We start from the raw sequence: 144,179 nt of genomic DNA, 5'->3' as shown, positions 1-144,179 counted from the left end.
AGTCTTCTGGCTGGCCCGGTCCTTCCTTCTCAGATTGCACGGGCCACAGTCTCTGCACCACTTCTCGATGGTTCCCCTCATGCCTACCCAGTGGAACCGCTCGCGCAGCAGGAACTCCAGCTTTTTCCACCCGAAGTGTCCAGCTCCGTCGTGGTATGCCTCCATCACCATGGCTGCGTCTCTTCGTGGCACCACTACTTGCCAGAGTAGTTCATGCGTCCTGGAGTTAACCATTCTGCGGCACAACTTCCCCTTGTAAAGGAACAGTCGACTCTTCTCTGCCCATAGTTGTTTGGCTTCCTCTGGAGCGTCTGATTCCAGGCTAGCCTCCGGGCGAGTCAGCATCTCCTTCACCAGTCGGACGGCAGGGTCGCTGTCTTGCGTTTCCGCCCAGTTGTAGTGAGGTAAGGGGTTCAACGTAGCAGCCTGCTTACTCCTTACCCGGTGGGAATACTGGATAGTCCCATGACGGTGGAACGCAGGGAGTTCAACTTCTTCCAGTCCCTCCGGATCTTCTCCTCCGTCCGGCAGGTTGGGCATCCTGGACAGGGCGTCCGCGTTGGTATTGGAGCGCCCTGCCCGGTATTTAATTGTGAACTCGTAGTTGGACAGACGGGCCATCCACCTCTGCTCCAGGGCACCGAGTCTTGCCGTGTCCAGGTGTGTCAGCGGGTTGTTATCCGTGTATACGGTGAACCGGGAAGAAGCGAGGTAATGCCTAAAGCGCTCGGTGACTGCCCATACCACGGCCAGGAACTCTAGCTTAAATGAGCTGTAATTTTCGGGGTTCCTTTCGGTGGGTCGCAGTTTTCGGCTGGCATAGGAGATTACTCGTTCTCTCCCCTGCTGAATCTGGGACAGTACGGCTCCTAGCCCGATGTTACTGGCGTCGGTGTAGAGGATGAAGGGCTGGCTATAGTCCGGGTACGCCAAGATTTCATCCCCCGTGAGGGCCATCTTCAGCTGGCGGAAGGACTCTTCTTCTAGCTTTTCCCATTTGAAGGGCGGCTTCTGGTTCTTGGCTTTCCGGGACTGGCCTATCAGGAGGTCCTGCATAGGTGCTGCCTTTTTGGTGAAACCGGGAATAAACCTTCGGTAGTAGCCTACCAACCCTAGGAACTGCCGCACTTCTTTTACGCTGGAGGGGCTTGGCCATCCCTTAATTGCGGTGATCTTATCGGGGTCGGGAGCCACTCCGTCAGCGCTCACCACGTGTCCCAGGTATTGCACCTTTGGTTTCAGGAGGTGACACTTGGAGGGTTTCACCTTTAGGCCGTAACTCGCCAGAGCTTCGAACACCTCCGCCAGGTGTTTCAGGTGGTCCTCATAAGTTTTGGAGTATACGATGACATCGTCCAGGTACAACAGGACCGTCTCGAAGTTTCTGTGGCCCAGACAGCACTCCATTAATCGTTGGAAGGTTCCTGGGGCGTTGCAGAGTCCGAACGGCATGCAGGTGAACTCGCTAAGTCCCATCGGGGTGGTGAATGCGGTCTTCTCCCGGTCCGCCTCTGCTACAGGAACCTGCCAGTACCCGCTAGTGAGATCCAAGGTAGAGAAGAAGTTAGCAGATCTTAAAGCAGCCAATGACTCCTCTATCCTTGGTAAGGGGTACGCATCCTTGTGTGTGATACGGTTGATTTTCCGGTAATCTACACACATCCTCATGGTGTTGTCTTTCTTTTTGACTAAAACTAGTGGGGCTGCCCAGGGGCTACAGCTATCCCGGATTACCCCAGCCTCCTTCATGTCTCTAAGCATCCCCTTGGCGTGTTGGTAATGTGCAGGGGGTACGGGTCGATACCTCTCTTTTATGGGAGGATGATCTCCCGTGGGGATGCGGTGTTCTACCCCCTTGACTCGCCCGAAGTCTAACGGGTGTTTACTAAACACTCTCTCATACTCTTGAACCACCCGATAGACTCCTTGTTTCTGGTGTGAGGGAGTGGAGTCAGTACCCAGATGTAGTTGCTGACACCAGTCCTCCATGTCTTTCTTAGAGCCGTTACCTTCCTCCGGGTGAGATGGAGGCAAGGGTTCCACAGATTGTATAGAATTTTGATTAGTGGTATATAATTTGGCTAGCGTGGCATACCGGGGCAGGTACACTTCCCTCTCCCCGATATTTATTATGCGAATGGGCACCCTCCCATGGCGTACATTGACCACCCCCCGTGCTGTCAAAATGGTGGGCCTACTGTCTGAGTAAACTGGTTCTACCATTGCCTGGTAATCTCTACCTCTCAGACCAATAGCTGCCCGGCACCAAATCATCATTTCACTTTTTGGGGGCATGGCAATAGGAAAAGGGTCACACATTCTTACGCTACCAATCTCACCGCCGGAGAGTTCCACTTGTTGCCGTTGCATCAGTGCCCGGATCTCTTTCTGGAGCACCCGCTGCTCGCCGGAGCTGGCATTCTTGGCAACCTGCTGTAAAAGGAAAATCACCTCTGCAAGACAATTTTCAATTACATTAGTTCCTAGAGTTATTTTTGGGTGACTCTCATGTTTGTCAATATCTACAATGATCAGTCCCTGTGCGGCCAGTTCGACTCTACCAATTTTGATGGTCACCTCTTTAAATCCGATCTGTGGCACGGGCTGACCATTGCTGGCGATGATACTCAAGTCGTCGTCAGGGTAGCGGGTAATATCCGAGTCATTCCAGTACTGCTTGAAGAGCACGTACGGGATGGTGGTGACCTGTGACCCGGTGTCCAGTAGGGCACTCATGGGAATGCCATCCAGTACCACAGGCAAGACTGGACGTCCTCCCACATATCTGTCGCGCCAGTTCGATGGGCCTGGTGATCTTTTTCCTGGGGGTTGGCCCTCTACCCCAGGTTGTGCCCGTTTAAAGAACAGTACCTTTCCATATGTCCGGGTTGATTGCAGCGGCGGCAGATGGGTCGTCCGTCCTCGCTGTATCGGTCACTGGGTCTTCCTCTGGCCGGTGGGGTCCTCCTTGGTCGACGCCACGGGATGTCCTCCGGTCCGGATGCCAGCTGGATCTTCCCTGGAGTGGAAACCTGTAAAGACTGCACAGTTCGGGTTAGCGCAGCAACGCTTTTAGCTAGCTCTTGGACCTGATGGTGTAGGTCTGGAGCCGGGTCATTGTCCAAAGCCTGCGCATCAGCTCCCACAGGCCCTGCTGACAAGGGCGCCGCCTCCTGGTAGTAAGTGGTAGTGGGGCGTCTGTGGGTCACAACGCCACCTGGTGCCGGTTCTCGGAGCACCCGGATGGCTCTGTCCTTGAACTGTGCAAATTCTAGATGAGGGTCCTGTAAGGCCATTGCCCGCAACTGGGTGCGGTGGGCATTGCAATATAAACCCTCTATAAATTGTTCGGTCAACAGCCTGTCCTCGTTTCCCACTCCATTAGGGTCGGTCTGCTTAATGGCCCTCAGGGCCTCTTGTAGGTTGAGTGCATAGTCCCTTATACTCTCATGCGCTCGCTGCTTGCACCCGTAGAATCTAAGTTTAATCTCGGCTGAGGTGCGGGTATCAAAGGTGTCCTTCAGCCGGGTTAGTATCCCTGCGACAGTCTTCCTCCCAGGTGGCCAGGATTTTACTTCCCTTTTGGCTGCCCCAGTTAGTTGGGCCACCAGGATGCTCACTTTTTGCTCTTCTGTGAGGGGGTACACCTGGAAGAGGCTATCCAGCTTTTCTCTAAAGTCATGCAGGGTATGTGACTCCCCTGAGTACTGGGGTAGCCAAGCTGCTCCCGGGATATAGGGCATGGTGAAGGGCATAACTGCAACAGCGGTAGCGCTGGCGGGGGTTGAGGCAGTGGAGCTCTCCTCCGTATCCGACATCTTCCTCCCCCCTAGTGGACCGTGGCCTACCTTGCGATGATCCTGTTCCGTAGGCCGCGGCTCCGCAGTGGATCGTCAGGGTTGAGGACCTTCCGTCGCGCTCCTGTGACGTCGGCGTCTGCTGGGCTCCTTCCAGGACCTTACGCAACGTCCGGACGTGAGGCGGGGCTTCAGTTCTCGCGCGCTTTCGGAGTCCACGCCCCTCTTCTTCCCGCGCGGCGTCCTCAAGATGGCGTCCAATGGCGGGAAAACTCCACGGATGGCGGGAAGAAGGCTGAAGATGGCGCCGGATGGCGGGAAACTTCACCGATGGCGGGAAGAAGGCTGAAGATGGCGCCGGATGGCGGGAATCTTCACCGATGGCGGGAATCTTCACCACTGGTAAGTTTGAACAGTCTTTGCTTTTCAGGCACGCAGTACCCGGTGGTTGCGGGCACGTGATCCTGCCGACTACGCCAAAGTTGACGCGCCCCTGGGCCTGTGTCGCGCTGCGTTGCGCACGCGGGAGCTTACCCGGAGCCGGATCTGTTTAGGGTTGTAGTCTCGTGGCGGTGACCCGGTCCGTGCCCAGGGAGTCAAACTGGACGGCAGTCTGTTAGCGGTAGAAAATGGTTGATGACTACGCCACCCGTTGAATGCAGCCAGGGGGCTGCTGCTGCAGGGCAGACCGCTGAGGCCGGTGGAAGGATGGTGCAGCGTGATAGTATAACCCCCAACGGGAGGGGTATGGCCTCAGGGCAGCCGACGTGGATGATGGGGGTAGCAGGAACCACTCAGAGACGGTATGGTAGCGTTCAGGGTCTTTACTGGTAACAACGATAGACCCTCCCGGAGTACTTGCTAGCGAACGGGGCCTGGTCAGTCCTTGAGCAGATGGGATCTCCCCTGGCCAGGCGTAGTTGTAGGCCTCCCAAGCTGACTGTACTCTTCTGGCTACCTTGCTAGAAGCTGATGTAAGTAGCCCACGTCCCTGAGTGTACCGTGTGGTGCTCACCCGTATGGCCGGTGACTCGGGGCCTTCTAATGGCTTCCGCTCCACGATGGCGGTGCTGGTCCCACGCGTGTGACCGGGCCTTCGGGCTTCTGGGCCAGGGGACCTGAAATCCCCTGCCTGACGGATTCTGCTGCTGGGTAGAAGTTAGTCCCCACAGCCTCGGACTCCGGGTCCGGTAAAGAATCTTCTTAGTCAGGGCGAGCTCTTTAGCTGCCAGCCCCTGACTCCTTGTGACTCTGCTGCTTCCTATGCTGCTCTTGTCTCTACTCTTCCTGGACTCACTAACCCTGCCTCAGCCCCGGGTTTATACAGGGGAAGTTCTTCCCCTCCCAAGGCTGGGCAGGAGGTGTGGCATGCACAGGATCCCTGACCAAAGGACCTCCCACCTGCTCTCAGACGTAATATCTCTATCACTGTGACAACCAGACCCCTGGGGTGTCACATATATATAACCTGTAATATTATACTTTTCAAGAAAGGCATCCAGGCCCTTCTTAAATTTTATTAGTGAATCACTCATTACAACATCATGCGGCAGAGAGCTCCATAGTCTCACTGCTCTTACAGTAAAGAATCCCCGTCTGTGATTATGATTAAACTTTCTTTCCTCCAGACGTAGAAGATGCCCCCTTGTCCCCGTCTCTGGCCTCAGAGTAAAAAGATCAGTAGACTGGTCTTTGTACTGTCCCCTCATATACTTGTACATAGTAATAAGATCACCCCTAAGCCTTCGTTTTTCCACAGTAAATAACCCCAAGTGTAATAACCTGTCTTGGTATTGCAGACCCCCCCAGTCCTCTAATAAGCTTTGTCGCTCTTCTCTGCATCCTTTCTAGTTCAGCTATGTCTTTCTTATATGCCGGAGACCAGAACTGAACACAGTATTCTAAGTGTGGTTGCACTAGTGACTTATATAGAGGTAAAATTATGTTCTCCTCATGAGCATCTATGCTTCTTTTAATGCATTCCATTATTTTATTTGCCTTTGCAGCAGCTGCCTGACACTGGCCACTAAACGTGAGCATGTCGTCCACCAATACACCCAGGTCTTTTTCAGTTACAGTTTTGCCCAGTGTTTTACAATTAAGCATATAATTCTACATTTTATTTCCTCTGCCCAAGTGCATTACCTTACATTTATTCCCATTGAAGTTCTAGTTTACATAGATCCTCCTGTAATATAAAATTGTCCTCCTCTGTATTGATTACCCTGCAGAGTTTAGTTTAGTCATCTGCAAATATTGAAATATTACTCTGTATGCCCCCTACAAGGTCATTAATAAATATGTTAAAAAGAAGGGGGTCCAATACTGACCCCTGTGGTACCCCACTGTTAACTGAGACCCAGTCTGAGCGTTTTCCATTAATAACCATCCTTTGTTTCCTATCACTGAGCCAATTCTTAACCCACATACTTATATTTTCCCCTATCCCCATTGTTCTCATTTTATGTATCAACCTTTTCTGTGGAACCGTATCAAAAGCTTTTGAAAAGTCCATATACACAACATCCACTACATTTCCTCGGTCCAGTCCGGAACTTGCCTCCTCATAAAAGCTGATCATATTAGTTTGACAGAAACGGTCCCTCGTAAACCCATGTTGATATTGGGTCATGAGGTTATTCTTCTTCAGATACTCTAGTATAGCATCTCTTAGGAAACCCTCCAGGATTTTACCCACAGTAGAGGTTAAGCTTACTGGCCTATAATTTCCAAGTTCAGTTTTTGTCCCCTTTTTGAATATTGGCACCACATTTGCTATACGCCAGTCCTATGGTACAGACCCTGTTATTATGGAATCTTTAAAGATTAAAAATAATGGTCTATATATGACGTTACTTAATTCCTGCAGTACTCGCGGGTGTATCCCATTGGGGCCCGGGATTTGTCAACTTTAGTGATTTTTAAACGCCGCCGTACTTCCTGCTGGGTTAAGCAAGTGACATTTAATGGAGAATTTTTGTTATCACTGATCATGTTTTCTGTCATGCGATTTTCTTGTGTAAATACGGTTGAAAAAAAATCATTTAGCATATTGGCTTTTTCCTCATCCTCATCCACCATTTCCCCCAGACTATTTTTAAGGGGGCCAACACTATCATTTTTTAGTTTTTTACTATTTATGTAGCTAAAAAATATTTTGGGGTTATTTTTACTTTCTCTGGCAATGATTCTCTCTGCCTCAATCTTTGCTGCCTTGATTTGGTTTTTACAGAATTTATTTAATTTTCTATATTTATTTAATGCCTCATCACTACCTACTTGCTTTAGTTCTCTAAATGCTTTCTTTTTGTCATATATTGCGCCCCTTACAGCTCTATTTAGCCATAGTGGTTTCCTCCTATTTCTAGCATGTTTATTCCCATAGGGTATATATTGTGCACAGGTCCTATTCAAGATGCTAATAAATGTCTCCCATTTGCTTTGTGTAGCTTTATGTCTCAGGATATCGTCCCAGTTTATTGCACTAAGATCATCTCTAAACCGTTGGAAATTTGCCTTCCTGAAGTTTAGTGTCCTTGAAACCTCTCTACTACACATCTTATTAAAGGTTACATGAAAATGTATTATTTTGTGATCACTATTACCCAAGTGACCCCCAACTCGTATATTTGATATGCGGTCTGGCCTGTTGGTTAATATTAGGTCTTGCAGTGCCCCCCTTCTTGTTGGGTCCTGAACCAGTTGTGAAAGGTAATTGTCTCTCATAGTTGTCAAAAACCTATTACCTTTGCTTGAACTACAGGTTTCTGTCCCCCAATGTATTTCAGGGTAGTTGAAGTCCCCCATAATAATGACTTCTCCTTGAGTCGCTGCTTCATCTATTTGCTTTACGAGGATATTCTCCGCTGCTTCCATTATTTTTGGAGACTTATAACAAACCCCTATCAGTAATTTATGATTTTTTCCCCCTCCCCTTATCTCCACCCACAGGGACTCTACATTTCCATTAGATTCACATATATCCTCCCGCAAGATGGGTTTTAAGGATGATTTTACATATAAACACCCCCCCTCGATTGTTTGTACAGTTATTTCTGAACACACTATAGCCCTGTAAATTAACTGCCCAGTCATAGTTCTCGTCCAGCCACGTCTCAGATATCCCCACCATGTCATAATTATTTTCCAACAAAATTAATTCTAATTCCTCCATTTTGTTGGTGATGCTTCTGGCATTAGTGTACATGCATTTTATGTATCTCTCTGTACCTCTATTCCTTCTTACTTTATTGACTGTTCTAACCCCACCCCCAATTTCTTTTTTTGTGCCCACGTCACTATCTGCACTATCTTCCCCACCTATAAAATGAATACCCTCCCCCCAATCCCTAGTTTAAACACTCCTCCAACCTTCTAGCCATTTTCTCCCCCAGCACCCATTGAGGTGCAGCCGGTACCTAGCGTAGAGTCTGTAGCCAACTGAGAAGTCAGCCCAGTTCTCTAGGAACCCAAATCCCTTCTTCCTACACCAGTTCTTGAGCCACTTATTTATCTTCCTAATCTCCGGTTGCTTCTCTGGCGTGGCACGTGGTACTGGTAGTATTTCAGAGAATACCACCTTGGAGGTCCTTGCTTTCAGCTTGCAGCCTAATTCCATGAAATCATCTTCAAGGACCTTCCACCTACCTCTAACTTTGTCATTTGTTCCAATGTGCACCATGACCGCTGGGTCCTCACCAGCCCCTCCCAGTAATCTGTCAACCCGATCAGCGATGTGCCGGACTCGAGTGCCAGGTAGGCAGCACACTGTTCGACGATCCCTGTCTTTGTGTCAGATTGCCCTATCTGTTTCCCTAATAATTCAGTCCCCCACTACCAGCACCTGCCTGGCCTGCCCTGCTCTCCTATTTCCCTCCTTAATGGAGCTGACACTCCTCTGGCTTTCAGGGGACATGTCTTGCTGCAGCAGTGCTACCCCTGTACCGTCACCCCCCTCATATACCAACTTTGCAAACTTATTGGGGTGTGCCAGATCAGGACTAGCCTCTCTGGTACTCTTCCCTCTACCCCCCCCCCTCACTGTCCTGCTGTCACGGGTGTGTCGCCACGAAGATCGTCACGATTACACAGCCTGACTTCTCGCAGCTGACTTTTTGGTGCTTTGTGTTTTTCGGCAGTGAGGGAGTTAATTCTCTCTCTCTCTGTGCTAGACGAGGTCCAGCCTCGCCCAGCTGCAATCAATGCTGCTGTAGTGAGACTCCTTCAAATGCCTGCTGGTCTGTTAGGGAAGTGTCGGTGAAAGCATTTCATGCAGACTAACAGAGCGGATCGTGGTATTTGGAGTTTCAGAGATAAGTGTATTCGGAGAGATTTTTCCCTTCCTCGCTTTATCAGTTATCTCCTAATCTGTTGTTGTTCCCTCTGTTGTAGTTGTGTAGTTTTTGTATGCAAGGTGGTTTTGGTTTTTCCCTTGTACTGTCTCGTTCGTCTAAGTACTGTGTGTGGGAATATTATTACTTGTCCCCTTTTGTTGTGATCGGGGTCCTTCTCAGGACTAGATTACTTAGGTGCAGGGATCCTCAGGAGGTAGGGGTTACGCTGGCGGCCTGGACCTCTGTACCTTTAACAGTACCTCCAGGTTGAGGGATTAGTCAGGGCCCCAGCTTAGGGTCAGCTTAGGCCCCCTACCTCCAGTATACAGAGACAGCGTGACATTTTCACCGACCACTTAGTTTTTCTCCAGCTACCATGGATCCAGTAGCCGGTCTAGCTCGGCAGTTGCAGAGTTTGTCCATGGAGCTGGCGGACGTTAGGTCCAAGGTTTTGTATCCTCAGGAGCAAGCCGGACCAGAACCTAAAGTAGCTCTCCCTGACAGGTTCACTGGGGGGCGGGACAAGTTTTTTGTTTTCCGGGAGGCATGCAAGTTGTACTTTCGGCTGCGGCCTCGGTCATCGGGGAGTGAAGAACAAAGGGTGGGAATTGTCATCTCGCTCCTACAAGGGGACCCACAATCTTGGGCGTTCTCTCTTCCCCCGGGCTCCCCGGCTCTCCAGTCAGTGGATAGGTTTTTCGCTGCTCTGGGACTCGTATATGATGACCCAGATCGGATCTCCCTTGCTGAGTCTAAGTTACGTAGGATTCAGCAGGGAGATCGTCCGGCGGAGGAATTCTGTTTGGAGTTCCGTAGGTGGGCCACGGACACCCAGTGGAATGACCCGGCTCTTAGGAGCCAGTTTTGTCAAGGTTTATCCGAAAAATTACAGGATGTGTTGGCACAGTATGACTCTCCCGCGTCACTGGAAGCCGCTATGGCCCTTGCTATTCGCTTTGACAGACGGCTTCGGGAGAGGTGCGGGATAACTCTACCCCCTGTGATGACTCCACCTCCTACAAGGTCCCCTCATATGGTGGTTCCCCTGGTCAGTCCAGAGGAGCCTATGCAATTAGGAGGGACATCATTTCGGGGGAGGGGACCGGTGGTGCGCCATAAGACAGGAAGGTGTTTCTTCTGCGGGAGAAAGGGACATTTTATTGGGGGGTGTCCATCCCGTCCCTTGCAGAGTGAAGAGTCGTCGGAAAACTGTTGATCCCAGGTTGTGTGGTGGACGGCAATCTGGGAGTAGGTATTTCGTCCCTAGGTTCGTCTCAGTTTCTCGTACCGGCGGAGGTGGTGGTGGGTACGAGAACTGAGAGGATATCTGTTCTTCTGGATAGTGGGGCCAGGGCTAATCTGGTTGATGCTCGGTTTGCCCGGGTTCAAGGTATGCGATTGAGTGAGTTGGCTAAACCCATCCCCATATTCTCGATCGATGCCAGGCCTCTCGGTCAGGGAAGTTTTTTGCAAGCTGTGCATGACGTAAAACTTCAAATGGGGGCGATACATAAAGAACTGTTGTCTTGCTACGTGTTGGAGGGTCTTCCCTCTCCTATAGTGTTGGGCCTTTCTTGGTTAACTAAGCATAACCCGGTTATTAATTGGCAAACCAGAGAGATAAGCCAATGGAGTAAATTCTGTAATAAAAACTGCATGAACACGGTCATCAGTGCGGTTACTCCTTGGGTCTTACCTCCATTTCTGGCGGACTTTGAGGATGTATTCTCGGAGAAAGGGTGTCAGGAACTACCTCCTCATCGCGAGTATGACTGTTCTGTAAAACTGCTCCCTGAGGCCAAGTTACCTAAAGCTAGGTTGTATAACCTTTCTGGTCCTGAGAGGCAGGCCATGAAGGATTATATTTCAGAAAGTCTGGCTAAGGGGCATATTAGACCTTCATCTTCACCGGTGGCTGCGGGGTTCTTCTTTGTTAAGAAGAAAGATGGAGGCCTACGCCCTTGCCTGGATTTCCGTGAACTTAATCGGATTACGGTCCGAGATCCGTATCCGCTCCCACTTATTCCCGATCTCTTTAATCAGATCGTGGGCGCCAAATGGTTCTCTAAGTTGGATCTCAGGGGGGCGTACAATCTGATTAGGATGAAGGAGGGGGATGAGTGGAAGACGGCGTTTAACACTCCGGAGGGGCATTATGAGAACCTTGTCATGCCATTCGGTCTGACTAATGCCCCGGCGGTGTTCCAACACTTTGTTAATGACATTTTTCGCCGCCTGGTGGGACAGTTTGTTGTCATATATCTGGATGATATCTTAATTTACTCGCTGGATCTGGTGTCTCATCAGGAGCACGTTAGGCAGGTGTTACAGATCTTGCGGGATAATAAACTGTATGCCAAATGGGAAAAGTGTGTGTTCGCCGTACAGGAACTCCAGTTTTTAGGCTTCCTGGTTTCAGCGTCCGGTTTTCGTATGGACCCTGGGAAAGTGCGGGCAGTTCTTGAGTGGGATCGGCCAGAGAATCTTAAGGCACTACAACGTTTCCTGGGGTTTGCTAATTATTACCGGAAGTTCATTCGTAATTTCTCGTCCATGGTTAAGCCTCTCACAGACATGACTAAAAAGGGGACGGATTTCTCTAGGTGGTCTGACAAGGCTTGTCAAGCATTCTCCTCCTTGAAAAAATGTTTTGCCTCGGCACCCATAATCATTCAACCTGATGCGTCACAGCCGTTCATTGTAGAGGTAGACGCTTCCGAGGTAGGGGTGGGAGCAGTATTGTCACAAGGTTCGTCCCCTGGTAAGTGGCATCCGTGCGCCTTTTTCTCTAAAAAATTGTCGTCCGCTGAGAGGAATTACGATGTCGGCAATAGGGAACTCTTGGCCATTAAGTTAGCTTTTGAGGAGTGGCGCCATTTTTTGGAGGGAGCAGTCCATCCGGTCACCGTCATCACCGATCACAAGAACCTGCTATATCTGGAGTCCGCGAAACGTCTGAATCCCAGACAAGCTAGGTGGTCATTGTTTTTTACCAGGTTTAATTTTGTCGTTACATATCGTCCTGGGTCAAAAAATGTAAAGGCGGATGCCTTATCTCGTAGTTTCCCTGGGGCCGGGAATACGGACGACCCGATTCCTATCCTTCAGGAGGGGGTGGTGGTTTCGGCAGTATGCTCTGAGCTGGAGGAGGAGGTATTGGAGGCTCAGGGGGACGCCCCTGTTGGACCTCCGGGGAGACTGTTTGTTCCAGATCAGTTGCGACAAAAGGTGATCGAGGCACACCATAACTCAGTTTTTGCAGGACACCCGGGGAGTAGAGCAACTGTGGATCTCCTCTCGCGTCGGTTTTGGTGGCCTAACTTACATAAGGAGGTGGTAACTTTTGTCGCGTCCTGTGGGGTTTGTGCGCGCTCTAAGACCTCACATACCCGTCCGTCTGGGGCCCTCTTACCTTTGAAGATCCCGGAGCGTCCTTGGACTCATCTGTCTATGGACTTTATTACGGACCTCCCTCCGTCTTCGGGTAAAACGGTCATACTCGTTGTAGTGGACAGGTTCAGCAAGATGGCACATTTTATCGCTCTTCCGGCTCTCCCTAATGCTAAAACTCTTGCGCAGGTGTTCATTGGGGAGATTGTGAGGCTTCACGGGGTACCCTCCGAGGTGGTGTCTGATCGGGGGTCTCAGTTTGTGTCCAAGTTCTGGAAGGCGTTTTGTGCACGGTGGGGCATGCATTTGTCGTTCTCATCGGCTTTTCATCCTCAGACCAATGGTCAGACGGAACGTATGAACCAAAGCTTGGAGACATATCTCCGGTGTTTTGTGTCAGAGAACCAGGAGGACTGGGCTTCTTTCTTACCTCTGGCAGAGTTTGCTCTTAATAATAGGCGGAGCGAGTCCACTGGTAAGTCCCCGTTTTTTGGGGCATATGGTTTTCACCCCCAGTTTTGTACTTTCAGTTGGGGGGGCTCTTCGGGGGTTCCTGAGGAGGAACGATTTTCCTCATCACTCGCTTCAGTATGGAGAGGGGTGCTGAAGAATCTGAATACTATGGGGAACCGATACAAACGTATGGCTGATAGGAGGAGAGTGTCTGGTCCGGACCTAAGTGTGAACGATCGGGTATGGTTGTCTACCAGGAATATAAAACTTAAGGTTCCCTCCTGGAAACTTGGTCCCAGGTTCATCGGGCCGTACAGAATCAGTTCTATTATTAATCCGGTGGCATTCCGTCTTGACCTCCCCCCTACGTTTAAAATTCACAACGTGTTCCACAGATCGTTGCTTAAGAGGTATGTGGCGCCGGTGGTACCGTCACCTTTACCTCCCCCTCCAGTGGTGGTCAAGGGTAACTTGGAGTTCCAGGTATCGAGGGTCATCGATTCACGCTTTAATCGCCGGTCCCTTCAGTACCTGGTTCATTGGAAAGGGTATGGTCCTGAAGAGAGGATGTGGGTTCCTGCGTCAGATATTAACGCAGACCGATTAGTTCGGGCCTTCCACACGACTCACCCGGATAAACCTAGCCCTGAGGGTCCGGAGGCCCCTCGTAGAAGGGGGGGTACTGTCACGGGTGTGTCGCCATGAAGATCGTCATGATTACACAGCCTGACTTCTCGCAGCTGACTTTTTGGTGCTTTGTGTTTTTCGGCAGTGAGGGAGTTAATTCTCTCTCTCTCTGTGCTAGACGAGGTCCAGCCTCGCCCAGCTGCAATCAATGCTGCTGTAGTGAGACTCCTTCAAATGCCTGCTGGTCTGTTAGGGAAGTGTCGGTGAAAGCATTTCATGCAGACTAACAGAGCGGATCGTGGTATTTGGAGTTTCAGAGATAAGTGTATTCGGAGAGTTTTTTCCCTTCCTCGCTTTATCAGTTATCTCCTAATCTGTTGTTGTTCCCTCTGTTGTAGTTGTGTAGTTTTTGTATGCAAGGTGGTTTTGGTTTTTCCCTTGTACTGTCTCGTTCGTCTAAGTACTGTGTGTGGGCATATTATTACTTGTCCCCTTTTGTTGTGATCGGGGTCCTTCTCAGGACTAGATTACTTAGGTGCAGGGATCCTCAGGAGGTAGGGGTTACGCTGGCGGCCTGGACCTCTGTACCTTTAACAGTACCTCCAGGTTGAGGGATTAGTCAGGGCCCCAGCTTAGGGTCAGCTTAGGCCCCCTACCTCCAGTATACAGAGACAGCGTGACACCTGCTGCTCCCTACTACCACCCTCCCCCACATCTACCCCAGTGAGCAGCTGCTCAGTGAGCAGCAGACTCCTTTCCATATTGTCAATGGACAGTATGACTGAAGAGAAGGTAACGTGTAGGCTACACCTGGGAGTCATAGTGAGTAAATACTGGACTTTCCAGGCTGGGGCAGGGGAATTACTGGAAGAGCAGTGGTCAGTGAAGGGCAGAAAAAAAGTAATGGAGTTTTCAGGCCCAGCAACTGTACTGCTTTAAAGTCATTTACAAGTGAAGCACCACCACCAGGATATAAAATGATTCTGCCTCTATGTAAAACAGATGAAGATGTGAGTAATAAGTGTTGTGGCTGCTATCTCTTGTACAGGCGTTACACCAGTTTCATCAGTGTGAGGAGCTAGCCACGGACTAAAGACTATTGGACCAATGGACGTAGAGCAGAGAGCACGTCTCTAAGGGATACAGACTTTTTCCAGCACTGAGCACTGGTTATGTCAGTCTTATTGTTGTGTTTTATTGGAGATTTACTTGCTCATGAGATTGAGGTGCACGGGTCTCTCCTGGAGAGCGTTCAGCATCGGGAATCACTGTTTCCATTCAGTAATAGTAAGCAGAGAAAGACATGCAAGCTGGATCTTATGTATCCATAAGGCCAGACACAAAATTGGTAATCAGGTAAATCAATCAATCCATTACTCTTGTTAGTCTCTCAGAGGCCTCAATTGAGTCATTGTTTCATATGAGACTGTACGTTCACTCTTGTGGTATGTTCATTTGTAAATGCCTGCTGAGTATATATTGCATCAGCCCACTGCAGTTTACTAATTACACAATTTAGGACAAATATGCTGGTTAGTTGAACAGTGAAGTATCACCTCCCCCCAACTTCTCCAATCCTGTGGAGGAATGTCCTGAATGGAAACTGTGGGTATAAAGTCTCTGACTCCCACTCCAGAGGGTCTCTTCAGTAACAGTCCAAAACACCATGGCTCCATCTGGTGGAATACAGGTCTGCTCTAGTGTTGAGCCACCCCCGTAGTGTTCGGGTTCGGTTCGTCGAACACCGGGATGTTCGAGGAACTGTTCGTCGAACTGTTCGTCAAACACCTTAGAACACCGTCGAACACCGTTAAAACCAATGGCAGGCAAACAAAAACACATAGAAACACATAGAAAACACCTTCAAAGGTGTCCAAAAGCTGACAAACTGCTCAGAAGACGCTCTCTTTAAAAAAGCCGGCCGGCAATTCAGCAGCGGCATACACCGGTACCCGACAATTTAGACAAGAAGGAATAGAGCATCACACATAGATTAGATAGATAGAAACATGTCAGTCACATATATATGAAGTACAGTGACAGTGTTGGTTACTGTACTTGTCATTTAGTGTAAAGGATTTATTAAAAAAAATATTAGTGTTTTCATGCACCGTCTCTTTAAAAAAGCCGACCGGCAATTCAGCAGCGGTACCCGACAATTTACAACAGAAAGAATAGAGATTCACACATAGATTAGAAAGATATAAACATGTCAGTCACATATATATGAAGTACAGTGACAGTGTTGGTTACTGTACTTGTCATTTACTGTTAAAATAAAGGATTTAGTCTCTAGCGGAGGTTAAGCAGACGGCTGTGGCAGATATTTGAAGCCTGGGAAGGGGGTAATACCCATGGAGCTTCCCAGGCTACTAATATCAGCCCCCAGCTGAATACCTAGCCTTTACTAGCTATTAAAATGGGGGACCCCCCCCAAAAAATGACGTGGGGTCCCCCCTATTTTAATAGCTAGCAAAGGCTAGGCAGACAGCTGGGGGCTGATATTAATAGCCCAGGAAGGGTGCCATGAATATTGGCCCCCTCCCAGGCTAGAAACACCAGCCGTCAGCCGCCCCAGAAATGGCGCATCCATAGGATGCGCCAATTCTGGCACTTAGCCTCGCTCTTCCCACTGCCCTGTAGCGGTGGCAGTGGGGTAATAGGGTTGGGGTTGATGTCAGCTTATAATGCCAGCTGACATCAAGCCCAGGTTAGTAATGGAGAGGCGTCTATAAGACACCCCCATTACTAACCCCATAGTCAAAGTTAAAAAAAAACACAAACACCCAGAATAAAGTCCTTTAATTGAAATAAAGACACAATTCTTTATTGTTCTAAATTAAACCATACTTACCATCACGCCTATTCCAGGGCCCTGGTGCGGTGGCTCACTGGGTAATAAAGGGGTTAGGGCCTGCTTGGTATTATCAGCTGGCCCTAAGCCCGAAATTCATGGGGTCACGCCAATATTAGACATGACCGCCATGAATTTCTAGTAAAGTATTTAAAAAAAAACACAACACCCAAAATAAAGTCCTTTAATTGAAATAAACACACAATTCTTTATTGTTCTAAATTAAACCATACTTACCATCACGCCCATTCCAGCTGAAGCCAACGATCTCCTGCAATAAAAGAAAAATAATAAAGCAACATCATCCTTACCTTTCGATGGTTCCCAGGACAGCTCCAGCTCTGCTACATCGAGATGACAGGCTGGATCTGTCACGCTCTCTCTGTATACTGGAGGTAGGGGGCCTAAGCTGACCCTAAGCTGGGGCCCTGACTAATCCCTCAACCTGGAGGTACTGTTAAAGGTACAGAGGTCCAGGCCGCCAGCGTAACCCCTACCTCCTGAGGATCCCTGCACCTAAGTAATCTAGTCCTGAGAAGGACCCCGATCACAACAAAAGAGGACAAGTAATAATATGCCCACACACAGTACTTAGACGAACGAGACAGTACAAGGGAAAAACCAAAACCACCTTGCATACAAAAACTACACAACTACAACAGAGGGAACACGAACGGGAAAGGAGATAAATGCTAAAGCGAGGAAGGGAAAATACACTCCAAATACACTTATCTCAGAAACTCCAAATACCACGATCCGCTCTGTAAGTCTGTATGAAATGCTGCGAGAAGTCAGGCTGTGTAATCGTGACGATCTTCGTGGCGACACACCCATGACAGTACCCCCCCTTCTACGAGGGGCCTCCGGACCCTCAGGGCCAGGTTTATCCGGGTGAGTCGTGTGGAAGGCCCGAACTAATCGGTCTGCGTTAATATCCGACGCAGGAACCCACATCCTCTCCTCAGGACCATACCCTTTCCAATGAACCAGGTACTGAAGGGACCGGCGATTAAAACGTGAATCGATGACCCTTGATACCTGGAACTCCAAGTTACCATTGACCACCACTGGAGGGGGAGGTAAAGGTGACGGTACCACCGGAGCCACATACCTCTTAAGCAACGATCTGTGGAACACGTTGTGAATTTTAAACGTAGGGGGGAGGTCAAGACGGAATGCCACCGGATTAATAATAGAACTGATTCTGTATGGCCCGATGAACCTGGGACCCAGTTTCCAGGAGGGAACCTTAAGTTTAATATTCCTGGTAGACAACCATACCCGATCGTTCACACTTAGGTCCGGACCAGACACTCTCCTCCTATCAGCCATACGTTTGTATCGGTTCCCCATAGTATTCAGATTCTTCAGCACCCCTCTCCATACTGAAGCGAGTGATGAGGAAAATCGTTCCTCCTCAGGAACCCCCGAAGAGCCCCCCCTACTGAAAGTACAAAACTGGGGGTGAAAACCATATGCCCCAAAAAACGGGGACTTACCAGTGGACTCGCTCCGCCTATTATTAAGAGCAAACTCTGCCAGAGGTAAGAAAGAAGCCCAGTCCTCCTGGTTCTCTGACACAAAACACCGGAGATATGTCTCCAAGCTCTGGTTCATACGTTCCGTCTGACCATTGGTCTGAGGGTGAAAAGCCGATGAGAATGACAAATGCATCCCCCGCCGTGCACAAAACGCCTTCCAGAACTTGGACACAAACTGAGACCCCCGATCAGACACCACATCGGAGGGTACCCCGTGAAGCCTCACAATCTCCCCAATGAACACCTGCGCAAGAGTTTTAGCATTAGGGAGAGCCGGAAGAGCGATAAAATGTGCCATCTTGCTGAACCTGTCCACTACAACGAGTATGACCGTTTTACCCGAAGACGGAGGGAGGTCCGTAATAAAGTCCATAGACAGATGAGTCCAAGGACGCTCCGGGATCTTCAAAGGTAAGAGGGCCCCAGACGGACGGGTATGTGAGGTCTTAGAGCGCGCACAAACCCCACAGGACGCGACAAAAGTTACCACCTCCTTATGTAAGTTAGGCCACCAAAACCGACGCGAGAGAAGATCCACAGTTGCTTTACTCCCCGGGTGTCCTGCCAAAACTGAGTTATGGTGTGCCTCGATCACCTTTTGTCGCAACTGATCTGGAACAAACAGTCTCCCCGGAGGTCCAACAGGGGCGTCCCCCTGAGCCTCCAATACCTCCTCCTCCAGCTCAGAGCATACTGCCGAAACCACCACCCCCTCCTGAAGGATAGGAATCGGGTCGTCCGTATTCCCGGCCCCAGGGAAACTACGAGATAAGGCATCCGCCTTTACATTTTTTGACCCAGGACGATATGTAACGACAAAATTAAACCTGGTAAAAAACAATGACCACCTAGCTTGTCTGGGATTCAGACGTTTCGCGGACTCCAGATATAGCAGGTTCTTGTGATCGGTGATGACGGTGACTGGATGGACTGCCCCCTCCAAAAAATGGCGCCACTCCTCAAAAGCTAACTTAATGGCCAAGAGTTCCCTATTGCCGACATCGTAATTCCTCTCAGCGGACGACAATTTTTTAGAGAAAAAGGCGCACGGATGCCACTTACCAGGGGACGAACCTTGTGACAATACTGCTCCCACCCCTACCTCGGAAGCGTCTACCTCTACAATGAATGGCTGTGACGCATCAGGTTGAATGAGTATGGGTGCCGAGGCAAAACATTTTTTCAAGCAGGAGAATGCTTGACATGCCTTGTCAGACCACCTAGAAAAATCCGTCCCCTTTTTAGTCATGTCTGTGAGAGGCTTAACCATGGACGAGAAATTACGAATGAACTTTCGGTAATAATTAGCAAACCCCAGGAAACGTTGTAGTGCCTTAAGATTCTCTGGCCGATCCCACTCAAGAACTGCCCGCACTTTCCCAGGGTCCATACGAAAACCGGACGCTGAAACCAGGAAGCCTAAAAACTGGAGTTCCTGTACGGCGAACACACACTTTTCCCATTTGGCATACAGTTTATTATCCCGCAAGATCTGTAACACCTGCCTAACGTGCTCCTGATGAGACACCAGATCCGGCGAGTAAATTAAGATATCATCCAGATATATGACAACAAACTGTCCCACCAGGCGGCGAAAAATGTCATTAACAAAGTGTTGGAACACCGCCGGGGCATTAGTCAGACCGAATGGCATGACAAGGTTCTCATAATGCCCCTCCGGAGTGTTAAACGCCGTCTTCCACTCATCCCCCTCCTTCATCCTAATCAGATTGTACGCCCCCCTGAGATCCAACTTAGAGAACCATTTGGCGCCCACGATCTGATTAAAGAGATCGGGAATAAGTGGGAGTGGATACGGATCTCGGACCGTAATCCGATTAAGTTCACGGAAATCCAGGCAAGGGCGTAGGCCTCCATCTTTCTTCTTAACAAAGAAGAACCCCGCAGCCACCGGTGAAGATGAAGGTCTAATATGCCCCTTAGCCAGACTTTCTGAAATATAATCCTTCATGGCCTGCCTCTCAGGACCAGAAAGGTTATACAACCTAGCTTTAGGTAACTTGGCCTCAGGGAGCAGTTTTACAGAACAGTCATACTCGCGATGAGGAGGTAGTTCCTGACACCCTTTCTCCGAGAATACATCCTCAAAGTCCGCCAGAAATGGAGGTAAGACCCAAGGAGTAACCGCACCGATGACCGTGTTCATGCAGTTTTTATTACAGAATTTACTCCATTGGCTTATCTCTCTGGTTTGCCAATTAATAACCGGGTTATGCTTAGTTAACCAAGGAAGGCCCAACACTATAGGAGTGGGAAGACCCTCCAACACGTAGCAAGACAACAGTTCTTTATGTATCGCCCCCACTTGAAGTTTTACGTCATGCACAGCTTGCAAAAAACTTCCCTGACCGAGAGGCCTGGCATCGATCGAGAATATGGGGATGGGTTTAGCCAACTCACTCAATCGCATACCTTGAACCCGGGCAAACCGAGCATCAACCAGATTAGCCCCGGCCCCACTATCCAGAAGAACAGATATCCTCTCAGTTCTCGTACCCACCACCACCTCCGCCGGTACGAGAAACTGAGACGAACCTAGGGACGAAATACCTACTCCCAGATTGCCGTCCACCACACAACCTGGGATCAACAGTTTTCCGACGATTCTTCACTCTGCAAGGGACGGGATGGACACCCCCCAATAAAATGTCCCTTTCTCCCGCAGAAGAAACACCTTCCTGTCTTATGGCGCACCACCGGTCCCCTCCCCCGAAATGATGTCCCTCCTAATTGCATAGGCTCCTCTGCCTGACCAGGGGAACCACCATATGAGGGGACCTTGTAGGAGGTGGAGTCATCACAGGTGGTCGAGTTATCCCGCACCTCTCCCGAAGCCGTCTGTCAACGCGAATAGCCAGGGCCATAGCGGCTTCCAGTGACGCGGGAGAGTCATACTGTGCCAACACATCCTGTAATTTGTCGGATAAACCTTGCCAAAACTGGCTCCTAAGAGCCGGGTCATTCCACTGGGTGTCCGTGGCCCACCTACGGAACTCCGAACAGAATTCCTCCGCCGGACGATCTCCCTGCTGGATCCTACGTAACTTAGACTCAGCAAGGGAGATCCGATCTGGGTCATCATATACGAGTCCCAGAGCAGCGAAAAACCTATCCACTGACTGGAGAGCCAGGGAGCCCGGGGGAAGAGAGAACGCCCAAGATTGTGGGTCCCCTTGTAGGAGCGAGATGACAATTCCCACCCTTTGTTCTTCACTCCCCGATGACCGAGGCCGCAGCCGAAAGTACAATTTGCATGCCTCCCGGAAAACAAAAAACTTGTCCCGCCCCCCAGTGAACCTGTCAGGGAGAGCTACTTTAGGTTCTGGTCCGGCTTGCTCCTGAGGATGCAAAACCTTGGACCTAACGTCCGCCAGCTCCATGGACAAACTCTGCAACTGCCGAGCTAGACCGGCTACTGGATCCATGGTAGCTGGAGAAAAACTAAGTGGGTCGGTGAAAATGTCACGCTGTCTCTGTATACTGGAGGTAGGGGGCCTAAGCTGACCCTAAGCTGGGGCCCTGACTAATCCCTCAACCTGGAGGTACTGTTAAAGGTGCAGAGGTCCAGGCCGCCAGCGTAACCCCTACCTCCTGAGGATCCCTGCACCTAAGTAATCTAGTCCTGAGAAGGACCCCGATCACAACAAAAGAGGACAAGTAATAATATGCCCACACACAGTACTTAGACGAACGAGACAGTACAAGGGAAAAACCAAAACCACCTTGCATACAAAAACTACACAACTACAACAGAGGGAACACGAACGGGAAAGGAGATAAATGCTAAAGCGAGGAAGGGAAAATACACTCCAAATACACTTATCTCAGAAACTCCAAATACCACGATCCGCTCTGTAAGTCTGTATGAAATGCTGCGAGAAGTCAGGCTGTGTAATCGTGACGATCTTCGTGGCGACACACCCGTGACAGGATCGCAGCAGAAAGCTGCCATCCAGCCTGTCATCCCGCACACACTGAGAAGCGCAGGCATGCTTGCGCTCTTCATTGTCAGGCTGTGACGGCATCCAGATGAGCCGAGTCTCTCACGCTCACCGCATGCGCAGGAGAATTCTCCCACGCTGTCAGTGACGTGCATGAGGTGAGCTGAGTTCATTGTCGGCTCAACTGGTGCGTACTGTGCTGTCGAGACTACCCAGGAGAAGCAGTTGTTTGAAGAGGGTGGTGTAGATGATGAGGTCCTTGACCCATCATGGCGTGAGGGACAGGAAGGTGGTGGGAGCAGCTCTGAGGAAGAGATTCCCCGAACGGCCCAAAAAGGAGGGAGAGGGAGGGGGCAGACTTGGTTGCCTGTAGCCTCCACTTCGGCACCCATTAGGAGCATGGCTCTTCCAAAATCCAAAGCGGGCGCTCCCAAGACTTGCAGTGCCTGGTCCTTTTTTGACACAGTTGCAGATGACATTTGCTTTGTCAAATGCAAGCTGTGTAATCAGAAGGTGAAAAGAGGGAAAAGTGTCAGCAACCTCAATACCACAAATATGTGGAAACATGTGCGGACCAAGCACGTGGTGGAGTTACAAAAACACACTGAAGACCTAGGCCAACCTACAGCGCCACCTACCACCTCTTCAGCTCGTGTTGTAGCCTCTTCCTCCAGCTCACACACAGCTGGTTCGGCTTCCTCACAGGATCGCCATGGAAGAATCTCTGGCACTGTTGTACAGAGACACAGTGTAATTCCACCCACAGCACCACTTTCCCAGTCATCCTCACACTCCCAGGCCAGTCTACAGCCATCGTTAGCACAGGCATGGGAGAAAAGGCGCCCATACTCGGCAAACCACCCCCGAGCAAAGGCTCTGAATGCTGGCATTGCTAAACTACTGGCCCTTGAAATGCTATCATTCAGGCTGGTGGAGACTGACACATTCCGTAACTTTATGGCATTGGCAGTCCCACAATACAACGTGCCCAGCCGCTTTTATTTCAGCAGGCAAGCCGTCCCTGCCCTGCAACATCATGTGGAGGGAAAAATTAAACATGCGCTACAAAACGCCGTCAGTAGCAAGGTCCACCTGACCACCGATGCGTGGACCAGTAAGCATGGACAGGGACGATACCTTTCCCTCACTGCCCATTGGGTAAATGTTGTGGAGCCGGGTACAAATCTTGAGAGTGGCGCTGTACGTGTTCTGCCAACTCCAAGGATTGCAGGAATCCAGTCTGTACACATTGACTCCTCCTCATGCTCCAGTTCCTCTGAATCAGCGCTGCAGGAGCCGTCACGGTCTACCTCCACATCGACCCGTGAACGGTTACCTGTTATGATGACCGATATGAGCACAGCCGTGGCCAAACGTCAACAGGCCGTATTAAAATTAATTTCTTTGGGGAATCGAAGCCACACAGCGCAGGAGCTCTGGAATGCCATCAAGCAGCAGAGTGACGTGTGGTTTGTGCCAGCGAATCTCCAGCCAGGCATGGTAGTGTGTGACAATGGCCGAAATCTGGTGGCAGCTCTGGGCCTAGGCAACCTCACTCACATCCCATGTCTGGCACTTGTGCTCAACTTGGTCGTGCAGAGTTTTTTGAGCGACTATCCGGATCTTGATGCATTGCTTCACAAGGTCCGCATAGAGTGCGCTCACTTGCGGCGTTCGAGCAATGCAAGATCACGCATTGCAGCTCTGCAGCGCCGATTACGTCTTCCGGAACATCGCATCATATGTGACCTACCCACCAGGTGGAATTCAACGTTACATATGTTGGAGAGGTTGTGTGAGCAGCAGGCAGCAGTAATGGAGTACCAGCTGCAGCAGGCGCAAACAAGTCGCAGTGCGCGCCGTTCACACTTCACCACCACTGAGTGGGCCTCTATGAAGGACATTTGCCACGTTTTGCGTGCCTTCGATTATTCCACGCGGATGGCGAGTGCAGATGATGCACTAGTCAGCATGACTATCCCCCTTATCTGCCTGCTTGAAAAAACACTGCAAGCACTAAGGGACGAGGTTTTGGAAGAGGTGGAGGATGAGGAGTCACAAATGCCATCTGCTTCTCTACAGTCTGCGCAACGTGGTTCCTCACAAAGGCCTAGGCAGGGGACACTTTGTGAGGAGGATGAGGAGGAGTCAATGGATGAGGAAGACATCTGTCCAGAGGAGGGAGGTACACAATGCTCTAGTAGTCAGTATCTAGAGCGAGGGTGGGGTGATGCAGAGCAGGCAGAGATCACGCCTCAAACAGGGGACAGCGTTTCTTGGCCAGTTGGCAGTCTGCAGCACATGGTTGATTTCATGCTGCAGTGCCTGAGAAACGACCGCCGCATCGCCCACATTCTCAACACGGCTGATTATTGGGTGTCCACCCTCCTAGATCCTCGCTACCGGGACAACTTACAAAGCCTCATAACACCGTTGAACCGGGAGCGTAAAATGCGGGAGTACCAAGACGCACTGGTGCATTCCATCATGTTCTCCATTCCAACCGAGAGCAGTGCTGCTAGTGCTTTACAAAGCAGCTCAGTGCGTCGAGGCAGTGGAGGAAGCTCTGCACAAAGAGGGAGCAGAAGCAGCGCCTCAGCACAAGGCAAGACCAGTATGGCCGAAATGTGGCAAAGTTTTGTGTCCCCGCCGCCACAAATGTCTACACCATCACAGACGGCTCCAGTCAGCAGGAGGCAACGTTTCCGTCAGATGGTGACAGACTACATGTCTTGCCCTCTTAGTGTACTCCCAGACGGCTCTTCTCCCTTCAAGTTTTGGGTCTGTAAGCTGGATACATGGCCAGAGCTTAGTCAGTATGCATTGGAGGTGCTAGCTTGCCCTGCTGCTAGTGTATTATCGGAACGCGTCTTTAGTGCCGCAGGTGGTGTACTAACAGACCGTCGCATGCGACTATTCTCCGATAACGTTGACCGGCTTACTTTTCTCAAAATGAACAAGGCCTGGATCTCTCATGAATTTGCCAGTCCTCTTCCAGAATAAATAATTGGTTGGCAACAGTATCCAGGTCTCCTGTTCTGTTCATGTTTCTACCACCTGAACTGTAATCCCTGAGCTCCAACACCGCCAGTTGGCGCTCGGAAGTGCCGTCTGCACAGTCAACACTTGCTGCCGTGTTATTGGGGTTCAGTAACGTCAGCTGTTCCCCTGCTGTGCGGACGGCAATTTCTCCTGCTCTGTCCACATTCTCACTACTACAGATTTGAAAGTTTCTCCAATTACACCTCTGGCTCCTCTGTTTTCAGTATTATCCCTGAGCTCCAACACCGCCAGTTGGAGCTCGGAAGTGCCGTCTGCACAGTCAACACTTGCTGCGGTGTTATTGGGGTTCAGTAACGTCAGCTGTTCCCCTGCTGTGTTCACGGCAATTTCTCCTGCTCTGTCCACATTCACTGTGCTACTTATTTAAAACTTGCTCCAATTAGGCCTCTGTCTCCACTCTGTTTTTATTATTTACCCTGGGTTCCAGCACAGCCAGCTGGTTCTCGGCAGTGTCTTTGGCACGGGTACTCCCTCCTGCCCAGCCTGGTTCCAGCACGCCAGCTGTTTCCGGGTAGTGTCAACGTCACTTTGCCTCCAATGCGTTGTCCTGTCGTGTTGCGGTCGGGTTAGCCGACTCTATGGTGCCTGCAGTTTAGGTGACTCCTATGTGGGCTGCGGGATCTGGCAATGAAGGCTGGTTCCATAGTGCCAATAGGACAAGCACCCCCTGTAGGACTGTGGGTTTTGGTAACTGCGGCCGGCTCGCGGACTTGAACTTTTTTTTACATGGGTACCTTCTGCTACCCATCCGGGTTCCAGTACCGTCAGCTGGTTCTCGGCAGTGCCTTTGGATTAGGTGCCTCCTTCTCGGTATCCAAGTTCCACCAACGTCTGCTGGTCCTTGGTAGTGCTTTCTGGCACAGGTACCTCCTGCTTAGTAACCGAGTTCCAGTAACATCAGCTGGTCCTCGGTAGTTCCATTGGCTCTTGTACCTTCTGCTACCCATCCGGGTTCCAGTACCGTCAGCTGGTCCTCGGTAGTTCCATTTGCTCTTGTATCTTCTGCTACCCATCCGGGTTCCAGTACCGTCAGCTGGTTCTCGGCAGTGTCTTTGGCACGGGTACTCCCTCCTGCCCAGCCTGGTTCCAGCACGCCAGCTGTTTCCGGGTAGTGTCAACGTCACTTTGCCTCCAATGCGTTGTCCTGTCGTGATGCGGTCGGGTTAGCCGACTCTATGGTGCCTGCAGTTTAGGTGACTCCTATGTGGGCTGCGGGATCTGGCAATGAAGGCTGGTTCCATAGTGCCAATAGGACAAGCACCCCCTGTAGGACTGTGGGTTTTGGTAACTGCGGCCGGCTCGCGGACTTGAACTTTTTTTTACATGGGTACCTTCTGCTACCCATCCGGGTTCCAGTACCGTCAGCTGGTTCTCGGCAGTGCCTTTGGATTAGGTGCCTCCTTCTCGGTATCCAAGTTCCACCAACGTCTGCTGGTCCTTGGTTGTGCTTTCTGGCACAGGTACCTCCTGCTTAGTAACCGAGTTCCAGTAACATCAGCTGGTCTTCGGTAGTTCCATTGGCTCTTGTACCTTCTGCTACCCATCCGGGTTCCAGTACCGTCAGCTGGTCCTCGGTAGTTCCTCAGCCTTCTTGTACTTTCTGCTACATTTCCAAGTTCAAGCTTTTTGAAATGGTTCTTGGTAATCACTCTGGATCTCCCTGACGAGGACCCTGAAGACCAACCCGAAGAAGACGATGACCCCGAAGACGACGACCCTGAAGACGAGGACCCTGAAGACCACCCCGAAGAAGACGAGGACCCTGAAGACCACCCCGAAGAAGACGAGGACCCCGAAGACGAGGACCCAGAAGACCAACCCGAAGAAGACGAGGACCCCGAAGACGAGGACCCGGAAGACGACCACCCTGAAGACCACCCTGAAGAAGACCAAGAAGATGACCCTGAAGAAGTTGACCAAGAGGACAAAGAAGAGAAGACAAGTACCAAGATACAGAAGAACAAGAGACAGAAAACCAAGAAGCAGAAATACAAGAAGCTGCAGAACAAAAAGCGGAAGAACATTAAGCATAAGATTAAAATTCAGAGCAAAAGATAATATCTAAATTATAAGCAGAATATGACTAAGCAGTGTATGGGGGTGAGTCCGTTCCTCCTCGTGGTGCCCCTGGAAAAGACCTGCTGCTGCAGGCCAAACTGAACGCGGACAAATCCTGTTGTGAATCTTTTGTGACGGGCAGAACGAAAGGTGTAATGTCCAACCTTTTATAGATAACAACTACAGGAATGCCTGTCACAAATAAGAATATGATGAAGAAGAAGAATATGAAGAAGATGAAGAAGTAGAATATGAAGAATGTAAAAAAAAGAATAATACGAAGAAGGTGAAGAAGAAGAAGGTGAAGAAGAAGTGGATGAAAAAGATGCTGAGGATGATGAAGGAGAAAGTGTGGGAGAAGTAAAAAAGAAGGTGAAGAGCATGGAAGTAGTGAAACATAAATATCTGACAAAATATAAAAATACTTAACATAGTTAATATTTCCGTAACTCAGAACATCTTAAAAAAATAGTAATTCCTGCTATTCCATTTGATTGGGCTAAACCTCTATGCCTTAATTGTCTCCCCTACCTCCCCCAATACATTCTACATTATTCTTAGTTGTTTTCCTTCATGTAGAATTAACCTACAAGGAAAGAAAGGGTTTATTTTAATTCCGATATTTATGTCCCATTGACTTGCATTGGTTTCCGGTATCGGAATCGGCGATATCCGATACTTTTTCGGTATCGGTCCGATCCAATCCGATCCGATATTTCCCGATATCGGAAGGTATCGCTCAACACTACCTACAACGAAAGAAAGGGTTTATTTTCATTCCGATATTTGTGCCCATTGACTTGCATTGGTTTCCGGTATTGGAATCGGCGATATCCGATACTTTTTGAGTATCGGCCCGATCCAATCCGATCCGATATTTCCTGATATCGGAAGGTATCGCTCAACACTAATCACAATTAATGAGTGAAATGGGTCTATAATTTGTTACTAATTCTAGATCTCCTTTGGGCTTAGGAATTAGGGAAATAGTAGCCTGTAGCATTTCTGGAGGAAATTCTGTTTATAGATGCTTTATTAAAGATCTTAGCTACAGTGCATTGTGAAAGTATTTGGCCCCCTTGAACTTTTCTACCTCTTGCGACATTTCTGGCTTCAAACATAAAGATATAAAATTCTAATTTTTGGGGAAGAATCAACAACTACTGGGACACAATCGTGAAGTGGAACGAAATTTATTGGATATTTTAAACTTTTTTAACAAATTCAAAACTGAAAAGTGGGGCGTGCAATACTATTCGGCCCCTTTACTTTCAGTGCAGCAAACTCACTCCAGAAGTTCAGTGAGTATCTCTGAATGATCCAATGTTGTCCTAAATGACTGGTAATGATAAATAGGTCCTGGGACCTGTATTGTTCAACATCTTTATCAATGATTTAGTGGAAGGAATTGAGGGTAAACTGATTAAATTTGCTGATGACACAAAGCTAGGAGGGATAGCTAATACTAGAGAAGAGAGAGAGAGGATTCAAAAAGACCTAAATAAACTGGAGCAGTGGGCAGCAACCAACAGAATGGTTTTTAACAGGGAAAAATGCAAAGTACTACATCTGGGCAATAAAAATAAAAAAAGCATATACAGAATGGGAGGAATAGAGCTAAGCAACAGTACATGTGAAAAAGACTTAGGTATACTAATAGATCATAGACTGAACATGAGTCAACAGTGTGATGCAGCAGCAAAAAAGGCAAATACAATTCTGGGATGTATTAACAGAAGCATACAGTCTAGATCACGTGAAGTCATTATCGGTCTTTACTCCTCTTTGGTCAGACCTCATCTGGAATACTGTGTACAGTTTTGGGCACCACATTTTAAAAAAGACATAGACAAACTGGAGCAAGTTCAGAGAAGAGCGACCAGAATGGTGACTGGTCTGCAAACCATGTCCTATGAGGAACGGTTGCAGGATTTGAGAATGTTTAGCTTGCAAAAAAGAAGACTGAGAGGAGACTTAATAGCTGTCTACAAATATGTCAAGGGCTGTCACATTGTAGAAGGATCATCTTTATTCTCATTTGCACAAGGAAAGACTAGAAGCAATGGGATGAAACTAAATGGGAGGAGACACAGATTAGATATTAGAAAAAACTTTTTGACAGTTAGGGTGATTAATGAGTGGAACAGGCTGCCACGAGAGGTGGTGAGTTCCCCTTCAATGGACGTCTTCAAACAGAGGCTGGACAGACATCTGTCTGAGATGATTTAGTGAATCCTGCTTTGAGCAGGGGGTTGGACCAGATGACCCAGGAGGTCCCTTCCAACTCTACCATTCTATGATTCTATGAATAGAATCCACCTGCGTGTAATCAGGTCTCCGTATAAATGCACCTGCTCTGTGATAGTCTCAGGGTTCTGTTCCAAGTGCAGAGAGCATCATGAAGACCAAGGAACACACCTAGCAGGTCCGAGATACTGTTGTGGCGAAGTTTAAAGCGGATTTGGATACAAAAAGATTTCCCAAGTTTTAAACATCTCAAGGAGCACTGTGCAAGCGATCATATTGAAATGGAAGGCGTATCAGACCACTGCAAATCTACCAAGACTTGTCCGTCCCTCTAAACTTTCAACTCAAACAAGGAGAAGACTGATCAGAGATGCAGCCAAAAGGCCCATGATGACTCTGGATGAACTGCAGAGATCTACAGCTGAGGTGGGAGAGTCTGTCCATAGGACAACAATCAGTCATACACTGCACAAATCTGGCATTTATGGAAGAGTGGCAAAAAGAAAGCCATTTCTCAAAGACATCCATAAAAAGTCTCATTTGAAGTTTGCCACAAGCCACCTGGGAGACACACCAAACATGTGGAATAAGGTGCTCTGGTCAGATGAAACCAAAATCGAACTTTTTTGCCACAATGCAAAATGTTATGTTTGGCGTAAAAGCAACACAGCTCATCACCCTCAAAACACCATCTCCACTGTCAAACATGGTGGTGGCAGCATCATGGTTTGGGCCTGCTTTTCTTCAGCAGGAACAGGGAAGATGGTTAAAATTGATGGGAAGATGGACGGAGCCAAATACAGGACCATTCTGGAAGAAAACCTGTTGAAGTCTGCAAAAGACCTGAGACTGGGATGGAGATTTATCTTCCAACAAGACAATGATCCCAAACATAAAGCAAAATCTACAATGGAATGGTTCAAAAATAAACGTATCCAGGTGTTAGAATGGCCAAGTCAAAGTCCAGACCTGAATCCAATCGAGAATCTGTGGAAAGAGCTGAAAACTGCTGTTCACAAACGCCCTCCATCCAACCTCAATGAGCTCGAGCTGTTTTGCAAGGAAGAATGGGCAAGAATTTCAGCCTCTCGATGTGCAAAACTGATAGAGACATACCCCAAGCGACTTGCAGCTGTAATCACAGCAAAAGGTGGCGCTACAAAGTATTAACTCAAGGGGGCCGAATAATATTGCACGCCCCACTTTTCAGTTTTTAATTTGTTAAAAAAAGTTTACAATATCCAATAAATTTCGCTACACTTCACAATTGTGCCCCACTTGTTGTTGATTCTTATCAAAAAAATTAGAATTTTATATCTTTATGTTTGAAGCCAGAAATGTGGCAAAAGGTAGAAAAGTTCAAGGGGGTCAAATACTTTCATAATGCACTGTAAATATGGCGTTAATAAAGGAGCAAAGAGTTTGTAGTACTCATTAATATACCCATTTGGTCCAGGGGATTTTTTTGGTTTAAGTGAATTAATTACCTCATGTATCTCCTCTTCTGTGAAACTATTGTTAAGATTAGTCAATTGTGTCTGAGTTACTGAAGGGAGATTAATTTGTGATAAGAATGCACTTATTATTTCTTTGGAAGGTTGGAATGTCTGTGGGTCAAAGTTTAAATTGTATAGATTATCATAGTAATCGGCAAGAGAGTCAACAATGTCTTTTGGATGAATAGCTGTAGAGCCATTTAGTTTTTTCATTTTGTTGATTCTATGTTTGAATCTGGCAGTTTTAACACTTTGTGCCATAATTCTTGTAGGTTTGTTATAAGAAGTGTAAAAATTTGCTTTTATTCTTTTTGTAAAGCTGTCATATTGAGAAAATAATGCATTTCTTAGGTCTAGTCTAATCTTGAGGATTTCCTTATGAATCGTTGAGGATGGGGTAGTGAGATTTTGCTGAATTTTTTCTTTCTCAAAAAGCTTTGACTGAATTTTTTTTTCCCCTATTCTCTTTTTTATTTTTGGGTGAAATTTGTATTAGTATTCCCCTCAGAACTGCCTTATGTGCATTCCATAACATAAATGGGCATATGTTTTCTACGTTATTTTCTTTAAAGTAATTCTCAATGTTGTTTTCAATATATTTTTTATATTTAGGGGAATGTTGGAGAAAAGAATTACCGTATTTTTCGGACTGTAAGACGCACCGGACCATAAGACGCACCTAGGTTTTAGAGGGGGAAAATAAAAAAATAAAAATTTAAGCAAAAAATGTGGTCATGATGCACTTTTAAGGGGGAGGGGGTCTTCTGCTGACACTGGTATAGGGGTAATGTCCCCCAATTCTGACAATATCCCCCATCCTGGTATATATGCCGCCCCCCTTCCTTTTATATGTGGTCCCCATCCCCATCCTGGTGTGCCTGGCATCCCTCCATCCTGGTATGCATGGCACCCCTTATCCTTATCCTGGTATGCATGGCACCTCTCATACCTATCCTGGTATGCATGGCACCCCTCATACCTATCCTGATATTCATGGCACCCATCATCCCTGTCCTGGTATGCATGGCACCCCTCATCCCTATCCTGGTATGCATGGCACCCCTAATCCCTGTCCTGGTATGCATGGCACCCCTAATCCCTATCCTGGTATGCATGGCACCCCTAATCCCTGTCCTGGTATGCATGGCATCCCTCATCTCTGTCCTGGTATGCAGGCACCCCTAATCCCTATCCTGGTATGCATGGCACCCATCGTCCCTATCCTGGTATGCATGACACCCTTCATCCCCGTCCTGGTATGCATGGCACCCCTCATCCCTGTCCTGGTATTCTTGGCACCCCTAATCTCTGTCCTGGTATGCATGGCACCCCTAATCCCTGTCCTGCTATGCATGGCACCCCTAATCCCTGTCCTGGTATGCATGGCACCCCTAATCCCTGTCCTGGTATGCATGGCACCCCTAATCCCTGTCCTAGTATGCATGGTCCCCCTAATCCCCATCAGGCTGCACATTAAAAAAAAAATAAACACTCCTACTCCCCTTTCTTCTCTCTCCTCCAGCGCTGCGTCCTGTCTGCCTGCACTGATCTCTCCATGTGAGTCGCACATTACGTCACTGCCATGCGCGGCTCACAAGGAGAGATCAGCTGCCGGAAGTCACTGCTCCCCACGCCGGGTCTGTGTGCGCGGGGAGCAGTGACTTCACTCTCCTTCATAGCCGGCACAATATGAAGAAGGGAATAAATACCATATAAATACCATAAATAGGTTGTGGGGCCTATTTATATGGTATTTATTCCCTTCTATGTGTCTATTTAGTCATATTAAGTATTTAGTTTAGCACTCTAATTTATATATATCCACTGAGATTTACTTATTTATAATTCTAGCTGCTGCTATACATATTTATTGCACTATTCACTTCAAAACATAGTCTGGATTTGACTTCAATCTGATTCCTATTGATTTATGCCCCACAGTTAATGAATTTGGGTATTTATTATATATTCTTGAGTCTGTTTTCTAATTTATGTGTATTTTTATTTATATTTGTATTTTTTTTTTTTTTAAATCTATTAAATAAATATTTTTAAATAATTTTATGGTTATTCATTGTTTATTGAGTGTGTTTTGTATTTATGATAAATTAATATTCCATTATATATATGGTATAGTATTCTTGGTTAGTTGTGTTAAACAAATTATGTTGACTTTACTATCTTTTATTTCCCTCCAGGTTAAAAATCGTCTCTTAGGACTGTTAAGACCTTTCACATTTAATGTAAGCAGTTTTATGTCCATATTGAAAGAGAATAATATTAAATCACTGATTAATATATTAAAAAGTATGTTAGGATGTTAAAGAGTTATTCTTGAAAGGTTAGATTGTAATAAATTTACTATTAAACTTACTTATACTATATATATTTACCTATCACTTATAGTACACAAATATAGAAGAAATGCAGTAAAATATACGATTGAAGTCTACCTAAATAAAATACATAAACACATAAAAGTTCTCCAGGAGGAAACTTAAGGCCCCGTCACACTTAGCGACGCTGAAACGAATCCGACAACGATATGACCTGTCAGGGATCGTTGCTGCGTCGCTATGTGGTCGTTGGTGAGCTGTCAAACAGGCAGGCTCACCAACGATCAGGGGAGCAGCGCCATCGTGGAAAGAATCTTTCCACGATGACCTGCTCCTGGTTACCAGCCTGCTGAAGCAGGAGCAGGCTGGTAACCATGATTAACAGCGGGTTACTAGGGGCACACGCGCACCTAGTAACCCGTTGTTTATCATGGTTACCACTCTGCCACGGTGAGGGGGAGGTTACCGCTCACTTTAGCAGGCTCGTAACCATGATAAACAACGGGTTACTAGGTGCGCGTGTGCCCCTAGTAACCCGATGTTTATCATGGTTACCAGCCTGATCGCTGCTCCCGCTGGTCACACACAGCGATGTGTGCTGACTAGCGGGACGGCAACGACCAAAAAATGGTCCAGGACACTTTGCAGCGTTCAGCGACCTCACAGCAGGGGCCTGATCGCTGCAAAGTGTCACACATAGCGACATCGTTGGTGAGGTCGCTGTTGCATCACCAAAACCGTGACACAGCAGCGATCTCGCTATGTGAGACGGGGGCTTTACTCTTCAGGAAGTTCCTTCCTAATTGGGAAAAAAAGTTTGTGGGATTAAACTCCCAAGTCACATCTCCAAAAAAAAAAAAAGAAGATATATTTTTAAACCAAAAAGAAAAACAGTTAGAATTCCGTGAAAGGAGACAGTCTTGCGAAGAAAATAAAAAAAAATAAAAAATAAACCTTCAATAAGATGCGTAATGGTAACAACTGGAAACCTAAAGAAGAAAATGTAGATGATCTTTTCCCTCTTAAGTCAGACTGGAGAATAACGACTGGAGGAAGGATGTTCTCTGTCTCCAATTTATAATAAAAAGTTTCTTCCTTCTTCATGCAAAAATATTGGGACTATTTTCCCTTTATAGGAGACCAAAAGTTTTGTAGGGAATCCTCATCTGTAAGTTATCCCCCTTTGGCGCAAATCACTGATGATATCTTTAAAGGACTTTCTGAGTTGAATTGTGTCCTTTGATAAATCCGCAAAAAGTTTAATATGATTATATGGCTCAGGAAACTCTTTTCTTTTAGATAGTTTTACACTTTTTCTTTAGCATTATAAAAGTTAAGGCGAAGAATTGTGTCTTTTGGCACTTCAGAAAAAATTGACGATGGGCGAGGCAAGCGATGGATCCTATCAATTGTTAAGTCAAGTTCTGTAAGGGATGGGATGGACTTGGAAAGAAGGTTTTTAACATAGTCAGGAAGATTGTTCTGAGTAACTTTTTCAGAGATCCCTCTCAGCTTAATGTTATTCCTTCTATTCCTATCTTCGATATCTGCTAGTTTGGTACGAAGGTAGTGAATTTCCTTTTGTGTGTCCTGCTGCTGATTGTCTAAAGTCACATTCCTTTTCTCCACTGCTTCAATTTTTTTGTCACTGCTATCAAGTCTCTGACTTATATATTCCATATTGGTTTGAAGTAGTTGGGCTTGTCTTTCAAATGCTAAAACAAAAGTATTATTTAATGCATTAACGATTTCTCTTATATATTACTCTGATGCATTTCTTTCAGAGGCTTGGATACTATCTATTTTTGTAAATACTTTTAGTCTAACAACTTGGGATAATTTATCTGGCATAAAATGGTCCATTTTGGGACGTATTTTGTCCGGACTGTTAGGCTATGTGCCCACGATGCAGAAATGCTCTGGATTTTTCCTGAGCGTTTCTGCATCTCCCTGGCAGAAAAAAATGCATGCGGATTGTACATGTGGATTGTACATGCGGATTTTACATGTGGATTGTACATGTGGATTTTACATGTGGATTGTACATGCGGATTTTACATGCGTTTTTCCTGCCAGGGACAAGCGGATGTGAAGCGTTCTTCACATGCATTTCCGCATGCGCATTGAAAAGCGCTTTCCAAGCGATTTTAGCATCACTTGGAAAGTGCTTGACAACTTGGTCACACTATATAAATCCATGCAAACGGCATGGATTTATATACTGTGACCGAAAGAATGGTAAAAAATAAAAAAATAAATCTATACTTACCTTCCGATGGCCCCAGCAGTCTTGCTTCGCTCCGTCCTGGCTGCCGGCAGATAATGGTACACTGAAGGACCTGCCGACGTCAGCGTCGCGTGACCTGTCACATGACTATGACGTCAGTGCAGGTCCTCCAGTCTTTCGCGATCTGCCGGCAAGGGAGGACGAGTGCAGCAGGGGCCGTCAGAAGGTAAATATAACATTTATTTTTTCTTTTATTCTTTTTTTTTTTTTTACAGTTTCTATGGTACCCGGGTCTGGATGTGCTTATCTAGTGAAGCTGAATACATGCGTTCTAATGCAAGTCAATGGCGGCGAAAACGCTGCGCTTCCGCAAAATAATTGGTAGTCCAGCGTTTATTTCCGCAATGATAATCCGCAGCGGAAATTTCCGCAGCAAGTGCACAGCACATGCGGATTATCATTGGGGAACATTGCGGGCCTTCTACCATGCGTTTTTTAAGTGGTTCTGCAGCGTTTTTGCCGCTGCAGAAACGCTTAAACGCATCGTGGGCACACAGCCTTAGAGAAAGAAGCATTATTAATGATAGATTAATTATCAGATTCGGACAAAGTAGCTATTCCCTTTATACTCTAAGATTCTGGTTCTTTGCGCTTGTTGTTTGGAGAATTAGTCGCATCCATTTGCATAAAACCAGTTGTATCAAAAGTTGGAAAAGTAAAAATTGGTTGCCTAATGTTGCTGCTAGTTGTATTCTCATTTGCGTCTTTAGCTATTTTTGGATTCTCCGAGATAGTCTTAGATTCTTTAAATTTCTCTCTGATTAGTTGGAATCATTGTTTTGGAAGAATCAGTTTTTTTCTCAGAATTACTTTTATTTTTTCCAGATTTAATTCCTGGAGGACTTATATTTCTGACTATATTATTGGAATTACCTATGACCAATTAGGACGCATATTTCTGAGAGTATTTCTCCCTTTGTGGACGACTCTTGCTCTCATATGTAGGGGGCTTGCTGGTAGATGCAAAATTAGTTTTATCATTAACTATCCATTTTAGGATTTTATAACCTCTGGTTCTTTACCCACTCCAGTCAGGCTGAGTGAGAGCCCGTCAGCTGTAACGGAAGTGGACATGCCTGCTGTTTTTGACAGATCTCAGAGAACAAGCGCATCACATCTTTCTCAATCCACTGTAACATCTCCGCCTGCACCTCACTCACGGTCCAGCAGTTTGTCCGGTTCACCGTACTCTGCTCTCTCTCAGCACTGCAGCCAGCCCTCTGTCCCACAGTTGTGGTCACGTAAAAGATGGTTTCCTCCTACACATGACAAAGCTAAGAGGTTGAACTCTACCATCTCCAAACTGTTGGCCACGGAAATACTGCTTTTCCGCCTGGTAGATACAGACAGTTTCCGAAAGCTGCTGGCCGTCGCACTCCCCCAGTACCAGTTGCCCAGTCGCCATTACTTCTCTAAGAAAGCTGTGCCTGCACTACACCAGCATGCCGCAGACAACATCACCCGTTACTTGACTAAATCTCTGTCTGCCAGGGTGCATTTCACCATAGACACCAGGACGAGTAAGCATAGCCAAGGGCGTTACATCTCGCTGACTGGGCGCTGGGTGACGCTGGTGGCTGTGAGGGCAGACGGGGAAGGGGCTGCTCCGCAAGTCTTGGAATCCCCAAGGCTTGCAGAACAAATCTCTGTATTTCCCACTTCCTCCGCTGCTTCTGCTTCCTCCACTTCCTCTAAGGCCTCCCCCTGCGCACTCAACCTCTGCCTTAATGAAACACACGTTCCAACAGTGCAGAGCGTATCCACACCACCTCTGTACGGCGCAGCCAGGTCTCATTGCAGTCAGGCAGAGATAAAATTAATATGCCTTGGAGATCGCCATCATACAGTTAAGGAGCTGAGTTTGAGCAATGGCTGTCTCCGCTGAACCTTGAGCCAGGGAAGGCCGTGTGCGATAAAGGTGCGAACCTGGTGGCGGCCCTATGCCGAGGCAAGCTCACACACGTGCCTTGCATGCCTCACATCCTCAACCTGGTTTTACACAGATTTCTCCGCTACTATCCTGGCCAGAATGAGCTGCTGCAGAAAGCACGGAAGCTGTGTGCTCACTTACGCCGTTCGCACCCCTCAGGTCATCGACTTGCATCGATACAGAGGTCTTTGTCCATGCCAGTTAACAGGTTGATATACAATGTGCCGACATGGTGAAATTCCACTCTGCACATGTTGCAAAGACTGTGGCAGCAGCAATGAGTCCTGACGCAGTATTTCATGTTGTATAGCGAGAGCCAACAAAGTACGGACGTGGGGCATATCACATTCATGGAGTGGGCACAGATTAAGGACCTGTACACCCTTCTGCACAGTTTTGAAATTGCTACTAAGATGGTTAGCGCTGACGATGCCGTCATCAGCATCACTATTCTGGTCATCTACATGCTGGAGCAGACTTTGAATAGCTTGTGGCAGGAGGTGGTTTTCCCAGAAGAAGAGGAGGATGCAAAAGGTATAACAATGTCTCAAAGATCCAGACTGTCATCACACAGGGGGGTGCCAAGGGTGGATGGATTACTGCTATCGAGGGGGGCTGGTGATACAAGTCAAAATGTTAGTGAAGGTGCAAGAGGCGAGGAAGAGGTGATGGGCGAGTAACAGTCAGGAGATGAAGAGGATAATCATCTCCTCTCTGTTGTTCGTGGTTGGCGGGAGGCGACGGAGGAAACAAGCATCAGTGTTACCCAGCCACCAACACAGCATGGCCTTGGACCTCAATGAAGAGCCCAACATATGAGTGCCACTATCTGCAACAGGATCCCCATATAGTTATGATTCAAAATAGTGCTGACTACTGGGTTGTTCAATCCACGCTATAAGTGTAAATTTTGCCAGATGCTTCCCACCCTGGAAATGGACCCATGAATGCTGGATTATCGAAACACACTTTTACACAACCTTAAGAGAGGTTTTCCCCAAGACAGCAGTGAGGCGTACTGTGTGCATCGCACCTGTAGACTTTCAACCTCCGGCATGTCAATTCAGCAATGCCAAAACAATAGCAGCAGCAGTGTAAGTAGCAGTAGCAATTTCTGTGAATCATTTCACACATTTTTTTCACCAGCTCGGGTACCAGCACAACAGAGTCCAAGTCTGACACTTGGTGAACTACTGGAGAGGATGGTGCAGGAGTATCTAGTGCTCAATATCAATACCATTAGGGAGGGTTTGGACCCTTTTACATTTTGGTCTTCAAAAATGGATGAGTGGCCTGAGCTCGCCTGTCACGCCTTGGAGGTTTTATTATGCCCAACAGCCAGAGTTCTCTCAGAACGTGTCTTCAGAGCTGCTGGTGGTGTCCTGACGGATAAGCGCAGCCAGCTGTCCCATGAAAGTGTAGACCGCCTAACTTTCATCAAGATGAACAAGTCATGGATCTCCAAGGACTTTTGCACCCCAATCACAGACTGTATAGAGTAGGCGATGTTCTAGTTTTTAGTGTGCTGCATTGATCTCGTGTAATTGCAGTCTGTGATATCTTTAGCATGGCTTCTGTGCCTGCTGTTGCTGCTGCAGATGTTAACACTAATTTTTGGAAATGTGAACACTCCTGGTTGGGTCTCCATCTGCTGGGTTGGCTGTAGTGGAAGAGGTGTCGGTCCCCATTATACTATTTCCACTCTACTGAAATTGATGCCACTTTGGTGGTGTCAGCCCCTAATTTAGGGAAATGTAAACACTCCAGATTGGGTCTCCATCTGCTGGGTTGGCTGTAGTGAAAGAGTTGTCGGTCCTATTTATACTATTTCTACTCTGGTGAAATTGATGCAACTTTGGTGGTGTCAGCCCATAATTTTTGGAAATGTGGAGGCTCCTGGTTGGGTCTCCAATCTGCTGTGTTGGCTGTAGTGGAAGAGGTGTCAGTCCCCATTATACTATTTCTACTCTAGTGAAATTGATGCCACTTTGGTGGCGTCTGCCACTCATTTTTTTAAATTTGAAGACGCCTGATTGTGTCTCCATCTGCTGGTTGGCTGTAATGGAAGAGATGTCGGTCCCAATTTTACTATTTCAACTTTACTGAAATTGATGCCACTTTGGTGGTGTCAGACCCTAATTTAGGGAAATGTGAACAGTCCTGATTGGGTCTCCATCTGCTGGGTTGGCTGTAGTGGAAGAGGTGTCGGTCCCCATTATACTATTTCTACTCTACTGAAATTGATGCCACTTCGGTGGTGTCAGGCCTGAATTTAGGGAAATGTGAACACTCCTGGTTGGGTCTCCATCTGCTGGGTTGGCTGTAGTGGGAGAGATGTCGCTCCCCATTATATTTGTAACCTGGTGAAATTGATGCCACTTTGGTGGTGTCAGCCTCTAATTTAGGGAAATGTGAACACTCCTGATTGGGTCTCCATCTGCTGTGCTGGCTGCAGTGAAAGAGGTGTCGATCCTAATTATACCATTTCTACTCTGGTGAAATTGATGCCACTTTGGTGGTGTCAGCCTCTAATTTAGGGAAATGTGAACACTCCTGATTGGGTCTCCATCTGCTGGGTTGGCTGTAGGTCCCCATTATACTAGTTCTACTGTACTGAAATTGATGCCACTTTGGTGGTGTCAGACCCTAATTTAGGGAAATGTGAACAGTCCTGATTGGGTCTCCATCTGCTGGGTTGGCTGTAGTGGAAGAGGTGTCGGTCCCCATTATACTATTTCTACTCTACTGAAATTGATGCCACTTCGGTGGTGTCAGGCCTGAATTTAGGGAAATGTGAACACTCCTGGTTGGGTCTCCATCTGCTGGGTTGGCTGTAGTGGGAGAGATGTCGCTCCCCATTATATTTGTAACCTGGTGAAATTGATGCCACTTTGGTGGTGTCAGCCTCTAATTTAGGGAAATGTGAACACTCCTGGTTGGGTCTCCATCTGCTGTGTTGGCTGTAGTGGAAGAGGTGTCGGTCCTCGTTATACTATTTCTACTCTTCTGCAATTGATGCCACTTTGGTGGTGTCAGCCCCTAATTTAGGGAAATGTGAACACTCCTTATTGGGTCTCCATCTGCTGGGTTGGCTGTAGGTCCCCATTATACTAGTTCTACTCTACTGAAATTGATGCCACTTTGGTGGTGTCAGGCCCTAATTTTTTTAATTTGAAGACTCCTGATTGGGTCTCCATCTGCTGGGTTGGCTGAAGTGTAAGAGGTGTCGGTCCTAATTATAACATTTTTACTCTGGTGAAATTGATGCCACTTTGGTGGTGTCAGCCTTTAATTTTTGGAAATGGGGAAACTTCTGCTTGGGTCTCCTTCATGTGTGTTGCCTTTCGCAGTAGGCCTTCCAGACCGGCAGGCTTCCACTTATTTTCAGTCAACTGCCTTCCTTAAATTTTTGTACCAATACTAATCTATGAAATTCATATTTCTGCCATCTGAGTGTGGCTGAGCATAAAAGCAGGTTGAGCTGTTGCATGTGTTATCAGGGCTCTCAGCACAGCAGGCCTACACCGATTCCTCACCCACCTTGTCTGAATTTGAAGTTCAATTCAAAGCTGTAAATGCTGGCCCAGACCCTGATACCTCATGCATGGCCCATGACTGATTGCTGCTGTGTCATTATAAAATTTGCACTGTGGGTCAATTGAGGCCACTTTCCTGGTGTCTGCGCCTAATTTGATCTGTTTTGGCAGCTTTTGGGCCCGTCTGAAAGTGTTGTGTATGCGTTTGGTTTTGCCTCCCCTTGAATCCAATGGTGTTCAGCTATGTTCGGCGAATATTAGATGAATAAATCGGTGAATATTGCAAAATCGGTGATCGTAACCGGAACCGAATATTGAAGTATTCGCTCATCTTTAATGGAGAGTAGTCATCATGGTGGAGACAGGGGAATGTTGATTGTAGGGAGCTTGGCACATATGGCAGACTTTATGTACCTCGGCCTTTACCGTGACCCTCGTGTTACATTCATCCATTCATCTTGGCCAAAAGAGAGAACTGGGTGTTCACCCTGATAGACAAATGGTACAAGGAGAACCTTGCATTTCTCCTTCCTGAGGTGGAGAGGCCTACTAAAATGGTGCTTTATCAGAAGGCCATTGTGGAAAATATGTTGAAAAAATTCCCATCAGACAATGCTAGTAGCAGGGGGCAAGCTTCCTTGCCCAACCAAGGAGGAAAGGCAAGGGACACACACACACACACACACACACACACACACACACACACACACACACACACACCAGGTACAGATGATGCAGGGGTACACTGTCAAAGGCCTGGGCCAATTTCATGACACCCTACCAGTGTCCATGCCCTGATGACCGGGTATTTATGACAAGGAGGGAAAGGTTTTTAAAGATGATCAAGCAGTACCTGGCTGACAGGCTCACTCTGATAAAAATGAACAAAGCCTGGATTAGCCCTGACTTTTCCACACCACCAGATGACAGCAGCGCATAAAGCATTTTTAATCTTCAATATTTGAATGAGGCCTGCCAGTTGTTGCCTTCTAGAGTCAATGAATGACCCTGCTTATAGTTTTTTCCTTTCTTTGCACTTTATGAGTGTAGAAGTGCCACTACACTTTGTTCACAATATTTGAATGAGGCACTACAATTGGTGCCTTCAAGGGTGTATGGATGACCCTGCTTGTAATTTTGGGCAGGATTTGCACTTAGGGCATAGCCTTTATGAGTCTAGGAGTACCGCGACATCACAATTTGAACAGAATGTGTATGAGGCCCTCCTTTATAATATAATAATTTTATTTCTATAGCGCCAACATACAGTACAGACCAAAAGTTTAAAGATTTTTCTGTATTTTCATGACTGTGAAAATTGTACATTCACACTGAAAGCATCAAAACTATGAATTAACACATGTGGAATTATATACTTAACAAAAAAGTGTGAAACAACTGAAAATATGTCTTATATTCTAGGTTCTTCAAAGTAGCCACCTTTTGCTTTGATGACTGCTTTGCACACTCTTGGCATTCTCTTGATGAGCTTCAAGAGGTAGTCACCGGAAATGGTCTTCCAACAATCTTGAAGAAGTTCCCAGAGATGCTTAGCACTTGTTGGCCCTTTTGCCTTCACTCTGCGGTCCAGCTCACCCCAAACCATATCGATTGGGTTCAGGTCTGGTGACTCTGGAGGCCAGGTCATCTGACGTAGCACCCCATCACTCTCCCTCTTGGTCAAATATCCCTTACACAGCCTGGAGGTGTGTTTGGGGTCATTGTCCTGTTGAAAAATAAATGATGGTCCAACCAAACGCAAACTGGATGGAATAGCATGCCGCTGCAAGATGCTGTGGTAGCCATGCTGGTTCAGTATACCTTCAATTTTGAATAAATCCCCAACAGTGTCACCAGCAAAGCACCCCCACACCATCACACCTCCTCCATGCTTCACGGTGGGAAACAGGCATCTAGAGTCCATCCGTTCACCTTTTCTGCGTCGCAAAAAGACACCGTGGTTGGAACCAAAGATCTCAAATTTGGACTTATCAGACCAAAGCACAGATTTCTACTGGTCTAATGTCCATTCCTTCTGTTCTTTAGCCCAAACAAGTCTCTTCTGCTTGTTGCCTGTTCTTAGCAGTGGTTTCCTAGCAGCTATTTTTACCATGAAGGATTGCTGCACAAAGTCTCCTCTTAACAGTTGTTGAAGAGATGTGTCTGCTGCTAGAACTCTGTGTGGCATTGACCTGGTCTCTAATCTGAGCTGCTGTTAACCTGAGATTTCTGAGGCTGGTGATTCGGATAAACTTATCCTCAGAAGCAGAGGTGACTCTTGGTCTTCCTTTCCTGGGGCGGTCCTCATGTGAGCCAGTTTCTTTGTAGCGCTTGATGGTTTTTGCAACTGCACTTGGGGACACTTTCCAAGTTTTCCCAATTTTTCGCACTGACTGACCTTCACTTCTTAAAGTAATGATGGCCACTCGTTTTTCTTTACTTATAATTTGTATTATGGCAAGAAAAAAGCAGCTAACAGTCTATTCAGAAGGACTTTCAGCTGTGTATCCACCAGACTTCTGCACAACACAACTGATGGTCCCAACCCCATTTATAAGGCAAGAAATCCCACTTATTAAACCTGACAGGGCACACCTGTGAAGTGAAAACCATTTCCGGTGACTACCTCTTGAAGCTCATCAATAGAATGCCAAGAGTGTGCAAAGCAGTCATCAAAGCAAAAGGTGGCTACTTTTGAAGAACCTAGAATATAAGACATATTTTCAGTTGTTTCACACTTTTTTGTTAAGTATATAATTCCACATGTGTTAATTCATAGTTTTAATGCCTTCAGTGTGAATGTACAATTTTCATAGTCATGAAAATACAGAAAAATCTTTAAATGAGAAGGTATGTCCAAACTTTTGGTCTGTACTGTATTTCGCAGCACTTTTAATTGTAGAGGAAAATTGTACAGACAATGAAAGACATTACAGAATAACAATCACATAAATCTACAGATGTCAAGAGGAGTGATGGACCTGCTCGCAAGCTTACTATCTATGAGGAGATAGGGGAGACACGAAAGGTGGACGGTAACAATTGTTTGTATTGTAACTCTTTCGGCTAAAATTTCCCATAGACGAGCAACCAAGAATTAGGAATTGCTCAGTGAGTAACAAGCATCCGAGTATTTCAGTGCTTACTCCTCCCTAAAGAGCTTTCAAGTATCTCATTGATAAATTTCCAAAGTTGAGCGAAGAAAGGATAAAGGAAAGAGTCTTAATTGATTCATATGCTTCTCCAAGATAATGAGTTTCTCTGTTGCGGAGAAAGGAAAAGGCTGCATGGGTAGCATTTGCATTAGTGGTAACTAATTTTTTGGGAAACTCAAAAGCAGATAACTATGAAGCGTTGGTGGAAAGTCTCCTCAAAACCTATAAGGATCTGGGTTGTAACATGTCCTTTAAAGATTAATTTCTTACATTCGCTTCTAGACTTTTTTCCATCAAACTGTGGAGCAGTGAGGGACGAGAATGGTTAGAGATTTCACCCAGATATTGCAGCTATAGAGAAAAGATATCAAGGAAAATGGAATCCATCAATGCTTGCAGATTAGAGTTGGACAATTGTAAGAGTTGATCGGATGCAGAAGTACAAGAGACAAACAAAAGAGTTGTCACTGAATGAGGAGCAAATTTTGTAATGCAATTTCTGTAACTGTTTATAATTTACAATAGTGTTTACACAGATTTTAGTTACTTGAATTGTTGCCAAGTTTCCTCTAAATAAATATCAGAAAAATGGCATAACAAAATATTCTGCATCTTTATATTTGCAAAAGTAATTATGTTTCAAAGTCCTGAAACTTTTATGCATTAATTATATGTAGCAGTACAAGGAAAACTCTCGGATATCATAGAAACAAGAGACAACTAAAAAAATTCATTGTCAGATTTGAATTCACGAGGTCAAAATCATTAAGAAATGGCTCATTTCATAAATGAACCTGACAACTTTTGAAAATATGTAAAAAACAGTGTTACATCTGAAAGATCCTTGAGCTAGTCAGGTGGAAGGTCCTTAAGCTACTCACTCAGGATGTGCAGGTCCCGGTACCTTCCTCTCCTGCTCTACACCAATCGGTTAGAGAAGTGTGGTGCTGGAGGAGAGAGAGAGCAGTTCTCTCAGTGATCAGGAAGGACACTGCCTGATTTTATCCTCTGTCACTGGAAGCTGCCTCCAGTCTATAAGACGCACTCATTTGTTAGCAAGATGTTTTTCTTGCTAATAGTGTGTCTTATAGTCCACAAATTATGGTAAGTTCTGAAGTAATTCCCTTTCTCATTTAATTATATGACTGTCTGGTATATGTTTTTGTACAATTTGTCAATAACATACCCCAATCAACGCTGTTGTCACAGTCCCCACCTCCAGACAAATCGAACATCACAAAGGAGCCAGAGAGAAGCCACAACCAAAGGCTTCCTGTTGATGTTCAATACGTCCGAAGGCGGGGACAGTGAAACCGGCACTGATTTTGCACAGGGCTCAAGTGATGTAACAACCTCATGTGAGCTCCGGGAACGTGAGTCCCGACATCGCTGGAACGGCGCTGGCACGGGATCTAAGTATGAGTGTTTTCATTTCAATGAGGCCAAACATGGTGCAATTTTCAGTTAAAACATTTCCAAAATTCCGAATATGAAAAAGGCTTCTCCAGTGTATGGGTTCTCTGATGTTTATTAAGAGTTGATTTCCAAGTAAAACATTTCCCACATTAAGAACATAAAAAAGGCTTCTCCCCTGTGTGACTGCTCTGGTGACTAAGAGATTATTCCTTCACACAACATACCTCATTATGAACAGGAAAAAGGCTTCTCCCCTGTGTGAGTTCTCTGGTGCCTAACTAAATTTGATTTATCTACAAAACATTTCCCACATTCTGAACATGAAAAAGGCTTCTCCCCTGTGTGAGTTCTTTGATGTTTATTGAGAGTTAATTTCAGGGTAAAACATTTTCCACATACTGAACAGGAAAAAGGCTTCTCCCCTGTGTGGGTTCTTTGGTGCTTATTAAAGCTTGATTTGTGGTTAAAATATTTTCCGCATTCTGAGCAGAAAAAAGGCTTCTCCCCTGTGTGAGTTCTCTGGTGGCTAACTAGATTTGTTTTCCGGGTAAAACATTTTCCACATTCTGAACATGAAAATGGCTTCTCCCCTGTGTGAGTTCTCTGATGCATAACAAAATCTGATTTCTGGTTAAAAAATTTCCCACATTCTGCACATGAAAATGACTTATACCCTGTGTGATTTCTTTGGTGGATAACAAGCTGTGCTTTCCGGTTAAAACATTTCCCACATTCTGAACATGAAAAAGGCTTCTCCCCTGTGTGAGTTCTTTGGTGACTAAAAAGAGATGATTTCTTCACAAAACATTTCCCGCATTCTGAACATGAAAAAGGCTTTTCCCCTGTGTGAGTTCTTTGATGTTTATTGAGAGTTAATTTCAGGGTAAAACATTTTCCACATTCTGAACAGGAAAAAGGCCTCTCCCCTTTGTGAATTCTCTGGTGCCCAACTAAATTTGATTTATCTACAAAACATTTCCCACATTCTGAACATGAAAAAGGCCTCTCCCCTGTGTGAGTTCTCTGGTGGCTAACAAGATGTGCCTTCCGGTTAAAACATTTCCCACATTCTGAACATAAAAAAGGCTTCTCCCCTGTGTGAGTTCTTTGGTGACTAACAAGAGCTGATTTATGGCTAAAACATTTCCCACATTCTGAACATGAAAATGACTTATCCCCTGTGTGATTTCTTTGGTGGATAACAAGATGTGCTTTCCGGTTAAAACATTTCCCACATTCTGAACATGAAAAAGGCTTCTCCCCTGTGTGAGTTCTTTGGTGACTAAGAAGATCTGTTTTCTGGTTAAAACATTCCCCACATTTGGAACAAGAAAATCTATTCTCTGCTGGGTAAAGGTTTTGATATTTAAGAAAAGACTTTTCGAAGGGAAAACTATTTCCATATTCTGAAAGTGAAAATGGCTTCTTTGCTTTAGGAGCAATTTGTTTTTTAATGCTTATTTTGTGACTTTGATTTTCCTTAGTAGTTGGTAATGAATCAGAAGACAGGACCTGTTTCAAAGGATCAGATGACAGATCTTTGCTGTGAAGGGATGATTGTACATTTGGAGTAATGGCATTCACTTCAATTGTATCCTGTGGGATCTCAAGATCATTTGATGTAAAAATTGAAGATGTCAGCTGTCCCTCTGATCTCCTGGTACAGTCATCTGCCAAGAATAAAACCAATTATTATTTATGAATAAAAATATCCTTGAATATTATATTTTTGAAAATTTCTACTTAACGTCTGTGAAATGGCAAGTTATGTCAAATATTGAATTATTCACCAAGACAATGACAGTTCACAGTCTAATAGAAAACCTCATAGGATGAACCAGTGGAGTATGATGTGTAAAACTGTTTGTTCATTCTGCCTCCAAATATGGAATAAAAAGCCACCAAACAATGTTATGTAGGTGAAAATAATACCAATAAAAACTTCTACTCATCTCACAAAAAAACAAGTCCCCACTCAGGTCCATCATCTGTCAATGGAAAACCAGAGGTTTCCACATTATTAGTGGCTCAAAGGCTCTTGAAAAGCAACATGGCTTCCATAAACCAATCCAGCAGGATCCGCTCTCCCAAAGTCAAATCTCCCCCTCACTTCTGAGCCTTGCAGTGCGCCCAAACCACATTTAGCCTCCATGTATTTGGCAATACTATAGTGAGAAGAACCCACTTAATTTACGGTGTGTGTCTCCTGGAGCACAATCTGGGCATAATGTGATGGGTATTAAAGTAGTATATTTGTAATTTTCACTCTCCATCATCCACTGCGTGCTAATTTCCGGAAAGCGACTGTGGAGTCAAAATAGTCACTACTCCTATAGATTATTTCACTGAGGGTTATAATTTCCAAAATGAGTCACTTTATGGGGATTTCTACTGCTCTGGTTTTCTGCCATTTTGTCATATTAGAGCTTCTGCAAATGGTTTGTCCCATCTCATCTGGATTTGCTCTTGGGACATCTGCTTCTGTCACCAGGAGCCGCCTTATTCATCCTGCAGGCGGCGCTGGTGATGGAGGAGACGTCAGAACCAGAAGTTGTAGGTGGCGCAGGCTCTGACCAACCAGGAAGATTAGGGTGCCTGGGACCTGTAGTACCATCCAGTCTGCCAGTATGGGTGTGTGTGCTGTCCAGCTGGAGTAATCTGCTCCCTGCTTCAGCCAACTGGAAAGCACCGCACCCTACTAAAGCTGGAAGCATATTGCCGGAAGCTGCCAGATCCAGCCTTGTTCTCCTCTGGTTCAGTCCTCTGTGCTCAGCTCCCGGCTTGTGTATTTGTTTCCTGTTGTGATCCCGGCCCGTTTACTGACTACTCGTGTGTCTTCTGATTTTGTATTTTCTCTGCTCTCCTGGTTCTGACCCGACTACCTGATTATTCTTCTTCCCATCTCACTCCACAGAACAGCCTGTAAATTTAGATTCTGACATTTTGGAAAGGCAATGGAGACCTTATTTTTAAAGACTACCAGGGAATTGCAGACTCACATAAGTGAGGCAGGCCAATCCCACCACAAATCATACAAATAGAATAAAGAAAACACGTTACATCCCCAAATATCAACATATGTATGAGGGAAGAGCTCCAACACTAAATCAGAGTTGCACTCGTTTATGGTGGATCATTGGAGCTACTATGAGTCCTGACTAGGAGAGTAGAGAAAGTATTAGTGCCCCCATTTCAGGAGAGATTGTGCAGTAATCTGAATTCTTTAGGATTGAAAACATAATGGAATTTATGACGTGGCGTGAATCCATGAAACCAGGGCTGGAGCCAACACATCTCCTGCAGGCGTGAATAAATGTATATTACAGCCATCAACCACGCACAGCTTAGACATACAGTGGGGGAAATAAGTATTTGATCCCTTGCTGTTTTTGTAAGTGTGCCCACTGACAAAGACATGAACAGTCTATAATTTTAAGGGTAGGTTAATTTTAACATTGAGAGATAGAATATCCACCCCCCCCCCCCAAAAAAAAAAAAAAAACAAGAAAATCACATTGTATAAATTAGATAATTTTTTTTTGGCATTTTGCAGTGAGAAATAAGTATTTGATCCCCTACAAACCATTATGAGTTCTGGCTCCTACAGACCAGTTAGATGCTCCTAATCAACTCGTTATCTGCATTAAAGACAGCAGCCGTACATAGTCACCTGTTTAAAAAGACTCCTGTCTACAGACTCAATTAATCAGTCAGACTCTAACCTCTACAACATGGGCAAGACCAAAGAGCTTTCTAAGGATGTCAGGGACTAGATCAAAGACCTGCACAAAGCTGGAAAGGGCTACAAAACCATAAGTAAGACGCTGGGCGAGAAGGAGACAACTGTTGGTGCAATAGTAAGAAAATGGAAGAAATACAAAATGACTGTCAATCAACATCGATCTGGGGCACCATGCAAAATCTCGCCTCGTGGGGTACCTTTGATCATGAGGAAGGTGAGAGATCAGCCTAAAACTACACAGGGGGAACTTGTTAATGATCTCAAGTCAGCTGGGACCACAGTCACCAAGAAAACCATTGGTAACACATTATGCCTTAAAGGTTTAAAATCCTGCCGCGCCCGCAAGGTCCCCCTGCTCAAGAAGGCACATGTGCAGGCCCATCTGAAGTTTGCCAATCAACACCTGGATGATTCTGTGGGTTATTGGGAGAAGGTGCTGTGGTCAGATGAGACAAAAATTGAGCTCTTACAAATTAACTCAACTCGCCGTGTTTGGAGGAAGAAGGATGAGTACAACTCTAAGAACATCGTCCCAACTGTGAAGCATGCTGGGGGAAACCTTATACTTCGTGGGTGCTTTTCTGCAAAGGGGACATGACGACTGCACCGTGCTGAAGGGAAGATGGATATGGTCATGTATTGCGAGATTTTGACCAAAAACCTCCTTCCCTCAGTAAGAGCAATGAAGATGGGTCGTGGCTGAGTCTTCCAGCAAGGCAATGACCCAAAACGTACAACCAAGGCAACAAGAGAGTGGCTCATATGGGACCATATGAGCACATTCAGCAGCACAGAAGGGAGAGAAGGTAGACCAGCCAATAAGATATCAGGGTTCTAGGAAGCCAACAGCATCATTACCCTCCGATTTCTCTTACTGGCCCATCACATTATTTTTCTTCAACTGATTTTCTAACTTGTCAGCACATTCTACAAACGATGTCATTTAGCTTTGTAGTTTACAGATCTGGGAACGTACCGGTCAGTGTCTTCTAATCCCAGGGGGTAGGTGGATCTCCCAGGTTGTAAGTTCTATAGAAAAGGGCTTTCAATGCTCAAAGCCATTGCAACAGTTTTCGGTGTAGGTCAATTTTGTGGTCTTGTGGCAAAATAGTCATCACATAATTGTTATACGGCTGGACTACACCACCGATAAAGCAGCCACAGCCAGTGACTGAGAAGAATCTGTGACTACTCTGCATTTAGTGGTTACTACTCACCTGGATAGTCATATGTAGGAGTCTCCTCTGTACACCGCTCATCATCCCTCACATATGTCTCTGTAGTATTAATATGGGTCAGATCTTCACTCTGAAAACAAATATTGTAAAAGTCACAAGACAGATGGAGAAGTCCCAACTATGATCAGCTCTAATCCTGCCATCTCCATCGTTCTCATTACACAAGTATAAAACATATAATACTGGTGGATAAAACAAGACTGAACACAAGACCTTCACAGTCGTCTACACATCATAGGGGAGATCTCATGACACCTTCTCTCCATCTACCTGATGATCCTGAGGAACATTGGGATCTTCTTGTTTACAGTCCTGTGGAGGAAGAGGACGGGGACATCTCTCTGGTGTTGTCCTCTTACCGGATAGATCTGCAGGAAACACATACAGGGACTGAATTCATTCTTTACATACAGATATTTATAGGCTGTGTGTATTTAGTCCTGTCTATTACCTGGTGATGTGAGGGGCTGGGGAACCTCCATCATGACGTCCTTGTACAGATCTTTGTGACCTTCTAAATACTCCCACTCCTTCATGGACAAATAGACAGCGACATCCTGACACCTTATAGGAACCTGACACATACAATGATACTGTCATCCCCCCTATCCCATCATAGCATTAATGTATAATGTCCCAGCATTCCCAGCAGTGTCACCTCTCCAGTCAGCAGCTCAATCATCTTGTAGGTGAGTTCTAGGATCTTCTGGTCATTGATGTAGTCATGTATCAGGGGGTGAGGTGGAGGCCCTGTGATTGGGCTCAGGGGTCTTCCCCATCCCTCAGACACAGGGGCCTGACAGCGCTCACTAGAGGTCTTCTTCACTACTGTGTAATCCTGATTATGGAAAGACACATTAATATATCTCCCTCCAGACATTTCCAGAGTCCTCACCTCTCCAGTTCTGTCCATCTGTTATTCCCATAGATAAGAATGATGTGACATCATCAGAATCTCTCACCTCTCCAGTAAGACGGAAAAGGATCTCTAGGGTGAGGTGTAATATTTTCTCTGCCATCATGTCTCTTACCCATCAAAGATGGACATGGACAATCAGGAAGATTCTCTTCTATAGAAAATCTTCACTGAGAGGATCCGATATTGTAGGGACCTGAATGAGAAGAAGGGGAGTCGATGTAACATCATACAATTACTGCAGATAATAAGGGGAAACATATGAGGGGATTTATTATTTTACAGTAGTTTTCTTCTTTACATCTACTAATAAAACCTATATATTTTAGGCTACACACAACAAGTAGGTTCTTCCTCGTCTCGGCAGCTGAATACGTTTCTCATAGACTCATCTTCCATAACGCTAATTTTCGTCTCATTTACAGACACTGGAATCGGCATTATCTATACTGCAGGAGATATTCATTACACGTGACATGAAAAATAACTACTTCATAAAGAGGATGACATCATCTTCTACTACGGCTCTACAAACATATTTGGCCAGAGTTCTTCACTGACTACATCACCACCCGTCTATATGAATGTTTCCCGTCTTCCCCGGACTGTAATCTTCTATCACATTAGATCTCATGTCTGATTCACACACAGAAGTTTGAGGCATTTCTAAATCTTTTTTGTTTGTACAAACACCACAGAGAGAAATTATTTGATATCAAAGTCTCCATGTACAGTGTTTATGGGGTTTATTTCTGGCCTTAGGCTTTCCTATATTACAAGAAAAACACCAGAAAAAAGCAGATAATAAAATGTTTCAAAAGAAAATTGGCACCAACAATTCTGTGTAAAAAGAAAAAAACATGAAAAAAGCAAAAGACACATTTTATTTTTTAACACGTTAAAACATTTGATTTTTAAAAAATACTGTTTTTTTCGGACAATAAGGCGCACCTAGGTTTTAGAGGAGGAATATAGAAAAAAAAATTAAGCAAAACATGTGGTCATGATGCACTGTTAAGGAAAGGGGGTCTGCTGACACTGTTATAGGGGCAATGTCCCCCAATTCTGTTAATATCCCCCATCCTGGTATATATGGCCCCCTCCTTCCTGTTATATGTGGCCCCCATCCCCATCTGCATGGCACCCCTCATTCCCATCCAGATATGAATGGAACCCCTAATCCCCATCCTGATATGCATGGCACCCCTCATCCTCATATGCATGGCACCCCAATCCCCCATCCTGGTGTGCATGGCACCCCTTGATCCATATCCTGGTATGCTAGGCACCCAAATACCCCATCCTGGTATGCATGGCACCCCAATCCTCCATCCTGGTATGCATGGCACCCCTTGATCCCCATCCTGGCATGCATGGCACCCCTCATCCTTGTATTCATGCCCCCCCTCATCCTGGTATGCACGGCACCCCTTGATCCCCATCCTGGTATGCTAGGCACCCCTCATCCTGGTATGCATGGTACCACTTATCCCTCTTCCTGATCTGCATTGCACCCCTCATCTCTCTTCATGATATGCATGGCACCCCTCATCCTAGTATGTATGGTACCCTTCATCCCTCTTCCTGATATGCATAGCACCCCTGATCCCCATCCTGGTATGCATGGCACCCCCTGATCCCCATCCTGGTATGCATGGCACCCCCTGATCCCCATCCTGGTATGCATGGCACCCCCTGATCCCCATCCTGGTATGCATGGCACCCTCTGATCCCCATCCTGGTATGCATGGCACCCCTGATCCCCATCCTGGTATGCTTGGCACCCTCTGATCCCCATCCTGGTATGCTTGGCACCCCCTGATTCCCATCACGCTGCACACACAAAAATAAACAATTATACTCACCTCCTCTCTCCTCCAGCGCTGCGTCCTGCTCGGTTGCCGACACTCTCACTGTGTGAGCCGTGCATGGCATTACTGCCATGCGCCGTCACACAGTGTGAGATGCTGTGCCGGAATAGTCACTGCTCCCCGCGCCAGAACTGTGTGCTTGGGGAGCAGTTACCATTCACTCTCCTTAATAGCATGCACACTGTACCCGCAGCGCGGCTCCTGCTGCCACTCTGCGGTCTGTGTGTCCGATGTTAGAGACCATGAATATGCACTACAACCCATGGGAGTGGATTTTAGTGAATATTCATGATCTTTAAAAGCAGACCGTAGAACAGCAGCAGGAGCCGCGCTGCGGCTACAGTGTGCAAGCTATTAAGGAAAATTAATATTAATTGCTCTCCACGCCCATAGGCGTGGGGAGCAGTGCATATTCATATTCTTTAGCAGCGGGCACAGCGTAGGCTGCAGCAGGCGGCTGCTGCCTCCTGTGCTCCGCTCATCCCCCGCTGCCGCTCCCCCCACAGCCCACAGCCATAGGTATAGAGTACGGGGCACAGTTCAGACTATAAAACGCGCTTTCCTCCAAAATTTTGGTGGAAAAAGGTGCGTCTTATAGTCTGAAAAATACGGTAACTCTTGAGCACCAGAATATCGATGAACACCGCAGAGATGGCACAGGTGCAGCGGCACCTAATAATGGTGTCTGGGCCTGCAATGTATGAAAGTCTATTAGGTCGGGCAAGAGGAAGCGTCCAATAAGTTACGTTTTAACACCCCTATACACACAAAGAGTAAAGTGGCATGAAAGCACTGATTTTGGGTGGTTTGATCGACTATATAAAGTATTTGGGGGCCTCCTGACAGATGATATCAAGGTAGAGAAGGATCTGGCATCATGAATTTCAGAGGCTAATCCGTTTGTTCTTCCTGTAGATAATCCTCACCTAGAGGAGTCTGGAGGCGACTCTCTCATACAGACAACAGGAAAGCTGGAATATTTCTGTGTATGGGGGAGTCGGGAGAGATAGCCAACTGCGAAATGACGGTTCAGCCAACACTTATCTCATGTGTATGGGGCAATTAGTATTACACTGACAGGCAGTGACAATACACCGCACTACAGTAGTGCAGTGCATGACCTGAATATTCAGAGGCTTGTATGCTGTATGATTGCACTAATCAGAGTTGTTTAAAAAATGTTTAAAGTGAAAAAAAAATCAGTTTTAGCAACAAGAAATATCCGTAACATTGTGCAATGAGTCTGTTATCCCTATGTTAATTAACTCACGTCCATAATAACTATATTATACTCAATTATCCTATACACATTCTATACACAGTGGCGTAGATAGAAATCACAGATCCCATAGTTGATGGGAGGTATGTATCACTGAGGTGGTTGTTCTCTGTGATATAAACCATAAGCATTGCTCTAGTGCACATAGTAGTAAGAGGCTTGTTTGTGCATCCAGGTCAGGTTTACGGGCAGCCGAACAGATGTGCGGGTCTGGCTGCCCGCACACCCTACCCCTGGGTGTAGTTCACATTGTAAAATGTATTCTGTTTCTCTCACACATGGTCTGTGTGTGGACGTAAGAAGGCCTCCTGCGTGATGTCTCAAGACTGAGCTGGTATACTGGATGCTATCCAGCCTGTGTGACCTGGACTGTTTCTAAAGTGCCATTGTTGGAACTGTTTACTTTGTTTTGCCTGCATTGAAAGGCTGTTTATTTTCTTTCCTTGTGGCATGGTTTATGAAGCACGAATAAGCTAGCCTGGATGTTTAAATAGAAACTGTTCCTGTGATACCTCACCACACACCCAAGTGAGTAGTGTTACCACATTTGGTGTTAGAATTGCGGGCAGCATTCTCAGGGAACATGTGTGACTGCTACAGAGGTGCTGCATTTTCTGGGTGAAGGGAGCCATAAGCCAGAGAGCAATGTCAGACAGCATGGAGGACCTGATTAAACACCTGGTGCAAGCCCAGCAGCAGTAGCACCAACAACAGTAGCTGGCACAATAGGAGACAAATAAGCTGCTTATGCAACAGATCCAGCAACAGCAGCACCTAAAACAGCAGCATCAGTTTGAATTGCTCGCAGAGGCGGTTTGTGGCACGGCGGCAGCTCCAACTCCAAGGTCAGCTGATAATTATTCCATCCGTAAGGCTGTGAGGAGAGTTTTGGAGAAAATGACCCCGGGTGACGACATTGATACCTTTTTGAAAGTTTTTGAAAGGGTCGCCGAGAGGAAGAAAGCAGTGAGAGCAATGGGTGGAAAAGCTGGCACCTTACTTACCAGGGGAGCCCCAGAAGGCGTTCTATGACTTAGCCTTACAAGATGCCAAAGAATATGTGAAACTGAAAACTGAAATTTTGGTGAGCCTGTGAGCGACAATGACTGTCACTGCCACTGCCACAACGGGTTCAACGCTGGGCGTACCACCGAGACAAACCCCCTTGCTCCCACATGTTTGATCTGCTGCATCTGGCCCAAAAATGGTTGCAGCTGGAGTCCTATACCCCTGCACATATGGCAGAGCATCCTGTGTGATGTCTCAAGACTGAGCTGGTATACTGAATGCTATACAGCCTGTGTGTTCTGGGCTATTTCTAAAGTACCATTGCTGGAACTGTTTACTTTGTTTTGCCTGCACTGAACGGCTGTTTATTTCCTTTCCTTGTGGCATGGTTTATGAAGCACCAATAAACCAGCCTGGACATTTAAATAGAAACAGTTCCTCTGATACCTCAACATGCACCCAACTGACCAAAGATAGGGGGAACTGGTCTCAGTAAGCGCTCTTCAACAACCATATAACCCAAAAAAGGAAAAGGAATCAGGAGCGTGTCAAGATGAAATTATAATTTTATTACAGAAAAGGTATAAAAACAGGCAATTTCCAATGGAATAAAATAAAAGGAGGAAGACGCTGACACCAAGTACTACATAAATCAGGGAGTATACGTCAGTAAGGCAGGGAACTGTGTGTCATAGACGGAGAACCAGGGTCTAAAGAATAATCGATATTAAGTAGGCAAAGCCTAATGCAAATGCAACATGGTTCCTCAAACAGTACACCCAAAAGGATCACAATAGGTACACAACACGATCCTATAAGATAATAAAGTGCCAATGCATCAATTAGGGAAGCAGCAATACATGTAACGTGCTTAGTGCATCATAAAGACAGTAATGTATATAACCCAAGCTCCTACACTAGAAATGCTCGCAAGGTGGCTATAGAACAGGGGTCTCAAACTCGGCTGGGTATATGGGCCGCACATGGAAAAAATTTGAATTTGGGGGCCGCATTCTTTGTTCAATGTGACATTTTTAGTGATACCATTTTTTTTGCATACACCTTTTGAACATTTTTGCCGTGTTTATTTTTTTATGGCTTGGGTCGTTATGGATGTGGCGATAATAAACGTGCACTTTTTTGTGTTTACTTTAGTTTACATATAAAACAGCATTTTTAGTGCCCAATATTTTTTCATGCTTTATTTTATTTTTTATTTTTTTTACAATTTTATTTCCCCCAATTGGCCACATACAGTAATATTGTCTTACAATTAGCATCATATAGTAATAATGGAAAACATCTTGTAGTAATGTTCCCCATCCAAGTCCCCATCTTGTACTAATGTGCCCCATCCAGGTCCCCATCCTGTGGCTATGTGCCCCATCCAGGTCCCCATCCTGTGGCTATGTGCCCCATCCAGGTCCCCATCCTGTGGCTATGTGTCCCATCCAGGTCCCCATCTTGTAGCTATGTACCCCATCCAGGTCTCCATCTTGTGGCTATGTGCCCCATCCAGGTCCCCATCCTGTGGCTATGTGCCCCATCCAGGTCCCCATCCTGTGGCTATGTGCCCCATCCAGGTCCCCATCCTGTGGCTATGTGTCCCATCCAGGTCCCCATCTTGTGGCTATGTACCCCATCCAGGTCTCCATCTTGTGGCTATGTGCCCCATCCAGGTCCCCATCCTGTGGCTATGTGCCCCATCCAGGTCCCCATCCTGTGGCTATGTGCCCCATCCAGGTCCCCATCCTGTGGCTATGTGTCCCATCCAGGTCCCCATCTTGTGGCTATGTACCCCATCCAGGTCTCCATCTTGTGGCTATGTACCCCATCCAGGTCCCCATCCTGTGGCTATGTGTCCCATCCAGGTCCCCATCCTGTGGCTATGTGTCCCATCCAGGTCCCCATCCTGTGGCTATGTGTCCCATCCAGGTCCCCATCTTGTGGCTATGTACCCCATCCAGGTCCCCATCTTGTGGCTATGTACCCCATCCAGGTCTCCATCTTGTGGCTATGTACCCCATCCAGGTCCCCATCCTGTGGCTATGTACCCCATCCAGGTCTCCATCTTGTGGCTATGTACCCCATCCAGGTCCCCATCTTTTGGCAATGTTCCCCATCCTGGCGCCCATCTTGTACTAATGTGCCTCATCCAGGTCCCCATCTTGTGGCTATGTGCCCCATCCAGGTCCCCTCTTGTGGCTATGTGCCCCATCCAGGTCCCCTCTTGTGGCTATGTGCCCCATCCAGGTCCCCTCTTGTGGCTATGTGCCCCATCCAGGTCCCCTCTTGTGGCTATGTGCCCCATCCAGGTCCCCTCTTGTGGCTATGTGCCCCATCCAGGTCCCCATCCTGTGGCTATGTGCCCCATCCAGGTCCCCATCCTGTGGCTATGTGCCCCATCCAGGTCCCCTCTTGTGGCTATGTGCCCCATCCAGGTCCCCATCCTGTGGCTATGTGCCCCATCCAGGTCCCCTCTTGTGGCTATGTGCCCCATCCAGGTCCCCTCTTGTGGCTATGTGCCCCATCCAGGTCCCCTCTTGTGGCTATGTGCCCCATCCAGGTCCCCTCTTGTGGCTATGTGCCCCATCCAGGTCCCCTCTTGTGGCTATGTGCCCCATCCAGGTCCCCTCTTGTGGCTATGTGCCCCATCCAGGTCCCCTCTTGTGGCTATGTGCCCCATCCAGGTCCCCTCTTGTGGCTATGTGCCCCATCCAGGTCCCCATCTTGTGGCTATGTGCCCCATCCAGGTCCCCATCCTGTGGCTATGTGCCCCATCCAGGTCCCCTCTTGTGGCTATGTGCCCCATCCAGGTCCCCATCCTGTGGCTATGTTTTCCCTGTGCTGTTCTTCACACACATAAAATAGAAAAAAAAGATGATTCTCACCTATCCTCCGTTCCCTCGGCGTCCTTCCTGCAGATGTGGCCGCAGGCACCACAGAGTCAGACCCCTTGACGATCCCGACCTGGTCCAGGAGGAGCCGCCGACAGCAGCGCTGCATTGCCGCACAGAGACTGTCTCCCAGCACAGCATTTCCAATGTCAGCCGCCGGCCAATCAGAGGCCAGCAGCTGACATCTGCATATGGCAATGACGTCATACTCGCTGCGCTGACACGCAGATATCAGCTGCTGGCCTCTGATTGGCCGCCGGCTGGCATTGGAAATGCAGTGCTGGGAAACAGTCTCTGTGCGGCAATTCAGCGCTGCTGTCGGCGGCTCCTCCTGGACAAGGTTGGGATCATCAAGGGGTCTGTGCCTGCGGGCCGCATAAAGCAGCCTCAGGGGCCGCATGCGGCCCGCGGGCCGCGTGTTTGAGACCCCTGCTATAGAAGATGTACACAATAGCTATATATGGATAATCCAGTCCTAAAGCAGTTTATAAAGTACATGTGCATAGCTCAAATAGCAATATCAGTAATGGCCACATCTAAGATAGCACCAATCAAAGGTAAATGTATACATAGGCTGCTGTACAGATCTAGTATGTTAGCAATATGATGATTGAGGGATCAAGAGATTAATAGATATATGTGTGTCCAAAACAGATCAGACAGTTCTTGGGGTTGTACTCATCCTTCATCGTCCTCGAAACATGGCGAATGGAGTGGATACCAAAAAGTTCTATATTGGTCTCATCTGACCACATGACCTTCTCACATGCCTCCTCTGGATTATCCAGATGGTTATTGGTAAACTTCAAACGGGCTTAGACATGTGCGTTATCAGGGGGACCTTGCGTGCCCTGCAGGAGTTTAATCCATGACGGCGCAGTGTGTTACTAACAGTAATGTTTGAGACTGTGGTCCCAGCTCTCTTCAGGTCATTGGTCAGGTACTCCCATGTAGTTCTGGGCTGATTTCTGACCTTTCTCAAGCCTATCCCAGCCTTGTGCAGGTGTACAATTTTTTCTTTGGTGTACTTAGACAGCGCTTCGGTCTTGCCATAGAGGAGAGGTTGAAGTGTAATTGATTGTTTGGACAGGTGTCTTTTATTCAGATAACGAGTTCAAACAGGTGCAATTAATACAGGTAATGAGTGCAGAGTAGGAGGCTTCTTAAAGAAAAACTAACAGGTCTGTGAAACAGAATTCTTTCTGGTGGGTAAGTGATCAAATACTTATTTCATGCAATAAAGTGCAATTTAATTATTTAAAAATCATACAAAGTGATTTTCTGTTTTTTTTATTTTTAGATTCTGTCTCTCACAGTTGAAGTATACCTACGTTAAAAATTACAAATTATAGACTTCTCTATTCTTTGTAGGTGGGAAAACTTGCAAAATCGGCAGTGTATCAAATACTTATTTTCCCCACTGCATGCATGCATGTATATATACAAACTGTGGGGTTTAGTACTCACTCGGCTGCGGTTGAGGTAGGCACAAGGCGCGTTTTCATTAGAAATCCAGGTTGGTATATTTTGCTTGCATCAGACCTTCCAAGACCTGAATTGGAGGTAAGTTAGCAGCTGATCTCACCCAACTCTTTCAGCTGCTCTTAAAACCCAGCCCCATAATCCGGGCCCATTAAACACTTCTCAGCAATATGTGTGCTGGAGCCTGCTTTTCAAAATCCTACATCCCTGAGGTTGGGCACCTCGGGGACATATACCTCCCATCCACGACCTGTCCGGCTGCAACCTTACATACCCCCCTTCTGCACAAACCGGGGGGCTTGGCACCTTCTGCCAACATACAATAGACCCTTGATAGGGCATCAGCATTCCCATGTTGTTTCCCAGGCCTATGCTCCACCTGAAAACTAAAATCCTAACACATGGTAATGAGCTATGTCTAACACACTGCGTCTATAGGGCCCTGGCACCGACAACTGCTCTATTACCTGAACCCTTGGCTTGGTTACTCTGTACAGCAAATCCCCATTCACAGCAAAATGAGGGAACCGACTGTCGGCCCCCGGCTCCTGAGGCACTCCATTTAACACGGTAACATTTTTCAGAGTTAAGCCCCTGAGTTGGGGGGTTCCGAAGTTTCCCTCGGACACTTCCAGCTCAGGGATATTGGCTTCAGGGGACGCAGTCTCATCCTCATCGCCAACAAACAAACACATGGGAAACTCGTCTGTTACGGCCTGTGGTGAGGTTTCTTCAGGAGTGATCTGGCGGTGGTCCGAGCAACCAGGTGTCCCCGCTTTCCCCTACATGTCCCAGAATAATGCAAAGTCCCGTCCGATTATTATCGGGTGCAGCAAGTCTTTAATGACCCCCACTTCCTGAGCTGTGGTGCCACAGTCCGTGTTTACATCCACCCGAGCTACAGGGTAGTTTTTAGCATCCCCATGGATACACTGGACACCCACCACCTTCCCAGGAACCAACCGATGAATGAGTGTGGCCCTTATCAGGGTCATCAAACTTCCTGAGTCCAACAGTCCAGACACTTGCACCACTTTTACGGACACTGAGCACGCCTGAGGGCCCTCGCCATGTTGAGGAACCGCGCTGCAGGCGGGGTAGGCCAAATAGGAGCAACGCCAGCCTATGTTGTAGTCCATTGGCGCAGAGTTCATGGGACACCGGGCAGCTATATGGTCAAAGATATGACACCTCCAACAGAGGATGGTATGGGACTGATTACCCAGCTGTGATTCAGCAACCTCCTGGGACTTTGGACGCCCACCCAGTGAGGATTTAGTCCCCTTCTTTTGGGAGCCATCCCCCCCTTTGTGAACCCCAGAAAGGTGACCTAACCCCGGCTTGATCAGTCAGGGCGCCCTCTACCGCCCGGTACCTCTCCACTAGGCCCACCAGGTCATCTGTATTTTGGGGATCTCTCTGGGCAACCCAGGACTGAATCGACTTCTGCAGAGAGTGGATAAACCAATCTATGACCACTCTCTCGACTATCTAGGCTGGGGAACAAGTCTCTGGCTGTAGCCACTTCTGAACCACGTGCAGAAGGTCACACATTTGTGACCGGGGAGGTTTGTCCCTGTGGAAGTCCCAGAGGTGGACTTGCTGTGCCCTGACTGCCAGTGTTACGCCCAGCCGCGCCAGGATCTCAGACTTAAGTTTGCTATATTCCTTAGCGTCTTGCAGGGCCAAATCAACGTGGTACGCCTTCTGTGGTTCCCCTGTCAGATATGGCGCTAGAACCTCCGCCCACTGCTCCGGTGGTAGTCTCTCTCTGAAACACAGCCAGGAACATGAAACGTCATCCCCCGGAGACATCTTTTGCAACGCCCCTCTCACAGTTTTCCTCACCTGGGTCTCGTCACTTCATCACCTAAGTTGGAAGAGTGGCTACAACAGATCCCAGGAGCAACATCTGAACACTCTGTCCAGAAAAGAGCAGTACTGGGGACAAGTAAGATCATGCGCAGAACCCTCCAACTCCCAGAAGTTATCAGCTCCTCCGTGCTGCCGGACAACTGTTGTTGGCTGGCGGCCTTCACCCAGGACATATACGGTTTCCTGTAGCAGTCACACTGCCTCTTGGGATTCGTGCGTTTGCTTCTAGCACCAATTGTAGGGTTTAGTATTCACTCAGCTGCGGTTGAGGTAGGCACAGGGAGCGTTTTCATTAGAAATCCAGGATGGTTTATTTTGCTTGCATAAACCGCTCAGGACACAAACACAAAATAGCCTTTTCCTGGCACAAAACAAGGTATAGCAAAACAAAACTCAAAAATAACAAGTCCATACAGAACGGCCACAGACGTTTAAATGAAGTCCTTTTCTCTGCCTTCAGCAGAGTCTGATCAGCACATGCAAGGTCTGCTCACCTTGCAAAACACACAGACAGACTGAGACAGACACAGCTGTCTTAAATCAGTCCTTCCAAAATCTGGACTGGAGGTAAGTGAGCAGCTGATCCCACCCAGGTCTCTCTGCTGTTCATAAAACCCGGGCCTATTAAAAACCTCTCAGCACTATGTGTGCTGGAGCCTGCTTTTCTGAGTTCTACATCACCGAGGCTTGGCACCTTGAGGACACGACCTGTCCAGCTTACAACACACACACACACACACACACACACACACACACACACACATATACATATATATACACTGCTCAAAAACATAAAGGGAACACTCAAATAACATCCTAGATCTGAATGAATGAAATATTCTCATTGAATACTTTGTTCTGTACAACGCTGAATGTGCTGACAACAAAATCACACAAAAATCATCAATGGAAATCAAATTTATTAACCAATGGAAGCCTAGATTTCGAGTCACCCCCAAAATTAAAGTGGAAAAACACACTACAGGCTGATCCAACTTTGATGTAATGCCCTTAAAACAAATCAAAATGAGTCTCAGTATTGTGTGTGTCCTCCACGTGCCTGTATGACCTCCCTACAACGCCTGGGCATGCTCCTGATGAGGCTGAGTATTGTGTGTGGCCTCCACGTGCCTGTATAACCTCCCTACAATGCCTGGTCATGCTCCTGATGAGGTTGTGGATGGTCTCCTGTGGGATCTCCTCCCAGACCTGGACTAAAGCATCCGCCAACTCCTGGACAGTCTGTGGTGCAACGTGACGTTGGTGGATAGAGCAAGATATGATGTCCCAGATGTGCTCAATCGGATTCAGGTCTGGGGAACGGGCAGGCCAGTCCATAGCTTCAATGTCTTCATCTTGCAGGAACTGCTGACACACTCCAGCCACATGAGGTCTGGCATTGTCCTGCATTAGGAGGAACCCAGGGCCAACCGCACCAGCATATGGTCTCACAAGGAGTCTCAGGATCTCATTTCGGTACCTAATGGCAGTCAGGCTACCTCTGGCGAGCACATGGAGGGCTGTGCGGCGTCTCCCGACTATGTCACATGTGCTCAGTGTGAACCTGCTTTCATCTGTGAAGAGCACAGGGCGCCAGTGGCGACTTTGCCAATCCTGGTGTTCTGTGGCAAATGCCAAGCATCCTGCACAACCCCAAGCTGTGGACGTCAGGCCCTCATACTACCCTCATGGAGTCGGTTTCTAACAGTTTGTGCAGACATATGCACATTTGTGGCCTGCTGGAGGTCATTTTGTAGGGCTCTGGCATTTTAAGGGTAGGTTAATTTTAACATTGAAAAATAGAATATCCCAAAAAAAAAAAAAGAAAGAAAATCACATTGTATAAATTAGATGAATTTATTTGCATTTTGCAGTGAGAAATAAGTATTTGATTCCTCTGGCAAACAACACTTAATAATTGGTGGCAAAACCCTTGTTGGCAAGCACAGCAGTCAGATGTTTTTTGTAGTTGATGATGAGGGATGCGCACATGTCGGGAGGAATTTTGGTCCACTCCTCTTTGCAGATCTTCTCAAAATCATTCAGATTTTGAGGTTGTCGCTTGGCAACTCGGAGCTTCAACTCCTTCCATAAAGTTTTCTATGGGATTATGGTCTGGAGACTGGCTAGGCCACTCCATGACCTTAATGTGCTTCTTTTTGAGCCACTCCTTTGTTGCCTTGGCTGTATGTTTTGGGTCATTGTCTTGTTGGAAGACCCAGCCACGACAAATTTTTAATGTCCTGGCGAAGGGAAGGAGGTTGTCACTCAGGATTTTACGGTACATGGCTCCATCCATTCTCCCATTGATGCAGTGAAGTAGTCCTGTGCCCTTAGCAGAGAAACACTCCCAAAACAAAACACTTCCACCTCCATGCTTGACAGTGGGGATGGTGTTCTTTGGGTCATAGGCAGCATTTCTCTTCCTCCAAACACGGCGAGTTTAGTTAATGCTAAAGAGCTCAATTTTTGTCTCATCTGACCACAGTACCTTCTCCCAATAACTCACAGAATCATCCAGGTGTTCTTTGGCAAACTTCAGACGGGCCTGCACATGTGCCTTCTTGAGCAGGGGGACCTTGCGGGCACTGCAGGATTTTAAACCTTTAAGGCATAATGTGATACCAATGGTTTTCTTGGTGACTGTGGTCCCAGCTACCTTGAGATCATTAACAAGTTCCCCCAGTGTAGTTTTAGGCTGATCTCTCTCCTTCCTCATGATCAAGGATACCACATGATGTGAGATTTTGCATGGTGCCCCAGGTCAATGTCGATTGACAGTCATTTTGCATTGCTTCCATTTTCTTACTATTGCACCAACAGTTGTCTTCTTCTCACCCAGTGTCTTACTTATGGTTTTGTAGCCCATTCCAGCTTTGTGCAGGTCTACGTTCTTGTCCCTGACATCCTTAGAAAGCGCTTTGATCTTGCCCATGTTGCAGAGGTTAGAGTCTGACTGATTAATTGAGTCTGTGGACAGGAGTCTATTATACAGGTGACTATGTAAGACAATTGTCTTTAATGTAGATAACGAGTTGATTAGGAGCGTCTAACTGGTCTGTAGGAGCCTGAATTCAATGGTTTGTAGGGAATCAAATACTTATTTCTTACTGCAAAATGCAAATACATTTATCTAATTTATACAATGTTAAAATTAACCTACCCTTAAAATTATAGACTGTTCAGGTCTGTCAGTGGGCAAACTTACAAATACAGCAAGGGATCAAATAATTATTTCCTTCACTGTAGCTCATCACCCCAAGAACACCATCCCCACAGTGAAACATGGTGATGCCAGCATCATGCTGTGGGGATGTTTTTCAGCAGCAGGGACATGGAAAATGGTCCGAGTCAAAGGGAACATGGATGGTGCAAAATGCAGGGATTTTATTGAGCAAAACCTGTTTCAGTCTGTCAGTGATTTGAGACTGGGATGGAGGCTCACCTTCCAACAAGACAATGACCCAACACATACTACTAAAGCAACACTCGAGTGGTTTAAGGGGAAACGTGTATATATTTTGGAGCATTCTAGTCAAAGCCAAGACCTTAATCCAATTGAGAATCTGTGGTCAGACTTGAAGATTGCTGTTAAGGACAGGAGAGTGGTAGACTGCTACCACTCTCCTGTCCTTAACAGCACTGCTGAGGAAATGGCACGTGTGCCCATTGGGAGGGCTCTGTGGGCCCCCTACGGTACATGTGCCATAGGTTCACAACCACTGGCATAGAACATCCATCCATCCCTGGGCTACAAGACAAGACCTTAGTCTCGATCCTATCCCTTTGACGACATTCCACAAAACTCCTGACTAAACATTGTGGCTTCTTTTTCTCCTTCACTGGGATCAGTCAGCCCCGTCAAAGCTAAGTGTGCATTAGTGGAGGTATTTTTTTCAGTCCGAACTCATCACGTGGGACTGAATGTGAAACTCCCTGTGGTGACTGCTCCACTGCATCTACTTCCACACAATGGGCCTAGGGGCTGAGAAAACTATGGATTAAGGCCCCTGAGATAAGGTCACTGAATGAAAGCATTGATTCCTGAGGATGAACTGACGAGCAAAAAAATCACTAATAAAACACAACAATAAGATCAATGGCACAGGTGCTCCGTGCTGGAAAAAGTCTGATAGTCTTTAGAACCAGGGCTGTGGAGTCAGAGTGGTGGAGTCGGAGCCCATAATGGTGGAGTCGGAGTAGGTATGAAATGGACTGACTCCGACTCCTAAAGTATATAATAAATTGGTTACAGTAGTTCAATGCACTTTGTGGGGAATATTTTTTCATAAGAATTTGGGAAAGTTATGAAATGTCCTATAAATGTCAGTCCTATTCCTGATATAATAGTCTAGACTTTTAGCTGAGATTAATCTGTGCTACAGTAAATTTATCACTTAAACATGAGCCATGTATGAGGGAGTCAGAGTAGTGGAGTCGGTGTCATGGAAATTGAGGAGTCGGAGTTGGAGGTTTGGCTTACCGACTCCACAGCCCTGTTTAGAACAAGGCCAGTTCCTCACACTTCTTCCCCACATTTTAAGCACGGACACGAAAGTAAGTGGTCTCACCTTTATGGCAATGAAACTTTGTATCATCCAGTTTCCTCAAATATTCCATGTCACCCTTGTGAATAAACTCCACAATCCCCATTCCACCCTGGTGTACATCAGCATACTAGACATCTCCAGCTTCTCTCAAATGATCTTTCTGATCCTGCCAACTCCCCAATGGGGGGGAAGCCCTGAAACAAGAATTCTGTATTTAGTTTGCTGGGGCAAGTGTCTGTTCCTCCCGCAGGGTCCTCCATATCCACCCCTTGATCTCCGGTTTGTCCTGGGAAACTCAACACGTACCCGATGAGAACCAAATTTGTATCCATTGCAACCAACCCCAGAGTGCTGACCACCAGCTAGGGGGATGGTCACTTGGCGGCCAGGTAAATATTGTTCTGGGGGGACAATATGTGGGCTGACCAGGGTGATGGGAGAGTCAGTTTCCCGAAGTCTCTGGGCCTCCTCCCTAATGTCATTTACCTCCCCCAGGTCAAATTCCTTCATGGTAACAGTCATTGCATTTTGTGTATTACTCACCACTGGGGTGGGGGGTTAGTCTGCATGTTGAGATTGCTCTGCTCATTCTCGGCTGATGAAGTGTGAACCGGTCCTTGGCTTCAGGTTACGACATTGGGCCAGTGTCACACCAATCCTGCTCCTAGGTTGTGATGTGGGCTAAAACATTCCCGGCATTCCCTGTCAAAGTGTCCCATACGTCCACAGTTATGGCAGCCTAAGTCCCCCTCGCCTTGACGCAGACCGTACTTGGGGGCTTGGGAAACTTCCTCATCTTTGTGAAGTTCGAAATCCCCACAGTTCCTCCTCTGGCCGATCCATGGGTCTCGTTGGCTGTACTTCCACATAGCCCTTGTCGATTATCAGGCCATTCATCAGCCAATCTTGCAGCCTCATCCAGGCTGAGTGGTTTTCAATCCGCCACTATTTCTTTTAAGTCACCCGGGAGTTTAGACAAATTGTTCCAGCATGAATATATCCAAGACATGTTCTGCTTCCCGAGCCCTCAGTCCTTCTATCCACCGAGTGCATGCCATATGTAGTGTGTTAACAAACTCCCGAGGCGTGTGTGCACCGAGCTTGTCAGTCTCCTGAAACTTCCTCCTGGTAGTTTTCAGGTGTGACGATATACCTCTCTAGTAATGCGCTCAATGTGTAAAAATCTGGGCCAGTCACTAACTGACACCTCATGCAGCAGGCAGACGTTCTTAAATAACCGGAGATGTTCATCAATATCCGAGGTGTCCTCACTAAACTGTGGTATATCCCTGTACCTTAAAGATGCAGGCCCCTCTCTCCTGTTATCCACTGTCCTCTGTGCTGGGGAGTGTGGGAGTACTGCTAAATGAACACCCAGATATTTGCTTAGCACTGCCGCCCACTCTATCTCCATGGCGCACTCTCCTAGCACGTCCAGCATCCTCCTCAACTCAGTCAGTCAACCCTCCACCATCTGGATGACAGGCCTGGGCTGTGGTCCCTCCACAGATATGCCCTCCTCCACGTCTGAACTGACCTCCTCCTGTGGTTGTTCCCGGTCCCAGTCGTCCAAGCATTGTATAAGGGTCACCCGGCTGTCCTCCGGCAACCAATCTAGCTCTCACTCAGAGCAAAGGGCTCTCAGCAATTCCTTCCTGAGCCTCTTGTAGATTGAGTCTGCCATCTCTTCTGCCAAGACATCATTCAGTAAATTTCCCTGGCATCCTGTCCAGATATAGGTGATCCCACTGTTGCCACCACTTGTGAAGATCTGAGGTTGTGCATTGTAAAGATTCATCTAGGCAGGTTAACGGTTCATCAATATTTTATTCCTTACATCAAGGTTTTTACAACAACTCCAGGTAAATGGCCAGAATACAATTGTCTCAGTCCACAAGATCCCTTCCCTGGGACGGTAGTTCCATTGCCTTCGTACCAGGCGATAACCACTGTCTCCCAACTTTTTGTTGGCCTACAGCTTAAATATCTCCAGCCAGTATAGTCTGTATTCATATTCCATGATCCTCCAGATGACAGATAAAACGAAGGAAGCACAGGTATCTAGTAGCAACAGTCCATTAAGAAAGTTTAAATCCAAACGACAGATCCCACAACTGTAGCACGTTTATCCAGCCCAGTCGGTACTGATCTCCAAAACTCCATAGACCATCCATCCATCCCTGGGCTACAAGACCTCACTGAACAATGTGGCTTCTTTTTGTCCTTCACTGGGATCAGCCCCCTCAAAGCTAAGTGTGCATTAGCGGAGGTATTTTTCCTCAGGCTGAACTCATCACATGGGCTCCCCAGGATCTACTTTCCCCATCCACACAATGAGCCTAGTGGCTGAGAAAATAATGGCTTAAGGCCCCTGAGATAAGGTCACTGAACAGAAGCATTGATTCCTAAGGCTGAACTGACAAGTAAATAAATCACTAATAAAACACAACAAGATCGATGGCACGGGTGATCCATGCTGGAAAAGTCTGATAGTCTTTAGAACAAGGACGGCTCATCACATTGTCCTATTTGTTGTTTGCTTCATAACAAATAAAACCAAATGTTCACAGTTGTCAGCATGTTCTTAACATGAACTGATACAAATCCTCAAAAAAACAGTGATATTTTAGGCTGTGAGGGAGCAAAACATGAACAATGCCAAGGGGGCAATTCCTTTCACAAGCCACTGTGTGTATAAGATGCATAATGGGGGCATCATACTGTGTGGGGCATCATACATATTGCATAAGGGGCATAATGGGGGCATTACACTATGTGGGGGCATCATACATCCTGCATAAGGGGCATAATGGGGGCATTACACTGTGGGGGCATCATACATCCTGCATAAGGGGCATAATGGGGGCATTACACTGTGGGGCCAGTAAAGGGGTCCTGTACTATGAGAACAATACGTTTCCTCCCTTCCTGTCTCCATAGTTGGGTCGTATGTATCTATTACAGGAAACAGAACAAAAACCTTATGATTCTTATAAAAGGGCAACACAAGACTCCAAAAGAGTCTCGGTGCTGAAGGGGTTAATGCCCCCTGCGCCCAGCAATGGGGGTCTCCACATACCTCCACCTGCAGAGCCGCCACCACATATATGGCTGCTCTGTGCGCACAGGAGCTGTGATGAGGTCACAGGGGGGAGGAGTCAGGGGTCACATGATCAGGGGCCTCAGTGGATGCAGGACTCTGCTGTGCTGGTTGTCATGGTGCTGGATGAGCTGAAGTTTATGTGTGGGGTCAGGAGGGGTTTACAGTGTGGATGTAGCAGAGCTGTGTGTGTACGAGGTGTACGGAGCGGAGCCGCGTGTGTACGAGGTGTACGGAGCAGAGCCGCGTGTGTACGAGGTGTACGGAGCGGAGCCGCGTGTGTACGAGGTGTACGGAGCAGAGCCGCGTGTGTACGAGGTGTACGGAGCAGAGCCGCGTGTGTACGAGGTGTACGGAGCAGAGCCGCGTGTGTACGAGGTGTACGGAGCAGAGCCGCGTGTGTACGAGGTGTACGGAGCAGAGCCGCGTGTGTACGAGGCGTGCGGAGCAGAGCCGCGCGTGTACGAGGCGTACGGAGCGGAGCCGCGCGTGTACGAGGCGTAGGGAGCAGAGCCGCGTGTGTACGAGGTGTACGGAGCAGATCCGCGCGTGTACGAGGTGTACGGAGCAGAGCCGTGTGTGTACGAGGTGTACGGAGCAGAGCCGCGCGTGTACGAGGCGTAGGGAGCGGAGCCGCGCGTGTACGAGGTGTACGGAGCAGAGCCGTGTGTGTACGAGGTGTACGGAGCAGAGCCGTGTGTGTACGAGGTGTACGGTGCGGATCCGTGTGTACGGAGCAGAGCCGTGCGTGTACGAGGCGTAGGGAGCGGAGCCGTGCGTGTATAAGGCGTAGGGAACGGAGCCGCGCGTGTACAAGGCGTAAGGAGCAGAGCCGCACGTGTACGAGGTGTACAGATCGGAACTGTGTGTACGGAGTGGAGCCATGTATGTGCAAGGTGTACGGAGCGGCCAATAGCAAAGCCCTCGAGGTGTGATGAACATACGAACCCCTAAAATGACCCCATTTCGGACACTGTACCCACGAGGGAAGTCATTTGAGGGTGTAATGGGCGTTCTTACGTTCTTATCCCACAGGTGTCTCACTGATTTCTTTACCACTCGGTTGTGTGTAAATAATATTACATTTGCTCAGAGCCGCAGCGAGGGCTTCAACCAGGGGTGGACACACCGCCTTTGCAGCCGCACCCCGGCCCAGAGGTGAAGGGGGGCCCATGCAGGAAGAAGGGTAGTGCTCTTGATGATTTTTGATACCCTGGGCAGAGTGCGGCCATTGAAAAATGGGGCATGTCATGCAGGAGAGAGGCCGGTGGCCAATGAACGCTTCCCCATCAGACTGATGAGAGCGCTCATTGACTGCTGTGTCTGTCCTCCTGCAGGGTCTTACAGTGGGTCTTCTGTCTCCTGCTGTTCCTTTCCCAGCAGAATTTCCTCTAAGAGTAGGGGGTTGGGGAGGAGAGTCCACAGCATTGGACATCACACAAGGGCAGGAAGGTGAAATCAGTCCTGTCTGCTGTGTTCCCTCCTCCACAGTGGGTTCTGCAGCCCTCTCCAGAAGACAGCAATATCATAAAAGATTAGTATAGGAGTGTATGTATATGTGTGCAGGGCTGGCACCAGGAATTTCAGGCCCCATGCTGGCAAAAACTTTTTAGGCACCCTGGAGACTCCGCCCAGGCTCCACCTCCACTCCTCGAACCTTCCACAGTCACACTGCCCACTCTTGGAAAAACTCCACTTCTGCACCACATCCTTATCAATCACACATTAAGGGTATGTGCCCACGCTCAGGAGGCGCCTGCGGCCCCGAAGCTGCGGGATAGCCGTGCGGCTTCTGCCCTCATTTTATGCAATTGAGTGGTGCAATTTTTTTTTTTAGTACATGTGGAGTTTCCTCATAGAAGTTAGACTGTGGAGAAAGTCCACATGTAAACCCGCAAAAGAAATTGACATGATGCGGGTCTGAAAGACGCGATGCATGCCAGTTTTCGTGGGTCATCCATTGGTGCACAGAGTCGCATAGTGGACATGGGATTTCTAGAAATCCTATCCACTATGCTGTAACACCTGGCCGCTGCAGGTTTGTTCCTACATAAGCTGCAGTGTCAAACCCACAGCAGCTCCTGACCATGTGCACATACCCTAACAATTCCCATAGAACACCAGATCACATACAGTGCCTTATGAAAGTATTTGGCCCCCTTGAACTTTTCTAACTTTTGCCACATTTCTGGCTTCAAACGTAAAGATATAAAATTCAAATTTTTTTCTGAAGAACCAACAACAAGTGGGACGAAATTTATTGGATATTTTAAACTTTTTAAAAAATTAAAAAAGTGGGGCGTGCAATATTATTCGGCCCCTATACTTTCAGTGCAGCAAACTCACTCCAGAAGTTCAGTGAGTATCTCTGAATGATCCAATGTTGTCCTAAATGACTGGTAATGATAAATAGAATCCACCTTGTGTAATCAAGTCTCCGTATAAATGCACCTGCTCTGTGATAGTCTCAGGGTTCTGTTTCAAGTGCAGAGAGCATCATGAAGACCAAGGAACACACCAGGCATGTCCGAGATACTTTTGTGGCGAAGTTTAAAGCGGATTTGGATACAAAAAGATTTCCCAAGTTTTAAACATCTCAAGGAACACTGTGCAAGCGATCATATTGAAATGGATGGAGTATCAGACCACTGCAAATCTACCAAGACCCGGCCGTCCCTCTAAACTTTCATCTCGAACAAGGAGAAGACTGATCAGAGATGCAGCCAAAAGGCCCATGATTACTCTGGATGAAATGCAGAGATCTACAGCTGAGGTGGGAGAGTCTGTCCATAGGACAACAATCAGTCGTACACTGCACAAATCTGGCCTTTATGGAAGAGTGGCAAAAAGAAAGCCATTTCTCAAATATCCATAAAAAGTATCATTTGAAGTTTGCCACAAGCCACCTGGGAGACACACCAAACATGTGGAATAAGGTGCTCTGGTCAGATGAAACCAAAATCAAACTTTTTGGCCACAATGCAAAACGATATGTTTGGCGTAAAAGCAACACAGCTCATCACCTTCAAAACACCATCCTCACTGTCAAACATGGTGGTGGCAGCATCATGGTTTGGGCCTGCTTTTCTTCAGCAGGGACAGGGAAGATGGTTAAAATTGATGGGAAGATGGACGGAGCCAAATACAGGACCATTCTGGAAGAAAACCTGTTGGAGTTTGCTAAAGACCTGAGACTGGGACGGAGATTTATCTTCCAACAAGACAATGATCCCAAACATAAAGCAAAATCTACAATGGAATGGTTCAAAAATAAACATATCTAGGTGTTAGAATGGCCAAGTCAAAGTCCAGACCTCAATCCAATCGAGAAACTGTGGAAAGAGCTGAAAACTGCTGTTCATAAACGCCCTCCATCCAACCTCAATGAGCTCGAGCTGATTTGCAAGGAAGAATGGGCAAGAATTTCAGCCTCTCGATGTGCAAAACTGATAGAGACATACCCCAAGTGACTTGCAGCTGTAATCGCAGCAAAAGGTGGAGCTACAAAGTATTAACTCAAAGGGGCCGAATAATATTGCACGCCCCACTTTTCAGTTTTTAATTTTTTTAAAAAGTTTAAAATATCCAATAAATTTCGTTCCACTTCACGATTGTGTCCCACTTGTTGATTCTTCCCACAAAAATTAGAATTTTATATCTTTATGTTTGAAGCCAGAAATGTGGCAAAAGGTAGAAAAGTTCAAGGGGGCCAAATATTTTCACAAGGCACTGTACATAGCAGCAGCTTTTGTTTTGGACACAAGATTTTGTAAGCTGCCGCCACGACAAGGTAGACTCTTCTGGCAGGGCCCTACTCTACTCTAACCTATTAAACATTTCTTAAAATATCCAGTACTCTATTTAGGTATATTTTTCTTTAAGGGAATGTGTCACATACATTTTTTCAAATAATATCACATACAAAGGGACAAAAACCATCACACCATGGCCGGACCACATATTACCACCACATAGTAACCGAACACCACATGCAAGGAACAAATACCACCACACCATGACCAGACCACATATTACTACATACAAGTAATACTATATACAAGGAACTAGAATTAAACCTCATACTTTTGTTCATGCATATTTGTATCCCACCCTGTATATAAACTGTTTATTGCAGGAAATTTGTGTGAAAACCACCGATGTTAGGAAATACACCCACATCTGATCTGGTGCAAAGCATAATATCCTGGCAAATGATCATAGAGCCGCAGATATTCTGAGCATTATCAATCATATCAACGGGAGGCAAATAGATGCATCATTGTAAAACAGACAAAAACAAGTATGTACAAAACACTGGTGAGATTACTGTAGAACATTGCAATGGTGAATCAGATTAGATGGAGCATACAAATCCATGCTATCCAGAAGTTGGATGTATAACAGATCAATTGCAATGGGACAGGTCTGCATAGAGTCTGATGCAAAACTTGATCGTGAGGCTATAGGTATAGCAAGCATTTCTATCTGTATCAATGAAAAACAGATTGTCATGGAAATATTGAAAATCTTTTCTTCTCCCCTGTCATAAATATTAAGAAGTCTCTCTCCCAGACTCCTCTTCCCTCCTCCCCTATATTACTTGTCCATGGGAGAAGAGCTGACACTTTGGCCAGTGGCCTCTATGCAAATCAATACACACATGAGAAGGGCCTTGTAAGCAAATGCTGGCCCAAAAGGTGCTACCAAACCCAATTAACACAGGCTTGTGATAGATTTACAGCTAACTGAGAAGGTTGTATTCCCAGTGCTTCAAAGGGAATGTAACAAAGCCCTGCAGACGGCCCAAGCCAATATGAAATAACTAAAGTTCCATATGTCCGATAATAATGGGGCCTATATTTTGGATGGCAGGGTCAGCTAAGGAATAATATGGATATTTTCCCGTCTCTGTAAGCCTCTCTGGGGAGCTGTGCCGCAAAAGTAACAAAATAGCAGACGGCAGCTATACCGTGTGTGGTCTCTGGAGAAAGGTAAAATCACAACAGAACATATGGAGTCACTTTTGGGCCTCTGCGATCAACCCACGATAAGTTATCGCAAAAAAAAAGATATCTAATAAAAATATAAAGGCTAGAGACTAGCCCCCGTGATGTCATCACAGGGGGTATGTGGGCAGGTCTCCCATTAGGCATAAAAGAATCCACGGAGTATAGATCAGCACTTATGTTGGAAGTTACATATTTTGTGTAGCACGGGTCACATTCGCTGAACAGGATCGGAGTGCTTCTCTCCAACTATACTGAGTCGTCCCTGCGAGCTGTATAGAGTAAGTTGAGAATTGGAAGACAACAGTAATGTGTTGCCTGACAAAGGTTTTCTATAGAGTGTGGTGTCCACTTTATAAGATGTTACTATCCCTGTCAGGAAAATATCCAGAAATGGAGTGGAAATCAAAGGTTCGCTGACAGTGGATTTTAAATTTAAGGAATAAGAATTCAAATACACTTAACTGGGGGTCACCTCACCATACCAAAAGTACATCATCAACATATCTACCAAACCAAAAAATGTGCTCAAAAAATGGATTATCATCAGAAAAAATGTAAATTTCTTCCCACCACGACATGTACAGCATAGCCAAAGATGATGAGAATTTGGAGCCCATGGGGACTCTAAGTACTTGTAAATAATATTTAGAATCAAACATAAAATTGTTGTGGGACAACAAATATTTTATGTTATAATGAACCTTTTTAAATTCACAGAATATCCACTATATTTATTTAAATGGTGTTGAACGGCAATGATGGCCAATGCGTGAGGGCTGGAGGAATACAGGTTGACAACATTGCTGGTGACAAACCTATATTCTTTCTGCCACACGAACCTGTCAAAAACCCTCAGGACAGACGTAGTATCTTTCACATGGCTTGGTGTTTGAATAACCAGAGGATACAAATGTTCACCAGCCATTGGTTAAATTCTCATTCAATGAACCCATACCCTAGATAATAGGGCGAAGGGGGGGGAGAGATACCCTTTTGTGTTTTGGGGAGCCCATGAAAAATGGGATAATCGGGTAACTGCCAGCGCTGAATTTTGTTATTAAACCCCGACAAATAAATGCCTTCCTCCAGAATAGTGGACAGCATTGTTTTATACAAATTGGTAGGATTCATAGAGAGCACCGGAGCAGATTTCATATATCAACAGTTCTAATAGCACATACTCCGGGGCATCAAAACATTGTGTCCATAGAGAATAATGATCTCACACATTTTTCTTTCTTTGGTCTTGAAAAAGTTAATTATCCGGTAAGGGGTGGAAACAGACAGAAACCCCTTAATATGCGTGAAGCCTTCTGGATCTGACGTGTAAATACTAAATACCCTTCGGGTAATGAATTTCCGCAATGACCTGTTTTACATCTATTGATGAAATTCATACTGGTTTATTCCCAGCAGACATCTATATGGTGACATTCCAGGTTTTCTGAATTTATTTTGTGTTTTTCTGGTTATTATTTGCCGGTGTACTTATTTGCCTTTCTGTATATTGCGCTATCATCGCTGATTCATCTTCGCAGAACGCACATAAATGATGCAAATATCTTAAAGATTTTTCAGCAATGACGGAGTATTTCCAATGCAATGTTCTGCAGCTTATTTATCTTCCATTTCTCATATATTTATTTTTGTCAGTTTTTTCGCAATATAATTATTTGTTTTTCGTTGATACAGATAGAAATTCCCGCTACATCCACAGCTTCACGATTCAGTTCTGCATCAGATATTTGTTTTTGTCAGTTGTATTTTAATGTAATTACCTGTTTTTCGTTGATACAGATAGAAATGCTTGCTCCATCTATAGCCTCACGATCAGGTTCTCCATCAGACTCTATGCAGACGTCTCCCTTTGCCATTGATCTGTTATACATTCAGCTCTTGGATATCATGGATTTGTACGCTCCATCTAATCTGATTCGCCATTACAATGCTCCACAGTAATCTGATTCACCATTACAATGCTCCACAGTAATCTGATTCGCCATTACAATGCTCCACAGTAATCTGATTCGCCATTACAATGCTCCACAGTAATCTGATTCGCCATTACAATGCTCCACAGTAATCTGATTCGCCATTACAATGCTCCACAGTAATCTCACCAGTGTTCTGTACTTGTTCTCGTCTGTTTTACAATGATGCATCTATTTGCCTCCCGTTGATATGACAGATAATGCTCGGTATATCTGCGGCTCTATGATCCTTTGCCAGGATATTATACTTTGCACCAGATCAGATGCGGGTGGATTTCCTTGTAAATCTTTTACTATGTAATCAATTTTGATTAGCATAATTTTTTCCCCTTTATATGTTCATTGTTATAGGTTTATAGTTTCTCCATAAATATTGCATATTATTTTATATTATTTTTTACGCGTGTCAGATCGATAAGAACAATATTTCTATTCACAATTTAGACATTGATGCGTTTTATCTGTTTATTGGACCTTGTTATTACGATGCTCTATATTGAATCTATCATCCATCTCATGTATACATGTTCCTGTCCCTCTATAATCAGTATATCCTCCCACCTTCCGTTGCTATAGTTGATGGCATTTGCAATGTTCTGACCCTGTGATCTCACACCTGTACACTTAATCCCGGTGTTGTATTCCTATATGGGATAATCCGTGGCAGCTAACACTGGTGGTCTTCACACAAATGTCCTGCAATAAACAGTTTATATACAGAGGGGGATACGGATATGCATGAATAAGAGGATGAGGTCTAATTCTATCTTATTTTTCACCATCATGGTGTTTTGCATTTCTGTCTGTATTTGGTCTCGTTGCCTTCAATGTGAACTGTGGCCTGGATTTTCTTCACACCTTTTGCATGTCTAATTGATTTCTCATTTCGTGTCATGTGACTCCATTGTGCTTGTATATATATATATGACTTCATTGTCCTTTTCTCATCTGCTATAACTATGGGCGCAACCCTAACGCCAGAAACGCATAAGAATTTTACATTTTTTGTTTTTTTTTAAATGATCCAATACATTTCTGTCATATTTTTCCTGTTGGAGTGCTGATTTTCTCCTTTTCGTTTTCTTCATATGTCTGTGCTCACCAGTGGGACCGGCACCCTTCAGTGGACTATCTTCACCCTGTTTGGATTCAGCGTTGCAGCTCCCTAACCCTCCCTCCTGTTTCTTCACAATATTTTAACACGTATCCTAGGCCTCGATGTTCCCCACAGAAACTTGCTGTTAGAATTGTTGAGACGGGAGAAAAAGGTCTGAGGAACGCAGACCGTAACGGTCTGAAATATATAAAGAAGATCTGGTAAAATGTCCATTTTGATCTCACTAATACAACCAAAGCAGAGCATTGGTTTCAAGTTATAATTCATTCGATTTTCAACCATTTGTTCAAGGATGGGGGATATAATTTAAATGATACAGATCATCCAAGTTCCCCAGAATTTGTATACCCAGGTACTTAATTGTGTCTTTCTGCCACTTAAAGGGGAAGTTAGAAATTAGTTATTGTGTCAGTTCAGGGTTAAAAGTTATGTTCATGGCTTCTGTTTTAGAGTAGTTGGCTTTAAAATTGCTTACATGGCCGAGTTATTCAAATTCCTTTATTATAGAGGGAAATGAGATCATTGGGTTTGAAACATAGAACAACAGGTCATCTGCGTATAGAGCTAGTTTATAGTGATGTCAGTCTATAGTAACTCCACTAATATCTGGATTTGTGTGTAATGCTACCGCTAAATGTTCCATCACCAATGTGTATAGCAGAGGTGATAAGGGACACCCTGGTCTCGTCCCCTTTTTAATAGAAAATGTGTCAGATAGAAGGCCGTTTACCCTATCGCTTTAGGGTCAGTGTATAAGGATAGAATTTTAGGTAACAAGAAAGAGTCCATCCTAATTTGTCATAAGGTGCTCTTCAAGAAAGTCCAATGCACTGTGTCAAATGCTTTTTTAGCGTAGGCAGAAACAAGGCACATTGGGATCCCCTGTTTTTTTGCATGTGAAATTAACAACGTTTTATTTTTATTATCACGAGCTTCTCTGCCCTTAATGAAGCCAACCTGATCGTTGCTGACAATTGAGGGTAGATAGTGGGAGAGCCGTGGTGTAATCACTTTAGAGAATATTTTGACGTCTACATTATTTAATGATATTGGACGAATATTAGGGCAGGTATTTGGTTCTTTTCCAGGCTTTGATGAAACCATTATATGAGCCTTAAGTGATTGGGGGGCAAAAGGGGGAGTCTTCTGAGATATCATTGAACACTTTGGCTAAAAATTGTAATAACAGAGGTGCAAACATGTTATAAAATCTATTATTGAACCCATCTGCCCCAGGGCTCTTCCCGATAGGGAATGATTTAATGGCCTCTCCTATCTCTTATTCAGCAAAAGCTTTGTCTAGTATCTCCTGCTCAGGGGTCTGTAAGGAAGGAACGGCAGTGTCCTTAACCCCTTAACCCCCAAGGGTGGTTTGCACGTTAATGACCAGGCCAATTTTTACAATTCTGACCACTGTCACTTTATGAGGTAATTACTCTGGAACGCTTCAACGGATCCCCCTGATTCTGAGATTGTTTTTTCGTGACATATTGTACTTCATGATTGTGGTAAAATTTCTTCGATATCACTTGCGTTTATTTGTGAAAAAAATGGAAATTTGGCGAAAATTTTGCAATTTTCAAAATTTTAATTTTTATGCCCTTAAATCAGAGAGATATGTCACACAAAAGAGTTAATAAATAACATTTCCCACTTGTCTAATTTACATCAGTACAATTTTGGAACCAAAATTTTTTTTTGTTAGTGAGCTATAAGGGTTAAAAGTTGACCAGCGATTTCTCATTTTTCCAACAAAATTTACAAAACCATTTTTTTAGGGACCACATCACATTTGAAGTCACTTTGAGAGGTCTTTATGACAGAAAATACCCAAAAGTGACACCATTCTAAAACTGCACCCCTCAAGGTGCTCAAAACCACATTCAAGAACTTTATTAACCCTTCAGGTGCTTCACAGGAATTTTTGGAATGTGGAAGAAAAAAATGAACATTTAACTTTTTTCACAAAAATGTTACTTTAGACCCAATTTTTTTTATTTTCACAGGGGTAACAAGAAAAAATGGACCCCAAAATTTGTTGTGCAATTTCCCCTGGGCACGCAGATACCCCATATGTGGAGAAAAACACTGTTTGGGTGCACGGCAGGGCTCGGAAGGGAAGGACCGCCATTTGACTTTTTGATTGTAAAATTTGCTTGAATAATTAGCGGATGCCATGTTGCGTTTGGAGAGCCCCTGTGTGCCCAAACATTGGAGCTCCCCCACAAGTGACCCCATTTTGGAAACTAGACCCCCCAAGGCACCTACCTAGATGCATAGTGAGCACTTGGAACACCCAGGTGCTTCACAAATTGATTCATAAAAATGAAAAAGTGTTTTTTTTCACTTTTTCATTTTTACGAATCCATATGTGAAGCACCAGGGGGTTCCAAGTGCTCACTATGCATCTAGATAGGTGCCTTGGGGGGTCTAGTTTCCAAAATGGGGTCACTTGTGGGGGAGCTCCAATGTTTAGGCACGCAGGGGCTCTCCAAACGCAACATGGCGTCCGTTAACAATTTGAGCCGATTTTCCATTCACTTTGTTAGCAGACACCATGTCGCGTTTGGAGAGCCCCTGATGTGCCTAAACAGTGGAGCTCCCCCACAAGTGACCCCATTTTGGAAACTATACCCCTCAAGGATTTTATTAAGTTTTTTTGGCCGCGAAGCATATGGGGCGGAGACTCGAGCATGTCACTCAAATACCCACGATACTCAATGCATACCAGAGCACCCGATGCAAACTCAAGTAGCGAGCACTTGCGCTCAACACTAGTCGCCATATCGTCATCTTTTTTTCTTACTTTTGAAAAAAATCCCAACCCCATCACAACCCTAACCCCAAACCCAGCCCTAACCCTAGCCCAACCCTAACCCGAGAGTTTATTTTTTACGCCGTTCCTCGTGCGGTATAAGTGATTAGACGACTTTATTCTTCGGGTCGGTGTGATTACAGTAATACCAGAATCATATGGGGTTTTTATGACTGACAGCTGTTACACACTAAAAGACACATTTTTTGTAAAATCTAGTTTTTGCATCGCCATATTTTGAGAGCTATAATTTTTCCAGATTTTGGCAGACAGTCATGTGACGGCTCGTTTTTTTGCGGGATGAGTTGACGTTGTTATTGGTGCCATTTTCAGGTACGTGACATTTTTTGATCACTTTTTATTTCGATTTTTGGGAGGCAGAATAAACAAAAACCAACAATTCAGGAATTGTTTTTTTTTAATTCTGTTCTGCGTGTGGTAAAATTGATAAGGCAGCTTTATTCTTTGGGTCAGTACGTTTACAGCGGTACCACATTTATATCGTTTTTCTATGTTTTGCACTTTTACATAATAAAAGCAATTTTATAGAAAAAATTATTTTTTAGCATAGCTTTATTCTGAGAGCTATAACTTTTTTATTTTTCGGCTAATGGAGCTGTATGGTGGCTTGTTTTTTGCGGGACGAGATGACGTTTTCAGCGGTACCATTTTTATTTATATTTGTCTTTTTGATCGCGTGTTATTCCATTTTTTGTTTGGCGGTAGGGTGATAAAGCATTGTTTTTTGCTTAGTTTTTTTTTTTTACCATGTTCACTGAAGGGGTTAACTAGTGGGACAGTTTTATAGGTCAGGTTGTTCCGGATGCAGCGATACCAAATATGTGTACTTTTATTGTTTGTTTGTTTTTTTATAATATTTATTGATGGGTACATTATATTTTTATTTTTGGTGGATTATTTTTTTTTTTTTTCACTTTCTGATAGTTTTTATACTTTATTACTTTGTCCCACTATGGGACTTTCACTTTTTTTATTCTGATCGCCTGTATAGCGCAGGGATGCAGCACCATTCCTGTGTTATACAGGCTGTCAGGGCTGCACAGGGAGAAGATTCTTTTGTCATGCACTGCGCATGTCCAAAAAATCTTCCTGCTGTCTGGTGACCCGGATGTTGTCATGACGACATCGGGTCGTCATGGCAACATCCTGGAAGCCACGGCAGACAGCGCTGGAAGCCGGAAGAGGAGGTGAGTATCTGCGATCACCTCCCCTTGCCACCGCAATGCTGCGATCGACTTCGATCGCAGCATCGCGGGGGTTAATGTGCTGGGAGCGGTGCGTGACCGCTCCCTCCACATAGTACCAGGTGTCAGCTGTGACAATCAGCTGACACCCGGCGGCGATCGCCATGACGTACTAATACGGGTCTGGCTCTTAAGTCCCAGGGCACAGACGCGTATTAGTACGTCTAATGTTGTTAAGAGGTTAATATAATTGTCATTTTTAGTTTCAAGAATATTAGGTGGCATGTCGTGGTATTGTCCATGAATATTATATAGCGAACTATAAAAGAAACTAAATGCTTCCGCTATGTCAGAGGGTTTATGAATTTCTGGCCCGGGTGCCCCTTTTATTTTGGATACGTATGTCCTTTACACGTGTGGATGTAACCTTCTTGCCAATGAGAGACCACATTTATCTGTGAATTCCTACGAGTACCTTCACATGTGATCTTGGCATTTTGTATATGTTTGATCTAGTAAAGACCTTCGCTCCTTTCTTTTTTTCAATCAGATCATTTTTATTTAACAAAACTAAGAAAGACCAACATTTTCTTTTTTTAAATAAACTTTGTGACAAAAAAAAATAAAAATAAAAACCAGTAAACAATACAAGAACCGGTTTACAATGATATAAATCCCAATATCGCTCTATAGTACAAGGTTTTGGAACAGTAATTTTACATTTGTACATAAATATCTGAATACTTCCTGACGGCTTATTTTTTTCCCTATTGAGACTTCAAAAGAAAAAGAATATATTTAAGAAGGGACAATTGTGTGGACTGAGATTATCATTTGCTGACACCTTGGATATAAGGATATACATTCCTGGTTTACTGTAAGGAAATGTACAAACGATCCAGGATAGTATTTCTGAGAAGGTTCTTTGAAGCAATACCCGGTGTATTTAACCATTGATCCCATATGTGTATGGATTTCTTGAGAGCGTTCCTTTAATATAAGATCCCCTTTCCAAGCATAGAGTGTTATTTATCCTGGATTTTAGTTCTGTTATCGTTGGGGGAGAATTGTCTATCCAATGTAGTGCCAACAACTTTCTGGCTTGGAATAATATTCTTGAGGTAGCTATTGCCATATGGGAGTCTGGATCTACGTCTTCTCCCAGGAGTCCTAGGATACAGATTTTAGGTTCCAACTGAAGTTGTATCCCAAATACAGATAGTACAAGAGCGATCACCCCCTTCCAGTAGTCGCCAATATTTACACATTTCCACGTCATATGCATCAGGTGGGCGTCCTTTTGACCACATCTAGGACATGTGTCATCCGTTTGTATTTCAATTTTAAATAAAATACTTGGGTATCTATATACCCTATGAATGAGAAGAATTTGGGACAATCTTTGTGACTCTGACAATGAAAGATTCGGTGTCAAATCCAGTATTTCCCCCATTGCTCCTCAGATAACGGACTCACATCCTCCTCCCATTTTGTCTTTACTAACAAAGGATATTTATCCAAATGTAGGGCCAGTAACTGCCTATAAATAAGGGTTAATAGACCTTTTGTATCCACTGCTTTAGCAATGGTATCCATTGGGTGATGTATCAATCAGTATGGCGTTTATTCTAGTACCCCTATCCTCCCACTCACTAATATTATTTAGCTTCTATAGCTCTGGTAAGTTATAGGTGTGCCATAAAGGAGTATAGTTTGTGTACTTTCCAATCCCCAGAATATTTTTACCCCTATCCCACACCTTATATATTAACTTTAGTGTACGACATTTTAAGTCATTTTCTCGAGGAGGCCCCATATCTAGTACCGAGAATGGAAGCTTCCACTTGGTTCCTTCCATAAGTAAATGCCCTGAAATTACACAATATTTGCGAGTACCCCATCCATGAAACTACTTTTAGCTCCCTTCTAGTGTTAAGCCGGTCTACATATACCTGGAGGCAAGCAGATCATTTATGTTGTTTGTCAAGGAGATCAATCTGCTCAAGCAAATGAGACTTTAGCTGTTCTCTCCTTTTTTTAGCTTTTATCTAGGTTTTATTATTATACCTCTGAGGACACATGTCAGTGCTTCCCATTTAAATGGTAAGGCAGTTTCATCATGCTCATATATTTGAAGGAGTCTATAGTCTCAAGAAGGTCTGAGACACAGAGCGAGTCTTTCAGCAGATTATCATTTAGGTTCCAACATCTGAAGCCTTGGTGGAGGCCGGCATAGTCAGATCTATAATATAACCGGGGATGCGTGTGTCTGTCTGAAGCCTTTATAGACTGTGCAAGCGCGACACGCCTGCGCAGACTGGCTCCAGACAGAAGCAGGCATGGAGTCGTTACAGGTAAGAGGAGTGTGTATGGCGCCGGAGATCATGGTATGCGTAGACACTGAATGCATACCGCGATCTCCGGCGCCATACTTACCTGACCGGGAGGAGCATTGCCTCTCTTCGCCGGAGACCGGGGCAGAAGTGAAGGTGTCGGAATCAGCACATACACATAGCGCTATTTGCAGTGTGTCTTCAGCAAAATGGCGCCAGACAGCGCAGTATGGGCATGCACGTACTCTGGCGCCGCACTCCTCCCCCAGCCTCCGGCAGAACAGAACACCGCAGCGCTGGAGCACAAAGAAAGGTGAGATTAAGTGTTTATTTTTTTGTATGTGTGCAGCGTGAAAGGGATGAGGGGAGCCATACATACCAGGATTGGCGGGTGAGGGGGCAACACATCAGGATTGGGGGATGAGGGGAACCAAGCATACCAGGATGAGGAATGGGGTGCCATGCATACCAGGATGAGGGGGACCACACATTCCAGGATTGGGGGGTGAGGGATGCCATACATACCAGTATAGGGATGAGGAGTGCCATGCATACAAGGATTGGTGGGTGAGGGGACCATGCATACCAGGATTGGGGGGTGCGGGGTGCCATGCATACCAGATTAGGGATGAGGGGTACCATACATACCAGGATAGGGATGGGGTAACATGCATACCAGGATAGGGACGAGGGGTACACTACATACCAGGATAGGAATGCGGGGCACCATGCATACCAGGATGAGGGATGGGGTACCATGCATACCAGGATAGGAATGCGGGGTACCATGCATACCAGGATAGGGATGGGGTACCATGAATACCAGGATAGGGATGAGGGATACTATACATACCAGGATAGGAATGCAGGGGGTACCATGCATACCAGGATGAAGGGTACCATGCATACCAGTATAGGGATGAGGGGTGCCATGCATACCAGTATAGGGATGAGGGGTGCCATGCATACCAGGATAGGGATGAGGAAGCCATATATACCATGATTGGGGATGAGGCGTGCCATGCATACCAGGATGAGGGATTGGGTGCCATGCATACCAGGTTTCTGGGATGAGGAAGCCATACATACCAGAATTGGGATAAGGGGTGCCATGTATACCAGGATGAGGGATGGGGTGTCATGCATACCAGGATAGGGATGAGGGGTACCATGCATACCAGGATGAGGGGTACCATGCATACCAGAATAGGGATGAAGGGTACCATGCATACCAGTATAGGGATGAGGGGTGCGATACGTACCAGGATAGGGGATGGGGTGCCATGCATACCAGGATAGGGATGAGGGAGCCATATATACCAGGATTGGGGATGAAGCGTGCATTGCATACCAGGATAAGGGATTGGGTGCCATGCATTCCAGGTTTCTGGGATGAGGGGTGCCATGTATACTAGGATGAGGGATGGGGTGCCATGCATACCAGGATGAGGGATACCATACATACCAGAATAGGGATGAGGGGCACCATGCATACCAGAATAGGGATGAGGGGCACCATGCATACCAGGATAGGAATGAGGGGCACCATGCATACCAGGATGAGGGATGGGGTGCCATGCATACCAGGATTGGGGGATGAGTGGTGCCATGCATATCAGGATGAGGGATAGGGTAACATACATACCAGGATTGGGAATGAGGGGTGCCATGCATACCAGGATTGGGAATGAGGGGTGCTATGCATACCAGGATGGGGATGAGGGGTGCCATGCATATCAGGATGGGGATGAGGGGTGCCATGCATACCAGGATGGGATGGTGGGGACAGGATGGGGGCAGCAGAAATACCAGGAGGGGGGCAGCACATATAACAAGCATGGGAGACCATATACCAATAAAAATGCTCGCCACCCGTGCATAGAAAAGTTCAATAGCTAGTTACAATATACAGGAGCATGATCTGACCATACAGCAGTTCCTACCTGAGATGTAGGTTGCCATGCAGGCAAGTGACGGCTAATTAAGAAAAGGACTATATGGCTATGTATATTGTGTAAAGGAGAATAATAGGTATAATTCTTTACGTCTGAATGTAGTATCCTCCATACATCGCCCGGTTGAGACCAAAGCACAATTAGCAAAGCTTTCGTTTGTGTTTTAGATTGGTGACTCCAGCCCAGGGACGCGTCTAAAGAAGGATCCAAGACAAAATTAAAGTCACCTCCAATGATGATAAGGTCCTCCGCAAAATATTTTAGTTTGTTTAAGTAATGACGGCATGTCTTAATTTGGTCACAATTAGGGAGATAGAAGTTTGCCAAAGTCAAAATTTTGGAGTAGATGGAGATCTTAACAAACACATACCTCCTCTCCGTCTCAGACAGTGTTTCTACAATAGTATGCAGCAGTGATCTGTGGCGGCCGATACTCAGCACCTTAGACTTCAAAACTGCATTTTTCTGGGACGCCAAGATGAATAATATCTATTAGTAATCTGAGGTACAGTATATGATCGCCTCTAAAGTGTGACTCCTGAAGAAAGAGAAAATGTACGTGCTGTTTATGCCTATGATAAAACACGAGCTCCTTTCTCTGGAACATTAAGTCCTCTGACATTCAATGAACAAGTTTTGAGTTGTGCCATATTATATGAAAAAAAGGGGGAATGGAAGAGAGAAAGATTAAAAGAGGAAGTATAGACGGTAGATAGTAACGTCTACCTCTCAGTGTCTAAGAAGTATAGATTATGAATATATCAAAACAGTAGGAAATTGCGAAACAAGCAGATCCCAATGCAAGTCCCTAACTGGGGGTTGTCTTTACAGGCGTAAGTCAAACTTTCAGTTCTAGGATTCCTATTAGGTGGAACCATGGAATATAAAGCAAGTAAAGTAATAAAGCCTTATATTACAGTAGTATCATGTGGACTCAACTTATATCCTGGTCTAAGATCTTATATGAACTTAGACATTCTATATAGTGGAAGAGTGGCACCTAATGCTCTATTTAGATATATCTAATTATATGCTTAAAGAAATAAGTAAGCATCTGCAAACTGTCTCTCATCAGGGAAGACAAGATTCATTTCAGGAGCTCATATGATTGGCAGGTTCCTTTCCCATCTGGCTGCATCACCATCAAGTTCCTGATCCATTGAACACCTTCTGTGACGTGCTGGAACTCTCTGTGGCAATGGTGGAGCAGGTGGCCAGTCAGATATAGGGAATGTCCAGGGCATCACAAATAGGTCTCATGTTGCTTGGATCTTTGAAAATATACAGCTGGAATGGGTACCCCCAGGAGTACATCAGGCCATTTTCCCGGATGGCATCAAGTAGTGGTTTCAATACCCTTCTTTTAGCAAGTGTCATTCAGGATAGATGTGTGAGCAATTATATGCGTTTTCCATTGAAATCACCAGGATCCAACTCCTCTGCTTTCCTCACAATGGCCTCTTTTACATTGAAAAAATGTATGCGAGAGATAGTGTTCCTTGGACGCTCAGGATCTGGGCCATGATTGCCTATTGTACGGTGCGCCTTATAAATCTCCACCTCCTTATCAATAGGATCACCAAGAATATTAGTGAATAATGATCGCAGTGTTGGCATAATCACTTGTGCATTGATGCGCTCAGGTATACCCCTTATCCAGATATTATTGTGATTTTCTTGATCATCAACCATATTAAACAGATGGTTTATTTACTGCCTGTGAAGATCTAGTGTTAGTTTCTGAGCATTATGATGGCCTCTAACTTGGACATTATCCTCTAATCTCTGTAACTTGTCAGTAAGCTGTGACAGGATAGAAGTGAGGGGACGTATTTCAGTATTGTATGTGGTCTCCAGCCTCTGACTATATTACTCCATATCTTCTTTAGTAGGGCTAGACGCAATCTAATATACAAATAAGTTATGTTGTTCCCCATATCAGAATAACCTGTGGCTGGGGGGTAAATGTCCCTGTGAAGCAAGCACTGCTCATTATGTGGGCTTTGGTGAGAGTACAGGGAGATTTGTGGAGCTGTTTTCTCGTGAGGCCGACATTAAGAGAGAAGTTGGTGCAGGACTGACAGTCTGGAGCTGTCTGGCATCATGAGGGTTAAGACTGCTTCTTTTTCCACGCTGAGGTGAGGCAGTAATGGCTCCGGAGCAGGAAGATAAGACCTTCCATAAGAAACGCTGCATACCAGACATGCTGACAGAGGTGGAGGACCTCAGATTAACCTCCGATCTCTTCTTTCTTTCCCATATCGAACGTCATGTTTGAGGCTGTAAATTGCTTATAATTGCCCCAGGAACATGGTCTGAAGACAGTGCTCTCAGTGTGTGCGTTCTCTTGATGCTGTGTCCAGGCCATGTCCTTCCTGTTGATGTACAATACGTCTAAAGGTGGCGTTGATTGGCAGCAGGATTGTGTGATGTAACAATCTTGTGTGATGTAACATCCTTACGGAAACGCGAGTTGTGACACCAATGGAACTGCGCCAGAACAGGAAGTGCGTATGAGGGTTTTTATTTTAAAAAGGCTAAACATGAGGAATGAGAAGGAGTTGGTCTAGTAGTGGACAACCCCTTTATGAAGATATAATTTTCGGTTAAAAATGAAAAAGGCTTCTCCCCTGTGTGACGTCTCTGAAGTTTGTTAAGAGTTGATCTCCGTGTAAAACATTTCCCGCATTAAGAACATGAAAATGGCTTCTCGTCTGTGTGAGTTCTCTGGTGACTAAGAAGTGATGATTTCTTCACAAAACATTTCCCACATTCTGAACAGGAAAAAGGTTTCTCCCCTGTGTGAGTTCTCTGGTGCTTAACCAAATCTGATTTCCAGCTAAAACATTTCCCACATTCTGAACAGGACAAAGGCTTCTCCCTTGTGTGATTTTTCTTGTGCGTAACCAAAACTGATTTCCAGCTAAAACATTTCCCACATTCTGAACAGGAAAAAAGCTTCTCCCCTGTGTGCTTTCTCTTGTGCGTAACCAAAACTGATTTCCAGCTAAAACATTTCCCACATTCTGAACAGGAAAAAGGCTTCTCCCCTGTGTGAATTCTCTGGTGCTTAACCAAAACTGATTTCCAGCTAAAACATTTCCCACATTCTGAACATGAAAAAGGCGTCTCCCCTGTGTGAGTTCTCTTATGCTCAACCAAATTTGATTTCCGGCTAAAACATTTTCCACAATCTGAACAGGAAAAAGGCTTCTCCCCTGTGTGAGTTCTCTTATGTTTAACCAAATCTGATTTCCGGCTAAAACATTTTCCACATTCTGAACAGGAAAAAGGCTTCTCCCCTGTGTGAATTCTCTGATGAGTGATAAAACTTGATTTCAATGTAAAACATTTTCCACATTCTGAACAGGAAAAAGGCTTCTCCCCTGTGTGAATTCTCTGATGTCTGATAAAACTTGATTTCAATCTAAAACATTTTCCACATTCTGAACAGGAAAAAGGCTTCTCCCCTGTGTGAATTCTCTGATGGCTGATAAAACTTGATTTCAATCTAAAACATTTTCCACATTCTGAACAGGAAAAAGGCTTCTCCCCTGTGTGAGTTCTCTGATGTCTGCTAAAACTTGATTTCAATCTAAAACATTTTCCACATTCTGAACAGGAAAAAGGCTTCTCCCCTGTGTGAGTTCTTTTATGCTCAACCAAATATGATTTCCGGCTAAAACATTTCCCACATTCTGAACATGAAAAAGGCTTCTCCCCTGTGTGAGTTCTCTGATGTCTGATAAAACCTGATTTCTCTGTAAAACATTTTCCATTTTCTGAAAAAGAAAATGGCTTCTCCTCTATGTGACTTCTCTGGTGAATAACAAGATCTGATTTCTGGTTAAAAAATTTCCCACACTTGAAACAAAAAAATCTATTCTCTGATGTGTTAATGCTTTGATGTTTAAGAAAAGACTTTTCGAGGGAAAAACTATTTCCATATTCTGAACATGAAAATGGCTTCTTTGCTTTCGGTGCAATTTGTTTTTTAATGCTTATTTTGTGACTTTGATTTTCCTTAGTATTCGGTAATGAATCAGAAGACAGGACCTGTTTCAAATGATCAGATGATAGCTCTTTGCTGTGAAGGGATGATGGTATATCTGGAGTAATGGCATTCACTTCAATTGTATCCTGTGGGATCTCAAGATCATCTGATTTAAAAATTGAAGATGTCAGCTGTCCCCCTGATCTCCTGGTACAGTCATCTGCCAAGAATAAAACCAATTATTATTTATGAATAACATATCCTTAAAATTTATATTGTTGAATATTTCTACTTAAACTCTCTGTAAAAATGTACTTTATGTAAAAGTATCATTATTTACCAAGAAAACATCACAGAAAAAATCAGCCTTACCAACACCAAATCAGATAACAAATGCATTAGCATTTTAGTGTTGGTTGGGTGTACTGGGGTGTCTGTCCATGTGGGGTGCACTTATATAGTGCTGGGCAACCTTCCTGATGTAATAGTATGGGCATCATTAGGCTAAGCCAGACACTGTGCATCACACCTACCTGTGTGACTGGCGTCCTATGCAAGCTTCATCTGTGTGCATCTTTAATACTAGGCAACCACCCCCTCCATGAATTGGTACGATTGTGAGTGGTTGCTCCATCAGTATTTTGCACCTGCGCTGCCCCCACCTTTATCATGGGGGTCTGCGGCATCCTGCTAGTGCATTTCTTATATGATTTGTGTTGGTAGGCTGTATCTTTTTCTGTGATTTTTTTTATTTTGCCCTATGTTAGCCGTCATTATTCACCAAGATAATAACAGTTCACAGTCTAATAGAAAACCTCATAGGATGAACCAGTAGAGCGTGGTGTCCAACTGTTTGTTAATTCTGCCTCCCTAATATGCAATAAAAAGCCACCAAACAATGTTATGTAGGCAAAAATAATATCAATAAAAACTTCTACTCATCTCACAAAAAACAAGTCCCCACTCAGGTCCATCATCTGTCAGTGGAAAACCAGAGGTTTCCACATTATTAGTGGCTCAAAGGCTCTTGAAAAACAACATGGCTTCCATAAACCAATCCAGCAATATCCGCTCTCCCAAAGTCAGATCTCCCCCTCGCTTCTGAGCCTTGCAGTGTGCCCAAACCATATTTAGCATCCGTGTATTTGACATTACTATAGTGAGAAGAACCCACTTAATTTACGGTGTGTGTCTCCTGGAGCACAATCTGGACACTATGTGTTGGGTAATGAAATTATATATTTGTAATTTTCACTCTCCAACATCCACTGCGTGCTAATTTCCGGAAAGTGCCTGTGGAGTCAAAATAGTCACTACTCCTATAGATTATTTCACTGAGAGTTATAATTTCCAATATGAAGTCACTTTATGGGGATTTCTACTGCTCAGGTTTTCTGCAATTTGGTCACATTAGGGCTTCTGTAAATGGTGTGTCCCATCTCCTCTGGGATCTGCTCCTGCGACGTCTGCTTCTCTCACCAGGCGCCGTCTTATTCATCCTGCAGGCGGCGCTGGTGATGGAGGAGATGTCAGAACCAGAAGCTCTCAGCAGCGCAGGCTCTGTCCACCCACTAAGATTTGGGTGCCTGGGACCTGTAGTACCATCCAGTCTGGCAGTATGGGTGTGTGTGCTGTCCAACTGGAGTAATCTGCTCCCTGCTTCAGCCAACTGGAGAGCACCGCACCCTACTAAAGCTGGAAGCATATTGCCGGAAGCTGCCAGATACAGCCTTGTTCTCCTCTGGTTCAGACCTCTGTGCTCAGCTCCTGGCTTGTGTATTTGTTTCCTGTTGTGACTCTGACCCGTTTACTGACTACTTTTGTGTGGTTTCGTATTTTCTCTGACCTCCATGTTCTGACCCAGCTATCTGACTATTCTTCTTGCCATCTCACACCACAGAACATTAGGTAACACTGTGGCCCAAGCTTAGGGGGTCTGTGTCTAAGTCCAAATCCATGTAGAGTGGTTAAAGGATGATGAGCAAGGCAAACCCTGGGATCTGGAAAATGGAGTATATAGCGCCAAGCCTGTTTGTGGTAGCCATCTTTTGAGCTGCCAGGTGACCATGAACAGTGTCCCCAAAACATTGTGTCTGCAAACTATCCCAGCAAAATCTGCTTTCAAATAGCTAAATGCCGCTCCTTCCTTTCTTAACCTGCCATGTGCCCAGACAGTAGTGTACAACCGTATATAGGGGATTGTCAGATTCAAGAGAAGTTGGAATATTATTTGTAAGGTCCATTTGTTTCCTATTATCCTTTGTGAAGAATTCCAAAGTTATCACCATATAAAGTGACAAATGTCAGATTTGAAAAATGGGCCCAGATAGGAACACAAAACTGGCTGCAGGAAGGGGTTAAATCACACTATTTTGGGCACTAACTACTATAGTCAAAACTGTGAGTATAGACCATAACATCTACTGAAATGATCAAACTCAACAGTCTCCATCAGTAAGTAGTGAGTAACTAGTGGTGAAACCTCTCTGGGGTAATTGGAGTATGGGGCTCGGTGGCTCTTGGGAATCTAAACTATCATAAGGGACAATATTTTCTGTCAGACGAGTTTCAAGAAGAAATATTAGACATTCAAAGAGAACTTTTTAAAATAGTGCAGAGTTGAGGTGTCTTAAATTTAGCTTAGAGATCTATCATGGCGCAGGTGTAATGGTTTTTTTTTTAGTTTATCACAATCTGGTTTGAAGTTAGTCGGTTTTAAAAGAAACTGAAAAGTCAGGATAAAGGGAGAATCTGTTGTTATTGTACAGAAATTCACACTTGGCCCTCACTGCACATTTAATGTTGTAGATCATAAAAGTGACGTTCGGCCAGAAAGACTGGACCTGGTCTTGTAGGGACCATATGAGCACATTCAGCAGCACAGAAGGGAGAGAAGGTAGATTCATCCAATAAGATATCAGGGATCTAGGAAGGAACACCATCATTACCCTCCGCTTTCTCTTACAGGCCCATCATTATATTTTTCTTCAAGTGATTTTCTGGCTTTGTAGTTTACAGATCTGGGCAGGTAACGTCTCCTAATCACAGTGAGTAGGTGGATCCTCCAGGTTGTAAGTTCTATGGAAAAGGGTTTCAATGCCCAAAATCATTTGAACAGTTTTGGGTGGAGGAGAATGCTGTGGTCTAGAGGAAAAATGGTGATCATATGATTGTGATACGGCCGGACTACACCACCGATAAAGCAGCCACAGCCGGTGACTGAGATAAAACTGTGACTTCTCTGCATTTAGTGGTTACTACTCACCTGGGTAGTCATATGTAGGAATCTCCTCTTTACACCGCTCATCACTCCTCACATATGACTCTATAGTATTAATATGGGGCAGATCTTCACCCTGAAACAAATATTATAAAAGTCACAGACTGATGAGAAGTCCCATCTATGATCAGCTCTAATCCTGACATCTCCACTGTTCTCTTTACACAAGTATAAACCACGTAATACTGGTGGATAAAACAAAACTGAACACAAGACCTTCACAGCCGTCTACACATCATAGGGGAGATCTCATGACACCTTCTCTCCATCTACCTGATGATCCTGAGGAACATTGGGATCTTCTTGTTTACAGTCCTGAGGAAGAAGAGGACGGGGACATCTCTCTGGTGTTGTCCTCTTACTGGATAGATCTGGAGGAAACACATACAGGACTGAATTCATTCTTTACATACAGATAATTATAGGCCGTGTATATTCAGTCCTGTCTATTACCTGGTGATGTGAGGGACTGGGGAACCTCCATCATGACGTCCTTGTACAGATCTTTGTGTCCTTCTAAATACTCCCACTCCTCCATGGAGAAATAGACAGTGACATCCTGACATCTTATAGGAACCTGACACATACAATGATACCGTCATCCCCCGATCCTTTCATAGCGTTACTGTATAATGTCCCAGCATTCCCACCTCTCCAGTCAGCAGCTCAATCATTTTGTAGGTGAGTTCTACGATCTTCTGGTCATTGATGTCCTCAAGTATGAAGGGGTGAGATGGATGCCCTGTGATTGGGCTCAGGGGTCTTTCCCATCCCTCAGACACAGGGTCCTCACAGCGCTCACTAGAGGTCTTCACTAATATGTAATCCTGGTTATGGAAAGACATATAAATCAATCTCACTCCAGACATTTCCAGAGTCCTCACCTCTCCAGTTCTGTCCATCTGTTATTCCCATAGATAAGAATGATGTAATGTGACGTCATCAGAATCTCTCACCTCTACAGTAAGCCGAAAGAGGATCTCTAGGGTGAGGTGGAATATCCTCTCCGCCATCTTGTCTCTGTCCATATCCATCTTTGATGGGTACATAAGGAAAATTCTCTTAAATAGAAGATCTTCACTGAGAGGATCCGATATTGTAGAGACCTAAATGAGAAGATGATGAGCCGATGTAACATCATAAAAATCTTGTGTAATAATACAATTACTGGAGATAACAAGGGAAACATATGAGGAGATTTATTATTTTACAGTATTTCGTTTTCTTCTTTACATCTACTAATAAAACCTATATATTTTAGGCCACAGACAACAAGCAGTTTCTTCCTTGGAGTCTGTAGCTGAATACATTTCTCAAAGACTCATCTTCCATAAAGCTAATTCTCGTCTCATTTACCGACACTGCAATCGGCATTAGCAATACTGCAGGAGATATTCATTACACGTAACATGAGAAATAACTACTTCATGAGGAGGACGACATCTTCATCTTCTACTACGGCTCTAGAAACATATTTAGCCAGATTTCTTCACTGATTACATCTCCACCGGCCGTCTAAAGTCATGGCCAAAAGTATTGAGAATGAGACAAATAGTAATTTTTCCAAAGTTTACTGCTTCATTTTTTGTAATGGCAATTTGCATATACTCCTGAATGTCAAAGAGTGATCAGCTTAACAGCAATTACTGTACTTGCAAAGTCAATATTTGCCCAGAGAATGAACTTTAACCCCCAAAACACATTTCAACATCATTGCAGTCCTGCCTTAAAAGGAGCAGCTAACATCGTTTTAGTGATTGATCCATTAACACAGGTGTGGGTGTTGATGAGGACAGGGCTGGCGATCAATCAGTCATGATTAAGTAAGAATGACATCACTGGACACTTTAAAAGGAGGCTGGTTCTTGGTATCATTGTTTCTCTTCAGTTAACCATGGTTATCTCTAAAGAAACACGTGCAGCCATCATTGCACTGCACAAAAATGGCCTAACAGGGAAGAGTATCGCAGCTACAAAGATTGCACCTCAGTCAACAATCGCATCATCAAGAACTTCAAGGAGAGAGCTTCCATTGTTGTCAAAAAGGCTCCAAGGCGCCCAAGAAAGACCAGCAAGCGCCAGGACCGTATCTTAAAACTGTTTCAGCTGTGGGATCGGACTACCAGCAGTGCCGAGCTTGCTCAGGAATGGCAGCAGGCTGGTGTGAGTGCTTCTGCACGCACTGTGAGGCGAAGACTCTTTGAGCAAGGGCTGGTTTCAAGGAGGGCAGCAAAGAAGCCACTTCTCTCCAGAAAAAACATCAGGGACCGACTGATATTCTGCAAAAGGTACAGGGAGTGGACTGCTGAGGACTGGGGCAAAGTAATTTTCTCTGATGAATCCCCTTTTCGATTGTTTGGGACATCTGGAAAACAGCTTATTCGGAGAAGAAGAGGTGAGCGCTACCACCAGTCTTGTCTCATGCCAACTGTAAAGCATCCTGAAACCATTCATGTGTGTGGTTGCTTCTCAGCCAAGGGAATCGGCTCACTCACAGTCTTGCCTAAAAACACAGCCATGAATAAAGAATGGTACCAGAATGTCCTCCAAGAGCAACTTCTCCCAACCGTCCAAGAGCAGTTTGGCGCCAAACAATGCCTTTTCCAGCATGATGGAGCACCTTGCCATAAAGCAAAGGTGATAACAAAATGGCTCATGGAACAAAACATAGAGATTTTGGGTCCATGGCCTGGAAACTCCCCAGATCTTAATCCCATTGAGAACTTGTGGTCAATCATCAAGAGACGGGTGGACAAACAAAAACCAACAAATTCTGGCAAAATGCAAGCATTGATTATGCAAGAATGGACTGCTATCAGTCAGGATTTGGTCCAAAAGTTGATTGAGAGCATGCCAGGGAGAATTACAGAGGTCTTGAAGAAGAAGGGGCAACCCTCAAATATTGACTTGTTGCATTAACTCATTCTAACTGTCAATATAACCTATTGGTACTCATAATATGATTGCAATTATATTTCTGTATGTGATATAAACATCAGACAAACACTAATAAAAACCAGAGGCCAGAAGATCATGTGAAAATATAATTTTGGTGTCATTCTCAATACTTTTGGCCATGACTGTATATGAATGTTTCCCATCTTCCCCGGACTGTAATCTTCCATCACGTTAGGTTTCATGTCTGAACAGAAAAAAGGCTTCTCCACTGTGTGAGTTCAGGTTTGGCTAAGCACCAGAGATTTCCGGCTAAAACATTTCCCACATTCTGAACAGGAAAAAGGCTTCTCCCCTGTGTGAGTTCTCTGATATTTGGTTAAACTTGATTTCTCAGTAAAACATTTTCCACTTTCTGAACAGGAAAATGGCTTCTTCTGTGTGTGACTTCTCTGGTGATTAACAAAATTTGATTTCTGGTTAAAAAAAATTCCCACACTTGAAATAAAAAAAATCTATTCTCTGATGTGTGAATGTTTTGATGTTTAAGAAAAGACTTTTCGAGGGAAAAACTATTTCCATATTCTGAACATGAAAATGATTTCTTTGCTTTAGGAGCAATTTGTTTTTTAATGCTTATTTTGTGACTTTGATTTTCCTTAGTAGTCGGTAATGAATCAGAAGACAGGACCTGTTTCAAACGATCAGATGACAAATCTTTGCTGTGAAGCGATGATGGTATATCTGGAGTAATGTCATTCACTTCAATTGTATCTTGTGTGATCTCAAAATCATCTGATTTAAAAATTGAAGATGTCAGCTGTTCCTCTGATCTCCTGGTACAGTCATCTGCCAAGAATAAAACCAATTATTATTTATGAATAACACATCCTTAAAATTTATAATGTTGAATATTTCTACTTAAACTCTCCGTAAAAATGTACTTTACGTAAAAGTATCATTATCTACCAAGAAAACATCACAGAAAAAATCAGCCTTACCAACACCAAATCAGATAACAAATGCATTAGCATTTTAGTGTTGGTTGGGTGTACTGGGGTGTCTGTCCATGTGGGGTGCACTTATATAGTGCTGGGCAGCCTTCCTGATGTAATAGTATGGACATCATCAGTATCCTAAGTCAGACACTGTGCATCAAACCTACCTGTGTGACTGGCGTCCTATTCAAGCTTCATCTGTGTGCATCTTTAATACTAGGCAACCATCCTCTCCATGAATTGGTACGATTGTGAGTGGTTGCTCCATCAGTATTTTGCACCTGCGCTGCCCCCACCTTTATCATGGGGGTCTGCGGCATCCTGCTAGTGCATTTGTTATATGATTTGGTGTTGGTAAGGCTGTATCTTTTTCTGTGATTTTTTTTAAATTTTGCCTTATGTTAGCCATCATTATTCACCAAGACAATAACAGTTCACAGCCTAATAGAAAACCTCATAGGATGAACCAGTGGATCGTAGTGTTCAACTGTTTGTTCATTCTGCCTCCAAATATGGAATAAAAAGCCACCAAACAATGTTATGTAGGCGAAAATAATATCAATAAAAACTTCTACTCATCTCACAAAAACCAAGTCCCCACTCAGGTCCATCATCTGTCAATGGAAAACCAGAGGTTTCCACATTATTAATGGTTCAAAGGCTTTTGAAAAGCAACATGGCTTCCATAAACCAATCCAGCAATATCCACTCTCCCAAAGTCAGATCTCCCCCTCACTTCTGAGCCTTGCAGTGTGCCCAAAACACACTCAGCAACCATGTATTTGACATTACTATAGTGAGAAGAACCCACTTAATTGATGGTGTGTGTCTCCTGGAGCACAATCTGGGCACTATGTGTTGGGTAATGAAATTATATATTTGTAATTTTCACTCTCCAACATCCACTGTGTGCTAATTTCCAGAAAGTGACTGTGGAGTCAAAATAGTCACTACTGCTATAGAATAATTCACTGAGGGTTATAATTTCCAAAATGGAGTCACTTTATGGGGATTTCTACTGCTCTGGTTTTCTGCAATTTGGTCACATTAGGGCTTCTGTAAATGGTGTGTCCCATCTCCTCTGGGATCTGCTCCTGCGACGTCTGCTTCTCTCACCTCCTTATTCATCCTGCAGGCGGCATTGGTGATGGAGGAGACGATAGAACCAGAAGCTCTGGGCAGCGCAGGCTCTGTCCAGCCACTAAGATTAGGGTTGCTGGGACCTGTAGTACCATCCAGTCTGGCAGTATGGGGGTGTGTGCTGTCCAGCTGGAGTAATCTGCGCCCTGCTTCAGCCAACTGGAAAGCACCGCACCCTGCTAAAGCTGGAAGCATATTGCCGGAAGCTGCCAGATACAGCCTTGTTCTCCTCTGGTTCAGTCCTATGTGCTCAGCTAACGGCTTTTCTCTGACCTCCATGTTCTGACCCGGCTATCTGACTATTCTTCTTGCCATCTCACACCACAGAACATTAGGTAACACTGTGGCCCAAGCTTAGGGGGTCTCTGTCTAAGTCCAAATACATGAAGAGGGGTTAAAGGATGATGAGCAAGGCAAACCCTGTGATCTGGAAAATGGAGTAGATAGCGCCAAGCCTGTTTGTGGTAGCCATCTTTTGAGCTGCCAGGTGACAACGAACAGTGTCCCCAATACATTGTGTCTGCACACTATCCCAGCAAAATCTGCATTCAAATAGCTAAATGCCGCTCCTTCCCTTTTTAACCTGCCATGTGCCCAGACAGTAGTGTACAACCATATATAGGGGATTGTCGGATTCAAGAGAAGTTAGAATATTATTTGTAAGGTCCATTTGTTTCCTATAATCCTTTGTGAAGAATTCAAAAGTTATCTATAATATAATCGGCTAAGAGTCCCTCTGTCCGAAGCCTCGATAGACTGCGCATGTGTGACGCGCAGTCTGGCTCCAGAAAGAAGCAGGCATCCAGCCGTTACAGGTAAGAGGAGGTGTATGGCGCCGGAGATCGCGGTATGTGTAGACACTGAACGCATACCGCGATCTCCAGCGCGATACTTGCATACTTACCTGACCAGGAGGAGCGTTGCCGTGGCGCCTCTAATCTGGCCGGAGACAGGGGGCGGAGTGAGGCGTCGGATCGGCGCGTGCACATAGCGCTATCCTTCGCCATTTTACTGAAGACACATTTACAGTGTGTCTTCAGCAAAATGACGCCACTCTCCTCCCCCGGCCTACGGCAGAACAGGACGCTGCAGCGCTGGAGTACAGAGAAGAAAGGTGAGTATAACTGTTTATTTTTTTTGTTTGTGTGTACAGTGTGGAAGGGATGAGGGGACCATGCATATACCAGGATTGTGGGGTGAGGGGACCATGCATATACCAGGATTGTGGGGTGAGGGGACCATGCATATACCAGGATTGTGGGGTGAGGGGACCATGCATATACCAGGATTGTGGAGTGAGGGGTACCACGTATACCAGGATTGGGGGTGAGGGGAGCCACGCATACCGGGATTGGGGGTGAGGGGAGCCACGCATACTGGGAATGGGGGTGAGGGGAGCCACGCATACCGGGAATTGGGGGTGAGGGGAGCCAAGCATACCGGGACTGGGGGTGAGGGGAGCCACGCATACCGCGATTGGGGATGAGGGGGGCCACGCATAACGCGATTGGGGATGAGGGGAGCCATGCATACCGCGATTGGGGATGAGGGGAGCCACGCATACCGCGATTGGGGATGAGGGGAGCCACGCATACCGCGATTGGGGATGAGGGGGGCCACGCATACCACGATTGGGGATGAGGGGAGCCACGCATACCGCGATTGGGGATGAGGGGAGCCAAGCATACCGCGATTGGGGATGAGGGGAGCCAAGCATACCACGATTGGGGATGGGGAGCCACGCATACCGCGATTGGGGATGAGGGATGGGGTACCACGCATACCTGGATTGGGGATGAGGGTGCCATGCATACCAGGATAAGATGGTGGGGACAGGATGGGGGCAGCACAAATACCAGGAGGGGGGCAGCACATACCACACATACCAGCATGGGAGACCATATACCAATAAAAATGCTCACCACCCGGGCGTAGAACGAGTTCAGTAGCTAGTCACCATATAAAGTGGCACACGTCAGATTTGAAAAATGGGCCCAGATAGGAACACAAAACTGTCTGCAGGAAGGGGTGAAATCAGACTATTTTGGGCACTAACTACTATAGTCAAAACTGTGAGTATAGACCATAACACATCTACTGAAATGATCAAACTCAACAGTCTCCATCAGTAAGTAGTGAGTAACTAGTGGTGAAACCTCTCTGGGGTAATTAGAGTATGGGGCTCGGTGGCTCTTGGCAATCTAAACTATCGTAAGGGACAATATTTTCTGTCAGATGAGTTTCAAGAAATATTGACATTTAAAGAGAACTTTTTATAATAGTGAAGAGATGAGGAGTCTTAAATTTAGCTTAAAGATACACCGGGTCACATGTGTAATGTTTTTTTTTGTGTAGTTTATCACAATTTGGTTTGAAATTAGTCGGTTTTAAAAGAAATTGAAAAGTCAGGATAAAGGGAAACTCTGTTGTTATTGTACAGAAATTCACACTTGGCCTCACTGCACATTTAATGTTGTCAATCATAAAAGTGAAGTTTGGCCAGAAAGACTGGACCTGGTCTTGTAGGGACCATATGAGCACATTCAGCAAAACAGAAGGGAGAAAGGTAGATTCATCCAATAAGATATCAGGGTTCTAGGAAGCCAACAGCATCATTACCCTCCACTTTCTCTTACAGGCCCATCATAATATTTTTTAAGTGATTTTCTGGCTTTGTGGTTTACAGATCTGGGCAGGTAACGTCTCCTAATCACAGTGAGTAGGTGGATCCTCCAGGTTGTAAGTTCTATGGAAAAGGGTTTCAATGCCCAAAATCATTTGAACAGTATTGGGTGGAAGAGAATGTTGTGGTCTAGAGGCAAAATGGTGATCATATGATTGTGATACGGCCGGACTACACCACCGATAAAGCAGCCACAGCCGGTGACTGAGAAGAATCTGTAACTTCTCTGCATTTAGTGGTCACTACTCACCTGGGTAGTCACATGTAGGAATCTCCTCTTTACACCACTCATCACCCCTCACATATGCCTCTATAGTATTAATATGGGCGAGATCTTCACCCTGAAACAAATATTGTAAAAGTCACATACAGATGGAGAAGTCACATCTATGATCAGCTCTAATCCTGTCATCTCCACCGTTCTCATTACACAAATAGAAAACACATAATACTGGTGGATAAAACAAGACTGAACACAAGACCTTCACAGCCGTCTACACATCATAGGGGAGATCTCATGACACCTTCTCTCCATCTACCTGATGATCCTGAGGAACATTGGGATCTTCTTGTTTACAGTCCTGTGGAAGAAAAGAATGGGGACATCTGTCTGGTGTTGTCCTCTTACTGGATAGCTCTGGAAAAAACACATACAGGGACGGAATTTATTCTTTACATACAGATAATTATAGGCCGTGTGTATTTAGTCCTGTCTATTACCTGATGATGTGAGGAGCTGAGGAACCTCCATCATGACGTCTTTGTACAAATCTTTGTGTCCTTCTAAATACTCCCACTCCTCCATGGAGAAATAGACAGTGACATCCTGACATCTTATAGGAACCTGACACATACAATGATACAGTCATCCCCCCGATCCTTTCATAGCATTACTGTATAAAGTCCCAGCATTCGAAGCAGTGTCACCTCTCCAGTCAGCAGCTCAATCATCTCGTAGGTGAGTTCTACGATCTTCTGGTCATTGATATCCTCATGTATCAGGGGGTGAGGTGGAGCCTCTGTGATTGGGCTCAGGGGTCTTTCCCATCCCTCAGACACAGGGTCCTGACAGCGCTCACTAGAGGTCTTCACTAATATGTAATCCTGGTTATGGAAAGACATATAAATAAATCTAACTTCAGACATTTCCAGAGTCCTCACCTCTCCAGTTCTGTCCATCTGTTATTCCCATAGATAAAATTGATGTAATGTGGAGTCATCAGAATCTCTCACCTCTCCAGTAAGACGGAAGAGGATCTCTAGGGTGAGGTGTAATATCCTCTCTGCCATCTTGTCTCTATCCATATCCATCTTTGATGGGTCCATAAGGAAAATTCTCTTAAATAGAAGATCTTCACTGAGAGGATCTGATATTGTGTAATAATACAATTACTGGAGATAATAAGGGGAAACATATGAGGAGATTTATTATTTTACAGTATTTCGTTTTCTGCTTTACATCTAGTAATAAAACCTATATATTTTAGGCCACAGACAACAAGCAGTTTCTTCCTTGGAGTCTGTAGCTGAATACCTTTCTCAAAGACTCATCTTCCATAAAGCTAATTCTCGTCTCATTTACCGACACTGCAATCGGCATTAGCAATACTGCAGGAGATATTCATTACACGTGACATGAGAAATAACTACTTCATGAGGAGGACGACGTCATCTTCATCTTCTACTACGGCTCTACAAACATATTTAGCCAGAGTTCTTCACTGACTACATCTCCACCGGTCATCTATATGAATGTTTCCCGTCTTCCCCGGACTGTAATCTTCTATCACGTTAGTTCTCATGTCTGATTCACACACAGAAGTTTGAGGCTTTGATACATGGTAAGTTTTTTAATATTAAGCAGAGTAGGACTATCCAGAATGGGTTCATTTTACCATGGTGGGATAGCTTTCATGCTATTTTTGATCAAAAACAGTGTTACTAGGAACCCTATTTTATTTAAATGCACTTTTGCTTTTTATTTATTTATTTACAGCAGGGTTTAAGATCATTTTTCTTCTTAATAGTTTTTTTCTCATTTATGGCCATAGTAAACAAGCATTTATGTGCTGCATGGATACCAACTTAAACCAAGCTCAAATTCTGTGTTTTTTTAACGGGCACCATAGTGGCCCTGTGGGCTGCTGCTATGGATGATACACCCCTAACTATCCAACTATCATATGGTAAAAATCTCATAGGTCCTGTATTTATTAGTATCTGCACGAAGAATGGGGCTAAGTGAGTATTTATTAAAGGGAATCCACTCCACCGACTACCCCACGGCCAGCAAGCATCAGAATCTTCACTGAATAAAAAGCCATTTCTCAGCAAACAGTCCTCTAATATGAGGCATAAAGGTATGTATAGATTCACATTTCTATCACCTGTATGCCAATATTAGAGGTCAGATAAGTTCCAGGGGGTAACAGATTCCCTTTCATCAGCCGTGGGGTAATCATAAAACCAGATATGTATCAAAGTATTCTAAGTTGGTTAATGGTTGTGTAGTCAATGGGAGGCATGTGTCACAGAGATGGCTGGTCTGTGTGATGTAACCCGGAGTGTTTCTCTAGGGCAGATAAGCACTAAGAGGATCGTTTGGTGCATCTGGGAGCCGGGTTACGGGTAGCTAGGAGAGAATGGACGTGTCCAGCTACCCCCCACATACCACACCTCTGGGTGTGGTTAACAGCCTATAAAATGGAGGCTGTTGTTTGGCACATGGTCTGTGTGTTTGGAGGGAGAAGGCCTCCTGTGTATGTTTGTCTTCAGACCAAGCCAGGACACTGGACGCTACCCCAGCTTGTGTGCCACACAGGCCTGGCTGAGCAGAGACCTGCTAAAGACATTTACTTTGTTTGCCTGATCTAAAGGCTATTTTCTTTTCTGTTTGGCTTCTGGGTTTATGAAGCAATAAACCCACATGAACTTTTAAAGGAACATGCCTCCTGTTTTCCTCCTGTCACACCCAAGTGAGTAAAACCTCCACAATTAGTGTTAGACTTGCGGGTAGCATTACCAGCAGAGACGTGTGACTGCTACAGGATGGACTGCATGCCCTGGGTGAAGTCTGTCGCAAGCCAGCAAGCATCGCCAGACGAAATGGAGGACCTGCTGAAACACCTGGTCCAGTCGCAGCAGCATCAACAGGAGACCAACAGGCTGTAGTTACAGCAGATCCAGCAGCACTAGCAGAAACAACGTCAGCAGATGCAGCTTCTGGCAACCGCCATCCAGGACAGGATGAGCGCTCCAACCCCAGGTCCGACTGAGGACTGCCATGTCCGGAAGGCGGTATGATGGGCTTTGCAGAAAATGACCCCGGGGGATGACGTTGAGACCTTCCTGATGGTGTTTCAAAGGGTGGCCGAGAGGGAGAAATTTCCACAAGAGCAGTGGGCAGAGGTATTGTCGCCATACTTGACTTGGAGAGCCCCAGAAGTACGCCTAGTAGGCGTACTATGATTTAGCTTTGCAGGATGCCAAAGAGTATGGCAAGCTAAAAAGTGAGATTCTCGCACGCTTGGGGTTGACAATGACTATCAGGGCACAGTGGGTTCGTATCACCAGAACAAACCACCTCTGTCCCAAATGTTTGACCTGCTGCACCTGGTCCAGAAGTGGCTGCAGCCAGAGTCCTCAATGCCTGCGCAGATGGTAGAGTGGGTGGTGATGGACCGGTTTGTGCACTCCCTGCCGAGGCCCATACAGCCTTGGGTTGCCCAGGGTGATCCCCGGTATGCGGATTAACTGGTCGGACTGATCGAGAGATACCAGGGGGTTGAAGGTTCCTTGGGAAGGCAGCCCACTACATGCTGGAGTTCCCAACAGGGGGTGCAGGCCCAAAAGGTTGTGGGACTTCCAAGGTCCAAATGGACGAGGGAGGTGGTGCCCAAGGTCCATACAGGTGATGTTGTTTGCTGGCGGTGCCACGGCCCAGGCCATATAGCCGCCCGTCATCCCCTGACCCTTGAGCCGATGGACTGCAGCATAGCACAACGTTGTTCATATTATGCTTATCCGGCCTGCAGGGTGAACTGTCCACCCAGCGAGGGGCCACAAGCATGTCACATGAAGGTGAACAGATGGGAAGTAACGGCACTGCTAGACTCCGGGAGCCTGGTGACCCCCCTCCAAATTATCCCGGGGAAAAAAGTCGGCGTTCAGCGCATTCATGGTGATGCTAAAGACTACCCTACGGGCCAGAGTGGACATTGAAATGGCCCACGGTACAGAGTCCCACGAGGTCGGCGTCGTTCAGGACTTGTTGCACCCTATTATTATAGGCTGGGACTTTTGCTTGTTTTGGGATCTGTGGAGGAAGGGTTCTGAGTTCGCTGGCTCAGATAAGAAAAAAATTAACCCTAATGAGATATCACCACACCCAGAGTCAGACAGGTTTCCTTTTTGTGTCCTTGTGGGGGATGAGGAGGTAGTGCCCCCTGAGTCTGCAATTCCAGAGTTAGGGGTGACCAGCGAGAATTTTGGGTCAGCCCAACATAGGGACCTAACTCTGAAGGAAGCCTTTAATAATGTCACTATTATAAATGGGGTTGCACAGGAGTCAGGGACTGACACAAGGTTTCCCCATTTTATGATGAGTAAGGAGTTGTTGTACCGGGTCAAGAAAGTGAGGGAGGAGAGTGTGGAGCAGTTAATAGTGCCGGGCCCCTTTAGACGGAAGGTGTTGGACATGGCCCATTCACATGTCTTGGGGGGACATCTGGGAGTGGTTAAAACGCAGGAACGGATCGTGCAAAGGTTCTATTGGTGAACACTGGACATAATTTCAAAAAACATCACAGTAAAAGATAATACCTTACCCACACCAGGTCAGATTGCCAATGCACTGCAGGATGCAGCAAGCCTGCATCATAAAGGCAGGGCCAGCACATGTGCAAAATACTGAAGCAGACAGCCACTCACTAACCTACCAAATTCATGGAGGGGGTGACTGTGTAGTATTATACATGCACACCGATGGAGTCTGCATAGGGCGGGTGCACAGTGCAAAAAAGATTAAAAATAGTGTATAAGATAAATACACCACATGATAAATACCCCACCAGGCCTCTTTAGTGTTGGCTGGGTGAATTGGGGCATATGTCTTGTGTGCTTGCATGTATATAGTGCTTGGCAGCCCGTCTGATCTAAGGCTATGTGCCCACGATGCAGAAATGCTCAGGATTTTTTCCTGAGCGTTTCTGCATCTCCCTTGCAGAAAAAAATGCATGCGGATTGTACATGTCTTTTTCCTGCCAGGGACATGCGGAAGTGAAGCGTTCTTCACTTGCGTTTCCGCATGCGGGTTGACAAGCGCTTTCCAAGCAATTTTAGCATCACTTGGAAAGTGCTTGTCAACTTGGTCACACTATATAAATCCATGCAACCAGCATGGATTTATATAGTGTGACCTGAGAGAATGTAAAAAAATAAATCTATACTTACCCTCCGATGGCCTGCGCTGTCTTGCTTCGCTCGGTCCCGGCCGCCGGCAGTGGTAGACTGAAGGACCTGCCAACGTCAGCGTCGTGTGACCCGTCACATGACTCTGACATCAGAGCAGGTCCTTCATTCCATCGCTAAGTGCCGGGAAGCAAGGAGGAGTGCACTGCGGGCCGCCAGAAGGTAAGTATATATTTATTTTTTATTTTATTCTTCTTTTTTTACAGCTTTTTTAATGGTACCTGGGTGTGGAGGAGAGTCTCCTGTCCTCCACAACTGGGTACCATCCGCACATTAGAACGTGCCAATTACGCAAGTATAGATGGAGTCTTTCGGAATTGGCGCGTACTAATGCAAGTCAATTGCAGCGAAAACGCAGCGCTTCCGCAAAATAATTGGTAGTGCTGCGTTTTTTCCGCAATGATAATCCGCACCGGAAATTAAATTTGCGGATTATCATTGGGGAACATTGCTGCCCTTCTACATGCAAAAACGCTGCGGAAAAGCATTAAAAACGCATCGTGGGCACACAGCCTAATAGTATGGGCGTCATCAATAGGCTGCAAGCCAGACAATGTGCATCACACATATCTGTGTGACTGGCGCCCTATGCAGACTCCATCGGTGTGCATGTATAATACTACACAGCCACTCCCTCCATGAAATGGTAGGTTAGTGAGTGGCTGTCTGCATCAGTATTTGGCACATGTGCTGGCCCCGCCTTTATCATTGAGGCTTGCTGCATCCTGCAGTGCATTGGTAATCTGGCCTGGTGTTGGTAAGGCATTATCTTTTAGGCTATGTGCCCACGATGCAGAAATGCTCTGGATTTTTTCCTGAGCGTTTCTGCATCTCCTTGGCAGAAAAAACGCATGCGGATTGTACGGAAGTGAAGCGTTCTTCACAAGCATTTCCGCATGCGGGTTGTTAAAATCGCTTGGAAAGCGCTTGACATCACTTGGAAAGTGCTTGACAACTTGGTCACACTATATAAATCCATGCAACCGGCATGGATTTATATAGTGTGACCGAAAGAATGGTAAAAAATAAATATATACTTACCTTCTGATGGCCCCCGGTGTCTTTATCCGATGCGTCCTGGCTTGCCGGCAGCTCGCGGTAGACTAAAGGACCTGCCATCGTCAGCGGTCGCGTGACCCCTCACATGACTAATTGACGTCATGGCAGGTCCTTTTCAGACCATCGTGAGCTGCCAGCAAGCCAAGACGCATCGCTAAGGACACCGGGGGCCATCAGAAGGTAAGTATAATGTATATTTTTTATTTTATTCTTTTTTTTACAGGTTCTATGGTACCCGGGTCCGGAGGAGAGTCTCCTCTTCTCCAAACCCGGGTACCATCCGCACATTGAAACGCATGGATTCCGCATCTGCAGATGCAATGATGCGGATTCCATGCGTTCCAATGTAAGTCAATGGCGGCGAACATGCCGCGCTTCCGCAAAATAATTGGTAGTGCTGCGGATTTTTCCGCAATGATAATCCGCAGCGGAAATTTCCGCAGCATGTGCACAGCCCATGGGATTATCATTGGGGAACATGACAGACCTTCTACCAAGCGTTTAAGCGTTTCTGCAGCGGAATTGCCGCTGCGGAAACGCTTAAAAAACGCATAGTGGGCATACAGCCTTACTGTGATGTTTTTTGAAATTATGTCCAATGTTCACCATTTTTAATGTTTAGTGTTAGGACTCGCAAGTATGAGGACCCTTGACGTTTGGGTTGCGAGCTTCTGTATTTTGGCCAAAATATCGACCAACACCTCATGTGGTGTATTTATCTTCTACACTATTTTTCATCTTTTTTGCACATTTTTTTGCAGGATGAGGCCAGGCCTCTTTAGTGTTGGCTGGGGGAATTGGGGCGTATGTCTTGTGGGGGTGCACGTATATAGTGCTGGGCAGCCCGCCTGATCTAATAGTATGGGTGTCATCAACAAGCTGCAAGCCAGAAACTGTGCACCACACTTATCTGTGTGACTGGCGCCCTATGCAGACTCCATCGGTGTGCATGTATAATACTAGACAGCCACCCCCCTCCATGAATTGGTAGGTTAGTGAGTGGCTGTCTGCATCAGTATTTTGCACATGTGCTGGCCCCGCCTTTATCATGGAGGCTTGCTACATCTGGTGTTGGTAAGGCATTATCTTTTACAAAGGTTCTATTGGCCCAGATGTCACCGGGAAATATTTAAGTATTGCAGGTCTTGCACTACGTGCCAGTTAACCGACCCCACCTCTCACTTTTGAAGTCCCCTCGTGCCATTGCCCATTATTGAAGTGCCGTTCGAGAGAATTGCTATGGACTTGGTCAGTCCCCTGGTTGAATCTGCTTGTGGGCATCAATTTATATTGGTTATCCTGGACTATGCCACACGCTATCCTGAAGTGATTCCACTGAGAAACTCCTCCGCAAAGAATAAATCCCGTGAGTTGGTCCACGTTTTTTCCCCCCAACAGGCTTACCAAAGGGAGATACTCACTGACCAGGGAATTCCCTCTATGAGTAAGGTGATGAGGGAGTTATGCAAAGCCCTCCAAATCTCCCAACTGAGGACTTCAGTATACCATCCTCAGACGGATAGCCTAGTCGAAAGGTTTAACAAGACTCTGAAGAGTATACTGAGGAAGGACATAGAAAGGGACAGTAGAGACTGGGACTGTCTCCTACCGTATCTGTTGTTCTCCAACCGAAAGGTTTCACAGGCCTCTAGAGGGTTCTCGCCATTCGAACTTCTGTATGGCCGACATTCGCAGGGTCTTCTGGATGTCACAAAGGAAATCTGGGAAGCCGAATTCACGCCCCATAGGAGCGTCATCGAGCATGGTTGCTCTGATGCAGGAGAGGATTGTGAAGGTGATGCCCATTGTAAAAGAACATCTCCTCCAGGCACAAGAAGCTCATGCCAGAGTCTACAACCAGTCAGCCAGAGTGAGGCACTTCAATCCGGGAGACCGGAGTCCTCATGCTAATTACTACGGTGGAAAGTAAGTTCTTGGCCATGTGGCAAGGGTGGAAAAAGTGGGTGAAGCGAACTACAAGGTTCATCAACCGGGACGACGTAAGCTGTACCAGATATACCACATCAACCTCATCAAGCCGTGGCAAGACAGAGAGGCTGTGGAAGCTCCATGCTTGCTGGGCAAGCTAGAAGGTGACGTTGGAGGAGTCGCAATAGCGGAAACGCTAACGAAGGCCAAGAAACAGCAGTGCTGGGAGTTGATGCAGAAGAATAGGGATCTGTTCTCGGAATTGTCGGGCTGCACAAGGGTCATAGAACACAAGGTTCTGACGAAGCCACATGTGCGGGTGAACTTGAAGCCCTATCAGATACCTGAGGCCCGACAAGAGTTGATATCCAAAGAGGTAGCTTGTATGCTGAAGCTCAGTGTCATTGAAGAATCCAAGAGCAGTTGGTCGAGCCTGATTGTCTTGGTCCCAAATCCCAATGGTGAGTGGAGATTCTGCAACGACTATCGGAAGTTGAATGAGGTTTGAAATTTGATGCATATCACATGCCACGCGTCGTCGAGCTGATCAAGAGGCTTGGGCCAGCAAGGGACATAACCACCTTGGATCTGACGGAGGGATATTGGCAGACCCCCATGGCACAGGTAGCCAAAGAGAAGACTGCGTTTTCTACGCTGGACGGATGCTTCCAGTATGCCCGTATGCCGTTTGGACTGCAGGGGGCCCCTGCAAAATTCCAGAGAGCTATGGATTGCATCCTTGCATCCCATAAGCAATATGCTGCAACATACCTGAACAATATTATTATCTTCAGTCCAGACTGGGAGAGTCATCTGGAAAAGATTCAGGCTGTGTTTGATGCTCTGAGGAAGGTGGGGTTTTCAATAAACTCGAAGAAATGTGGCATGGGGAAATAAGAAGCCAAGTACTTCGGATATGTAATGGGTAGAGTCAAGATAAAACCCCAAAATATTAAAGTAGAAGCAATCCAAAATTGGCTGAGACCGGTGTCGAAAAAGCAAGTCAGAGCCTTCCTGGGAATCGTGGGATACTACAGGAAAATTCATCCCAAACTTCGCCATGATGGCCGCACCCCTGACTGACCTCCTTAAAGGGACAAAATCAGCCAAGGCCAAGTGGACAGCAGAGGCGGAGACGTCCTTTCAAAAGATGAAACTGGCTCTGTGTAGGCAACCGGTCCTGGTTGCCCCGGACTTCAAGAAAGAGTTTATACTCCAGACAGATGCCTCAGATGTCGTGTTAGCAGCAGTCCTTTCCCAGGAGATACACGGGGAGGAGCACCCTGTCCTCTACCTGAGTAGAAAGCTGTTCTCCTGCGAGAAAAATTATTCGGTCATAGAGAAGGAACGCTCGGCTATAAAGTGTGCGGTGGACACCTTACCGTACTGTTAGGTCGAAAATTTAGATTATTATCCGACTATGCTCCACTCAGATGGATGAGGGAAAAAAGTGAAAAAATGCCAGAGTCACCCTCGGGTTTTTAGCCCTACAGGACTCCTACTTCCCTGTAGAACATAGAGCAGGGAAGCTACATGGTAATGCCGATGCTCTCTCGAGAATCCCCTGTCTGGTAGTAAAAGGTGTCAACCCCACAGGTTTAGGCGGGGGGGTATGTAAGGTGGCTAATGGTCGCGTAGTCCATGGGAGGTATGTGTCACAGAGATGGCTGGTCTGTGTGATGTAACCCGGAGTGTTTCTCTAGAGCACATAAGCACTAAGAAGATCGTTTGGTGCACCTGGGAGCCGGGTTACGGGTAGCTAGGAGAGAATGGGCGGGTCCAGCTACCCACATACCTCATCTCTGGGTGTGGTTAACAGCCTATAAAATGAAGGCTGTTGTTTGGCACATAGTCTGTGTGTTTGGAGGTAGAAGGCCTACTGTGTATGTTTGTCTTCAGACCAAGCCAAGACACTGGACGCTACCCCAGCTTGTGTGCCACACAGGCCTGGCTGAGTAGAGACCTGCTAAGGACATTTACTTTGTTTGCCTGATCTAAAGGCTATTTGCTTTTCTGTTTGGCTTCTGGGTTTATGAAGTAATAAACCCACATGAAATTTAAGAACATGCCTCCTGTTTTCCTCCTATTGTGCCCCAGTGAGTAAATCCCCTACAATATGTATAAAGGAAAGGGTATGGTACTCAGAGAATGTTTCAATAATTCGCCTCAATGCATTTTCCCAACAGGTTCATTAGGAGGCTTGATACAGGGATGATTATTCATGATGTTCAACATAGCGTGCCTAATAGCCAGGTGTCCATGTTTAAATATCCCACTTCATCCAAAACCCCTCCCAGACTATGAGGCTCATTCCCATTCCTAGAGGTGAATTGTCACAGGATATACAGAATAGAGTCTGTCTACAATAATATACTGCACCTACGCTACTTCTCATGAGCTAGAGGTTCGATAATGTCCATCACCTAGTGTGCATGTCCGGAAGTGACGTGCTTTATGCTGAAACACCAGATAAACTGATTGCCGCCGTGAAACTCGTACCTGTGACTGCGCATGCCCGTAGTCATCATTCCATCTAGGATCATTGTCCACAAATGTGCATGCCCATATGTCTGCGTTCCACACCGGAGTGCATATGGTATTGGATTGCATTCCACCAACAGAAAAATCCTCTGAGATCAGTATCATGGGAGACTAAAAACAAGTATTGCACATCCTTCCATCATGCAATCGGCATGTGGATCTACTTTATCACTACAAAATATATGGTATGGTGGCCCACAGTATACTCCTAAATGGTCATATTTGACCCCTATTGCATAATTAGAGATACACAAGGAACACCACACTTGTTAGTTACTAAATAGTATAATTGGGATATAACTGATAAGAAATAATTCTGATATAGAAGCTCAGATCTCTTGATGAAGTAAAACAATATGTGAACCTCGTTCACAGGGAACTGAGTAGCAATGGGTAGAGTATAAAATCCTAAAATGTAATCCAGAATGGGGCTGTATTCATACAAAACAGGCATAGGAAATTTGCTCATTCAGTCCCTTAGGGCCTAGTGAATCCAGTCTGGAAATACATTCACTTTCTTTTTTGAGGATACATCTATTAAGATCACCACCTCTCACATTGGGTTTAACCACCTCAATGATGCAAAAGGAGATGTCGCTTGTTTCACCTCAATGTGCACTGTTCATGTGTCTCACTAATGGGGTGTCCCAATGTCACGCCAGGTGTGAGTGCAACACAGAGGAGAAAGGGAAAGGGAGCCCAGACACTATGGAAAAGGGGGAAGAGGTGACCTCCTAATCTGGACTAGCATCACCCTGTCTCCCCCTAACGTCTCTATACAGCCTCCGCAGCTGTCGCCCATCACATGCCTTGCCCAACTATCCCTGTCGTAAGGCTATAGCTGGGGGTGGAAGGAGATGAGCACTAGTCAACCTCCGCTAGCACTCTAAAGACAAAAGGGAAAGACAACACAGGGGAATTAAAACTTTGCTTTAGAAGAAACTCCAACAGGGCACACGGCCTCAAGACTCCAAAGAGGACGTGATACTGCTTCAGCCAAGTTCCAAGTAGAAATGAGTATACCCGGCGACGCCAACATAGACACACCAGGTATATATACACCCAGACTAAATGGAGGTAGAATCTGGGTCCTAAACACAGCCTCTCATCTAGGCAGCTGTCTGCATTGCCAAACGTGGAGATCTCCTGCAAACCCCTGCAGGGCGACTGTCTGTCACCTCTGACACACCCGTGACACCCAACCATGGCGTATTTCGCCCAAATGCTCCCCCCCCCCCCCGACACTCCTCTTAGACTGCCTCTTGGTTGTGCTTACATAACCTAGGAGGTAGGTGCATGTGGCCACATATACAAGTATACAAGGTTTTACAGTTGGAATAATCCCTCTGGAAAGAGGTTTCACCTGTAGAGGAACTCGAGAAAGATTTACATGGTCTCATCCAATTACATGTACAACTTTCTACACATCTAAAGAAACCAGATTCTTCTATCCAGCCATGTCCCCTTGGGTGCAGTTTTTTTTAGAAACTATGCACTAAACGGTCCCTAATTGACTAACCCTTTCTGAAAGTTATTGTGGGAGCAGATCACAAAGCACCCTCAGGTCCAGGTCAGCCACAAGTACATCCTAGTGTTTTCTGAGGATATTAAAGATATGGTCACAAGTTCCTATTACTTGTGTTATCCCATATTTTTCTTGGAGTCTTGGTTAGGTATGTAGAAGTGTCTCTCTCTCCTGTTTTTCAGCAAACAATCGTGCGGAATCCAAAATGTACTTTGGATACCTTTTTCCCTGAATCTGGTGTTCATGTCTATTGCCTGTATATTAATATCTGTGACATTAGAGCAGTTTCTTCTCAACTGTAAACATTGGCCCTTGGATATTTTTTTTTTTTTTAGTAGGATGCAGTGGTGGCTATCCCACTTTAATAGTTTATGGTAGATGAGTGTCCCTAGGGTCCAAACCAGGGCTGTGGAGTCGGAGTCGGTGCCCATTTTGGTGGATTCGGTATAAAATGGACCCACTCCGACGCCTAAAATATATAATAAATTGGGTACAGTAGTTCAATGCAGTTTGTGAGGAATATTTTTTCATAAGAATTTGGGAAAGTTATGAAATGTCCTAGAATCATAGAATGGTAGAGTTGGAAGGGACCTCCTGGGTCATCTGGTCCAACCCCCTGCTCAAAGCAGGATTCACTAAATCATCTCAGACAGATGTCTGTCCAGCCTCTGTTTGAAGACGTCCATTGAAGGGGAACTCACCACCTCTCGTGGCAGCCTGTTCCACTCATTAATCACCCTAACTGTCAAAAAGTTTTTTATAATATCTAATCTGTGTCTCCTCCCATTTAGTTTCATCCCATTGCTTCTAGTCTTTCCTTGTGCAAATGAGAATAAAGATGATCCTTCTAAAATGTGACAGCCCTTGACATATTTGTAGACAGCTATTCAGTCTTCTCCCAGTCTTCTTTTTTGCAAGCTAAACATTCCCAAATCCTGCAACCTTTCCTCATAGGACATGGTTTGCAGACCAGTCACCATTCTGGTCGCTCTTCTCTGAACTTGCTCCAGTTTGTCTATATCTTTTTTAAAATGTGGTGCCCAAAACTGTACACAGTATTCCAGATGAGGTCTGACCAAAGAGGAGTAAAGACCGATAATGACTTCACGTGATCTAGACTGTATGCTTCTGTTAATACATCCCAGAATTGTATTTGCCTTTTTTGCTGCTGCATCACACTGTTGACTCATGTTCAGTCTATGATCTATTAGTATACCTAAGTCTTTTTCACATGTACTGTTGCTTAGCTCTATTCCTCCCATTCTGTATATGCTTTTTTCATTTTTATTGCCCAGATGTAGTACTTTGCATTTTTCCCTGTTAAAAAACATTCTGGTTGCTGCCCACTGCTCCAGTTTATTTAGGTCTTTTTGAATCCTCTCTCTCTCTTCTCTAGTATTAGCTATCCCTCCTAGCTTTGTGTCATCAGCAAATTTAATCAGTTTACCCTCAATTCCTTCATCTAAATCATTGATAAAGATGTTGAACAATACAGGTCCCAGGACAGAGCCCTGTGGTACCCCACTTGAGACATTCATCCAGCTGGATGTGAAGCCATTTACAACCACCCTTTGAGTCCGATCACTAAGCCAGTTATGAATCCACCTAACAGTTGCCTGGTCCATTGCATACTTGGTCATTTTTTCAATAAGGATGGTGTGAGATACTTTGTCAAATGCTTTGCTGAAGTCAAGATATACTATATCTACAGCATTTCCCTGATCCACCCAGTCAGTGATTCTGTCATAGAAGGAAATTAAGTTAGTCTGACATGACTTGTTAGTTACAAACCCATGCTGACTCTGGTTAATCACTTCATTCTTATCCATGTACTTACATACATGTTGTTTAATAATTTGTTCAAAGATCTTTCCTGGTATAGAAGTCAGACTCACCGGCCTATAGTTCCCTGGGTCCACCTTCTTCCCCTTTTTGAAGATAGGAACAACATTTGCTCTTCTCCAGTCTTCTGGGACTTCTCCTGTTCTCCAAGAATTTTCAAAGATTATGGAGAGTGGTTCTAAAATTTCTTCTACGATCTCCTTCAGTACTCTGGGGTGTAATTCATCTGGACCTGGAGACTTGAACTCATTTATATTAGCTAAATATTCCCTCACAATCTCTCTGTTTACAGATAACTTGGATTCTTCTATTCCTTTAAAAGGACAGTGAAGATCAGTTGATGTTACATTTTCTTTCTGAGAGAAAACAGATGCAAAATAGGAATTAAAAAGTTCGGCCTTCTCAACATCCTCTCTTACCATTTCTCCATTTTCATCCTGTAAAAATCCTATAAATGTCTTGCCTATTCCTGATCTAAGAGTCTAGACTTTTAGCTGAGAAAAGCCTTAGTTACTTACCGGTAACGGGATTTTTCGGAGCCCATGACAGCACCACGAGAGAGAGGATCCGCCCATCAAGGACAGGAAACCTACAGGTTAAAAAGGGCGGCACCTCTCTCTCGCCTCAGTTTAGTTAACAGAGCATGAGAGGACCGCCAAGGTTAGTTACAATAAACACATCATTACATTAAGTACATTACTTTCACCAACTTCTCCCAAAGGTGCACAAAACAAAGGAAAGCCAACTCTACGGGAGTGCAAAACACCAGTGAAGGGAGGGAATATACGGGTGCTGTCATGGGCTCCGAAAAATCCCGTTACCGGTAAGTAACTAAGGCTTTATTCGTTCTCCCATGACAGCACCACGAGAGAATTACAGAGACGAAAGGAAATTAGGGAGGGATCACCGCTTGAAGCACCCTTCTCCCAAAGGTGAGATCAGCAGAGACACCCAGGTCCAATCTATAATGCCTATAAAAGGTAGAAGGAGAAGACCAAGTGGCAGCCTTACATATCTCTTCGATGGAAAGCCCCGTTTACTCCGCCCAGGAGGTTGCTATCGCTCTGGTGGAATGAGCTCTCAACCCCTCCGGAACCTCCTTATTCCCTGAGGAGTAGGCGAGGGATATGGCCTCTCTAATCCATCTTGCAATCGTAGACTTTGAGGCCTTACAACCCTTTCTAGCCCCCTGATGGCATATAAATAGGGAATTATCCTTCCTAAAACTGCGTGAAATCTGTAGGTATTTGAGTACGCACCTCCTCACGTCTAAAGTGTGTAGCCTCTCCTCTTTTTGATTTTTGGGGGGAAAGCAAAAGGTTGGGAGAACTACCTCCTGAGTTCTATGGAACCGAGTGACTACTTTTGGAAGAAAGGCTGGGTCAGGTTTTAATACAATCCTATCATCCAGAATCTGAGTAAATGGCGGACATATGGAAAGAGCCTGTATGTCACTCACTCTTCTGGCTGAAGTCAGGGCCACTAACAGGGCTGTTTTTAGGAGAATAATTTTTGGGGAGGCTAAATCTAGGGGCTCGAAGGGAGGATTAGTTAAGGCCTCTAGGACCAAATTCAAATCCCAGGGAGAGGATTTTGCTTTGATAATGGGTCTACACCTAAAGGAAGCTTTTATAAATCGTGCTATCCAATAATTAGCTGCAATATCGGAAGAAAACAAAGCTCCCAAAGCCGACACCTGTACTTTTAAGGTACTAGTGGTAAGCCCCAATTCTAAGCCCCGCTGCAGAAACTCTAGTATATTCCCAATAGGGGGCCCCTCCTCTGATTTAAATTCAGTAAATGATAAAAACTTCCTCCAGGTCCTAGCATAAATGCGGGTGGTAACGGGTTTTCTGCTAGACAAGAGAGTATTTACTACATTTGCGGGGAATCCCTTGTTGGTTAACAGCACCCTCTCAAATTCCACGCCGTCAAATGGAGACTCGAGGCTGGAGTATGGGAAACCGGACCCTGTGTGAGAAGGTCTGGAATCTCCGGAAGGATCCAGGGATCTGATATGGATATTTTTCGGAGACAAGGGAACCACGGTCTTTTGGGCCAAAAGGGGCATATGAGTATTACTCTGGCCCCGTCTGCCCTGATCTTCCTTATAACTGCTGGAAGCAGGATCATGGGAGGAAATGCATATGTCAGAGGGAATTTCCAGGGAACCATAAAGGCGTCCACTGTCAGGGGTTCTTCTCTGGGGTCTAGGGAACAGAATGTTGTCACCTTCCGGTTGCATTTCGTCGCAAATAAGTCCACTGTCGGAAGACCCCACATTGCCACAATTCTGGAGAAGATTTGAGGATTCAAGGACCATTCTCCCTCTTTTATGGAAATACGGCTTAGGAAATCCGCTGTGACGTTGTTAGAACCTTGCTCTTAGGTTTTTTCCTTTGCTGGTCACATGACCTCGTTGGCCTATTTAATCCTGCTCCGCCCTTCTGGCTTTGCTGGACTTCATTGTATAACTACTTTCTAGCTAGCCTGTGCTCTGTATCTAACTCTGTTAGTTTGCTTGGTCTACGGACCTCAGTGTTCTATATATTTTGTTTGTTTGTCTGACTGCTACTATTTCTGTTAGGAGGTGTCCCATTTTCCTCCCAGTCCTTAGTACTTGTAGGGATTCCTTCCCCACATCTATAGGTCTCCGTACAGACTAGCTTAGGACTTTAGCAGGTCTGATCGCAGGATCAGGTTCCCTGTTACATCGTAGGGATTCAGCTGAGTTCTATCGTAGGGACAGATTTCCTCTCTTTCCTTAGCTCTGGTAGCAGAACATAACAGTAAGTCCAGCCTGCAAATTCTCTAAGGAAAGATTTTTCTGTTCCATCATGGTGTCAGTTCAGGATTTGGCTCATCGCCTGCAGGGACTCTCTCTGGAGGTGGCCGAGCTCCGTCAGCACGTGAGTAACTGTCCTGGAGCACATTTCTTGGAGCCTAAGGTATGTTTGCCGGATTTATTTTTTGGTGAACAACGAGAATTTTTTTCATTTAAAAATGCTTGCTTATTGTATTTTCGTTTGAGACCCAAGTCCTCTGGGGATGAATCCCAGCGCATAGGGTTCATAATGTCACTTTTTCGCAAAGAGCCTCAGGAGTGGGCCTTTTCTTTGCAACCTAGTGATACATGCTTCAGATCAGTGGATAGTTTTTTTTCTGCTTTGGGGCTATTATATGATGATCCTGACCGTGTCGCATCAGCTGAGACTGAGTTGAGACGTTTGAAACAGGGATTAGGTTATGTGGAAAAATATTGTACTCATTTCCGTCGTTGGTCTACTCAAACAGGGTGGAACGATTCTGCTCTGAAAAGTCTATTTCTTGCTGGGCTCAATGAAAGGGTTAAAGACCTGCTAATTGCTTATCCTACACCTGAAGATTTGCAACAGGCTATGCAATTAGCTATACGGGTGGATAGGAGACTGCGTGCAAGGGTTAATGAGAGCAAATCCTCTGCTATGTCAGTTTCTGGTTATGAGAATGTGTGTACGAACAGTGGTGAACCGATGGAGATTGGATCGGTGGCACCTCGCTCTCAAAAAAAAGACCGTCGATTTTCTGAAGGCTTGTGTTTCTATTGCGGAAAATCTGGTCATTTGATTAAAGGCTGTGAGCTTCGTATGAAGAAAGAAAAAAAAATGGTCAGTCATGCCCGTATTGCCTGTTTAAATTCCAAGGGTGTATTTTTAGCTGCTTCCACGATTGCTCAGGAAAAATTAATGGAATTTCGGGTGTTTGTTGATTGTGGGTCTACTCTGAATGTAATTGATGGGGGATTCTTGGAAAGACTTAATTTAAAACCCGAACCTTTATCATCCCCCATTGCTGTGGTTTCTGTGGATGGTTCCCCTTTGAAGAATATTACTCTCAAGGTCTGTGAATTTCCTCTCACTATTAATGGTGTTCACCATGAGAAATTGGATTTGGTAGTTTTGAATAACTTGCCTTCTCCAGTAATATTGGGATTGCCCTGGTTAAAATTTCACAATCCTGTACTGGATTGGTCTACCAATGAAATTAAATCCTGGAGCCATAAATGTTATGACAAGTGTTGTAACGGGCGTATTGCAGCTTTGGATAGGGGAGAATTGCCTGTTCCTATTCAGGATTTTTGGAGAGTTTTTTCTGAGAAGGAATCGCAGGTTTTGCCTCCCCATAGAGACTATGATTGTTCTATTGAATTTGTCCCTGGAGCGACTCTTCCTAAAAGTCGTTTATTTAACCTTACTATTCCTGAGAGGAAGGCTTTGGATGAATATATACAGACAAGTTTGGCCGCCGGTGACATTAGGCCCTCTAAGTCTCCTGTGGCGGTTGGATTTTTTTTTGTAAAAAAAAAGGACGGCGGTTTACGTCCTTGTCTGGATTTTCGTGAGATTAACAAAATTACTGTACGCAATCCTTACCCACTGCCATTGATTCCTGATCTGTTTAATCAGTTAATGGGGGCCAAGTGGTTCTCTAAAATTGACCTTAAGGGGGCATACAATCTGTTGCGCATGAAGGAGGGTGACGAATGGAAGACTGCTTTTAACACTCCTGTGGGTCATTTTGAGAATCTGGTTATGCCTTTTTGTCTTACTAATGCTCCTGCATTTTTTCAGAATCTTATTAATGACATCCTTAGACCTTTGATCGGCAAAAATGTGGTTGTGTATTTGGATGACATTTTGATTTATTCGCCGGATCTGGAGTCTCATTGGCGGAGCGTACGTGAGGTATTACAATTGTTAATGGACAATTCGCTTTTTGCTAAGCTGGAGAAATGTGAGTTCGCTGTACAGAGAATTAGTTTTTTGGGTTACATTATCTCCAGCGAAGGTTTTGAGATGGACCCGGTTAAAGTTCAAGCTGTACAGGAATGGCCTAGGCCTATTGGTTTGAAATCGATACAGAGGTTTTTAGGTTTCGCCAATTATTACAGAAAATTCATAAAAAAATTTTCTAGTATTGTCAAACCTCTAACCGATCTCACCAGGAAAGGTGCTGATGCGGTTCAGTGGTCTTCTGAGGCCATTGAAGCTTTTGTGTATCTCAAGGAGAGGTTCACCTCTGCTCCCATCCTTATGCAGCCTGATGTGACTAAGCCGTTTTTGGTTGAGGTTGATGCTTCTTCGGTGGGGGTTGGCGCAGTATTGTCTCAGGATAACGGGGATGGATTACATCCCTGTGCCTTTTTTTTCAAAAAAATTTTCGGAGACTGAACTGAATTACGATATTGGTAATCGGGAATTATTGGCTATTAAACTCGCATTTGAACACTGGCGCCACTTCTTGGAAGGTGCGGAATTTCCCGTTCAGGTTCTTACGGATCATAAAAATCTGATATATCTTGATGCTGCCAAGCGCCTGAATGCCCGTCAGGCTAGGTGGGCACTGTTTTTCTCGCGGTTTAATTTCTCCGTTACTTACATCCCTGGTACTAAGAATGTTAAGGCGGATGCCTTGTCTCGCAGTTTTTCTCCCATAGTTGGTGCTGAGAAAGAGGAGAACATTTTACAAGAAGGTGTTGTGATAGCTGCTTTGGACTCCGTTTTGGAAGACGAGATTCTTAAAGCACAGGAGAATGCCCCATCTAACACTCCTCATGGGAGGTTGTTTGTGCCTGGGACCTTTAGGAGAGATTTGTTTATTGAGTGTCACGAATCTCGGTTGGCAGGTCATCCCGGAATCTCTGAGACCAAGAGACTGGTGGGTCGCAGTTTTTGGTGGCCTGGATGGCAGAAGGAAGTCATTAAGTGGGTGCGTCAATGTACTATATGTGCTAGATCTAAGTCCTCACATACTCCTGCTGCGGGGTTGCTTTGTCCTTTGGAGGTTCCTAGTGCTCCTTGGACACATTTGGCTATGGACTTTATAACTGACCTTCCCCCCTCTGAGGGTTTTACTGTCATCTGGGTGGTCGTGGACCGTTTTAGCAAGATGTGTCACTTGGTTCCCTTCGTCAAACTGCCCTGCGCTAAAACTCTCGCTAAGGCCTTTGTCAAGGAAATTGTCAGACTTCATGGCGTTCCTACTGACATTGTTTCTGATAGGGGTCCTCAGTTCGTGGCTCGTTTTTGGCGTGCCTTTTGTGACAGGTTGGGAGTTCATCTGTCGTTCTCGTCCGGATATCATCCTGAATCTAATGGCCAGACAGAAAGGAAAAACCAGGATGTTGAGCAGTTCTTGCGTTGTTTTGTGGCAGACAATCAAGAGGGGTGGTCTGAGTTTCTGCCACTTGCTGAATTTGCTCTGAACAATCATACATCTTCTTCTGCTGGTTGTTCGCCTTTTTTTTGTTGTTCTGGGAGACATCCGTCGTTTGGGTCGTTCTCCAAGTTGGGATCTGCCGTGCCTGAGGAGGAGAATTTTTCCGGTGATTTGGAGAGAGTTTGGACGGATGTGCGTGGTAATCTTCAGGAGGCCAACAGAAAATCTAAAGACTACTTTGATAGGAAACGACAGGAGGTTTTGTTCGCTGTTGGTGACATGGTTTGGTTGTCCTCTAGGAATCTGCGGTTGAGGATTCCTTCTAAGAAATTGGGTCCCAAGTTTGTAGGGCCCTTTAAGGTGCTTCAGGTTGTCAACCAATCTGCTGTTAGGTTGGAGGTTCCTACCTCCTGGAGAATTAATCCGGTATTTCATGTCTCTCTGTTAAAAAAAGCTGTTGTGTCGGATGGTGACGCCTCTGCCTCTGTTCCTCCGGTGGTGGAGGACGGGGAATATGAAATTTCTCGCATCCTTAACTCTAGACGGTATAGAGGTAGTTTGCAGTATCTGGTGGCCTGGAAAGGTTTCGGACCCGAGGATAACTCTTGGGTGAGGTCAGATGATGTTTCCGCGTCCAGACTTATCAGAGCGTTTCACAGGAGATTTCCTGATAAGCCTGGTCCTAGGGGATCCGGAGGATCCTCTTAGAAGGGGGGGTACTGTTAGAACCTTGCTCTTAGGTTTTTTCCTTTGCTGGTCACATGACCTCGTTGGCCTATTTAATCCTGCTCCGCCCTTCTGGCTTTGCTGGACTTCATTGTATAACTACTTTCTAGCTAGCCTGTGCTCTGTATCTAACTCTGTTAGTTTGCTTGGTCTACGGACCTCAGTGTTCTATATATTTTGTTTGTTTGTCTGTCTGCTACTATTTCTGTTAGGAGGTGTCCCATTTTCCTCCCAGTCCTTAGTACTTGTAGGGATTCCTTCCCCACATCTATAGGTCTCCGTACAGACTAGCTTAGGACTTTAGCAGGTCTGATCGCAGGATCAGGTTCCCTGTTACATCGTAGGGATTCAGCTGAGTTCTATCGTAGGGACAGATTTCCTCTCTTTCCTTAGCTCTGGTAGCAGAACATAACAGACGTTTTCTTTCCCTTTTAGATGAATAGCCGAAAGGGAGAGACAATGATATTCTGAAGAAGTCTGTCCGCTACCCTCATTAAGTCTCTTGAGCGGGTTCCCCCTTGGTGATTTAAATAAGCTACCGAGACTTGATTGCCCGAGAGTATACGGACATGCTGGCCCTGTAAGGAACTTGTTGAACGCATAATCCACCGCCAAAAGCTCCTTAACATTTGATGACAACTGTATCTCACTCCTTGACCAGGTCCCCTGAACTAAGTTCCCATTGAAGTGAGCTCCCCAACCTGCAGCACTCGCATCTGTAGTTAAGACTGCCATCGGCTTACACTCCCAGGGGACCCCCCTAGAAAGATTATCGTGTCATAACCACCAATGAAGGGAATGTATGGCCCGAGGACACAGGGTAAACTCACGGTCTAAATGTCCTTCTAGGACTGAGTTGTTATGCAATACATCCCACTGAAGAGCCCTTGAATGAAATTGTGACCAACGAACTGCGGAAAAACTCGAGGTTAAGGTCTCTAATAACGACATGGCTTTAAGGAGTGACATAGAGGGTTTATCCATACACTGTCTTACCAAACCCTGGATTCTTGTGATTTTTTCTTCAGATAAATAACATAACCGTTTTTTAGAATCTAACATGACCCCCAGATACTGCTGAGCTTTGAGTGGAGTTAATCTAGATTTTTCCAAATTTAGAAACCACCCCAAGCCCTCCAAGACAGACATGGTCACCCGAAGGTGGGCCTCGCATTGAACAACAGAGTTTCCCACTATCAGGAGATCATCTAGGTAAGGGATTATTAGAATGTCTCTTTCTCTTATATGGGCCATAACCTCTGCCATTAATTTGGTGAAAATTCGCGGGGCTATTGCTAACCCAAAGGGAAGTGCAGTGTACTGAAAGTGTTTAACCACCCCCTCAATTTCAATGGCCAGCCTCAGGTATTTCTGATAGTAACTATGAATGGGAATATGGTAATGCGCATCCTTGAGATCGAGAACTACCATATAACAGTGGGGAAAAAGCAACTTTATTACTGTTTTCAAGGATTCCATTTTGAAATTGTCTACTTTAAGGAAGCTATTTAAGGATTTTAGATTTATAATTGTCCTGAAACTCCCATCCGGTTTTGGGACCAAGAAGAGCGGGGAGTAGAATCCGAGACCCTTTTCTGAATCCGGAACCTCAATCAGGACGTTTTTCCTTATTAAGACTTGAATTTCCGATACGAGGGCAGTCTGGCGTTCTGGGGAGGAACTAGAGGGAACAATCATGAATCTCTTGTGAGGAAAAGCTTGAAATTGAAATTTTAGACCATATTTAATCAGGCTCAAAATCCAATTACTATGAGAAATCTGTTCCCAAGCTGGGGAAAATAATGACAATCTCCCTCCCACCTGGGCTGATTGTGCATTCCCTGGCTTCTGCTGATTTTTTGGAGATGAACCAAAGAGAAGGCCTCTACCTTTTCGACCTCTTTCTTCGGACTTGTCCGGTTCCCTGAAGAATCTTCTTCGGATGAATTTTCTTTTCCGAAACGATCTCTTAAAGGAGGGTAGAGGTACTGATGGAAAACACTTCTTAGGATCTCCGGCCTTCTCCAATAATTCGTCCATAGTCTGGCCAAAGAGATATTCCCCTTCGCAAGGGATTGCACACAGCCTGGACTTTGTCTGTACATCCCCAAGCCAGCATTTAATCCATAGCGCTCGTCGAGCCGCATTTGACAGAGCTGATGACTTTGCTGCGAATCTGACTAAGTCCGCAGACGCATCAGCAAGAAAGGCCGCTGCACCCTGAATCAGTGGAAGGGAAGAAATAATCTCCTTCCTAGAGACACCATCCCTTAGCTGACTGTTTAACTGTTCCAGCCAAACCATCAGGGCTCTAGATGTGCAGGTGGCTGCTACTGCTGGTCTCAGTGCTCCTGCAGCTGTCTCCCATGCACCTTTTAAGAAGGTATCGGCTCGTCTGTCCAGGGGGTCTTTTAATGCTCCCATGTCATCAAACGGGAGGGAAGTCTTTTTTGCCGCTTTAGCGACAGCAACGTCCAGCTTTGGTGCTTTTGACCAAGAGGAACATATGGCATCCTCAAATGGGTACCTCCTCTTGAAAGATGGAGGAACACTGCCCTTCCTGTCGGGTTTTTTCCACTCTCTATCATTGAGGTCTTTTACTCTTGTATTCACGGGAAAACGTTTTCTCTTTTTCTGACCTAATCCACCAAACATTAAGTCCTCCACAGACTTTTCTGCCCTCATGTCTACAATGCCCATGGTAGACCGGACAGCTTTTACCAAGGCATCAACCTCCTGCAGAGGAAAACACTGTCTATCCGATTCACTATCAGAAGAAGAGAGAGCGGAGGAGGAAATGTCAGATATCTGGACCCGGCTCAGGTTCCCGAGAAATATGAGTAGATTCTGAGCCTTGCAAAGCCTTGCCTATTTCCTCTCTAATTAAAGTCTTTAGGTCCAGGGACAACCCAGGGGTTTCCTCCGCCATTACTTTGTTAATACACAGCTGGCACAATTTCTTATTATATGCATCTGGGAGCGGATTGCTGCATAAGGCACATTCTTTATGTTTCGTTTTAGCTGAACATTTCTTGCTCTGAAAGAGGAGTTTATAGAAAGAAAAAAGGAGGAGGAAACTATTAGTAGAACTTCCACGAAGATTCCACTTACCCCACAGAATATCTGGTACCGTAGAAGCAGAAGAATCCATCATAAAAGGCGGGGAATCACGCTGAACCGGACTATTTTTTCTGCTCTTAGTGGTGAACGACTAGACCCAGACCGGGAATAACGTTGCACCACCAGTTGTGAGGGCTCCCCAGAGGGCTGCTCCTGCAGCAGCTGCTCTTGCTGAGGTGAAAGCTGCTCCTATGAATCTCCCATGTCTACCAAGATAACAATGGGCTGGGAAGCACCTTTGTATGTTGCCAGGACTCTTTTATACTGGCCATGCCAGGTACCATGTGTGGGTTTTTTTCTTTTTTAGAACCCAGGAGGGAGTCAATTGTTCCCACGTGGTTCCCCCCCCCCAGGTGGGCTCACCGCCGCCTGCCCAGCTGACGTTGTCCTCCTCGTGGCTTCGGCGTCTTCATGCTCGCGCGCACTTCCTGGTTGCGCACGCGAGCTCCGCCCACTTCCGGTGACGTCCCCGACGCACCGGAAATACGTCACAGGGCCGCGCCTGTCACGTGCCCCGCCGGCGCGGCCCGGATCTCCTGCCTCGTACTGCCTGCCGCAACGCACATGGAGGTGCCCCAATGAGCCCTGCCGTGGCGTCTCCAGAGGCCCAGGACAGACAGCTCCATCCAACGCCCTGTGGCTCCCTCTGGGGCAAGAGACCATCTTCTGCAGGTAAGCCTGCGAGGTCTCCCATCATGGACAGGAAACCTAAACTGAGGCGAGAGAGAGGTGCCGCCCTTTTTAACCCGTAGGTTTCCTGTCCTTGATGGGCAGATCCTCTCTCTCGTGGTGCTGTCATGGGAGAACGAATAAAATGTGTCCTACTGTAAATCACTTAAACATGAGCCATGTATGAGGGAGTCGGAGTCATGAAGTCGGAGACGGTGTCATGGAAATTTAGGAGTAGGAGTCAAAGGTTTGGCTTACCGACTCCACAGCCCTGGCTCCCATCCCGTACTTTCTTGATTGGTACATCAAGGAAAGGCAACTGGTAATAATTAAACTCTGATATAAATCTAAGGGCCACTCTATGGATATTGAGTTCCCTGACAAATTAAAGAAATTGTTCACTCGTCCTTGACCAGATGATAAAAATGTTGTCAATATATCTATATCATACCCCAATATATGGTTGCCACTACTTATAATCATCACTGAGTATTTTGGTTTCCTCCCACCAGCCCAGGAATAGATTAGCAGATGAGGGGGTACAGGGGCTCCCCATCGCATTACCCCTGAGCTCGTTTAAGTACTTCCTGTCAAAAAGTAAGACGTTATGAGTAAGAATGAATTTTAGAAGATCCTCCATGAAGTCATTATGTCTACTACACTCTATTGATATCGATTTCAATAAACATCTTACGCCACTGATATCATCCTCATGCGATATATTACTGTACAAAGCCTCGATATCTAGTAAGGCCTGCTCCCCTACATGAATGTATACATGCTCGGGGGTATATGTAGGGGAGCAGGCAGAGGGAAAACCAACTCCAGAGGGATTATTCCAACTGTAAAACCTCAGGACTTATTCCAACTGCAGGACCTCAGGCGGTACTGTGGGAACATTATACTGTGTGGGGGCATCATCCATACTGCATAAGGGGCATAATGGGGGCATTACACTGTGGGGGGCATCATACATACTGCATAAGGGGCATAATGGGGGCATTACACTGTGTGGGGGCATCATACATACTGCATAAGGGGCATAATGGGGGCATTACACTGTGTGGGGGCATCATACATACTGCATAAGGGGCACAATGGGGGCATTACACTGTGTGGGGGCATCATACATACTGCATAAGGGGCATAATGGGGGCATTACACTGTGTGGGGGCATCATACATACTGCATAAGGGGCATAATGGGGGCATTACACTGTGTGGGGGCATCATACATACTGCATAAGGGGCATAATGAGGGCATCATACATACTGCATAAGGGGCATAATGGGCGCATTACACTGTGTGGGGGCATCATACATACTGCATAAGGGGCATAATGGGGGCATTACACTGTGTGGGGGCATCATACATACTGCATAAGGGGCATAATGGGGGCATTATACTGTGTGGGGCATCAAAAATACTGCATAAGGGGCATAATGGAGGTATTACAATGTGTGGGGCATCATACAGTGGTGGTCAAAAGTATTGGCACCCCTGCAATTCTGTCAGATAATACTCAGTTTCTTTCTGATAAAGGTTGCAATCACAAATTCTTTGGTATTATTATCTTCATTTATTTTGTCTTCAATGAAAAAATACTAAAAAGAATTGTCTTAAAGCCAAATTGGATATAATTCCACACCAAACCTAAAAAAGGGGGTGGACAAAAGTATTGGCACTGTTTGAAAAATCATGTGATGCTTCTCTAATTCGTGTAATTAACAGCACCTGTAACTTACCTGTGGCACCTAACAGGTGTTGGCAATAACTAAATCAGCCAGTTAACATGGATTAAAGTTGACTCAACCTCTGTCCTGTGTCCTTGTGTGTACCACATTGAGCATGGAGAAAAGAAAGAAGACCAAAGAACTGTCTGAGGACTTGAGAAACCAAATTGTGAGGAAGCATGAGCAATCTCAAGGCTACAAGTCCATCTCCAAAGACCTGAATGTTCCTGTGTCTTCCGTGCAGTGTCTTCAAGAAGTTTAAAGCCCATGGTACTGTAGCTAACCTCCCTAGATGTGGACAGAAAAGAAAAATTGATGAGAGATTTCAACGCAAGATTGTGCGGATGGTGGATAAAGAACCTCGACTAACATCCAAACAAGTTCAAGTTGCCCTGCAGTTCGAGGGTACAACAGTATCAACCCGTACTATCCGTCGGCGTCTGAATGAAAAGGGACTGTATGGTAGGATACCCAGGAAGACCCCACTTCTTACCCCGAGACATAAAAAAGCCAGGCTGGAGTTTGCCAAAACTTACCTGAGAAAGCCTAAAACGTTTTGGAAGAATGTTCTCTGGTCAGATGAGACAAAAGTAGAGCTTTTTGGGAAAAAGCATCAACATAGAGTGTACAGGGAAAAAAAAGAGGCATTCAAAGAAAAGAACACGGTCCCTACAGTCAAACATGGCGGAGGTTCCCTGATGTTTTGGGGTTGCTTTGCTGCCTCTGGCACTGGACTGCTTGACCGTGTGCATGGCATTATAAAGTCTGAAGACTACCAACAAATTTTGCAGCATAATGTAGGGCCCAGTGTGAGAAAGCTGGGTCTCCCTCAGAGGTGATGGGTCTCTCTCAGAGGTCATGGGTCTTCCAGCAGGACAATGACCCAAAACACACTTCCAAAAGCACTATAAAATGGTTTGAGAGAAAGCACTGGAGACTTCTAAGGTGGCCAGCAATGAGTCCAGACCTGAATCCCATAGAACACCTGTGGAGAGATCTCAAAATGGCAGTTTGGAGAAGGCACCCTTCAAAATTTCAGGGACCTGGAGCAGTTTGCCAAAGAAGAATTGTCTACAATTCCAGCAGAGCATTGTAAGAAACTCATTGATGGTTACCGGAAGCGGTTGTTCGCAGTTATTTTGGCTAAAGGTTGTGCAACCAAGTATTAGGCTGAGGGTGCCAATACTTTTGTCTGGCCCATTTTTGGAGTTTTGTGTGAAATGATCAATGATTTGATTTTTGCTTCATTCTCTTTTGTGTTTTTTCATTGAAGACAAATTAAATGAAGATAATAATACCAAAGAATTTGTGATTGCAATCATTTTCAGGAAGAAATTGAGTATTATCTGACAGAATTGCAGGGGTGCCAATACTTTTGGCCACCACTGTACATACTGCATAAGGGTCATAATGGGGGCATTACACTGTGTAGGGGCGTCATACATACTGCATAAGGGGCATAATGGGGGCATTACACTGTGGGGCATCATACATACTGCATAAGGGGTATAATGGGGGCATTACACTGTGTGGGGGCATCATACATACTGCATAAGGGGCATAATGGGGGCATTACACTGTGTGGGGGCATCATACATCCTGCATAAGGGGCATAATGGGGGCATTATACTGTGGGGGTATCATACATCCTGTATAAGGGGCATAATGAGGGCATTACACTGTGTGTGGAGCATCATACATACTGCATAAGGGGCATAATGGGGGGCATTACACTGTGTGGGGGCATCATACATCCTGCATAAGGGGCATAATGGGGGCATTACACTGTGGGGGGCATCATACATCCTGCATAAGGGGCATAATGGGGGCATTACACTGTGTGTGGAGCATCATACATACTGCATAAGGGGCATAATGGGGGGCATTACACTGTGTGGGGGCATCATACATCCTGCATAAGGGGCATAATGGGGGCATTACACTGTGGGGGGCATCATACATCCTGCATAAGGGGCATAATGGGGGCATTATACTGTGGGGGGCATCATACATCCAGCATAGGGGCATAATGGGGGCATTACACTGTGTGGGGGCATCATACATCCTGCATAGGGGCATAATGGGGGCATTACACTGTGTGGGGCATCATACATACTGTATAAGGGGCATAATGGGGGCATTACACTGTGGGGGGCATCATACATCCTACATAAGGGGCATAATGGGGGCATTACACTGTGGGGGGGCATCATACATCCTGCATAAGGGGCATAATGGGGGCATTACACTGTGTGGGGGCATCATACATCCTGCATAAGGGGCATAATGGGGACATTACACTGTGTGGGGGCATCATACATACTGCATAAGGGGCATAATGGGGGCATTACACTGTGTGGGGGCATCATACATAGTACATAAGGGGCATAATGAGGGCATTACACTGTGTGGGGCATCATACATCCTGCATAAGGGGCATAATGGGGCATTACACTGTGGGGCCAGTAAAGGGGCCCTGTACTATGAGAACAATACGTTTCCTCCCTTCCTGTCTCCATAGTTGGGTCGTATGTATCTATTACAGGAAACAGAACAAAAACCTTATGATTCTTATAAAGGGGCAACACTAGACCCCAAAAGAGTCTCCGTGCTGAAGGGGTTAATGCCCCCTGCGCCCAGTAATGGGGTCTCCACATACCTCCACCTGCAGAGCCGCCACCACATATATGGTTGCTCTGTGCGCACAGGAGCTGTGATGAGGTCACAGGAGGGGAGGAGTCAGGGGTCACATGATCAGGGGCCTCAGTGGATGCAGGACTCTGCTGTGCTGGTTGTCATGGTGCTGGATGAGCTGAAGTTTATGTGTGGGGTCAAGAGGGGTTTACAGTGTGGATGTAGCAGAGCCGCGTGTGTACGAGGTGTACGGAGCGGAGCCGTGTGTGTACGAGGTGTACGGAGCGGAGCCGCGCGTGTACGAGGTGTACGGAGTGAAGCCGCGTGTGTACGAGGTGTACGGAGCAGAGCCGCGTGTTTACGAGGTGTACGGAGCAGAGCCGTGTGTGTACGAGGTGTACGGAGCGGAGCCGCGTGTGTACGGAGCGGAGCCGTGTGTGTACGAGGTGTACGGAGCGGAGCCGTGTGTGTACGAGGTGTACGGAGCGGAGTCGCGTGTGTACGAGGTGTACGGAGCAGAGCCGCGTGTGTACGAGGTGTACGGAGCAGAGCCGCGGAGCCGCGTGTGTACGAGGTGTACGGAGCAGAGCCGCGTGTGTACGAGGTGTACGGAGCAGAGCCGCGTGTGTACGAGGTGTACGGAGCGGAGCCGCGTGTGTACGAGGTGTACGGAGCAGAGCCGCGTGTTTACGAGGTGTACAGAGCAGAGCCGTGTGTGTACGAGGTGTACGGAGCAGAGCCGTGTGCGTACGAGGTGTACGGAGCAGAGCCGTGTGCGTACGAGGTGTACGGAGCGGAGCCGCGCGTGTTTACGAGGTGTACGGAGCGGAGCGTCGTGTGTGTACGAGGTGTACGGAGCAGAGCTGCGCGTGTACGAGGTGTACGGAGCAGAGCTGCGCGTGTACGAGGTGTACGGAGCGGAGCCGTGTGTGTACGAGGTGTACGGAGCGGAGCCGTGTGTGTACGAGGTGTACGGAGCGGAGCCGTGTGTGTACGAGGTGTACGGAGCGGAGCCGTGTGTGTACGAGGTGTACGGAGCAGAGCCGTGTGTGTACGAGGTGTACGGAGCAGAGCCGCGCGTGTACGAGGTGTACGGAGCAGAGCCGCGCGTGTACGAGGTGTACGGAGCAGAGCCGCGCGTGTACGAGGTGTACGGAGCAGAGCCGCGCGTGTACGAGGTGTACGGAGCAGAGCCGCGCGTGTACGAGGTGTACGGAGCAGAGCCGCGCGTGTACGAGGTGTACGGTCGGAGCCGCGCGTGTACGAGGTGTACGGAGCGGAGCCGCGCAGGTACGAGGTGTACGGTCGGAGCCGCGCGTGTAGGAGGTGTACGGAGCAGAGACGCGCGTGTACGAGGTGTACGGAGCGGAGCCGCGTGTGTACGAGGTGTACGGAGCAGAGCCGCGCGTGTACGAAGTGTACGTATCTGTGCGCTGTAAGGTGGCTTCCGGACAGGTCATGGATGGGAGGTATGTGTCCCCGAAGTACCAACCTTCGGTGATGTAGGACCCGGAGAAGCAGGCTCCAGCACACATAGTGCTGAGAGGGAGTTAATGGGCCCGGATTAAAGGGCCGGGTTTTACGAGCAGCTGAAAGAGCTGGGGGTGGGGGATGGTGGGTCAGCTGCTCACTTACCTTCAGTTCAGGTCTTGGAAGGCCTGATTTAAGACAGCTGTGCCTGTCTCAGTGTGCTGTGTGTTGTGCAAGGTGAGCAGACCTTGCATGTGCTGCTCAGAGTCTGCTGGAGGTAGAGAGAAGCACTACATTTAAACGGCTGAAGCCGTGCTGCATATGGACGGGTTATTTTGAATTTTGTTCTATTATACCTTTTGTGCCAGAAAAAGGCTGTTATGTTTTGTTTTCCTGGTTGGTTTATGGACATTTTATAAACCGCCAGTTTGTTTTTGAACCTGCGGACTGCATTCCTGTGTGAACCTGCGCCGGCCCGAGAGCTTATCTGTCACAGATTGGTGGAGAATGCGGGCACAAATCCCAAGGGGCAGTGTGACTGCTACAGGAAAATGTATATGTCCTGGGTGAAGGCCGCCAGCCAGCAAGGTTTGTCCGGCAACATGGAGGAGCTGATAAAGCAACTGGTGCAGGCGAATATACCTCAGCAGCAAGCTCAGCAGACCAACAACAGTTCCAGCTTCAACAGCAATAGATACAGCAGTGACAGCAGCAGGAACAGATGACGCTCCTGGCGGAGGCCCTCCGTATCGGAGAAGCCGCACCACCTCCAGGCCAAAGCGATGAGACCCAGGTGAGGAAAACCGTGAGAGGGGCGTTGCAAAAGATGACTCCGGGGGGTTGACGTCAAGGCGTTTCTGGCCGTGTTTGAGAGGGTGGCGGACCATGAGATACTACTACCAGAGCAGTGGGCGCCATATCTGATCGGGGAACCACAGAAGGCGTATTTTGATCTGGCACTGCAGGACTCTAAGGAGTATAGCAAGTTTAAGGCTGAGATCCTGGGGCGGCTGGGCATAACCCTGGCAGTCAGAGTACGAGTCCACCTCTGGGACTTCCACAGGGACAAAACTCCTTTGTCACAAATGTTTGATCTTCTGCACCTGGTACAAAAGTCGCTGCAGCCAGAGACTTGTTCCCCAGCCAGATGGTAGAGAGAGTGGTCATGGATCGTGGATCGGTTTGTCCACTCTCTGCCGAAGCCGATTCAGTCCTGTGTTGCCCAGGGAGATCCCCAAAATGCAGACAACCTGGTGGGCCTAGTAGAGAGGCACCGGGCAGTAGAGGGCTCCCTGGGTGGTCTAGCAGTGGTTAGGTCACCTTTCTGGGGCTCCCAAAAGAAGGGGACTAAATCTTCACTGGGCGTTCGTCCAAAGTCCAAGAGGCAGATGAATCGCAGCTGGGGAATCAGTCCCAATCCATCCTCTGTTGGAGTTGTCATGCCCCTGGCCATATAGCTGCTTGGTGGCCCAGGAACTCTGAGCCAATGGACTGCAGCATAGGCCGGCATTGCTTCTACTTTGCCTACCCTGCCTCTAGTGCGGTTCATCAACACGGCGAGAGCCCTCTGGCGTGCTCAGTGTCCGTGAACGGGATGCAAGTGTCTGAACTGCTGGACTCAGGAAGTTTGGTAACCCTGATAAGCGCCAAACTCCCTCATTGGCTGGTTCCTGGGAAGGTGGTGGGTGTCTGGTGTATCCATGGGGACGCTAAAAAATGTCCTGTTGCCAGGGTGGATGTAAACACGGACTGTGGCACCACAGCTCAGGAAGTGGGGGTCGTTAAAGACTTGTTGCACCTGATAATAATCGGACGGGATTGTGCATTATTCTGGGACATGAGGGGGAAAGTGGTGACACCTGGTTGCTTAGATGACAGCCAGAACACCCCTGAAGAAACCTCGCCGCAGGCCGTAACCGAAGAGTTTCCCATGTGTGTTTGTGGGCGATGAGGATGGGGCAGCATCTCCTGACGCCAACATCCCTGAGCTGGAGGTGTCCAAGGGAAACTGTGGAACTGCCCAACTCAGGGATTTAACTCTTAAAGGGACATTTGATAATGTGTCTATACTTCACGTTGTTGCTCAAGAGCCGGGGGTGACACCAGATACCCATACTTTGCCGTCAATGGGGACTGAGTCACCAAGGTGAGAGGGGAGCTCGTCGAGCAGTTGCTGGTGCTGGGAACATACAGTCGTAAGGTATTAGACATGGCCCATGCACATGTGTTAGGTGGTTGCCTGGGGGTAGAAAAACCACAGGAACGAATCCTCCAGAGGTTGTATTGACCCGGTTGTCACCGAGAAATTGTAAATTATTGTAGGTCCTGTCCCAGCTGACCACTCTGTTGACACGCCTCCGGTGCCGTTACTTATCATCGAGGTGCCCTTTGATCGCATAGCCATGGATCTGGTGGGGCCCCTGGTAAAGTCCACCAGATGGCATCAGTGCATCCTAGTGGTACTCGACTATGCGACATGGTATCCGAAGGCTGTGCCGCTACGTAACTCCTCCTCCAAGTATATAGCTCGGGAGTTTGTCCATTTTTTTTCTAGAACGGGGTTACCTAAGGAGATCCTAATGGATCAAGGGACCCCATTTATGTCAAAGGTGATGAGAGAGTAGTGCAAAACTCTGCAAATCACACAACTACGGACCTCAGTCTACCATCCACAGACGGATGGCTTGGTGTAAAGGTTTGGCAAAACCTTGAAGGCAATGTTAAAGAAGGTCGTAGAGAGGACGGCCAAGACTGGGACTGCCTACTTCCGTACCTTCTCTTCTCCATCAGAGAGGTACCACAGTCCTGTACTGGATTCTCCCCTTTTGAACTGTTGGATGGCTGACACCCCCAAGGACTCCTGGATGTGGCAAAGGAGACCTGGGAGGTGGAGTCTATACCCTGCAAGAGTGTAATCGAACACGTGGCCCAAATGCAAGAGAGAATTGCCAGGGTGATGCCCATCGTGAAAGAGCACCTCCTCCAAGCACAAGAGGCGCAATCTAGGGTGAACAATAGATCAGCACAAGTGAGACATTTCAATCCTAGGGATCGGGTACTGGTACCTACAGCGGAGAGCAAATTCTTAGCGAAGTGGCAGGGCCCCTACGAAATAGTTGAAAAGGTTGGTGAGGTCAACTATAAACTCTACCAGCCAGAGAGAAGGAAGCCCTACCAGGTGTACCACGTCAACTTGATTAAGCCATAGTGAGATAGGGAACCCGTGGAAGCTTCGTGTTTAGTGGCGGAGCCTGACTCTTATGTGAAAGAGGTCAAGGTGGCAGAGTCACTGTCACGTGCCCAAAAGCAACAGTGCAAAGAGTTGCTACATTAAAATAAAGACCCGTTTTCGGAGTTGCCAGGACTCAATCAGGCCATAGAGCATGAAGTACTCACAGAGCCTCATGTTCATGTCAACCTAAAACCATATCAGACCCAGAGGCCTGCAGAGAGGTGATCTCGAAAGAGGTGAAGCGGATCCTGAACCTGGGAGTCATTGAGGAGTCCAAGAGTGGCTGGTCCAGTCCTATAGTCTTTGTGCCGAAACCAGATGGAGAATCGCGGTTTTGCAACGACTATCGGAAGCTGAACGAGGTCTTGAAGTTTGACGCCTACCCAATACCTAGGTTAGATGAGCTTATTGAAAGGCTAGGACCCGCTCGGTACATCACCACCCTGGACCTCACCAAAGAATATTGGCAGATTCCCCAGTCCAAAGAGGCCAGAGAGAAGATGGCTTTCTCGATGCCAGACGGATGTTATCAATACATCAGGATGGCTTTTGGGTTACAAGGAGCTCCGGCCACCTTCCAGAGAGCCATGAACCGGATCTTAGCACCCCGCAAAAAGTATGCAGCGGCCTACCTAGATGACATCATCATATTCAGCCAGGACTGGGAACGTATTCTTGGAAAAGTTCAAGCCATACTTGACGCCCTAAGGAAGGCGGGCTTTACCATCAACCCGAAGAAATGTGCCATGGAGATTGAAGAAGCAAAGTATCAGGGCTACGTGGTTGGTAGAGGGGAAATAAAACCACAAATAAATAAGGTCGAGGCGATTCTGAACTGGCCACAGCCCCTCTCGAAGAAGCAGGTCAGGGCATTTCTAGGCATCGTGGGCTACTATCGAAGATTTGTCCCTAACTTTGCCCTGATAGCAGACGGATCTGCTGAAAGGGACGAAGTCAGCTATGGCCAAGTGGTCCACGGAAGCTGAAGTGGCCTTCCAGGAATTGAAACTGGCCCTCTGTAAACAGCCAGTCTTGGTGGCGCACAACTTCTCCAAAGAGTTTGTGGGCCAGATGGATGCATCGGATGTCGGGCTGGGAGCAGTCTTGTCCCAGGAGATTAACAGAGACGAACACCCTCTAATGTACCTCAGTCGAAAACTGTCCACATGCGAGAAGAACTACTCTATAGTGGAAAAAGAATGTTTAGCCATCAAGTGGGCGTTGGACACTCTGAGATATTGCCTGTTAGGTAGATGGTGCAGGTTAGTGTCGGACCATGCCCCACTGCGGTGAATGCGAGAAAAGAAGGGGAACAATGCCCGAGTAACTAGATGGTTCCTAGCCCTACAAGATTTTAGTTTCCAGGTAGAGCATAGGCCTGGGAAACAACATGGGAATGCTGATGCCCTGTCAAGGGTTTGTTGTATGGTGGCAGAAGGTGCCAAGGCTCCCGCTTTGGGCAGAATGGGGGTTTGTAAGGTTGCTACCGGACAGGTCGTGGACGGGAGGTATGTGTCCCCGAAGTACCAAGCTTCGGTGATGTAGGACCTGCCGAAGAAGCAGGCTCCAGCACACATAGTGCTGAGAGGGAGTTAATGGGCCCGCATTAAAGGGCCGGGTTTTACAAGCAGCTGAAAAAGCTGGGGGAGGGGATCAGCTGCTCACTTACCTTCCGTTCAGGTCTTGAAAGGCCTGATTTAAGACAGCTGCGCCTGTCTCAGTGTGCTGTGTGTTGTGCAAGGTGAGCAGACCTTGCATGTGCTGCTCAGAGTCTGCTGGAGGCAGAGAAAAACACTACATTTAAACGGCTGAAGCCGTGCTGCATATGGACTGGTTATTTTGAGTTTTGTTCTGTTAACAGCTTTTTTTCTGGCACAAAAAGGTATATGTTTTGTTTTCCTGGTTGGTTTATGGACATTTAATAAACCATCACTTTGTTTTTGAACCTGCAGGCTGCATTCCTGTGTGAAACTGCGCCTACCCAATTGCTGATCCGTCACAGCATGTACAAGGGGTACGAAGCGGAGCCGTGCGTGTACGAGGTGTGCATAGCCGTGCGTGTACAAGGCGTACGTAGCAGAGCTTTACGTGTATGAGGTGTACGAAGTGGAGCCGTGTGTTGTGGTGTTTACAAGGTGTTCTTTATACTCCATTTAAAGTCTGGCAGTTGTGTGTTGTTCCAAACTATTCACACTTGGTCGCTAACCAATACCATACTACAAGGTCAGTACCTAAAACCGTGGTCATCATACATATCAGATATTACTGCGGTACTAATCCAGAAATTTTTAGGGAACCTGTCAAATATTTCCTCACCTACTGTACTCACCCATCCCTTGTAGATTGTGAGCCCTCGCCGGCAGGGTTCTCTCTCCTCCTGTACCAGTCGGTGACTAATTTTTGTTGAAATTATTGTACTCATTGTTTGCTATGTATACCCTGTTACACATGTAAAGCACCAAGGAATTAGTGGCGCTATAATAATAAATAATAATAATTATACTCCGTTTAACCCCTTAAGGACCGAGCCACTTTGTAGGTTAGTGACCAGGCCATTTTTTTTCAATTCTGACCATTGTCACTTTATGAGGTAATAACTCTGGAACGCTTCAAACGGATCCCCCTGATTCTGAGACTGTTTTTTTTTTTTTTGTGACATGTTGTACTTCACAACATTGGTAAAATTTCTTTGACATGACTTGCGTTTATTTGTGAAAAAAAATATGGAAAATTTCTAAAATGTCACAATTTTCATACTTTGAATTCCTATGCCTTTAAATCAGAGAGATATTTCACAAAAAATAGTTAATAAATAACATTTTCCACATGTCTAACATATCTACTTTATTTCAGCACAATTTTGGAACCAAATTTTTTTTTTTATTAGGTAGCTATAAGGGTTAAAAGTTGACCAGCGATTTTTCATTTTTCCAACAAAATTTACAAAACCATTTTTTTAGGGACCACATCACATTTGAAGCGACTTTGAGGGGTCTATATGACAGAAAATACCAAAAGTGACACCATTCTAAAACCTGAACCCCTCAAGGTGCTCAAAACAACATTCATGAAGTTTATTAGCCCTTCAGGTGCTTCACAGGAATGTGAATGGAAAAAAATGAACATTTTATTTTTTCCCACAAAAATTTGACTTTTGTCCAAAATTTTGCATTTTCACAAATCTAACATGAGAAAATAGACCATGCAATTTGTTGTGCAATTACTCCTGAATACGCTGGTATCCCATATGTGGTGGAAGACTAGTGTTTGGGGGCACGGCAGGGCTCGGAAGGAAAGGAGCACATTCGACTTTTGCAACAAAAAATTGGCTGGAATCGGTAGTGGACGCCATGTTGCGTTTCAAGAGCCCCTGATGTGCCTCAACAGTGGAAACCCCCACAAGTGACCCCATTTTGGAAACTAGACACGTCAAGGAATTTATCAAGATATGTGGTGAGCACCTTGAACCCACAAGTGCTTCACAGAAGTTTATGACGTTGAGCCGAGAAAATAAAAAAATCTTATTTTTACCACAACACTTCTGTTTTATGCCCAAATTTAGCATTTTCAGAATAATAAAAAGAGAAAATGCACCATACCATTTGTTGTGTAATTTCTCCTGAATACGCTGATACTCCATATGTGGTGGAAAGCTAGTGTTTGGGGGCTCGGAAGGAAAGGAGTCCCATTCGACTTTTGGAATGCAAAATTGGCTGGAATCGTTAGTGGACGCCATGTCATGTTGGAGAGCCCCTGATGTGCCTAAATAGTGAAAAATCCCCACAAGTAACACCATTTTGAAAACTACACTGTAGCAACGGCGTCTCTGCCCCCTGCTAGGCAGAGACGCCGTCCCTCTCACCTCCCCGCTCCCCACGCGGCGTCCTCCTGCGCTCCTCTTCCTGCTGCTGCCGGCGCGCGCAGCTTCCCGGGCACTGTGCTTGGGGCGCGTGCACTCCCTCTCTCTTAAAGGGGCCGCGCACATCGTCCTAAGGAGTCCCCGACCAATAACCAGAGGACCTCCCATATATAAGGCACCTCCTCCAAAATGGAGGTGCCCGAGCAATAGTTGATGCACAGCATACTTACCTCTGCTTCAGCCCTCAGGTCCAGTTGCCAGCCTGACTACTGTTCCAGTCCGCCAGTCTGACTACTCTCCAGCCCGACAGTCTGTCTTCCGTTCAACCCGCCAGTCTGTCTATGGGCAAGTCCGCCTGATTACCAGGAAGCACCTGCCAGTTACCTGCCTGATACCTGCCGTGCCTGCTAGTCTGCTCACCTGGGAGCACTCGCCTGTTACCCTCCTGTTACCTGCTAGTCTACATGGAGGCTCTGCCGTCACTTGCCGTGACCACCTGATGGCCTACCTGGAGGCTCCTGCTGTCACCTGCTGTGACTACCTGTCTGCTAACCTAGAGACTTCAGCCTGCTCTGCCGTCACGTGCCATGACCACCCGTCAACTAACCCAGAGACTTCTGCCTGCTTGTTGTGCCCATCCGCTATACCGGTCAGTCCCAGTCTTCTGACCCGTGGGAGCCACCTGCTCTCTTACAAGGTCATCCCCAGAGTAGCACCTGGTCCCTCTGCTCGGTCCCTCCCTGGTCACGGAGTCGTTAGCCGCCGTACGACCAGGGTCGGTCTGAGTTGATACTTAGTTATGCCCCTCTGGGTCCCTCCTTGCACCGTGGCACAGAGGTTCCACCACCCAGATCCGTAACAGTTTGCTCGGGCCATGGAACCTGGTGGCACCCAAGCTCCCTCGCTCTCAGACCTATACCAGGAGGTGTCCCGTCAGAGATCCCAACAGGAAACCATCCTGAACTTCCTGCGGAGTGTCAACTCCCACCTGGACACACTGCCTGTTCCTCCTTCGTCCACCTCGAGTCGTACGACTCCCGCTCCGGCAGCGCCGCTGCCCACCAATACCATGGCATCCAGCCCCGGTCCCCGCCTTTCTGCACCTCCTCGTTTTGGTGGCGACCCCGCCTTAGCTCGAGGTTTCATAAACCAGTGTACCCTGCACTTTGAACTCTTGGCACATCAGTTCATCTCCGACCGGGTCAAAGTGGCATTCATCATGTCCCATCTCACTGGGGAAGCACTGGTATGGCTAAATCTCTTGTGGGAGAGAGGGGATCCCCTGGTGTCCGACCTGTCGTCTTTCCTCGCTGCTTTCCGGAAAGTCTTCGATGAACCAGGGCGAAAAACCTCTTCAGCCTCCTCTCTGCTACGTCTCCACCAAGGGAGTCTCACCGTGGGCCAATATGCCATATGGTTCCGTACCCTCGCTTCTGAGCTTGCCTGGGATAACGAGGCTCTATTGTCCGTCTTCAGTGAGGGTCTTTCCGGTCGGATTAAGAATGAGCTAGCCGGTCGGGACATTCCTACCACCCTGGATGACCTGGTGTCACTCGCTACCGGGACTGACATCCGGTTCCAAGAAAGCACCAAAGAGACCACCCGGGAGAGAAAGTTCTCCCGCCTTGCTCCTACTTTCCAGAGACCTGCCTCTCAACCAGTCACTCCCTGGGCGCACTCGCCCGAACCCATGCAGATCGACCAGACCAAGATGGTCAAATCTCGCCAAGAGTCACGTCGAGCCGAGGGGAGCTGTTTCTATTGTGGCAGTAAAGAGCACCTGATCCGTTCCTTCCCGGAGAGGCCAGGAAACTTCAGTGCCTAGGACCACTTGGAGAGGTCGCCCTAGGCAAAAGTAAGCCCTCTCCATCCCTGACTTTGTCTGTCACTATCTCCTGGGGAGAGAACCGTCTCTTTGAAACTGCTCATCTGGATTCTGGAGCTGCTGGAAACCTCATTTCCCAGTTCCTGGTAGAGAGATACCGAATTCCCACCAAACCTCTGGCTGAACCATTGTCTGTCGGCTCCGTGGATGAAAGACTCCTTCCGGTGACCATCCTGCTCATCACTGAGCCCCTAACCCTGCAGGTGGGAATGCTGCACTCAGGGAAGATCTCCTTCCATGTGCTGTCCGGACTCTCTCACTCCCTATTGCTAGGTCTACCCTGGCTCCAGACACATGAACCCGTGCTGAACTGGCAATCCGGTGAAGTACTCCGATGGGGGCAGGACTGCCATAGGACCTGCCTGGTTCCAGTTCGCCCGACTCATCCACTACCTACCCCAGCTAATTTACCCGGTCTACCGGCTCCTTACTGGTCCTACGCGGATGTCTTCGGTAAAAAGGAAGCAGAGACACGGCCACCTCATAGGCCATATGATTGCCCGATCGACCTGGTATCTGGCGCCACTCCACCCCGTGGGCGTATTTACCCGTTGTCGGCGGCCGAAACCCGGGCCATGTCTGAATACATTGAGGATAATCTGGCTAGGGGATTCATCCGGAAATCTATCTCCCCGGCTGGAGCCGGATTCTTCTTTGTCAAGAAGAAGGATGGCTCGCTACGCCCCTGTATTGATTATAGAGGACTCAATCAGATCACGTAAAAAACAAATATTCCCTGCCGCTCATCTCCGAGTTATTTGATCACCTTAAGGGCGCCAGGATCTTTTCCAAGCTGGATCTACGTGGAGCGTATAACCTGGTCTGAATCCGTCAAGGTGACGAGTGGAAGACGGCATTCAATACCCGGGACGGTCACTATGAATACCGTGTGATGCCCTTCGGTCTCTGCAATGCTCCCGCTGTCTTCCAAGAACTGGTCAACGACATCTTCCGTGATCTTCTTTACTCCTGCGTGGTGGTATACCTGGACGATATCTTGGTCTTCTCTCCGGATCTTCCCACACACCGGAGGGATGTTCATCAGGTCCTGCTTAGGCTCAGGCAGAACCACCTCTGTGCAAAATACGAGAAGTGCCTCTTCGAGCAAACCTCTCTTCCATTCCTGGGCTACGTTATCTCCCAGACAGGCTTACAAATGGATCCTGAGAAGCTCTCTGCTGTCCTAAAGTGGCCCCGTCCGGAGGGGTTGAAGGCGATTCAGCGATTCCTGGGCTTCGCCAACTCCTATCGTCTCTTCATTCCGCACTTCTCTTCCCGGACTGCTCCCATTTCTGCGCTCACCCGTAAGGGAGCAAATCCTAAGGTATGGTCGCCCGAAGCTGAGGAGGTCTTCCTCTCCTTAAAGCAAGCCTTCTCCTCTGCCCCGGTTCTGCACCGTCCGGACTGCAACAAACAATTCTACCTGGAGGTTGATGCTTCCTCCTCCGGAGCCGGAGCGGTGCTCACCCAAAAGTCTTCATCCGGGAGAATGGTAACCTGTGGCTTCTTCTCCAAACTCTTCTCCTCGTCTGAGCGCAACTACTCCATTGGAGACCGAGAATTGTTAGCCGTTAAATTGGCGCTGGAGGAGTGGCGCTACCTGCTTGATGGGGCTCTATACCCGGTGATCATCTATACGGATCACAAAAACCTGGCATATCTCCAAAATGCCCAAAGACTCAATCCGCGTCAGGCCCGGTGGTCTTTGTTCTTCGCCCGCTTCGACTTCGTCCTACATTTCCGCCCAGCGGACAAGAATGTCAAAGCCGACGCCTTGTCCGGATCCTTCCTCTTCTCCGATAAAGAGGAGGAGCCTATGCACAACATCGACCCCTCCAAGGTGATGAAGGTGGCCCCCTTGGATCTGACTCGTCTTCCACCCGTTAAGAAGTTTGTATCAGTACCAGATCGTGAGAAAGTTCTTCGCTGTGGTCATTCATCTAAACTAGCCGGCCATGCTGGCCAAAAGAAGACCTTCCTGCTCATCACCCGGCATTACTGGTGGCCTACCCTGTGCAAGGATGTGGTAGACTTCATCTCAGCCTGTTCGTCCTGTGCCTGCAACAAAGTTCCCAGACATCTACCAGCCGGTCATCTCCTGCCTCTTCCCATACCTGATGCCCCGTGGCAACACATTGCTATGGACTTTATTACAGATCTCCCTGTCTCTGCCAGTTGTACTGTCATTTGGGTGGTCGCCGACCGCTTTTCTAAAATGGCTCACTTCATCCCTCTGCCTGGTCTCCCGTCTGCATCTGAGTTATCTAAGGACTTCTTCCTTCACATCTTCCGTCTCCATGGCCTACCCCTCCACATCGTGTCCGATCGAGGGGTTCAGTTCACCTCATGTTTCTGGAGAGCTACGTGTAAGCTGCTGGATGTCACCCTGGATTTCTCCTCTGCTTACCATCCACAGTCCAATGGTCAAGTGGAGCGGATAAACCAGATCCTTACCAGCTACCTCCGGCACTTTGTTAACGCTCACCATACTGATTGGGTGGATCTCCTGCCATGGGCCGAATTCTCCTACAACAACGATGAGAGCGAATCGTCTTCCAAGTCTCCGTTCTTTATAGTCTATGGTCAACATCCCCGAATTCCGTTTCCCGTCTCCGCTTCTGTGGACAACCATGCCGCGGAATCTCTGGTCAGCGATTTTTCCACCATTTGGGAGAATATTAGGTCCGCACTTCTTCAGTCCTCCCAGCGGATGAAGAGATATGCTGACAAGAGACGTCTGGATCCGCCTCAATTCCGTCTGGGAGACAAGGTTTGGCTCTCCTCCAAACACGTTCGGCTCAAAATACCTTCCTACAAGTTGGGCCCTCGGTTCATCTGTCCATTTGAAGTCCTTTAAACAAATCAATCCAGTGGCCTACAAGTTTAAAACTCCCAGCCACCTTACGGATTCCCAACTCCTTCCACGTATCTCTCCTCAAACCAGTTGTCTTTAATTCTTTTTCCAACAATCCAGGTTCTTCCTCTGCTCCGGTTTCCGCTGAGGACGTTTTTGAGGTAGAGAATATTCTGGCCACCAAAAGGGTAAGAGGAAAAACCTTTTTTCTGGTGGATTGGAAGGGGTTTGACCCAGAAGAAAGAACTTGGGAACCCAGGGAGAACATCCATGCCCGCTTCTCCTTGAAAAATTTCTTTCTGGCCTAAAAAAGAGGGGGCGTAAAGGGGGGGGGGTACTGTAGCATCGGCGTCTCTGACCCCTGCTAGGCAGAAAATAGAAAATTAGCGTGCACACTGTCAAATAGAGTTGAGGTGCAGATGCAATGGACTGGAAATGTCCTCAAATCACGTAAAAATTAATTCATCGCAAACTCATAGGAAGTTTTGCTTTTTAGTGCCAATTTATTCATACAAATGAAATGTAGGAAAAATAACAGTGGTGAAGGCGACAATAGGTAGACGTTTCGGCCACACTGGCC

The 144,179-nt window shown here is 46.2% G+C and overlaps 1 protein-coding gene and 1 pseudogene across 1 annotated transcript; both read right to left on the bottom strand.

Annotated features, from left to right (window-relative positions):
• Nucleotides 1-45,577: 45,577 nt before the first annotated feature.
• Nucleotides 45,578-130,391, bottom strand: LOC141197795 (uncharacterized; annotated as a pseudogene).
• On the bottom strand, nucleotides 93,575-98,450 carry LOC141197787 (gastrula zinc finger protein XlCGF66.1-like). The gene is made up of 4 exons (XM_073662869.1): nucleotides 98,445-98,450; nucleotides 94,095-94,244; nucleotides 93,789-93,965; nucleotides 93,575-93,715 (listed from the first exon to the last, which is right to left on the bottom strand). Exons 1-4 carry the CDS (start codon nucleotides 98,448-98,450, stop codon nucleotides 93,575-93,577), a joined length of 474 nt encoding a protein of 157 aa, XP_073518970.1.
• Nucleotides 130,392-144,179: the final 13,788 nt, after the last annotated feature.

This window comes from Phyllobates terribilis, unplaced genomic scaffold (assembly GCF_046119375.1).
Source record: "Phyllobates terribilis strain yellow unplaced genomic scaffold, ASM4611937v1 Scaffold_88__1_contigs__length_6355796, whole genome shotgun sequence".
Classification (NCBI taxonomy): Eukaryota; Metazoa; Chordata; class Amphibia; order Anura; family Dendrobatidae; genus Phyllobates; species Phyllobates terribilis.
Note: the sequence above shows the minus strand (reverse complement) of the source record. Positions and strands in the feature narration are given on the sequence as shown.

Bases quoted from the DNA above. Each gene is read 5' to 3' on its own strand.
- LOC141197787 (XM_073662869.1), bottom strand. The intron at 93,966-94,094 runs GTGAGAGATTCT...TTCCATAACCAG, and splicing joins TCTTTCGGCTTACTGTAGAG to GATTACATATTAGTGAAGAC. The intron at 93,716-93,788 runs GTGGGAATGCTG...TGTATGTGTCAG, and splicing joins TTGAGCTGCTGACTGGAGAG to GTTCCTATAAGATGTCAGGA.